The following is a 143,054-nucleotide window of genomic DNA, read 5'->3' on the forward strand; positions in this document are numbered from 1 at the left end:
GCTCTGTGAAACACACTGTCAAGAGAATGAGAAGACAAGTCACAGACCAGGAGAAAATATCTGCAAAAGAATATACAGCATCTGATAAAGGACTGTTATCCAAAATAGTCAAAGAACTCTGAAAACTCAGGAGTAAGAAAACAAACAACTGCATTAAAAAATGAGGTGGGGGGGGTGGGTTGCTGGGTGGCTCAGTCAGTTGAGTGTCCGACTCTTGATTTCAGCTCAGCTCATGACCCCAGGGTCATGGGATCCAGCTCCATGTTGGGCTCCACAAGGAGCATGGCGCCTGCTTAAGATTCTCTGTCTCTCTTTCTCTCTGCTGCCTCCCCCACTTGTGCTCTCTCTCTAAAAAATAAAAATTAAAAATAATTAATTAAAACAAAACAAAACAAAATACTAGTCTCCTCTCCCAGTCTTTGTAGACTGATTCTGAGCTATAGCAGTTCTTTATGGATTAGCTGGCTTGCTGTCAGCCTAGGGATCAGACACAGGTGAAAACTTAGAAACTCTTAGGTCTTTTCTGAACGTGCATCTCAGTGGGGCCTCATGTTGCTTTACCAGCTGGTTTTAAATGTCTTGATTTTTCCAAGAGTCTCACCCCTAGCCCCTCCAGGGGGCCTTAGATGATGTATCTTGCCTATATCCTTCATTTCTTGCCCCAGGTATCTGTGGGACTGTAGTCCACCTACAGTTTTCATGAGCAATGCTCCCGGCTTCCCCCCACAGGAGATCGGAGTGAGGCAAGACAAAGCCCAGTACTTCTGGCAGCCCCCAAACCGGCCAGAACTTTATAAATAAAGGCTGCTCTGGTCTCTCCCTGTTGGAGAGAAGGAATGAGATCTCCACTGCCTCCTCTCCAGACCAAGACCTGCACTGGGGAAAGGGGAGGGGTGAGAGGACAAGTAAAAATGCCACAAAACTTCCCACAGTCTCAAATGTGGTTTTTACTTTGAGTGTTTGGTTGCTGTAGATCTTTTACCGTTTGCCAGAGCCTTTCTAAGGCTATTTTGGTTCATTTCTAGAAGGTTTTTTTTTTTTTTTTTAGTTTTGAATTTTTTTTTTAATGTTTATTTATTTTTGAGAGAGAAACAGAGTGCGACTGGGGGAGGGTCAGAGAGAAAGGGAAACACAGAATCTGAAGCAGGCTCCAGGCTCCCAGCCATCGGCACAGAGCCCGACACAGGGCTGGAACTCACAAACCGCAAGATCATGACCTGAGCCGAAGTCGGACACTTAACTGAGGCACTCCTAATAGGTTTTGTTTTTTGTTTTTTGTTTTAATGTTTCCAAAGAGGATTGAGGGCTTGGAGCTTTTACTCTCATTTTGACAACTTCCCTCTGCTTTGACTGGAAATCATAGACCACTCAATATAGGAAAGAAAATATATAAACAAAAGAAGCAAAGCTGTCATTCATGTGTTTTAAAATATTATATAAAAAGCCCCAAACAACAAATTCATTATTGTAATTTATAAGGGACTTTAGGCAGTCAGCTGTAGACAAAACCAGTACTTTACAAATAAAAATTTTAAAGAGATACCATTTACAATAGCTTAAAAAGTAGGAAAGATCTAAAATTAAACTCAAAAATATGCAATAATGCCATGGAGAAAAGACGTGAAGTTATTTATTAGACCCTCAGATCAGAGGACTCAGAGCTATCTGCAGAGGAGGAGCATGCAGGGACAAAGGCAGGGAAAGAATGTGTCTGTTTTGCAGAACAAGTTGCTCCCACCAAGGAGACCTAAGGCCAGGTGTTCCAGGATATTCCCTTGCATGAACCAGTTTGGAGCTGAGCAACTGTGCAGAAGCCCCAAATTGCCCTAAAGTTACCTTTAGGTCGTTATACTACTATCATCTCCTCCCAATGTGGGAAACAAAGGCAAAAGAAAAAAACTCAATTTCCTTACAACTTATAGCCCACTGACAGGTCCTTGGGACAGGCAGAATGACTTTCCCCTAGGAGCTCAGCTGCCTGGATGTTGCCACTTTGCCAAGGGCAAAGGGCAATCTTAGCCAGAACCCCCAGGATCGTGTAAGTCTACTTTAACATAAAAATTCCTTTGGAAACATCACATCTATCCCCACCCCCAAATATACTTTAGCAATCATCCTCCAAACATATGGCCCACTGATATGCATCTGAAGGGTCTCATGACTGGGGTTTTATTAGACAGTAACAAATTACCTTTTCCTAACAAGTACCTGGAAACCTTGCTTCCAAAATTCCTTACAGACTTACTCTATCCCTGACCCCCTCCCAACTTGAAAGTATATAATCAGTCACCTGTCACAACCCCAGTGCAGCTTTCTGCCCATAGGTTCTATTCCATGCTTTAATAAAACTACATTTTGGGGGCAAATGGGTGGCTCAGTCGGTTGAGCCTCTGACTTCAGCTCAGGTCATGATCTCATGGTTCCTGGGCTTGAGACCCACATTGGGCTCTGAGCTCTCCACACAGAGAAGAGCTCTCTGTGTGGAGAGCTCAGAGCTTGGAGCCTCTGTCAGATTGGGTGTCTCCCTCTCCCTCTCTCTTTGCCCCTCCCTAATTTGCATTGTCTCTGTCTCTCTGAAAATAAACTTAAAAAAACTTATTTTTATTTTTTAAGTTTATTTATTTTGCGAGACAGAGAGAGAACAGAAGTGGGGGAGGAGCAGGGGGGGGAGGAAGACAGAATCTGAAGCAGGCTCCTGGCTCTGAGACATCAGCACAGAGCCCGATGCAGGGCTTGAACTCACAAACCGTAAGATCATGACCTGAGCCAAAGTCAGATGCTTAACTAACTGAGCCACCCAGACAATGCAATAAACATCTTTAAAAAATTTTTTTAAATAAAACAAAAAAATACCTTTTTGCACCTAAGACATCTCAAGAATTCTTTCTTGGCCATTGGCTCCAAACCCCAACATTTCCACATTGACGTACTCCTGTGGGCAGAGTCTTGGGCCTTTTTTAAACATACAACATTTGCACTAGCATGTTGACAAGCTATTGACAAGGTAGGTATTCTAATTGAACAAAAGTGCCTAACAAAATATGTGTTAAGTTCCCTAATGTATCAAGCACTCTGCCCCTGCCCCCTAGCACACTGAATAAAAAGCTTCCTGCACTAACCCCAAAGGGAGACAGTGCTTTGAGATTTATCCTCCTGTCTGCTTACTTGCTGGAAGTGGTGAAAACTTGCTCCAACCAAGAGACTTGTGCTGGCCTATTGACTCACGCACTGCAATGGGGCAAAACTTTTGTGACAGGTAATGATACTACAGTAATGGATTCTGACAATCAATAATGTGAAACCATCAATTTTCCCAATTTATAGATTCAATCAATCCATTGTCTCAGAATTTTTATTTACAAATTGGCATATTATTCATGTGAGTTGATTATAGCCAAAACACTTGAACAAAAATTCATAGGATACTAATTCTATCTTATCAACATTTCATTTCCTGCTATATTAACACAGGGGGGTACCCGTGACCCTATTCTTTCCTATAACTGACTCCATACATACCTGAACCTGCTCTTTCGCTTTTTCCCATAACACTTACTTTCTAAAATGCTATACAATTGTATTCATGGTTTACTGTCTGCACCCTCCTGCCCCCCACCCGACCAAAAAACAAAAATGTTACTGAGAGCAATTAACTTTGTTTAGTTCACTGACATATTTCCAACCACTTACAGTGGCATTTGGCACATACCAGGAACACAATAACTTTGGTTGAATCAATGAAGGGAAAAAAGGTTTGTTCTTGTGGTTGTCTACTTGCCTTACTATCATAAGGCACCACTCTCAGCGAACTTCAGTTTCCTTCCCCAGGAACCCAGAGCCACGGCCTCGCAGCCCAAGGAGTGTCAACCCAAGCCCGGAAGTGAGAGCTGGGCACGTGACAAGCTCGCCTGGGCCCCGCCTCACCGACCAACACGGAGAACTACACTTCCCAGAATGCATGAGTCCTCGCGTGGACTACATTCCCCAGAAGCTTTGCGGCCATTACTAACCCGCCTCCTTCCCCACCTCTCCGGACCTGCGCGGGACTCTGGGTATTTGCTGCCAGAGCTAACAGCTACGGGGCTTGAAGTCGGTCCAGTATCGCCCGGGGACAAGTCCCCTACTCGGGCTGCTTTCCGCTGGGGCGGCGTCGGAGCCTCCGCCGGCGGCGTACGGCCGGGGAGGCGCGGTTCCTGGAACCTCCGAGGCCAGGGCGAGGTGAGCGGCCGAGGGTCGGCCGAATGCGGGAGGGAGGGAGGGAGGGAGGACCCGGGCCTCGGGAGGATGCGGCGCCAGGGCGCGGGGCACAGGCCCGGGAGGCGCGAGCGGGGCCTTTGTGGTTGCAGGCGGGACAGGGGCCGGGCACCCCCTATGTGCCCGCCCGCCCGGCACCGGCCGTCCCGCGGTCGTGCCCGTGACCGCGGCAGGTCGGGCACTTGTCCCCACTGGCCCAGGCCCCCCTCCCGCTCCTTCCCAACCGGTTCCCGGCACGCTACCTGCCCGGCTACCGGCTGACGGCTGTCAGCGAACGTGAGGAATTGTGTTTCCGCCCCTCACCGGCGGCACTGCCCTCTGGACGGCGGGCGCAGAGATGCGTTTTCCGCCAGAAGTGAGTTGTCCGCTTCCCCCCACGGCAGATCCTCGACTGGAACCGAGGTTTTCGGTTTCTGTGCCTGTTCTCAAGATAGCAGCCATAGGAAAACTGATGTCATCCCTTTCCGAAGCAGCTTTCTCCAAAAATCTGGAGATTCCTTGACAGGAGGGGAGTTGGGTGGGGAAAGCTTGAGGTGGAGAAAAGTTGTCCCATGCAGGCAGCGAGGTTGGGGCAGGTGTTCTGGAGGCGCGTGGTATAGATCCCGGTGCACCCTCCCTGACTGTGTGAAATGGGGCAAGGTGCTCCCGCTCTACCCTCAATTTCCTGATCTGTAGAATGGGGGTGCTGACAATGGCATCTGTGCTGCGGGACTAAACCACTGTTGGCAGTCCCTGGCATGCGGTGAGATTCAGTGAGTCGCTGCGGCTGCTGATAGTCCTACACCCTTTTTCTCTGAGCCAGAGCGACCCGGCACTTCTCTGGTCCTGTCTGCTCACAGCTCCTTATTTCCCTCTCTGAGGGCACATGGGGTCATTCTCAGGTGGTGTGAGGATTTCAGATTTGGTGATTCTGAGGGGGTTTGAAAGCAGAAGGGGCTTCTCCCTCCTGGCTCCCTTTTTCTTCTTTCAGATCTGCCTTCTGGAGACTCCACCCATCCTAAGGGAAGAGCCCAGAAAGAAGATATGGCTATTGGACAGAGGGAAGCAAGGTCTCAAGTGAGTTCATTGCTACCTAAGATTTAGAAACAGGTTTTTTTGTTTTTTTTTTTTAATCCTCAAACTGAAATTCTCTACTCAGTACAATCTTCTGCAGGACCTGGAACTCAAGCCCTTTTTCCTGGCCCACCTTGTTAGATGGTGGATTATGTAGGGAATGCTAACCTCCTCCCTGCCAATGCATGTCTAATGTTTCTCTTTTCTTTTCCTAACAGACACTACTTTTTATTCATTAATCTCAATTGAGTGTATGATTACTAACTTGACAGGTAAGATGCCACGTGGGGGCAGAACAAACAAACGTGCACATTTGGCAGTTCCTTTCTGGCCCTGCTTCCTTGGCTTACTCTGGTCTCCCTCCCTACCCTTGGCTTTTTCTTTCCATTCCTGAGTTTCCCATTATACCTTCCCTAGGTTTCTCCAACCCATCATTTATAGTGTTTTTTCTCCCTCTTAACCTTGTGGATCATGTGCCTTGCTTCCGCATTCTCTTGAAAACTGTTCTTGACCTGCCATTTTCATCTTCATGTTGTGGAACGGGGGAGGGACCCCATCCCGGGAGGCCCGTGCATGAACAAGGAATAGCCATGTTGGAGGGGACACAGTTGGAGAGGTCTCTTGACTGCGAGGGCAGAAAGAAGACTCCTCAGGAAGCAGCAGGGAGGATTTTGTGGGGTATCAGTAGTGGAGAGGCAGGGTATCCAGTGTCTGACAAGTAGGGCTTTTAAGCCAGACTGCTGGGTTTGAACCCATCTCCTTGGTTGTTGTCTCTGGACCTTGGACAAATAGCTCCATCTCTCTGTGCCTGTTTCCACACCTGGAAAGTGGGGATCACAAGCATTCCTACCTCATAGGGCAGGTGAGAGGATCACGTGAACTCAAGTGCATGGAAAGTGTTTAGATCGGGCCGGGCCCTCGCAGATGGTCACTGTGTGGCGGCTGTAGGAGGTGATGATGTTACTGCAGTAGTAACATCAGTGCTGACAGACGGGAACTGCCATCCAGTGTTTCCAGGACCCGGGAGATACAGGTCCTTCCATGACTCACCTTCACCTGACAGTAGCAGTTAATGTCCCATGGGGGGACTTCCTGAGGGCTTTGCCTTTGTTCTCACTCTCCTGCCTGCGCAGCAATTATCATCCCCATTTTACATATGGGGAAATGGAGGCTCAAGGAAGCCCGGTGACCTGAATTCAAACCCAAGTGTGTCTGGCCTCTGGGTTCATGCTCATTACTGTCCAGCCATTCCCCTGGTGCCTCTCTCAGAACTCAGGGCAGACCCAGCCCCCGTGTCACCACCCTTCACTGTGACATTGTGTTTCAGACCCATGAAACTCGCTAGTGTCTGATCTTTGGGTCGAGGCCTGCCATTGCACGTTCCGGCTGCTTTTCTCTAAGGCTTTCCTCTTCCATTCCATTGGAGCCATGTTGCTCTCTTGGCCAGAATCTTCTCCATCTCTGTGTGTGAGTGAATCCTCGTGGCATTCTCCCTAACCTCACCTGCCACCCTTTTGTCACCTGCACGGGCTTGTGTGTAAAAGTCAGTGACAGGGTGTTTAAGAGCAGGGAGAGAATATACCAAGTGCTGGGTTAAAGGCAGACTTGAATTATTGTCCTGCCTCTGCTACTAAGAAAGTACGTGACCTGGGTCTTGACTGCCCAGGACCTTCTGGTTCTCGTCTCTAAAATGAGGATTGAACTGGGAAACGGCATACAGGCCTGTCCAGCTACACAATTTCATTGAGCAAATCATTGCACACGGTTTTCTTCTGGTCTATCAGTTGGATCGTAAATTCTTATGAGGGCTAAGATTATATATCTATATTAACTATTTCTAAGTTACCTTATTATACATGTATTGCATGCTCATGTTTAAAATTTCAGAGAATAGGCGTGCCTGGGTGGCTCAGTCGGTTAAGACTCCAACTTCGGCTCAGGTCATGATCTTGCAGTTTGTGAGTTCAAGCCCCACGTTGGGCTCTGTGCTGACAGCTCAGAGGCTGGAGCCTGCTTTGGATTTTGTGTCTCCCTCTCTGTCTCTGCCCCTCCCCTGCTTGTACGCTCACTTGCACTCTCTTTCTCTCTCTCAAAAATAAATAAACTTTAAAAAAATAATTAAATTTCAGAAAATAAAAAATATATACATAAAGAAGAAAGTGAAATCACTCTTAACCCAGCATTAAGAGATAGTTGCTGTCACCCCTTTGGTATATGTCCATCAGAATCCTTTTCTATTCACTTTTTGTGTGAATACCTACGTACATAGGTATGCATCTGTTTTACCATTTTAGCTTTTTTATTGTGATAAAATATACATGACATTATCACCTTAGCTTTTTTTGCATGTATAATTCAGTGGCATTAAGTACATTCACATTGTTGTGCGACTATCACCACCATCCATCTCCGTTGTATAGATTATCCCATTTATTTCTTAACCCCTTGAGGTAGACATTGAGAGGCAGTTTTGCAGAATGGTTAAGAATGGAGCCTTGGACGTCCTCCAAATTGCAGTTTTACCTCTACCCGTGACCAGCTGTGATATTGTGATTCATAGTATGAAATATATATTTGGTCTTCGTTCCTGTTCCTGGCACATAGGAGATTATAAGGGTTTGGAAGCTAAATGATGAATAATAGTTGGTTTTTATTCTTGAAATAACTTCAGAGCAATAAAGATGAAATTGCTGTGTTTTGTTACTGATAACAAGTCATTTCAACCAAGCCAAAGTTGATATGAATGAGGTGACTTTTGAAAAGCCCCTAAGGATCCAGTCTAATCAGGGGAACCAACCTTGATTAGAGGGTTTGATCTTTCAGGCTCTCTACCCCAGCCTGGGGCCATTCATGCCTATGTAATGGCCAGTGATTTGATCCATTGTGCCTATGTAATGAAGCGGCCATAAGAACACAGGACATGGTTTGAAGAGCTTCTGGGTTGGTGAAGAGTTGTCGGTGGGGAGAGTGGTGCATCCAGGGAGGGCGTGGAAGCTCTACACCCTTCCCGCATACCTTTCACCTCTTTCCCGGATCTGTTCTCAATAATATCCTTTTGGAATAAACCAATAATCTATTAAGTAAATGTTTTCCTGCATTGTGGCACTTTCCCTGCATTTACCACTTGAGCGAGTTAATTAAACCTGAGGAGGGGGGTGGTGGAAACCTGTGCAATTTATAGCCATTTGGTAAGAAGCACAGGTTACCATCTGGACTTGGGATTGGCATCTGAAGTTGAGGCAGTTTTGTGGGACTGAGCCTTAACCTGTGGAATCGGGCTCTCTCTCCAGGTAGATGGCATGAGAATGGAATTAAATCATAAGACACCTAGCTGGTGTCACACAATTGCTTGGCGTGTGGAAAACACACATGTCTGGTGTCAAAAGTAAAGCAGTATTGTAGTATTGAGAGTCGATACACAGGGGGAGTGAGTCTTCCTCTATACCAGCTGTTTGGTTTGGACAAATTTCTTTTTTTTCTTGTGTAAGATGGGGGCAATATAGTACCTATTTTATAGGGTTGTTGTAAAGATAAGTATTTACACTAAAAGTTAATACAAATCTCTTAAGAAGAGCTTGGTCCAAAGAAAGCTTTCAATAAATAATATTGTCCATTATTATTTGTCCATTATTATTGTCCTCTGGCTTCAAGATAGCGTCTCAAGTTAGTTAACCTAACTTAAGCCTGCAGTGATTTTATCAGTAACATCATGATAAACACCTTGGAGGTGCATTTTTGCACACTGTTCATTGTGATGCAAATATAGTAATTGGTAAGTTAAAAGATCCACACATTTTAAGTCTTTAAATATCTATTATCAAATTGTCATCAGAAATGTTATTCTAATTAACATTCCCACTAATGTCCTTAATTCCTCCCCACATCTCCTTACAGTGTTTAACACAGGGACTGGTTAACAATTCATGCTTTCATGAACACTTCAGTATATATTGGTCACTGGCCGATTGTTCATTAAACAAATGACCTGAAACCTTCAGAAACCAGAATAACATCAGGAGCATTCATGGGAGCCCATCTACCCCCCACTGCCACCTTCTTCACTCTGCATGATGGGAGGTCCTAGGTGAGCTGGGATGGCTTGTCATTACAGGTGTCACTGACGTTTGAGGATGTGGCTGTGCTCTTTACACGGGATGAGTGGAGAAAGCTGGGTCCTTTTCAGAAAAACTTGTACCAGGACGTGATGCTGGAGAACTATAGTAACCTGGTCTCATTGGGTAAGGAAATTTTCTCTTGTAGATAAAAAAAAATTCAGAAATTAGGATAAGTCAGCACCTGCTTCCTTGGATAAAAGGCATGGGTCATCAGAAACTTCAGTTGAGGGGCACCTGGGTGGCTCAGTCGGTTGAACGTCCCAACTCTTGATTTCGATTCAGGTCATGATCATGATTTCATCATCAGGTCATGGCATCGAGCCCACACTCAGCATGGAGCCTGCTTGGGATTCTCTGTCCCTCTCTCTGCCCCCTACCCCATTCATGCTCTCAAAAAACAAAACAAAACAAAAAACCTTTAGTTGAGTTTTACCCTTAGGTTTGTGTCAGATCACCATAAATAAATGTTAAACACATTTTCCCCTCTTATAGGCATGGAATTACCCCACACATGGAAATGAAGGAGGTGGTATTGATAATCCTCCCCTTCCCGGTCTATAATTGCACACTAGAAGTTTCCTCACAGTTTGGGAGTCATTTCACTGATTGTTCTGGGGTTTGTTTGCACCCCTCTCAACAGAGGGCTTTGTTCATTGGACCTACCATTTACCTTTCTTGCTTGGCTTTCCTAGGGGTCAGCAAGCTTTTTCTGCAGAGGGCCAGCTAGAAGATATTTTAGGCTTTGTGAACTACATTTGGTTTCTGTAACATATACCACCATGCTCAGAGGGCCATACATAAATAAACAGTGGTCTAGACTTGGCCTATGACCCATAGTTTGCTGACGGCTACCATCGTAGAAAGGGAGTCAGTGTTTCCTCATCTTCAGCAAGCTACTTTGTTCATAATCCTTTCCATAGGTACCTGTTTATAAGTATTTTTTTAATATGAAATTTATCGTCAAATTGGTTTCCATACAATACCCAGTGCTCATCCCAACAGGTGCCCTCCTCACGTTTATAAGTATTAACTTAGTCTGTACATCTAACATATTCCCTTTTCTATGGAAAGCTAATGTTATTAAAGCTGCAGATTTATCATGTTTCCCTAACATACAACTATTGCACAGCCATGTCCTACAGGTCCCTTGCCTTTCCCCGCACTATGCCCTCAACATCGTGGGGGCACAGCTGGAGCACCCCCAGAAGCTCTTTGTAACATGCCCTGAGTTTTCTGCTCAGGTCTATGATGCCTCTTTGAGTCAAAACAAAACCAAGTCTTTTTTGTCTCTCTCTTTTTGTTTGTGTATGAGCAGGACTCCTGTTTTCCAAACCAAAAGTGATCTCCCTGTTGCAGCAAGGAGAAGATCCCTGGAAGGTAGAGAAAGAAAGTCCTGGAGGCCCCTCTCTAGGTGAGTGGCTGGGACGGAGGAGCCCGGGAACCTCTTTGGGCAGCAGTCTGTTTACTAAGTGACGGTGGGGCTTGGAGATGTTGGTTGGGGAAGTTTCTCTGTCCTCAAGAAGTGGCGGGAGGGGACACTAAGGCCCCAGACAGGAGCCTCCTCTTATTCTGCGGGAATCACTTCCTAAGTGAATCTCTTGGGATCTCCTCTTATTCTTTCCTGTTCTCAGAGGAGGGCGGCACATCAGGTATTCAGTCAGCAAACAGTGTATTTGAAGAGTGGCAAAGAATTCATTCTGATGGAGGCTCAGGGGATGCATGTGAGACCAGGAGCTGAGAAAGGAAAGGGTGTCAGAAAGCTAGCAGGGGCCATGTTACAATGTGCTTCAACAAGATTCTTGGAGATGGACTGTCCCATGGAAAGAAAGGATTTTAAGCAGGAGAATGATATGGTCTTGGTGTTTTAGAAAAATTGGCCTAAATCTGAAACATGTAGAGGTCTTCCAATAAAGGCATGGCTTAAGAAGCTGTGGCAAGTCCCTTGCCCTGGCATGGAGCGCCATGTCAGACAAGAGCACGCTGGTATGGCCAGAGCTCCAGGGCAGGTCACAAAGCATGATGGTGATGTGCCCCCATTTGTGTTTAAGGAAAATTACGAGGCTGTTTGTATGTATAATATGCGTGGAAGTGCAGAGAGAAAGGTTAGGGGACACACCTTAGCTGGTAACAGTAGTCCTACTTGGAACGGAATCGAGAATGGGGGCAGGGGTAGGGATCAAGAATGGGCAGGATGAAAGAGGGCTTTATTTATGTGGAACCTGAATATTTCACAGAGAATATATTCATGGAGTCCTTATGCAATTTTGTTACTGAACCAAAGTGGGCCGACTACTTGGTGAGGTGTAGACAGACTACACCAGGTGGTAATATCTCACAGGGTCAGCTTTATTTGTAGAAGCAAGGAGATTGTGGAAAATAATTTACAAAGCCACATCTCCAGGAACAAGGGAAATAAGGCTGCTTTTATTAGGGCTTGGGATGGATATAGAGAAAGGGATTCTAACGCCATAGAGAGATCAAGGTCATTTCTGGCACTGTGGATTGATCTGCTCAGGTGATCTGCTCAGGCAGCCTCCTCAGATGTTTCTTTTTCTGTTCCAGCAGTTAGTTTGTCTCTAAAAGGTAAGCAGGCAGGCAGGCAGAATCTTTTAGTTTAGTTCCTAAGTTCAGGGGGCCAATGTGGTAATAATTGGAGTTTATTTTTTTAAATTTTTTTTCAATGTTTATTTTTGAGAGACAGATAGAGACAGAGCATGAGTAGGGAAGGGCAGAGAGAAGACACAGAATTCAAAGCAGGCTCCAGGCTCTGAGCTGTCAGCACAGAGCCTGACGTGGGGCTTGAACCCACAAACCGTGAGATCATGACCTGGGCCAAAGTCGGACGCCCAACTGACTGAGCCACCCAAAGACTGAGCCACCGGGTGGTGGGGTAGGAAGGTGGGATCTGAGGATGCAGAGAAATAGTCCAGGCACAGAAAAGGGCATGTGTGTTTGTGCAGACAAAGAAAGCCAGCAGGTGCTGATGGGAGCCAGGAGAGAGCAGCAGGGACCAGGTCCCACTGAGCCAGGGAAGCCCGGACACAGGATTTGGACTGTGTCCGAGAGCCATGCACAGTGCATGAGGAGTCGGAAGTACCTGGCCACGGACCCGGGTTTACCCTCTGCAGAGATCAGCCTGCAGCAGACAGGGAGCCTGTTGGCATGGAAGTGGGGACTGGTCCCGGCTGTCCTCAGGTCCACACGAGTCAGTGACGGCCCCCCACGCTGTGGGCCCCACAGAGGACCCGTGGGATGGGCAGATGCATTCCCCAGCCCCCAGGCCCCGGTAGCTTTATTCCTACAGTAAGTTGAGGTTTTTGATATGGGAACTACCTTTGTTTTTTGGTTTTTGTTTTTTGGTTTTTTTAGCATTTATTTATTTGAGGGAGACAGAGAGTGTGTGAGGGAGGGGCAGAGAGAGAGAGAGAGAGATTGAGAGAGAGACAGAACCCGAAGCAGGCTCCAGGCTCCAAGCTGTCAGCACAGAGCCCCACTCAGGGCTCGAACCCACCAACCGTGAGATCATGACCTGAGCCCAAGTCAGATATTTAACCAGATGTTTAACCAATTGAGCCACCCAGGAGCCCCCGGATTTCTTTTTTTTTTTTTTTTTTTTTAACACTGACTTATGGAATCAGAGTTCTGTGGAAGCTGGTAGAGGCCACCACGAAGTGATCAGAGAATGCAGGCCATCAGGGAACCAGGTGGGGTTGAGGAGGGTCCTCAGTCCCTCTGTTGGGTGTGAGCCGGGTCTGGCATGGAAGGTCAGAGGAAGAGCAGGGCTCCCTTTGCCCTGACCTCAGGAGCCTCTGATCCATTAATGAATCTGAGTGAAGTGAGTATTCGTTCAGTTAAGGGGAATAGATTGTGTGACTAGAGTCCAAAGCTGTCCTGAGGCTCTGGGGCCACCGGGTGGTGGGGAGGAGTCCGGTCAGCCTCCTCCTCCATTCTGGGGAGACGTCCCTGGGTGGGACGTGGGTAGACCGTGGGTGGACGTCGGACGGACATAAGGACATCACAGCTGACCAGTATGTGGGTGTCTCTGGATGGAATGAACTCCCTCTCTTCCCTCAGAGGTGGAAGTCACATGGGCCACCCTGGGAGTCCGGGCATGTGGCTGTGTCTGTCCTGTACCCCTGGGGGGTTGGGGGGCTCCATCTGCCTGGACTGAGGGGACCTCAGAGCAGCTTCCCCTCCCAAGGGCAGCTCACTCCCCTGCGAGCACGGGTGAGGGAGCCGGTGTTCATGGGAGTGCCTCGGCTTATTCACTCTAGACCCAAACCAAAACCTTCCCCTTGGGCAGCCAGTGATGGAAAAGCCCGTGCTCCCGGGGTAGGACTCCTAGAACCTCTAACTGCCTCCAAATATCCTCTTTTAAAAAAAATTACTTTTATTTCAATACTATTCACAAATAGGAAAAACAAAACAAAAAAACAAAAACGAACTGTCATCCCAGGTATGTAGGCTTTAACTTGAGAGATGGAAGGAGATGGCACGCAGGGTGTGTGTCTCTTCTGAGTCTATGAGCCTAAACTGTAATCACTGAGGTTGTGCTCTTCTGGAAGAGTTGTAATAAGGTGATACACATCATGAGTTTGCTTTACACCCAAAAGTCAAACTATTCTTGAAATCTAAAATTCAAAAAATGCAGGGAGGGGTACCTGGGTGGTTCAGTTGGTTGAGTGACTGGCTCCTGATTTCAGCTCAGGTCCTGATATCGTGGTTGTGAGATCGAGCCCTGCATGGGGCTCCTTGCTGAGTAGGGAGCCTGCTTGGGATTGTCTCTCTCTCTCTGCCCCTCCCCTGCTCACTCTTTCTCAAAATAAATATTTTTAAAAATGCAAGAATGATCTAGGTAAACAATTACCTCCAATGAAAATATGTTCTTCTTTCTCCGTCATTTTCTCTTTCTTTGTTATCTGAACGCAAGAAGCCTTGTAGGGTGGACTGAACCTGGGCCACGTGGTCAGCCAGGGGGCCACCTGGGAGTTGCCTTCCACCCACCAAGCTGTGCTAGGACTGCCCCTGCACAGGGGGCAGGGGTCTTCTAATTTGCACGAAAGTGCTGCCCTTAGCAGCCTAGTGACCCAGCAGGTAGTGGTTTAAAGAGTGAATCTCTTAAGAGGTAAAAGCAGAGCCCAGGTGCTCTGGAGCCATGTCCAGTATGTTCAGGTCAGTCTTGTCCTTGTCCCTTTCACTCCCCAACAAGACCCCTGCATGGCCCTGTACCTCCCTACTGCCACCAGCATCTGTTCTTGTAGCTGCCAGAATGCTCTATTAAAAGGTAAATTATGGGGCAGCTGGCTGGCTCAGTCAGTTGAGTGTCCAACTTTGTCTTAGGTCATGATCTCACAGCTTGTGGGTTCGAGCCCTGTGTCCAGCTCTGTACTGACAGCTCTGAGCCTGGAGCCTGCTTTAGATCCTGTGTCCCTCTCTCGCTCTGCCCCTCCCCTGCTCATGCTCTGCCTCTCTCTCTCTCAAGAATAAATAAATGTTAAAAAAAAAAAAAATGTAAAAATGTCAGGTCATCTCACTCTCATGCACAAACTGCTCATGGCTTCCATCACATGGAGCACAATCCAGAGTCCCCAGAGTGGCATCTGGAGCCTACATGGTCTAGCCCTGGCTGTCTCTTCACCTTCCCCTCCTTCTGCTCTGCCCTTCATCTGAGGACTGTAATCACTGTGGCCACCCTGCAGGGTCAGGCAGGCCAGGCAGACTCCCACCCCGGGGACTCTGCACTTGTTTTTCCCTCCCCAGTCTTCTTCCTGATGTCCACAAGCCCACTGACACTTCCTTGAGGTGGTACTTTCTTGAATAGATCCAGCTCAATTCTTGTTGCCCTCCCTCCACATCCTGTATCCCCCTCACCATGCTCTGTTTTCCTCAGGGTGCTTCTCATGGCATGATAGTACATAATTCATTCATTATCCCTTCTCTGGACTATCAACTCCCTCAGGCGGGATTGTCTGATTTGCTGCCATTTCCCCAGTACTGAAAACAGTGTCGGTCAGAGTAGGCTTCCAGTTAATGAATACGTGAATGACTCAGCTAGGCTGGTGATTATGGAGACACAAAGAAGTGAGCGAATCTCAGAGACACTTGGGAGATAAGAGAAGCAGGGCTTGGAGATGGATTCGATATGAAGACAAAGGAAGTGGGTTATCAGGGGAGCTTGGTTTGTGGCTCTTTCTGGGATGGGTAATGATTTCATTCACTGAGATAGTGACCCTACAAGGAGATCAGATTTGGGGGGTGGTAGAAATAAGGTTTTGGATGAATTAAGTTGCTTTTGATTGACCCAGTTATCCCAGGGGAGAGGTCAAATAACCTGTTAGATTTGGAGTACTACCCCTCAAAATATAGACTGGGTGTGAAATGTAAATTTGGGAAATCCTGGTCGTTACTGGGTAATTGAAACAGTGGGTGAGTTTGAATTAGTCTATGGACTGGGTGCAGAGTACAGTAAGAGCAAGAAAGGGCCCAGAACTCAATCTCGAGGAACTCTGGCATTTCATGGCCAGGTGGAGAGAAATGGGCCCACAGGGAAGACAAATGTAGGTATCCTGCAGAAGGAAAAATTAGGAGACCTGGTGTCCTTGAGGTCAAGGCTTACAGCAGGTTGGTAACAGTAGAGGTGGGGAGAAGTAGAGGAGTGTGAGACCCATTTAGATGGTAGAATGAACAAGTCTTGGAAATTGATTAGCTGCGGGAGAGGGGTTAAGGATGCCTCTTAACAGTTTTGATTACAGAGACAAGGGTTTATACAGCTTGGAGGGAGTGATCACGAATTCAGTTGTAGGCATGCTGAATTTGAGGAGTCTTTGAACCCTCTAAGTTACTATGTTCAGTGGGCTCCTGTATAATTGGGTGTAGAGAGCAGAAGTCTTGCTTAGCGTATATATTTGGAATGGAAGCTGGCCTGTGGAAAGGGTGCAGAGCAGGGAGAATTGAGGTCCAAGGACTAAGCCCTGAGGAACTCCCAAGGATTGAACATCACTAGGACAACAAGTACACAAAGGAGACTGAGGCTGGAATGTGTAGCTTAGGAAGAGAGCGTCTCCAGGAAAACAAGGGGTCACTGTCATACACTGCTGAGAAGTAAGTTAGGTGGGAACTGCAGAGAACATTTTGTCTCAACCACAAGGAGGTCATGGCTGCCTTAGCGCGGGTGGCGGTGAGGACAGAAGCCAGAACAGAGCCCCTGAGGGGTGATGGGCAGGAGGAAGTGAACAGGTGCAAGATACTGTAGAAGATCAGATTTGAAGAAGAGATAGCAACAGCATTGAAAGAGCCCTCCTGTGCATATAAACAGACATTTCTCCGTATACTTCCGTTTTCCTTTGTCCACTCTGGTTAGAGCACACAGCACACATTATTTTGCCCTTTTCACCTGATGTGTATTGAAACCCTCCATGGCAGCACATAGAGGGCTTCCTCGTTCCGGGGAGTAGCTCTGGATGATGTTGGCCCAGCAGGTCTAGTTTGGACTGCGATTTGATAGGTGGTATGATTGCTGATTCGCATGATGGGTATCACTTTAAAGCTGTAAAGCTGTACCTTTACCACCTACCCGTGTAAAGTCCGTGATGTATTACAGTGAGAGCCCAAATGTCCTTCACAGCAATCTGGTTGAATAAACTGTGGCACATTCACACAGACTTCTGTGAGGAAGACTTCCGTAAATTCCACTTTGGGGTGATCTCCACAATTTATTAAGAAGTGGGGGAAAGTGTAGGAAGTGTAGAAAATAGTACTTTTAGCTAAGGAAGAAGGAGACACCAAAACAGAAGTGTCTATTTGATTAGCTTTTTTTTAAGGAGGGAAAAGCGGGGCACCTGGGCGGCTCAGTCAGCTGAGCATCCAACTTCGGCTTAGGTCATGATCTCTCGGTTTGTGGGTTTGAGCCCCGTGTCAGGCTCTGTGCTGGCAGCTCAGAGCCTGGAGCCTGCTTCGGATTTTGGGTCTCCCTCTCTGTCCCTCCTCCATTCGCGCTCTGTCTCTCTCTCTCAAAAATAAACATTAAAAATAAATAAAAAATAAAAGGAGGGAAATGCCCCTTCCCCACCCTCCCCCACCAAAAATAAAAAAAGTAAAAGCAGATCAATAAAAGCGATTATCTATAAGGTGAAGGCAAAAAAGAAGAAAGGATGAAGAGAACTTAGAATTTTAAAAAAAGTTTTTTTTTTTATTTTTTTTGAGAGAGAGAGACAGAGTGCAAGCTGGAGAGGGGCAGAGAGAGAGGGAGACACAGAATCCCAAGCAGGCTCCAGGCTCTGAGCTGTCAGCATAGAGCCCAACGCGGGGCTCAAACTCACAAACTGTGAGATCATGACCTGAGCTGAAGTCGGACACGTAACCAATTTAGCCACCCAGGCGCCCCTATCACAGCAGTTTGAATAAACATCCTTAATGATTTCTAGGTGTGATATTTTAAATTATAACAATATATATTTGGTCTTCCTCCCTGTTTCTGGCACAGAGCTCCCAAAACTCTTGGAATTTCCTATTGATGAGAGCAATAATGATCACTTGTTATGTTGGTGAGGTGACTTTGGGACCCCACCTAAGAATGGGCTCTGGTTGCCAGGAGAGCCAGCTGTGATTAGAGGGTTGGCATTTTCAGTCTCGTCTCCCTGACCTCCGGGGAGGGGAGAGGACTGGAGGTCAAATCAATTGCAACGGCCAATGATTCAATGATTTAATCAATTGTGGCTTTGTAACAAAGTCTCCATAAAAACCCAAAAGGACAGAGTTCAGAGAGCTTCCTGGTTGGTGAACATTTGGAGATTTAGGAACAGTGGTGCACTCAGGGCATGGAAGCTTCTCTCTCTTTCCCCTGAATACTGCCTTATGCATCTCTCATCTGGCTTTTCCTGAGTGACATCCTTTTGTAATAAACGAGTGATCTAGTAAGTGAAATATTTGAGTTCTGGGAGCCATGCTAGGCAATTAAAACTAAGGAGGGGGTTGTGGGAACCTCCCAATTTATAGCCCATTGATCAGAAGCACAGATGAAAATTTGGACTTGCAACTGGTATGTGAAGGGGTCAGGGGACAGTCTTGTAGGACTGAGCCCTCAACCTGTAGGGTCTGATGCTGTCTCCAGGTAGCTCGTTGAATTGAGTTGAATTCCTAGGTTGTTGCTTGTTGGTAGTGTGGGAACTGCCCCTCTCCCCCCACGGGAATTAGTGCACAGCTTTTAGTTAGCTTATAGGCAATAATAACTTCAAACAATAGGTAGGGCAGATCTGAGGACCCAGAGGTGGTCCTGTGGGACCAAGAGGGTTGTTGGCTTCACACAAGATAGAAATCAAACTCAAGCAAAGAGGAAGTGAGAGCAAAAGTTATTGAAGATACAGAGAGCGCACAGATACAGAGCGTCTGGGAGACTCAGGGAAGAAGAGTGTCTCATCTTTGCTTGGGGTGCAAGGCTTCTACTAAGGACAGTGGTCTGGCGTGTGCGTGCTTTTAGGCAGCCAGGAACTGGTCGAAACAAGGACAAGTGCTCAAGTGCCCTCTGTGAGTCACTTATTCCCTGGAGCCAGGAGTCTTGGGTCAAGGTGTCTCAAGTCAGTGGTCTTTAAAGTACCTAAGGACTCTGCCCCATCTCTCCTGAGAAGTTACTTGTTGTGCTGGAAGACTCCAAAGATAGTATTAACTCCTTGACCTTTACAAGGAGGACATACATTAAGGCACACGTAAGGCGGGGGTGCAGGTCATGGCAAGAATAGAGGCAGGAAAAAAAAGGCAGTCCTTAATGGGGTCCCTTCAGTTTCCCGATCTCAGTAAGCATAAGTGGTTATGTTTACAAGTAGAGTTCTTATCTTTGAGAAGCATGTTCTGACATAGGATGGGTGAAATGATAGAGTATCTGGGACCTACCTGGTCCCCCCGCAACACACTGGAAGAGATGTAGGGGTGTGCAGTACTGTGTTCAGCCTGCTCTAAGAATCCCACACTGCGTGGCTTCACCAGAGATTTAGTGTCTCACAGTTCTTGAGGCTAGAAATCCAAAGTCGAGGTATTGACGTGGCCGCGCTCCCCCTGAGACTCTGGTACATTCCTTCCTTGCTTCTGGGGGTGGCCCAAAATCCTTGTTCCTTGGTTTACAGCTGTGCCACTCTGGTTTCTGCTTCTCTTGTCACTTGGTGTTCTTCCTTTGTGCTTTCACACGGTCTTTTCTCTGTGCATGCCTATGTCCACACTTCCCTTTTATAAGGACACCAGTTATACCAGATGAGGACTCAGTGATCGCATCTTAACTTGATTAACTCTTCAAAGACAGTTTCCAAATAAGGTCACACTCTGAGTTACTGAAAGTTAGGACTTCAGCCTATCCTTTTGGGGGACACAGTTCAACTCCTAACAAGGCAGTAGATGAAACAGCATTGGTGATGGTTGAAGCCAGCTTGGAAATTCACTGTACAGTTCGCTCTACTTTTTGTATATGTTGAACATTCTCCATAATAAAAAGCTTTAAAAGTTAGAATTAGCAACAAAATTTTGAGAACAGCATTTCTTTTTCACCAACACAGACATGGTGGAGGTGTGCAGATGTGTATACTACCCCGTCATGGTGTTCTGTATAATTCCTGGCATGTAGTTCCCTCAGTGCTTGGATTTTAGTAGAAAGTCTCTGAGACTGCAGTGCATATGATGTTTTTATAGGAATAACTTTGAATCTGGGGGAGCCTGGGTGGTTCAGTCGGTTAGGCATCCAACTTTGTCTCAGGTCATGAACTCACTGCTTGTGGGTTCCAGCCCCATGTCAAACTCTGCTGACAGCTCGCAGCTCAGAGTCTGGAGCTTGCTTTGGATTCTGTGTCTCCCTCTCTCTCTCTGTCCCTCCCCCTCTGAGCTCACTCTCATATAAACATTTAAAAAAGTAAAAAGAAAAAGAAATAACTTTGAATCTGTTCACCTACAGGATAAGGTGGGAACAAAGTCTGGAAAGCTGGTTTGAGTTCAAAGATTTTGATGGTGCTTTAGGCCTCACACTATCCAGCCTATATCTAAGCCTTTAAAATCCCATCTTATATGTTTCTGCCAAAAAACTAACCACCACCTGTACCCCTTCCCTACTGGCACCCTCCACTAAGGGTAGTTTGGGTGGTGCTCTAAGCTCACATTCATGTCCATTTCTACCTTGTAATTTTGTCATAGAAATTATCACATGATGTGATATCCTATTTCTTCTTTGTCTCTAATACCAAACTGGGAACTCCTGAACTGTTTCTTTTCATTACTGGATCTGGGATGTCTTATGGATCACCAGTGCCTAGGATAGAGGTATATTATAGGTGCTTTTTAACTTTTTGATAAATGAGGCGCCTGGGTGGCTCAGTCAGTTGAGCATCCGACTCTTGATTTTGGCTCAGGTTATGATCCCAGGGTTGTGCAGTCAAGCCCCGTGTCTGGCTCCATGGTGAGCGTGGTGCCTGCTTGGGATTCTCTCTCTCTCTCTCTCTCTCTCTCTCTCACTCTCACTCTCACTCTCACCCTCTCTCCCCTTCCTTCTCTCCTCCTCCCTCCCTCTGCCCCTCTCCCCACTCACATGCCCTCTCTCTCTAAAAAATAAGTCAATAAATCCATCCATCCCATGTCCAATTTCTTGTTCGGCTTTAAACAAGACATTTCAAGAGCATTTCTCTACTTGATGTTTCTATTTTATCACTTCCCTTTGTTTCCTGTGTACACCCCAGTGGGGCTTTCTTCCTCGCTATCCACGAAAAGCATGGTCACTAAATCCCATACTGTTTCCATCTTGGCACAAGCAGGGTTAAGTTTATAGTCCCCACATTATTTGCCAGAGTTGCTCACATACTCCTTCCTGAAGTACTTTCTTCCTCTGGCATCTGATTTTCCTCCTTTTCTTGACTTCTAATGTTGCCATGCCTAAGTGACTTTTCAGTTCTTCAGCTTTAAGTAAAATTTATCTATGGAGGACTCCCAAATACCTGACTAGCTCTGACCTTTTCTTCAGGCTCCAAAATACATAACAACTGAATGCCTCAGCATCTTCCTTCAGGGTCTGTGAAAGCATCTCAGCCACAACACACACATCTGAAATAGAAGGCCCCCTCAGACCTGCCCCTCTCCTGGTCTTCTGGTAGTTTGTGCAGCATTCATCGTTTTCAAGCCAGAAACCTAGGCATAATCTCTTAGCTGCTTCATTCCTGTTCTGCACCCCACACATTATCCATCAGCAAGCCTGGTCCTGCTACCAGTTCCTGAAATGATAATCCTGCTGCATTATCTGTGCCTCCTCTATCCCCTTGCTCAGCTGCCTAACTACAGCAGCCTCCCGAGTGATTTCTCTCCTCCCTGCCTCCACTTAGGCCCCACCAAGTATTAGATACTCAACCTCACATGTGAATTGTTGAAGATAAATTTGGAGGATCTTAAGGAAGTTGGCAGCATGCTAAAATGTGGATTTTAAAAAGATTACTCTGGCTACGGCATGGAGATTAAATTACTAGATACCAAGACTTGAGGCCAGAAGACTAGGAGACCATGGCACAAACAGTGAGACATGAGAAACAAAATACCATTTAGGCATCTGACCCAGTGCTCAGGGCTCCAGTCTTAAGTTAGCAAGACTGAGTTGGAGAAGGGATGAGGAAGGTGTTGGCAAAAAGTAAAAATGCTCCTCTTTCCCTTACAATAAATAATAAAGACACGAGTGCAGGTAAAATTCATCAAGAAGGTTGTGCAGAGTGGTGGGGGGGGGGGGCGGATTCCAAACCCTAGGGGATACCAAATATTAAAAAGGGAACAGAAAAAGTTATTCATGAAGGAGACTGAGAAGTAAAACTAGTAGAAAAGAGGGGCACCTGGGTGGCTCAGTCAGTTAAGCATCCGACTTCGACTCAGGTCACTATTTCACGGTTCATGGGTTCAAGCCCCACGTCAGGCTCTGAGCTGACAGCTCGGAGCCTGGAGCCTGCTTCGGATTCTATGTCTCCTCCTCTCTTTGCCCCTCCCCTGCTCATGCTCTGTCTCTCCCTGTCTCTCAATAATAAATAACTGTTAAAAAAAAAAATTTTTTTTAACTAGTAAAAAAGAAAAAGCAGAATATACTATGTTCACCAAGCAGAGAGAATTTGTACACAGGTGAGAAAGGGAATGTCAGATAGGAATCTCAGACACAGTGAGATGCAAAGGATTTTTTTTTTTTTTTTAATTGTCAAGTTGGCTAACATACAGTGTATACAGTGTAGTCTTGGCTTCGGGAGTAGATTCCCATGATTCATCACTTACAACACCCAGTGCTCATCCCAACAAGTACCCTCCTCAATGCCCATCACCCATTTTCCCTCCCCCATCAACCCTCAGTTTGTTTTCTGTATTTAAGAGTCTCTTATGGTTTGCCTCCCTGTTTGTAACTTATTTTTTCCTTCCCTTCCCCCATGGTCTTCTGTTAAGTTTCTCATTCCACATACAAGTGAAAACATAGGATATCTGTCTCTCTCTATCTGACTTACTTCACTTAGCGTTAATACCCTCCAGTTCCAGCCACATTGTTGCGAATGGCAAGGTTTCATTCTTTTTCATTGCCGAGTAATAAAAAGATTTCATTCTTTTTCATTGTATATATAAACCACATCTTCTTTATCTATTCATCTGTTGATGGACATTTGAGCTCTTTCCATAATTTGGCTATTGTTGATAGTGCTGCTATAAACATTGGGGTGCATGTGCCCTTACGAATCAGCACTCCTGTATCCTTTGGATAAATTCCTAGTAGTGCCATTGCTGGGTTGTAGGGTAGTTCTATTTTTAATTTTTTGAGGAACCTCCACACGGTTTTCCAGAGTGGCTGCACCAGTTTGCATTCCCACCAAGAGTACAAGGGAATTCCCCATAGGAGCCTTTTAAATAGTTACCTCTAGCCCAGGAGAAGATGCCAAACTAAATGCACAGCCATTCCCCTGGCAAAATTTAATATTCTCAACTGCATCCTCTCCCAATTTTAAGATTTGTTGAGTTCAATTCTGTTTTGTTTTGTTTTGTTTTCACCACTTTAGCACGTTAGGTCTCTTTTACCTTTTTATATTTATACCTGCCTTGTTTATCTTTGACTCTTTTCTACACTGTCTGCGTAGCCTCTTTTGCTTGATGCATGAGCAAGGCTGCCTTCCCAGCTTCACACACCTTTTTGGCATCATGCCTATCTCTGGCACCTCTGGATTAACTATAACATGTTCCTATTTGGACTGGCCATGAGTGTAATCACCCATTGATGAACTCCCATCACCCATGTAATGTCCTGTCCGGGAAGGTAACTTCAAGTGCTTGAATCATGTGTGTGTGTGTGTGTGTGTGTGTGTGTCAGAGAGAGAGAGAGAGAGAGAGAGAGAGAGAGAGAGAGAGAGATAAGGAATTGAGAATATTTGACATTGTTCAAATCAGGAATATGTAAGTAATTAAGGAAAATTAGCAACATTTCTTATATAATTCAGATGCCATCAGGAGTTTCTATAATTGGGCATGTTAATCTGCTTGTTGCAGAGAACACTTATGGTAGAAAAGAAAGTCTTATATTTAGCTGTAGGTAGATATATAATTATATCTAATACAAAGGTATGTAATAATAAGGGCTCCTGGGTGGCTCAGTTGGTTAAGTGTCTGACTTCGGCTCAGGTCATGAGCTCATGGTTCATGGGTTCAAGCCCCATGTCGGGCTCTGTGCTGACAGCTCAGAGTCTAGAGCCTGATTCGGATTCTGTGTCTCCTTCTCTCTCTGCCCCTCCCCTGCTCACGCTCTGTCTCTCTCAAAATTAAACATTAAAAAAATAAAGAGGTATAGAATACATATTTTTAAATCCTGTGGTAAATGCTATAATAAGGGGAATGGAGTGTGGAAACTCAGTCAAGAAAGGACTCCGTTAACTTCTGAACTGAATCTGAAGTATACAAAGGAATTTGGCATGAGGGAAAGTAGAAAGGACTACAGATATAGATTACGCACAATGAAGAGAAAGGTTATGAAAATAATTTTGGAGTCTTTCATGGCTTTGGACTCTGATCCCAGACTACCTTTCTGAACTCATGCTCCCCTGGTCACTCCTACACTCACCTTCTTTAAATAGGTTTGTTTTATTCTTTTCTCCACACTAGTACTTCAGTTCCCATTGATTCTTTTTCTGTATTGCTTAAATCTTAACGTTTTCCTCTTCTTATGTTTTCCTCTTATGTTTGGCCAGATACCAAGACCTTATTTAAATACCATCAATACTTATTTATTCTCTACAGTTGGTCTCAGTAACCAAATACTGTATCACAAAAAACATCTTTAGTTTTTTCTTCCCCTCCAGGGTGGAAGGGCAGTCACAAAACCACGAAGTCAACTCAAACACAAGATTCTTCCTTCCAAGAGCTGATAATGAGAAGATCCAAAAGGAATGGACCCTGGGACTTTAAATCAGAAAAACCCTGCATTTATGAATACAGAGTAGAGAAAAGGCAAGAGAAAAAAGAAAGTGTCCAGACAATTTTAGTCACCCACAAAAAAATCCTTGCTGTAGAAAAAAGCCATAAAAATGCTGAATTTGGCCAAAACTTCAGTCCAAAGTCAGTCCTTGTTAAGCAACAGATGGTCCCCAGAGAAGAAACACCACCAAAATGTGAAATACAAGGAAACTGCTTCAAACAGAATCCGTATTTACTTAATCAGCCAAAAATCAACACAGCAGAGAAACGCTATAAATGTAGTATATGTGAAAAAACCTTCATTAACACTTCATCCCTTCGCAAGCATGAGAAAAACCACAGTGGAGAGAAATTATTTAAATGTAAAGAATGTTCAAAAGCCTTTAACCAAAGTTCAGCTCTCATTCAACATCAAATAACTCATACTGGAGAGAAGCCCTATGTGTGTAAAGAATGTGGGAAAGCCTTCACTCTTAGTACATCTCTTTATAAACACCTAAGAACCCATACTGTGGAGAAATCCTATAGATGTAAAGAGTGTGGTAAATCCTTCAGCAAGAGATCTGGCCTTTTTATACATCAAAAAATCCACGCTCGAGAAAATCCCCATAAATATAATCCGGGTAGGAAGGCATCCGGCCTTCCTGGATGTCAGAGAATTCACCTCAGAAAGAAGTCCTATTTATGCAATGAATGTGGCAACACCTTCAAGTCTAGTTCATCCCTTCGTTATCATCAGAGGATTCACACAGGAGAGAAACCTTTTAAGTGTAGTGAATGCGGGAGAGCCTTCAGTCAGAGCGCATCTCTTATTCAGCATGAAAGAATTCACACTGGAGAAAAGCCCTATCGATGCAACGAATGTGGAAAAGGTTTTACTTCGATTTCTCGACTGAACAGACACCGAATAATTCATACTGGTGAGAAGTTTTATAACTGTAATGAATGTGGTAAAGCCTTAAGTTCCCACTCAACGCTGATCATCCATGAAAGAATTCACACTGGAGAGAAACCGTGTAAATGTAAAGTGTGTGGGAAAGCCTTCAGGCAGAGTTCAGCCCTCATTCAACATCAGAGAATGCACACTGGAGAAAGACCCTATAAATGCAACGAGTGTGGGAAAACGTTCAGGTGTAACTCATCCCTTAGTAACCACCAGAGAATTCACACAGGAGAGAAACCGTATCGATGTGAGGAATGTGGTATATCTTTTGGCCAAAGTTCAGCTCTTATTCAGCATCGCAGGATTCATACGGGAGAGAAGCCCTTTAAATGTAACACATGTGGGAAAACTTTCAGACAGAGCTCATCACGGATTGCCCATCAGAGAATTCATACTGGAGAGAAACCCTATGAATGTAACACATGTGGGAAACTCTTCAACCACAGGTCATCCCTTACTAATCATTACAAAATCCACATTGAAGAGAACCCCTAGAAAGTAGATTTGCATGTGCGAAAGCCTTAAACCAAAGCTCAGCAGAATACATGCGTAAAATACAAATGTAATAGATAGGAAAAATCTTCCTGTAACCTAGGCTTCATCAGATTCCGGATTCCAAGGATAAGCCTTGACTATGTAATAGATAATGAGGAAAGTAGAAAGTGTTCGTGCCTATCAGGCACTTTTAAAATAACCTAAAATGAAGAATTCACAACCGGAGACCCTTCCGGCATTTGTAAAATAATTGTTCTCTTTCTACAGCAGTGTATGCTAGAGGTCATATGTGATTGTCATAAACATCTGGGTGAGGGGAGGTGTGCCCTGGATTTTTCATTAAAAAGACATAAATCAGTAATACTTCTTTTTTACAACTAACACTTAATAGCATATAAAAGATGCGATCAAATTATACCCTTCTAGAGGAAAGGACCAAATAAAAGATAAAAAAAGAAGAAAAAACTATAAACTACCTCTTAAGTTTCTGGGGTTTGTCCTTTTCCTGACCTGATGTCAAATTTTGTGCATGGATTTCATTTACAAATAGAAATAAAAGTCTGTTCTCTTCATCCTTGGTCTTTCTAGTAATTGCTGTGAATTTGGAATTTTCTAACCAATCACTCATTCTGTTCTCAGAATTTTTTATTGTGAAGTCGTTTATCATGAAAGTATACCTGCTATACACGGAGCTGTCATCCTAGGTACATTAAGCAATTATTTCAAATTTAAAGCTATTAAATATACATGAATTCATGAATGTATATTTCATGGAAATATACATTCCATGGATATGAGCTATCCAAAGAAAGATAGCTATCCAAAGATAGGGAAAGAGCTATCCAAAGAAGTTTCATGAATCTAATACCTGTGCCAAAAGATTGAAAGATATGTCAATGATTTCATGACATAAGTAGGTTTTCCACTTAGTATGCTCACGTGTCACACAATTTCAGGAAAACAAAAGGCAATTATAAACAACTCTGTTTTTGTTTTTGTTTTTGCCCTAGTTCTGGGGCAGCTACTATACTGCACACTGGTAGTCTTTAAAAAATTTTTTTTAATGTTTATTTTTTGAGAGAGAAAGAGAATGCGAGCAGAAGAGGGGCAGAGAGAGAGACAGAGGATCCAAAGCAGGCCCTGTGCTGAGAGTGGAGAGCCCAATGCAGCCCTCAAACTCACAAACCATGAGATCATGACCTGAGCCAAAGTTGGACACTGAACCAACTGAGCCACCAGGTGCCCCTACAGACTGGTAGTCTTAAGAAGAAAGACACAGCTCTTAGAGATGCCATGAATTTGGGGGAAGGGGATGGAATGGAGTTGAGAGACTAGCAAACGAGGAAGCAAATTATGTCACAGTATGTAAATATAGCTTTAACAAGCAAATTGATAGATTATGACTGTATTGCAATGCAGATATGTTAGGGGTTTGCACAGGTTGAAGAAAGAAAGGTGGAACCTAGCCAAGGAAACCTGGAGACAAAGCTTTCCAGAGGCAGTGTGCCTAAGCCAGGCTTTGGAAGAATAGGAACTCTCCAGAGGGGGAAATGACCATTCTAAATAAGAGGGACTATGCATGTGTAAAGGTACAGGTTGGTAATAATCAGGAACTTTGTGGGAACTCAAGTACAGAACTGATGAGTAAGAGAATGATCTGTTACAAGTTTGAGGCAAACACAGATGCCAGATAACAAAAGGCTTATTTGCCATGTGAAGAAGTTAAAATTTTATCCTAAATTGATGGAATCAATTAAAAATGCTGAAGGAAGGGGACCTGGGTGGCTCAGTTGATTGTCTGACACTTGGTTTTGGCTCCAATCATGATCTCATGAGTTTATGGGATGGAATCCTGCCCTGGGCTCTGTGCTGATAGAGTTCAGAGCCTACTTGGGATTTTCTCTCTCCCTCTGCCGTCCCCCTACTCTCTCTCCCTCAAAATACATAAACATTTTTAAAAAAATTTTTTTAAGATATTAAAGGATATTGTTCTGGCAATGATGTGTGGGAGATGAATTGAGGGGGTTGAAGAAAGCTGTACAGATGGACGCCTAGAAATCTGGGCTGTGTTAATTCACGTGATCTATGAATGAGAGACCAAATTTCCTGCAAGGCAGACGGATAGAGAACAGGAGACAGATAAAGCATTGAATTAATAATATGTGGTGTTCCAAGCAAATAAATGAGGTTGGTGAGTGAGAAGAGGCTAAGCTGACCCAGGTGGTGTGGCCAGGTGTGTTGTATATAGGTCTCACGTTTAATGATGTTGTCCTGCATCCTGGATTGACTTTGTCAGGTCAGCTTTAACATAATCAGTTGTGGTGTGGTGGGTTGTTTTTTTTTCTTCCCCCAATAATGAAAATTCAGCTCTTTTTCTGATTCAGTAATTGGTACTTAAGTTAAACAGCAACACTAGCTGAAATTCATATTTCCACAAATAAAGATCTGAACAACCCTTTGTAGCCTCCTGTATTTTTGGCTGAGGGAAGAACACAAGGGGGGACAGAGAATGGCAAGTCTTGTGTCCCATATTACATTTTTTTCTAATGTTTATTTATTTTTCTTTTTTTTTTTTTTTTACATATTTTATTTTATTTTTGGGACAGAGAGAGACAGAGCATGAACGGGGGAGGGGCAGAGAGAGAGGGAGACACAGAATCGGAAACAGGCTCCAGGCTCCGAGCCATCAGCCCAGAGCCTGACGCGGGGCTCGAACTCACGGACCGCGAGATCGTGACCTGGCTGAAGTCGGACGCTTAACCGACTGCGCCACCCAGGCGCCCCTAATGTTTATTTATTTTTGAGAGAGAGTGTGAGTGGATGAGGGGCAGAGAGAGAGGGAGACACAGAATCCAAAGCAGGCTCTAGGCTCTGAGGTGTCAGCACAGATCCCAATGCAGGGCTCAAACTCACGAACCGTGAGATCATGACCTGAGCCGAAGTCAGACATTTAACCAACTGAGCCACCCAGGTGCCTCTCTTGTTCCCCACATTAAAGAAAAGATAAGGCTTCTTTTTGCCAAAGTCTCAAGCTGTAAACCAGTAATCACTATTAGAGATAACTTCGGATCAGTACACATGCTCTGAAGATCGGCATGCCTCTGAAAGTGAGCAGTTAATGACAGACTCCACCTTCTGAAAGTCAACCAGTTAGCAGACCGTCCCATGCCTCTAGACAATCAGCAAATGCCTCGCTCCAGTGACCATAGAAAGTAAGCCACTCAATAACAGCCTTATTCCAGTGATCACACTAGCAGTTGAATGTCTGTTAATCTATAAACAGGTACTTTTGAAAATCCACCAGTCCCTAGACCAAGTTTTCCAAAACCTTGCATAAGATCAACTCTGACTTTCTTCAGGGAGGCTGTTCTTTCCAACTACAGCTTTTCCTTGCAGGCATGCATGAAGTTTACCTTTTCTGCCTTATGTATCAAGTTCAATTTATTGTTAGTGTGCAACCATTTCAACAGCTGAATCACACGTTATCACCTCAGTCACATGAGTGACAAAGGCACTCATGAGGCCGTGAAGTTATCATATTCAACATTTTCTGCTTCTTAAGGTGACTGCTATCATCTGTGTTTTATTTATGTGTTTGAATACCAAAGGCCAATGTAAATTTCATTAATTCTCAGAACAGTGGGTGTCTATTAAATGAGGGGAAAGTCCTTTTGAAACTTTTATAGTATGAAATTATTCAGTGTCAAAAATGGTGGAAAGGCATATATAAACCAGCATATATTAAAAACTAAATCTAAGAGATTTATGATTACCTCAACTATAAAGGGATAAAGTAACAAATTTTCTAATTAAAAGAAATTCAGATAGAAATAATCATAGAAGTTAAATGATTATTCACACTGTGTATCAATCTTTTTAGTACCAAGGACTGATTGCACATACAGGAGTATTTTCTGATTCTAAACTTGCAAACAAGTTTTCAAGTGTCAGGATAAAATACTGCAATAATAAACATGTGCTTGCTCCTTATACTATTACAGGGATTATTAAAGACCTAAAATGCTTCATCTTATTATGGCCCAAGATGCAAGTAATCACAATGCAGGAAAAAAGTCCCTTTGCTTTTGCTAGGTTTTTCTCATGAAAAAGGCTTGCTTAGAAGGCTATTGCAAGTAAAATCCCTTTCCAAAGGAGACTTCAGAAATAGAAAATTTTTGCAGAAACTCACTAGTGAGGGAGGAAAAGTGTACTGTTTTGGGTAGAGATAATACCAACGCGAATTTTGGCGAATGTGCTGAAGTGCAGACAGTTTATTCGAAGTTGAAACAGAGTACCGTGGATTCTATGGAAGGTGTTGGTTGGCCTGCTCATACTCTGCATTTCCACATAACGCTGCACAGACAACTGATACCCTTTATAATGACGCTGAATTATGAAATTGTTGCATCTCACTTCAGCATTTAGACATTTGAGCAGTTACGGGATTTTTGTGATTTTGTTTGCATTCGATAATCATCAAGTATCTAGCATTGAAAAACTCAGACTTCCAGTGTCAGCTAGGTCATGTAAACAACTTACAATCATCACTTCTATCCTAACAAGAAAAAGCTGCATGAGCAGAAAAATCAAGGACTCCTCTTTCTGAGAACTTAGGTTACTGGCAAATCACAACACTGATCTGGAGAGACACACCTATCCAGAGAGAGACACAGCCAAGGTCTGCTTACCTGGAGCTGAAGCTGCTGGAGACACAAACATTGGGGACATTTGAGTAAGAGTTTTGGTGAATTGCTGGAGGTTGAGTGTGGACCAGCTTGAGAATGAGGAACTTCTATTGGCCACAGTTTTAAGAGGTGCCCCACATCTCCAATGCCATAAGCCCCAGAAACCCATTTGGATTTCCATGGTAGTGACCCGAGAAACATCCCCTTAGGGCTCTGGTAGGAGAAAGGTCACCATTGTGAAAAATACCTAGAGTCTTTTCCACCAAAAAACCTATTCTCCTGGGGAAAAGAGTTTACCCGAGTCTTATGCTAGTGGGATTAGGACATTCCTCCCACTTTAGTGCCCTCTAACCTTTCTGTCTTGCTAAGGAGAAAATAGACAACAGGAGCCAGGGCTTCAAGGAAACAGATTGGGATGCTGTAACCAGGGGAGGGAGTATAGGGCATGGAGGCAAAAAGTTACACCACCAAAGAAACATTCGGGTCACTCCCAGCCCTAAACACAGACCCACTGAAACTGAGACTTAAAAATGAGATTTAACTGGGGCAACTGCATGACTCAGTTGAGCATCCAACTTGATCTCAGTTCAGGTCTTGATCTCAAGGTCATGAGTTCAAGCCCTATATAGGACTCCACGCTGGGTGTGAAGCCTACTTTAAAAAAATTCTTTTAAAGATTTGAGGCACCTGGGTGACTTAGTGGGTTAAGTGTCCAACACTTCATTTCAGCTCAGGTCATGATCTCAAGAAGCCCCGTGTCAGACTCTGCACTGAGCATGGAACCTGCTTAAGATTCCCTTTCTCCCTCTCCCTTTTCCCCTCCCCCACTTTCACTCTCTCAAAAATAAAGTCTTTAAAAAAATAGATTTAATTGGAAGATTGTAGAATCACCCACCCACCCTCAGCTTGCCACCATAGCAACAGGATTTTGGTATAATAACACTAGTATAGCAGACAGAGCTCCAAGACAGACGCCTTGAGGAGTGTTCAGGAAAGCCAAATTCAAGAGTAGAGAAAAAAATAAGATACAAGCAGAATGTGAAGCCTCTAGTACCTATGGTTGCCCAACTCCTAGCCACATTAACATAAATCTATCAGTGGATTAAAAAGGACAATATACCGTGACCAAGTGAGATTTATCCCACAAGTCAAAAATTTGTACAACATGTGAAAAATATACTAACCTGCAATAGTATAATGAAGGCAAAATAAACACCGTTATACAAAATCTTGATGCATAAAAAGCATTTCACAAAACCCAACACTCTTTCACGATTAAAAACACTGGCCTAGGAATAGAAGGGAATATCCTTAACATAATAAAGTACATTTATGAAAAACCCACAGCCTGCATCATACTCAATAGTGAAACACTGAAAGCTTTCCCCCTAAGATTAGAAATGAGACAAGAGTGCCTGCTGTTGCCACTTCTATTCAATACTGTACTGGAAGTTCTAGCAAGAACAATTAGGAAGAAAAGAAGTAAAAGGCACCCAAAATTTGCCTTTTAATTTTAGAATTAAAAATCTCTATTTGCAGATGACAGGACTCTATATGTAGAAAATCCTAAGTAATTCACACACACACATGAAAATATGTTAGAATTCATAAAGTGAGTTCAGCAATGTTTCAGGATACAAGATTAATATGCAAAAATTAATTTTACTTCCATGTGCTGGTAATGAAAAATCTGAAAAGTAAATTAAAGCAATTTAATGTATAATAGCATCAAAAAGGATAAAATGCTTAGGGATAAAGTTTAACCAAGGAAGCTAAGACTTGTACAAGGAAAACTCTAAAATATTGCTGAAAGAAACTGAAGAAGGCATAAGACCTAAATGGAAAGACATTTGATATTCCTAGATTGGAGGACATTGTTAAAAATGGCAAAAGTTCCTAAATGATCTACAAACCCAATACAATCACTACCAAAATTCCAATGACTTTTTTGCAAGAGTGGAAGAGCAGAGTCTAAAATTCATATGCAGAGGCGCCTGGGTCAGTTAAGCACCTGACTCTTGAATTTGGCTCAGGTCATGATCTCACGGTGCGTGGGATCGCACCTCGTGTCAGGCTCCACACTAACAGCACAGAGCCTGCTTGGGATTCTCTGTCTCCCTCTCTCTGCTCCTCCCCAACTCATTGTCTATCTCAATAAATAAACATTTTAGAAAAGAAAAAAAAAAGAAAAAAACAAAATTCATATGCAATTTTGTGAGACCCTACATAGTAGAAACAATTTTGAAGAAGAAAAATTTGGAAGACTCACACTTCACAACTGTAAAACTTACTACAAAGCTACAATAATCAAAACAGTATGGTATTGGCATATAAGCACAGAGTAATGGACTCAAATTCAGAGCCCAGAAATAAACTTACATATCTATGACAATTGATTTTCTGACAAGAGTAAAAAGATCACTGAATGGGAAAGAATGGTCTCTTCAAGGAATGGTGCAGAGACCATAGGATGTCCACATTCAAAAGGATGAATCTGGACCCCTACCTCACATCACATATAAAAGTTATTAAATATCAAAATCTCTCCCTGGTCCCGAGTGCGAGAGTGTGTCAAGTACAGGGGTGGCCAAGGTACCCAGGAGAACAGGTGGAATCTTCTGTGAGAGCACAGAGGAAAGGCCTACAGAAGAGGAGGTAGCATTAACCCTGAATTGAAGAACCAAAGTGGGGGGAGAAACAACCCCCCATTCATGCTGTCCCCCTAGGGTCACCTCCCTCATCCCCTGACTCGCTTAATGGGACCTGACAAAGACTGGAGGGCAGGAGAAGGAGTGTGGAGCCTGGGGTTGGGCTTTCCTGAGACTGTGGCCTCTGCAATATGAGGAGAAGAGGGACAGAGATGGCTTACAATTCCTGAACCTTCCAGCTGCTTCAGCTCCTTGCTAAAAGTTGGGCAGGATGTTGGTCAGAGATGCCCTCAAAGGGCCTAGAGGTGGAGGGAGCCTCCTGGACTACCAAACATAAGATTCCCAGGGGGCTTATCTCCAAGACTCCAGGAGGAAACATGGAGATCCCCACAAATGCCCCCAAGAAGGTGCTAATGGGGTTCTGGGGTTCTGTTCCAGCTGGTGTGTGTTTACAGTTCCCAACATCTGGGAAAATGAGGTGCTTCCTTTCTGCACTTTGAGGCCTGGAGCCAGCAGGTGAGAAAGAGCCAAAGGCAACAGGGAGCTGCCACCTCTCCTCAGACACATCCGGAAAGCATCCTTCTAGGTAGCCCCAAAGCAGTCGTTCTTGACTGGGGTATTTTGTACCCCAGGAAACACTTAACAATGTCCTGAGATGTATTTGGTTGTCACAGCTGAGGGGGACCTACTGGAGAGATGTAGGATGCTGGTAAACATTCTAACATGGACTAAACAGCCCTCCCCAGCAAAGAGGTGTCTGGCCCAAATATCAGTAGTGCCGAGACTGAGAAAACAGCCCTAAAGGAAGGGGCTTTACTTAGCAAGCCCAGCCCTGAGCTAGGAATCTGGAGGCAGGCTCTGCCATCTGTCCCCTGTACAGAAAGGCAAACAGCTTCCTGTCTGAGCTGCCCTCTCCTGGAGACAACCACATCTTCTCTCCTGGCCTCTCTTCGCTACTTGCTCCCTACCACATGCACCTGCTACACAGTGGCTCTAAGGGTCTTTGTTCCTGGCCATGTCCTGGCCTGTCATGTTAAGACAAGATCAAAGCAGTGATATGGATAGAGGGTCTGTGATAACCTAAGGCATCACCATGTGCCACCTCTATCCCCTCTGTTTTCCCTTTTCAGTTGCCTGGACCTCCCTCTTCCCAAGTGCCAGCTCTAAGATTGGTGCATCCATGCTCCCCCCAGGGGCTGTGATGGGCCCTCCCACTGAAGAGCTACACTGAGGATGCTCAGGCCCCAGGATGGGTGCTCTGGACTGAGTCCTCTGTGGTCACCTCCACACTTGTTTCCTGCATCTCTGCAGTCGGGCCTCTCTTCCCGGCAGCAGTGGTTGAAGCCCAGAACTGCGAACCAGATACAGAGCCATCACACGGTTTTGACTTTGGTCCCCAAGTCCATTTGAAAGAAAATGAAGATCATGGTTCTAAATACTAATGACTTGTTCTCCCTTCCACAAATCCAGTAAATACAGTCCTCAAAAAACAAAGTATCAAAACCAAGTAGATGTCCCTTACACTTGCCAGTGGTATTTTATTTATTTTTGAGAGAGAAAGACAGGGTGTGAGCAGGAGAGGGGCAGGGGGGGGGGAGACACAGAATCTGAAGTGGGCTCCAGGCTCCGAGCTGTCAGTCCAGAGCCCAACACGGGGCTCGAACTCACAAACTGGAAGATCGTGACTGGAACCCAAGTTGGCCGCTTAACCGACTGAACCACCCAGGCACCCCTTGCCAGTAGTATTTTAGTTACAAGCAACAGAAATAGGGGGATCTTGTTATCACAAGAATCAAGGGGGGACCACATGGATAGCCCCACAGGCCTGCTGTGGAGCAGCAGGAAGAGGTGAACAACCAAGAAAGAAGGAGACGGGGCTGCTCCAGGCAGCATTCCAGGGGCCCCACTCCAGTGGAGACTCCCCTGCAGGTGCAGCCTCCTTTCCTGGGGGCACTGGGCCTCGGCTACTGCACAAAGGGGAAGGTTTCTGCCACTAAGGTCTTGGACTCCCTCTAGGTCAGCTATTCACTTCCTGGGTTGGGAAATACAGCTAAAAACAAGGTCTGTCAATCAGACAATCTCTCCACATAAGGTAGAAATTCAACAAGTTTTTTATTTTTTTCATTTTTTAGAGAGAAAATGCGTGTGCGCGAGCAGGGAAGAAGGGGAGAGAGAAAGAAAATCTTAAGGAGGTTTTACACTCAGCATAGAGCTCGATGCAGGGCTTGATCCCACGACCCTGGGATTAACATCGAAATCAAGAATTGGACACTCAACCAACTGAGCCACCCAAGCGCCCCGAAACAAGTTTTTAAAATTTTTTTTACATTTATTCATTTTTGAGAGACAGAGAAAGACAGAGCACAAGTGGGGGAGGGGCAGAGAGAGAGAGAGGGAGACACAGAATCTGAAGCAGGCTCTAGGCTTTGAGCTGTCAGCACAGAGCCCAACATGGGGCCTGAACTCACAACCCGCAAGATCTGACCTGAGCCAAAGTTGGATGCTTAACCGACTGAGCCGCCCAGGCACCCCAAGTTTTTAAAAATTGAGTAAGCATTAAACCAGATTGTGGTACCCATCACAGACCATCCGCTAACAAGCTCACAGAGACCCAAGGAAACTCACCCTTTCATACAGCCAGGCAGTGACATCGCAGAGAATCATATATTCCAGATAAACCACAACGAGTCCTCAAGAAGACTTGAGGGCACCATTTGTCACACATAGTTCACCTTAAATTCACCTGGTCATTGGGTTGCTACTTGTTTCCTGGTTGCCTTTACCCAAAGGAAAAATCTAGTATTGTATTGCAAGAGGTAGGTTTGGAACTTAGAGACACTCGCCTGCTGAAGTTGCTTCCTACTTTCCTAGAGAGACTGGGAGTTAGGAGATCCACCTTCCTCCATGATTGCAGTTCACAGAGATGACTCACAAGTCCTAGTGAAAGCACTCTTGCTCTTTGGAAAGCTAGCAGGAGGGTTATCAGCTTTTTAAGTTCCCCTCCCGGCCCACAGAGCAGCTCCGTGGATGACAGGCCTAGGACTCCATGTACCTGGAGCTTGATCATTGTTCAGAGGCCTGGAAAGTGAGCAAGGCCCCTTCTGAAGACAAATCACATTCCCCAAAATAGAGAAAGAGCCCTCCCAGTCCAGGAAATGCTTAGTTAAAATCCTCTCGTTCTGGTAGTTTTCAGATTTCAATTATTACTCAATGAATATTATTATTCATTATTGAACTTGGATAATATCTAGACCCACAGATGCTTCCCAAAACCTGCCTCGGTACAAGGATCAGACGTTACTTCTGCCAGTGACACTGGTTCCTGGCCTTCGCATTTAAGGATTTAGTATCTCCCACCAGCAGACATAAAGGTATCTGGGGGCCCCGTCAGTGTAGGAGAATCCCTGAAAACCGCTCAGACGTACAGAGTGAATCATGCTAAGGTGAACCCACATTTCTCTGTCCCTTACAGGCCAGTCCTTGGAGAGACCAGGAAATCCAGTTTTCTACAAGAATGGGGAATCCTTGGAAGGGAGTTTCCTCTTGAGTCAAGGAAGAAGAATCCCATCCTGACAAAGACAATTCCTTTGTGCCCAAGTCCAGGGCCATAGAGAAGAGCTGGCGACAATGTTCCCAAATGCTGATGTGTTTGCAGAACTTATACCGGACTATATAGGAGGCCAAGAAATGAACCCCGGCCCATCCTTGTGGAGAAACCATGCAACAGACCCTGGGCCAGAACTGGGAGGAACCAATCTCCTCAGGTAGGGTTCTTCTATGTTCTACTTTGTGGCCCTTAATCACTTAAAGGTACAGACCAACATGGGCTGACTCAGTCCATCACACTGTACTCTAGCATAGTAGAGAATTAGGTGACAGGCCTCTACCTTATTTAGAGTGGTTATGGCCCCCGTGGAAGGCAAGTCCAGAGACAGTCACCCAAGGAGAAGGTCTGGGCCACCAACACTGAAGGGGTCTGTTCCACTTGGCTTTTCCCTGCCTCTGCACACCACCACCTCCCACTTCCCAGAACCAGCTCCATGCCTAGCCCATCCATGTTCCCCAGAGTCAAGCCCTGCGTCCCCCCACAAGTGAACCATATTGAGGACACCCAAGTACTAGGATGGGTTCTGGGAACCTTGGGTCCTGTCTGGTCTATCTCTGTGATCATTTCCTGTACTTCTGGCACACCTCAGGTCCCAGCAGGATTGAACCTCTGCAGACTCTGAACCAGGTCTTGAACTTAGATAATCTGAATGTGATCCCTTTTGCACTTTAGACAATGGACTACCATGGTTCCAAACACTCTTAACTCCTTCTCTTGCCAAAACCCAATGTCATGAAACAAAATGGGACATTGAAGATGGTCCTCCTCTCTTTCATCCTTGGGACATTGGCTTGGATGGGACCCAGAAAATATAGAGAAAAAATATAGAGAAAAATAGAGGTCAAGGTGCTGGGTGGGAGCTTAGCTTCTAGGTTCCTGGAATCTGCCATCCCTCCCTCCCTGCTATTTTGTTCATTCTTAGTGCCCAGAGGCCCAATGACCAACATGAGAAAACCTTTACATTCAGAGAGGATAGGCATTCAATCCTGCCTTTAGCAATTTCTAGCATTGTCTATTCATTGACCAGTACTGGATCTCACCCTACTAAAATTAAGCTGAAGTTTCTTCATAGTCAGACTTGGGGGGAATATTTTCTTTGTAGTATATGTACACACATATATGGGGTCATTCAGTCATATTTTTCTCCACATTTCTTAAAACTGTATGAATTTTCTCCCAGTATAGATCCCAGCTTAGTCTAGTCTTGGTCTTGAAAAACTGTGTTATGGGGCGCCTGGGTGGCTTGGTCGGTTAAGTGTCTGACTTTGGGTCAGGTCATGATCTCATGGTCTGTGAGTTCGAGCCCCACGTCGGGCTCTGTGCTGACAGCTCAGAGCCTGGAGCCTGTTTCAGATTCTGTGTCTCCCTCTCTCTCTGACCCTCCCCCGTTCATGCTCTGTCTCTCTCTGTCTCAAAAATAAATAAATGTTAAAAAAATTAAAAAAAAAAAAGAAAAACTGTGTTATTACAATTCATCGCTCTCCTATTACTAAGAAGATTAGTCAAAATAATTATGATGTCCTTTGATTAATATTGCATTTCATGGGGAGAATGGAAGCTTTAAGAGAACCCAGATGGGTAACTGGTCACTAAAGGGCATCCGTGAGTAGCAACATTTCTAAAAATAAACATCGGGGAGCAGACCCTCTGTCTTGTGTGCCAAAGCCTAGGTAAAAGGACTCCTACAGGGCATGGGGGGGTGGGCAATCCACCCACAGACTAGTCAGAGACAGGTGTGGGCACAGACATCCTGTCTTGGAGCCCCCCTCTCCCTCCTGAGGCATCTCATGCACATGGAGGCCTTCGTGCCTGAATCCTATTGGGCCTGAGTTCTAGGTAGTCACCTTCTAAAAGACTCTCCTTCAAGACACAGAAAAGCAGCAACACCCCCAGGCCCACTAGGGCCCCTGTTCCCCTCTTAGCTGACAAAGGGTGTCTTGTAATGTGGCTGTAGGCTGGATACACCCCAACCCAGGCACCCAGAGGCCTCCAGAGACAACATGCTACCCTCAGATTTCAGGAAGCATCCAAGGAGACAGGACTGAAGGTGATGATGCTCTGACCCAGGGTGAGATCTAGAGGACCCAACTGTCAGGGCCATCTGGTCCCCCACTCTTCCCTCTGAGACCTGCAGGAGGTGCCAATGACCACCAGGGGGAACCAGAGACACCAAAAGGCTAGAGGGTCTATAGTGGGGGAGGCAAGGCTCCTCTAGTGGGAGGGGAGGTGGGGCTCTTCTCACCATAGAGGTGGTTCCTGTCTGTGTCTGAGCCCTCTGTCCCCAGCCCTAGTCTTCATCTTAGTGACTTGTTAGCCTCTTGTCACACACTTGGGTTAAAATGGCCTCTAACATCTCTTTAGTTCATTCTCTGCTCCAGTCTCTTCCTTCATAGTCTCTGAACTCAGAGGATAGGCTCTTCCTCTGTAAACACTTCTGACTCACCTCAGAAACTGTCCAGGGCTCACCCAGGCACCCACAATTCTGGCCTGTGAAGACCTTCCTCCAGGAAAACCCAATATGTTCATTCACTTCAAATACTTTTGCCTGTAAGATATAAACACAGTGCCCCCTATTTCTTACATTCAGCTGAAAAACTTCAAATTTACCCAGAAAGTATTTTTATTTGAAGTAATATTTCACTGATAAGCTGGTTTCATTGAAATATAGAAACCATTGCCCTTACATTGAGGACTTTTCTCTAAGCTTTGAAGCTGAACAACATGTCCTCTAGAAGACAGACAGCCCTAAAGACATTTGAAAAACAGATTCTCAAATCCACACACCCCTCCAGAGTCAATCTCAAGGAGAGTTTCTAGGTCAGGCTCTGGTCCTCTGCTCCAAGCTGCAGGGGTTTTCATCAATCTCTCAAGTTCCCCAAGAAATAAAAAACCAAACCTGGCCATTCGAACCCTCTTCACACTGAGGTTCTCTGCCCTGCCTGTGCATCAGAACCACCTGGAACCTTCTGAACTCCTGAGGTCCAGGCCCCACCAGGATCATTACATGAGAATCTCTGGAGAAAGGACTCTCACCCTGTTGTGAATGCCTTTCTGGGTAGTTATTTTTTTTAAATATATATGTGTGTGTATATATATACATATATATGTATATATACATTTTTTTTTGAGAGAGAGAGAGCACGCGTGTGCACAAGCAGGGGAGGGGCAGAGATAGAGGGAGACAGAGGATCCAAAGCGGCCTCCACGCTGACAGCAGAGAGCCTAACACGGGGCTTGAACAATAGAGAGCCCCATGCGGAGCTCACAAGCTGTGAGATCATGACCTAAGTTGAAGTCAGCCGCTCAACCCACAGAGTCACCCAGGCGCCCCCTTCTGGGTAGTTCTAATATGCAGCCAAGGTGTGACTCACTTCCCAAGTCTCCACCTCTCTGGAGCACGGGGAGGTGGGAAAGCGCCTAGGAGGCCCTGCTCTCAGGTGTAGCTCATGGTCAAGTGCACCATGTTCCTGAGGGAGTAGGGCTACCATCCAGGCTGTATGTTTGAATAAGCTGGACAGCTTCACAAACACAAAGTTGTGGGCCTCAGCATGCTTTCCCTGAGCTTAGAGACTAATGGAAAAGCTAGACTTGACCAAGGACTTTGATAAGCCATGCTAGTTTTCTAGCTTTGAGGCAGGACCTAGAAGCAGTCCTAGACCACTTCTGACTCAGATACTGAACCTTACATTTAACCTGGTGCCCACGTCCATTTGAGAGATGAGGGAGGTCAGGACTCCTTCTCTTCCTGAAGCCCAATGGAATTTAAGTAAAATGTTAAATTATCTGGAGGATCCTCTACCTTGGCCACATGACCAGGGCTTGGAGAGACCCAAAAAAAGCAGGAAGAGCCAAGGAGCAGGGAGGGAGCTCAGCTTCTGGAGGTCTTGGGATCTGTAAACTCTCAGGTTAAAAAAAATGGTTTTTTTCGAGGAATCAGGGGTGTGCATTTTTGAAGAAGAGTCAACTTAGTTTGCAGTTGAGGGTCTAAGGCCCAGAATCCTTTATAACCACTGCCCTAGTCGAGGCCAGGCACAACCTCTCCCAGGTATCCAAGGAGATGCTAGTTTAGGTGCAAAGGGATTTATGGCAGGTGTTATCAATGTCCTAGTCTTTCAGTGAGTCACAAGGGCTGAACTCTGGATGAGCCTGCCTCAATTGCAGGCAAGACTTAAGTCCCCTCCCCTCCCTTCTCAATGGAGGACACCAGGATTCCCAGAGAATGCAGGATGCACCCAAGATCACAGAGCCAGTGGGAGTGCTGGGGCTCCGTACTTCCATGGAAAACCAGGGCTTCCCACTGTGGGTGGAGGCAAGTTCTGCCCAAGGGCCTCTGGGTCCCCTCCACCACCATGGCAACAACGCCTCTGCCCTCCACTCTCCCCTTATTCCCTCCTCCATCCACTGCTCTTCTTGTGGTTTGGGTAATAGAGTCAAACTCTCTCTCTGCACGCCTCCCTTCTCTCTGCTCTTGACTTGTGTTTCCTGACATCTTGATGTTCTGCCTAATGGTTACTAATACCCTTCCATGACCCACTGTTAGCTTCAGATACAGCCCTTCTCATTCCAGCCTAGAGCTCGGCAGACACACCGGCTGGATCCCACGCCCACCCATGGTTTCTGGCTTTTTCTCTCCAACATCTTTGTTGACAACCGTTTCCACCCAGGCACACAGCTATCACTACTTACCTGCTGAAACCCCACTTTTACCCACATCCCTCTATTCCTTCCAGATTCCCTAGAACTCCCAAATTTGGGCTGTGAGAGTTTATCTAAATTGCATTTCATGTTGGTATTGACAAAAAAATTTAACTGGTGATTTTCTATCAGCTTGCAAGCCCCCCTCCCCCCGCCTTTCCTTAAAGATAGAAAAATCAGCTCTAGATCATAATGAGATGCACTTCCCTTTACAAGACTCCTGTTGACCTTTAAGGGGAAAAGTCAGGGGTCAGGGTGCGTTTCTTTGCCCCATGTTTAGGGGGAGGCCCCGCAGAGAATCCCGGACTGTTAATGGAAAGTGTTAATGGAAACCAAGCTTCTCCTGGTTTTCTTGATTTTGTAGGTCCTAGTGGTTAAAGGAGTGACTTCAAGGTCAGCCTGGTCCATTGTGCCCTGAGCTGAGCAGAGAATTCTGAGCCAGGCCAGCCCATACGTTCCCTCCGCACAGCAGAAAGAGTCCTTATCTTTCTGGCATAGCCCTTGCTTCTCCCTCCGTTCGCTCCTCAGTAACTGGTGGACCCAAAAGTGGATTTGAGGGACACTGTCCTGGCCTCAAAGTCGACATGGTCTCTCCATTAAGGCAGATTTCTCAGAGACATGGTGCCCTCCTGAAATCTGTTCTCTATCGTCTCTCTCTGCTCGCTCCCTCTCCCCTCCTCCCAACTATTCTCAGCCTGGAAAGCCTTGGTTCTCCACCCAGTCAGTATTGCAACATGTGTTTGTCCCTGTGATCAACACACCCCTGGTTTCCCTCTTACCTACTTCAGCTTCTCAGGATGCCATTAGGTAGGAATTGCCATAGATTCTCTCCATATTTTTCTTATTTGCCCAAGTTCCCTTATCTCCTGATGATTTTTTTTCCAAGGTTTATCTTTCAAATTTTTTTTTCCAATGTTTATTTTTGGGAGACAGAGCACTAGCGGGGAGAGGCAGAGAGAGAGGGAAACACAGAATCTGAAGCAGGCTCTAGGCTCCGAGCTGTCAGCACAGAGCCTGACGCAGGGCTCGAGCTCAAGAATGGCAAGATCATGACCTGAGCCTAAATGGGACGCTTAATCGAGTGAGCCACCCAGGCGCCCCTCAATGTTTATTTTTGAGAGAGAGAGAGAGAATGGGAAGAGGAGGGGCAGAGAGAGGGAGAGAGAATCCCAAGCAGGCTCTGCACTGTCAGCACAGAGCCTGACTCAGGGTTCTATCCCACAAATGGTGAGATCATGACCTGAGCCAAAATCAAAAGTCAGACACTCCACCAACTGAACCACCCTGTGAGGTGTCCTATGACACAGAAACACCATCTCCTTACACTCGCCTCACTTTCTTAGCTTAACTACCTTATCTTCCCATATTCTGTCCCAACAAGAAGGTGGCCTGCTTGCTTCAAGAATTCACCCTAAAAACATCATTTTTTTTTAACGGTGAAATCTGGAAACAGTTTCCCCTAAATTAGAAGATTTTCCCCAAAGGCTTAGAACTCAGTATCTAAGTTCTGAGTTTCCACATTCGTAAGAAGACAGCAGTCCTAAAAGGGGCGACATAATTTCCTTGAAATCCACCTGCCCCTCTGGAATAAGTCTGAAGTCTCAGGAAGGCTTTCCTAGATCAAGCCCGAGTCTTCTGCCCCAAAGAGGTTCTGAGAGCGTCCATCCCTTCCTCCAAGAAAAAGCAAGAGCTCCGACTCTTTAAAGAGGAGCTTCTCTGCCCGGATTGGGCATTAAAACCACCTGAAAACTTACAGAAGTCTCTGCCCCGCTGGAGAACCCGGATGTGGGGAAGACCCACAGACGCCCTGCTCTCAGGTGCAGCTCATGGCTGAGTGCGCCATGTTCCTCTAGGGGGCAGCATATCTCAGCCCAGGTGGCGCCAAGACAATCTCCCAGACAGCTCTCTGCAAACGCCGCGCCCGGACTCAGCCCAGGAAGATTAAACTCTAACCACAGGGATTGACCTTTGAAATGCCTTCCAGCTGATTCCACTGCAGAATCAAGTCTGGGAAGCCGTTTTGCAGCTGAATTCACTTGCAGGCACGATCCATGATTTTGCTGAGTTTATAGATTAGCGGCGGAGCTAGACTTGACCAGGAAGTTGCATTAGACTGCACAGAATTGGGGCGCCTGGGCAGCTGAGTCGGTTGAGCCTCTCTGACTCTTGATTTTGGCTCAGGTCACGATCTCGTGATTCATGAGTTCGAGCCCCGAGTCACGCTCTGCGCTCACAGGGCAGAGCCTGCTTGGGATTTTTCTCTCTCTCTTGCTTTCTCTCTGCCTCTCTCCCTCTCTCTCTCTCTCAAAATAAATAAACTTACTTTAAAAATCTGTACACAGTGTTAAGTCAAGGATAGAATAACAGAGAAGTTAAGTGTAGCTGGAGCCTAGATATCGGGAGGAAATTCAGCCTGACCTGAAGCTGTCAAGTGGAGACGGAGTGAAGCATTTCCTGAAAAGCCACGGAACACACTAGCTGCACACTGAGGGAAATATAAGCTGGATCCCCCTTCAGTCTCTTGTCCATGGAAACCCCCTTAGTGCCTGGACTATTTTAATTCCCATGTGAGAGAAAACAAGACAGTTAATGGCACATACATATATTTAGAAGATAGGACATCAATAATTTCTGCTTCAGAAGAGCTGTCGTTATGGTGATAAAAAGAATCTAGGAACTGTTTTTGCATTTCCGCTTTGGAAACAGCCTGGAAGCAGCCACCATTTACACAAAGGGAGAGGCCCTGAACAGGGGTTATGTTGAGGGTGACGCTGGGTGTGGGTGCCCTGCGTGGGGCCCCACTGGGCACGGAGGTGAAAGGTGTCCTGAAGCTTGTATTTATTTGCCTGCTGTATAACAAGGGCACTGACCTGGAGAGGGAAACCTGGTTTTTATTAGCCTCGGGGGGGGGGGGGGGGGGGGTAGGGTGACATGGTCAGGTTTTTGTCTAACGTGGTCCCTTAGGCAATCAGGGTGGGGTGTATAGGACAGGCCTGGAGTGGGAAGCAGTGTCCCATTAGGGGATTCCCTGGGCATATGGCATCTGGAAATGGAGGTCGGAAATCTGTCTGTGGAAATGAAGAGACTGTGATGTGTTTTTGTTTTGTTTGTTGTTGTTGTTTTTAATTTTAGAGAAAGAGAGAGAGAGTGTGTGCGAGAGCAGGGGAGAAAGGCAGAGAGAGAGAGAGAGGGAGAGAATCTGAAGCAGGCTCTACACCCAGCATGGAGCCCAACTCAGGGCTCAATCCCACAACCCTGGCATCATGACCTGAGCTGAAATCAAGAGTCAGATACACAACTGACTGAGCCAGCCAGGCGCTCCAGAACTGTGATTTTTTTTTTTTTTTTTTTTTTTTTTTTTTTTAAGGATTCCTCCTGAGCCAACAGACGCTGAGCCTAAGTTGGCTGGAGAAGTTACCACTCCCTATAAAGCTCCCTTGCCTGCCTTCTGAGACGCCATCCTGAGATGAATGCCATAAATCTGAAGGATTGGGTAGCATGGGGTGGATGGTCACCAAGACTCGAGTTTTATTCTGAGTGGGGTCCAGAATTCTGACCTGCAGCTGAGATTCTGAAGTCAAAAGACAATCTAAGGATCACACTCCTGTGTGTTTGTGGGAGGATGGCTGGGTTGTCTTTCACTTCACTTCATAATCATTTTTACAGCCATTAAATATGATCCCTGCATGTTTCTCTGAACTTCACAAATATTAAACTCATTCAGTCCTCAAAGTGTGTGTCATGGAAGGTGTTACTATACTCATTCGGTGGTGCAGGGTGGTACCTGCCTGGACCAGCTGCACGTCTCAGAGCTGGGAACAAATACCCAGCCCTGTGGCTCCAAGATGCTGTTAATGCTGCTTCTGAAATATTTCCTGGGACAGTCCTGCAAAATTCCTGATTTGAATGGGATGATGTGTCTGCTTTGATTTTTTATTTTTAAAGCTCACTTATTTATTTTGAAGGGGGAGGGGCAGAGACAGATTGGGAGAGAGAGAGAGAATCCCAAGCAGGCTCTGTCTGTCAGCGAAGATCCCAGTGCGGGACTCAAACTCACGAACCGTGAGATCATGACTGGGGCTAAAGTTGGATGCTTAACCAACTGAGCCACCCAGGCACCCCTGGCTAACTGTTTAAAAAGTCTTGAAGAAGGAACGGCAAGGTCAGCCAACTGTCAACTTAAGGCATACTGTAGAGTCAGGGGTCTCCTACAGCCACAGGAAAGAGTGTGTTGAAAATAAGACTCACTTGGGGCACCTGGGTGGCTCAGTTGGTTAAGCATCTGACTTTGGCTCAGGTCATGGTCGCACTGTTCTTGAGATCAAGCCTGGTGTTGGACTCTGCGCTGAGCAGGGAGCCTACTTGGGATTCTCCTCTCTCTCCCTCTCTCTCTGCCCCTCCCCTGCTCATGTTAGCGCTTGCTCTCTCTCTCTCCCTCTCTCAAAATAAATAAGCTTTTTTTAAAAAAAATTGTATTTTCAGTCTACCTCAAGCGACCAAATAAGTCACTTATTTAAGTATATACATAGCCTTAAAAATATGTACCAAAAAAACCAAAAAACAAAAAACATGTACCATAGTTGTGGTTTTTTAAAAACAACAAAAATGACATTTTGTTATAAATCACATTTTCTCTTTCACTCAACGTTATCAGGTGTGTATTGCTATATGTCAACTTAGTTCATTGCTTTTAACTGATGTGTAGTCTACAGTTGACTCTTGAAAACACCAGTCTGAACTTATGTGTGTCTGTCTATACGTGGATTTTCTTTCAATAAATACAGTCTAGTACTATACATGTATTTTCCTTATGATTTTCTTAACATTTTTTCTCTAGCTTATTTTATTGTAAGAATACAGTATATAATATATATATAATATGTTAATTGTTTCTGTTATGTTGGTAATGCATCTGGTCAACAGTAGGCTCTTAGTAGTTGAGTTTTGGGGAGTCAAAAGTTACATGCAGATTTTCAAATGTGCAGCAGAGGTCGGCGCCCCTAACCCCTGTGTTGTTCAAGGATGGACCATATACGCATTTTACTTATCTACTCCCCTAGTGATGAACATCTATCTACATTGTAATTTTTCTTCCTATCACAAAATGTCAAAGAATATCCTCACATGTTTCCTCAAGGGGTTAAATGAGACTTTCAGTGGGCTTTTGTTCCATTCTTCACATGGTCACCTCCTTTCCCTTTAGCCCTGCTTGTCATATCTGCCAAGAGTCCTTCTCTTATCATCCTACCTAAAGACCACCCTCCTCGGTTATTGTTTCAGTCCCCAGCTTGTTTCCTTCATAGCATATATAAAAAAGTTGAAGTGTTTTATTCTATTTTCTTTCTCTCTCACCCACTGGAATCTAAGCTTTACGAGGGCAGATACTTTGTCCTGTATGCTCAGCACCTATGTAGCCTAAGTCCATGAAATAGGAAGTTGACAACGATCCATTAAAGAAAGGGTAATCCGAGAAGATATGAAGGCAAATATATATTACATATTTTCATGCTTTTATGTAGGGTTCTACAGTGTTCACAAGAAATTAAGGATTTAGATAAATATATGTTCCCTTCAAAAGTTTCACTGGATGTCTGATAGTTCAGATTGTTGGTAAGTGGGGGTTGAAAAACTAATTTACTAACCTTTTCATTGGAGGTAGTGGAAATTCACAGGGAGAGTGGAAAGACCAGCCTATCCTATACCCTCCAGAACCTCTCAATTAAATCACTTCCAGGACCCTTTTACTCCCCTGCTCATATATACACTTACACACTGCAAAGTGCTTTGTGCATCAGGGAACTCTTCTAGCACTGTTTGGTGGGACCGAGCCTATATAAGGACCCTGTGTTGTGCTACTCTCCTCACAACCAGTGTCAGGAAACACTGGAGGAACCTGGGATGTTATTCATCTTGGGCAGGGTGGAATGAATGGGAGTCCCCTGGGACTTGCTGTTGAACAGTGAATGAAGCCACTGGGATCTTTGATGACCCTGATGTGCTGGAGATAAGCTGTCCCATTGTTTCATCATGAGGAGCCATAGATGATACATCACCTTGGAGAGTGGGTTGTTGTTGTTGTTGTTGTTGTTGTTTAAGACAAACTCCTTCAGGGTTGCTGAAAGATGGACTCAGCCTGTTTTCCATGATTCCTAAGCAAAGTAAGTTGCTATGAAACATTGCTGTATGAGGTAAAGCAGTCAGTAGAATGGTTACACGCAAGCACCTTGGAGCAAGTAAGGCCTAAGACCGAGCCTTGGTTCTGGTACTTGATGACTGTGACCTAGAGCAAGTAACCAAAGATCACTTTACAGGATTGTTTAGATTATTAAATGAGGAGATCATGAATATACAGTGGTTAGCACAGAATGGATATTTAATTGATTGCTAAAAACAAATGAAAAATCTAATTGAATACAGATTGGTAATTCCCAGTAATAGGCAACTTACAACAAAGGTTATAACCCCGTAAAGGTTTGTTTACACCTTTGTAAAGTTTCCTCTATACAGATGGTAAGTTTTTGTTAAAAATTAATTTACTGGATGGGGTGCCTGGCTGGCTCAGTCAGTGGAGCATGTTAACTCTCGATCTTGGGGTTGTGAGTTTGAGCCCCATGATGGATGTAGAGATTACTTAAAATTAAAGACATCTGGGGTGCCTGGGTGGCTCAGTCAGTTGAGACTCCAACTTCGGCTGAGGTCATTATCTCACAGTTTGTGGGCTCGAGCCCCACATCATTGGGCTCTCCGTTGTCAGCGCCAAGCCTGCTTCAGATCCTCTGTGCCCCTCTCTCTGCCCCTCATCCGCTAGTGGTCTCTTTCTCAAAAAATAAAAAATAAACATTAAAAATAAATAAACAGGGGCACCTGGGTGGGTCAGTCGGTTGAGTGTCAGACTTCGCCTCAGGTCATGATCTCACTATTTGTGGGTTTGAGCCCCACATCAGGCTCTGTGCTGACAGCTCTCGGAGCCTGAAGCCTGCTTGAGATTCTGTGTCTCCCTCTCTCTCTGCCCCTCCTCCACTCATGTTCTCTCTCTCTCTCTCTCTCTCTCAAAATAATAAACATTTAAAAAATTAGAATAAATAAAAATAAACAAACAAATAAAGAAAGCAATAAATCTGGGGTTGCTCAGATTTATTGGGTGGCTCCATCAGTTAAGCACCTGACCTTTGATTTTGGCTCAGATCAATTTGTGGGTTCAAGCCCCTCATCAGGCTCTGTGCTGACAGCATGGAGACTGCTTGGAATTCTCGTCTCTCTCTCCCTGCTCCTCCCCCTTCTCAAAATAAATAAATACTAAAAAATAATTTAAAAATCTTAAAAATTAATAATTTTCTGGACAATTTAGGCTTTTTCTCTTGGACTCTGCTCTCACAGATGACTGTTTTCTATGTCTGAAGATAAGCCTGTAGGATATCTGTGCTAGCTCCATGATAAGAATATTCCTCTGGCTGTTCTTCAGAACTAAGATTTTCTCTAAATATGGTTTAATTTAAGGTTTTTTTTGTTTTTTTTTTTTTTGGACATATGTGTTCTTCAGTAGAAATGAAGCTACTAGATTAGGCAGTTTTTCACTGCTGGGAGTGGATTCTCAGAAATTTAGATAGACTGGGGCACCTGGGTGGCTCAGTGGGTTAAGCATCTGACTCCACTGGGGTCATGGATCTCACAGTTCATGAGTTCGAGCCCCGCATCGGGCTCTGTGCTGACAGCTCAGAGCCTGGAGCCTGCTTCAGATTCTGTGTCTCCCTCTCTGCCTCTCACCCACTCATGCTCTCTCTCTCAAAAATAAATAAACTTTAAAAAAATTTAAAAAAAGAAATTTAGATAGACTTCTTCATTAAATCTTCTGAGTAAAGGTGTTCATTTTCCAGGTAACTGACTTAATAGTAACTTACTTGATAGAAAGGGTTGAGGTGCCATGTAAGATTGTTACACTAACCGGCACAGGGATTCTGGGAGTAACTTCCTAGCTTTTATTTAATCCAACTTAAAGCAACTGAGCAAATTGCCAAAATAAATAACCTACAAATAGGTCCTGGGTTTGGGGCACTGAGATACCAAAGACAATATGAATGAGGGCCTTGTCTCCAATCAAAGCACGTAAGGCAGAGAGAGCAACAGCCAGTGCTGTTACATGTAATAGAGACACGAGTCGTAGGATGTTCTCAACCTCCATCTGATCACTACACAATTTCAAGTATTGGTCCCCTTGGTGTGGCACATTTAAGTTTGAATACTAAAAATGCCACTAAAACACAATAGCGGCAACTGCAAAGCAGACCCTGCTGTTGGGTGACACTATTCTGTGATGGCTATAAATACCTCTGTAGGTGGCCTTTACACTTGGCTGCCTTTTAATGTTGCATTGCTTGTTTGAGCAGAACTGTGTCCTGTCCTGACCACATTCTCTTATAACCTCTTGAGACAAAGATCTCTTATACTGCAGCAAAAAGAAAAATGCAACTTTTCTTTGGTGCCAGCTTCAGTTTATACCTCTATATATTCAGCAAGCTGAGCCTCACTTTACCTTGCAAGAGAGCCCAATCCACTTGGTTCAACATTCCATCTGACGTCCCTGAAACAGTACGTGTAATCCATTGCAGAACCGGTACATTTCTCTTATTGGGCACAATTGATTGACGTATCTTGGTGGCTCCAGGCGCAACAGTATGCCTTGGCCACCCGTTTCAAGACCTCATCTCTAACTGGAGGTGTTAAGAGCAGTGTAATGGTTGGGAACTGATATAGTCAGGGACAGCATCTTAGAGATGGACCTGGTAGGATGGGCACAATTTAAATTTGTAGATACAGAAATGTTGGCTATTCCACATGAGAATAATACTGTCTGTTTCATTCTATAGCATAAAGAATTTTCACTTCCAATTTTCCAATTATCTTTTCAACTTCACTTCTTCGCTTCTTAAAGTGTAGCACAATTTCCACAATTCATTTTATCCAAAGTAGGTGGTGCAAGTTTGTAAGGATGTCAGATCACTAAATTACAGTGACTTCCTTTCACTTAACAGTATACAAGAGTTCAGGTCATCCCCCTGCTATTGGGTTTATGCCCATAACCATCCAACCCTGTCCTCCCAAATTTGATTTCTGGCTTTCCCTTTTATCCAGGGAATCCTTGTCAGGATACAGAATCCCCTTGACACTTTTTTTTTTTAAGTTTAGCAGGGGCAGAGAGAGGAGAGAGAATCCCAAGCAGGCTCCTTGTGTCAGTGCAGAGCCTCGATGCAGAGCTTGAACTCAGGAACTGTGAGATCATGACCTGAGCCCAAACCAAGAGTCACATGCTTAACCGACTGAGCCACACAGGTGCCCCGACACTTTGCACTACTAAGGATACCTGACCCCTTCCCTGCATTTGGCACTGCCAGCTTTTCCCTCATTTAAGCCCTTCTCCCCTTCCTTTCTCTGACACCATACTCTTGGTTCTCCTCTTATGATCATTTCTTCTTCGGTTGTTTTCCTCTGTCCCTTAAAAGTGTTTCTTAGGGCTGGGATTGCTTCTCTTTTCTCACTCTACATATTCTCCATGGAGAACTGTCTAGGGGTTCTTAGGACTGCAAAATGCCTCAGTTGAGATCAGCAAGCCTCTTAATAGATGCTCACTAGCTGTCAGACATCACCCTGCCTCCGTTTAATGAAACACACCTACAGGGACAAAAAAAATGGGAGCTTTGTTAGGGAAATTTCCAGCTACCCTCTCCTCAGGAAGGACCCTAACAGGAAGAACACTGTAAGGAGTCTCAATTGAAACTTCATTTGTTGTTGTTGTTGTTGTTTTCTTCTGATTAGTAGCACAGGCCTTAAAAAAAGTATAAGCAACCCTGAGCTTGTTTTCTGAGACGTCCTCTTTATCCCACTCCATTTTAGACTGAAGCTCCACACAGCCTGGACTACTCGTGTCCTGTTCACTGAACTGCTCCCAGAACCAGCTCGGGCCTGGCACAGGGTGGGTTTGGGGTCTTCGCTGTTGCTTGCTGGCACTCTCTACAGGCGAGGTCCCCAAGGGGACCCAAGGGACGGCCGCCCAAAGGCCATGGTGCTGTCCATTTGAGCGGGAGAGTAAGAAACAGGGCCACGGCTGGCTCTGCCGAGTGGTGCCGCACTTAACTCCATCTGAAGGAGCAGACACGTGCCACCGGGTGAGAGCAGGGCACACGCATTTCCCCTGGATTTCATCCTGACTGTCCCACAACAAAAACAACCTCAAGGGTTCCCTTCCCCCAACCAGGCCTCGGAGGGAGGGGGGGTGATGCCCTGTCTGACTCGCGCAGCCGCAGTGTGGAGGGCCAGACCCTTCCTTCTCGGCGCACAGGGAGCTCCGCCCCTTACGCAGCGAGGCGGGAGCGCGCGAGCCTCTGTCACGCAGGCGCGTTCGCGCGGCGTAAGTGGCGCTAGAGGCCGCCTGGGGGGGTTGTAAGGAGACGGCGCTGCCGCCATTTTGTGGGGTGTTTGTCGCAGCGGGTGGAGAGCGAAGACGGCGTTTTGGCGACGTTTCTCGGCCAGAGGGCCTTTTCCTTTTGCGGAGGTAAGGTTTTGGGTCGGCTGGGCTGGGCCGTTTCCAATCTTTTAAGTCTCAAAGCCAGATGTCGGAGAAACGACCCGGTTCGGGGCCTTGGCGACCGGGGTTTCTTCGGAGCACAGCTGGGTTGGTGGCCTTCAAAACCTAAAGTTGCTCAGGTGCCGTGGTAGATTTAATGTTCTGGGGCGGACAGGCCCCGATTCTGCCGCTGAGTCTTCTCTGAGGGCCCCGGCCTCTCGCATCGCGGCTCCAGAGGCCCTGGCCCGTGCCGCCGGCGAGGGCGAGGATCTGTCGGGAAGACCCTTCGAGAGCCGTCCTTGGGGGTTTGTGTTGTCTGAGATCAAGTTCTACCCTGATGGCCTGGTCTCTGCTGTTTGTAGCATTTGCCGGGGGAGGGGGGGGGGTTCCAGAGTCCAAACATCTGGCCCTATCTGTGAGTGCGCCAAAGGCACTGGCCAGGTGCCCTGGGGCGGGGTGGGGGAGGGTGGGGACTGGGCGTCTGAGAAACCGCCGGTCTGCTCGAGTCCCGGTGGTGGAACCGAGCTCGTGCTTGTGCGAGGTGGAGATACGGAGAGGTTCGCCCCTTGTGCAACACTTATTCCCCCTGAAGTGGAACATACCATCGTTGCACTGGTCTGCGTTTTGATACTTTTGCATCTTGTTATCCTGGATTACCTAAGTAGCCTGCCCCGCTGACCCGGCCACCCACCTGGTCTTGCTTTGTAGCTGCCCTTTTAAGACTGTGCTCCATAAACACACCTACTTGCTGGCTGCTCGTTGCCCATTAAGTGCAGTCCTTCTGGAGCCATCTATGTAATCGTGGCTTTAACCTGTTTCGATTTTTTTTTTTAAGCCATATATATTGAATAAAATTGACGGGTATGAAAGGGCAGGGAGAGAATCCGATTTCTAAGACGTGTATATACATACAGATCCATTGTGTCTGATGTTTTTAAAATGAAAGATATGTGGGGATTCTGGCATGTAGGATTATTTAATTACAGGTAGTGTAATAATTCTAGATGGGTTTTCTTGTGGATGTGAAGGAACTTTATCTGTTAAATATGGGTCTGGGATTCTTTGCCTCCTGAGACAATATTTCTGAACATGGTTAGCAGGGAGAAAAGCTTTCTAACAGCCGAATTAAATTTAAAGTAGTGAACTTAACTAGAGAAATAAATCATTGGCCCTCCCAAGATGCTCATTCTTAATGTTTTGAGTATTGATAATTTTGGTTGTTTGAGAATTCTGCCTTGTTTGAGGTGAGCTGGTTGTGGCTGACTGACAGAAGGAAGAGAAAGCTAAAGCAGACACAAGTTTTGTAAAAATTGCATAATAATGGATAGTTATAATCCTCAGTCATCAGATGTTGTAATTTTGCTGGCTGTGATTTAAGAATGCTTAAACAATAAAAAAAAAAAAAAAGAATGCTTAAACAATCTATTTTAGAGTTATGTGGTTAAAATACAGTTTGGGTAATTGAAGGAAGTGTTGGAAGAATTCCACTAGAAATAACAATTTTAGATGGCTTTTGTGATGGCCTTTGCCTCAAGTTAATTTTTAGTGTCATTCATTTCAGTTTCCCATTTTGAAGAGACTATAAAACCAGAATGCTCACTTAATAATTTCCAGTGAGAATCCTTTTTAATTTTTTAATTTTAGAGAGCAAGAGAATGAGTGCAAGTGGGAGAGAGGGGTGGGCGGGGGGGTGGGGGTGGGGGGGTGTGTGGAATAGAGAAAGAATCTTAAACCGGCTCCACAGCTCCACAATCGGTGCAGAGCCGGATGTGTGGCGCATGCGGGGCTGGGGCTTGATCCCACAACCCTGGGATCATGACCTGAGCCAAAATTAGGAGTCAGACACTCAACCAACTGAGCCACCCAGGTGCCCCTCCAGTGAGAATCCTAACTAGTTTTAGGATTTTTTATTTACCTGACCAATGCACCCTCATTCCCTTTTTTAAGCAAAAGTTATGATACAAATATTTTCTTAGGGAATACTTCCCAGGAGAATCACAGCTGCCTCATTTCGAGTCTTTTTTTAATCCGTTTGAAATCATTTAAATTTTTACTTGAATTTGTTTGCTTGTTACTGAGTCATTTGGGCAAGCTAAAGGCAGTTAACTAAGCTGGATTTGCTCCATTTTTTCTTTTTTTAGCTCTTTCCTTGAGCTGTGAAACTCACCCTTTCCCAGCAGCTTGGATATCATGGATAAAAACTGCTTATTTGTAAAAGAATTAAGATGGGGAGCAGCAGATAGGGATTACATTGTTAGAACACAGATCCTGAGCCTAGAGGGAACCTATGCTTTAGAGGTTGTAGATGGAGGCAGAAAATCAGGGAATTGTCCGTATCATCATCCCATTTCACTGTGACCATGTGCATCCTTGTAGGTTGGTTTTTTCAGTTACCCCAGATCTACAACAAATATGTTTTCGTTTTAAGGCTAATTGCAAGATGATCTGAAAATAAACATGTTGGATAGAGAAAATGAGTTTATACAAGCTTTGCTTTTACAGTCTCTGAATACTGTGTTCCACTCACCTCCTAGTTTTTTCCCCAAAGCTTGGAGTCATCCTGAGATTTAGAAAAAGCAATTCTCTCTAGTTTTTGAGAAGAAGAAGCTTTACTGGCTCTTTACTTGTAAGACAACGTCATCCCCTATATTTAGTATACCTGAATGTTTCTCTGACTTCAGTTGTTTGTGTTACAGAATTTTGCCAAAGCTGTATGGCACGCTATTTCTCTCTCTCTTCTTTTTTAAGTTTATTTTGTGAGCGAGTATGTGCCAGGGGAGAAGGCAGGGAGAGAGAGAATTGCAAGCAGGCTATAGACGCAAGGACTTCATCCCAGGAATCCTGAGAGCAGACCCGAGTTGAAATCGAGTTGGGCATATAAGTAACTGAGCAGCCCAGGCACCCCGTGATATTTCTCTTTAAAATAGCCCATATATTTTTTAAATTTTTTAAAGTTTGTATTTTGAGAGAGCACATGCAGGAGGAGCAGAGAGAGAGGGAGAGAGAAGGAGAATCCCAGGCAGGACTCGAACTAACAAATTGTGAGATCATGATCTGAGCCAAAACCAAGAGATGGAGGCTTAAGCTACTGAGCCACCCAGGCTCCCCTAAAATAGCTCATATTTTAAAGATAACATTTTTTGAGGGGTTATGTGCCCACTCTTGATATCGGCTCAGGTCATTATCTCATGGTTGGTGAGATCAAGCCCCAAGTTGGGCTCTGCATTGACAGCATGGAGCCTCCTTGGGATTCTCTCTCTCCTTCTCTCTCTGTCCTTCCTGTGCTCGTTCTTTCTCTCTCTCTAAGTAAATATTTAAAAAATAAACATTTTTAAAAGAAATCATATCAATAACTTAAAAGGAGATCGTTGATTATAAAAAGAAGGTAAGGGGTGCCTAGTTAGCTCAGTTGTTGGAGTGTGTGACTCTTGATCTCTGGGTTGTGAGTTCGAGGCCCCAATGGATGTAGAGATTACTTAAGATCTTATTTTTTAAGATAAAAATGAGTTAAAGCCCCCAAATTATTAATTTCTAGCTGGATATTGTTGTCTACTGGAGGTTCTGAGTCTGAATCCTGGCCCTTTTACTGTTTTTACAATGGCAGTTAGCAAAGGTTAGTTGAAGATAAACACTAAGCTGCTAATTCAGAAGAACTGAAACAGAACGTATTGTTAAGGTCTCACAATGTTATGCATAATTTAGTACTCGGTCTGTATGCCACTTACAGTCATCTGACACACTGTGGAATGGTGTCGCATGCCTTGGGAAACATCATCTACAAAGATTTTAGAACATGTATGACCCCATGTGCTGAGTGTTTTATTTAAACAATGTGTAATATTTTATTTACTAAACGTAGCCATCTATAACCTCCACTACTTTTCATTTCCGTTAACAGATGCGTCATTCCAAAAGAACTCACTGCCCTGATTGGGATAGCAGAGAAAGCTGGGGACATGAAAGCTACAGTGGAAGTCACAAACGGAAGAGGAGGTCCCACAGCAGTACGCAAGAGAACAGACATTGTAAACCACATCACCAGTTTAAAGAATCTGATTGGTAAATCACTCTTGAATTAGTAACATTTTACCACTAGTAGTTTTAATGATTTCTCGTTAGCTTACGTAGCTTTATTCTGTCAGATTGTTTTATATTTAAGTCAACAAATATTCAGTTGATGTTTATTGAATTCCTATTACAGGCTAGGCACTATATAGGTGCCGAGACTACAGCTGTGAGCAAACCTTATTTACCTACATCTGTCTGGGAGTGGTGGGAGATAGTTGAGTCCCAGCTGCCAGTAATGTAGTTGGGGTGGTGAGACACACAAACAGTTAAGTAATAGTGATGATAGAATGTCCAGTATATGCCTTTAACTTGTATGTAGGAGGAGATACGTATTTTGGGATGCTTGTTTAGGTTCCACAAGTGAGAGAGAATGAGGGGTAGGGAGAGTTCAACTAGATGAGAAAACCAGCATGTACTATTTGGGAACGGTAAAGTACATAGAGGACTCGTCGCTTACACTGTGTTCTGTAGGTTACATTTGTAGATAAGGCCAGTGAATGTGTGTAGGTTTTTTAGAAGATTATTGTAAGAACCAGTAATTTAGGGAAAGGGTTCAATAAAAATTTTTCAGTAGCATGTGTCCTGTTTAATTATACTCTTACTGTGTAAAATTTGGAGGTAATACATTTACAGAGAATTAAAGGAATTTTAAAGTACCTAAATGATTAAAGAAAGGCTAGGTGAGTAGCATTTCTTTCAGTCTGTCTTCCATTAACTTCCCTTTCTCATTTGTTTTGTTGGTTCTATGTTTTCTCCTTGTTTTGTAGATGTTCCATTGAGACTGTTTGCCAGATTGCTTTCTAAATTAGCCAGCTGGGGTTACTTTAAAAAACAGTATGTAATTTTTTTCCTTCTCCATGCTAAAACAGACTTGTTCTGCGGAACAGTGAGCTTGTGGGTAGTCACCACAGATTAATCTTTCTTCATCACACACTGTTACATGGGGAAGAGGGAGGGTTTGCGCCAGGATTGCAATGACCTGAGCTAATTAATGCACTGTAGAGAAATATCTGTACCCTTTTATTAATAAATACAGAATGTCCTGTAAGTCTTAAATTAACATCATAGTACTAATGATACATAGGTTTCTTATGTAGGAAGGAAGTGATTTGAGTGGACAGTTCTTGTTTATTATTAACTACATAAATATACTACGTCAGTCCAGTTAAACAGCAGGCCTGTGTCTTCTTTGACATTGACACCAGAGGTGTCTAATGGTAATTTTTCTCCATAATGTGGAATATTCTAATATCTGATAGTCTTTTTGAAGATAAAAAAACTTTACAAGAGTATTTTTTACAAAATTATTGAAAAGAATGAGAATTGCCATAAACTGTAAAGAAGGTATCCTTGGGAGGATCCTAGACCCCCATTATTCTATTCTTAAAAAAATCTTTCTATGTGAGTCTTTGCCTCTGATTATTTCCTGAAAATAGGTTCTAAGAAGGGACATTTAAAAAAAACTTTTTTTTTTTTTTTTTAATGTCTTATTTATTTTTGAGAGAAAGAGAGACTGCAGGAACAGGGGAGGGGCAGTGAGAGATGGAGACACGGGATCCAAAAACAGGCTCCAGGCTTAGAGCTGTCAGCACAGAGCCTGACAGGGGCCTCGAACTCATGAACCGTGAGATCATGACCTGAACCAAAGTTGGACACTTAACCGAGCCACCAGGTGCCCCTAAGAGGGGACATTTTTAAATTAAAGGGTGTGAACTCTTTAAGGGTACAAAGCTCTTGCTACATATTGATGTCTTTTTTTTGAAAGTTTGTACCAAGTTGTACAATATACTCTTTCTTGCTCTTACCAATCTTGGCATTTTGAAATGCCAAGAATAGTGTTTTAATTTGAATTTTTAAATTTTTAGTGAGTTTGTCCAATGCCCATTTTTTTCTCTTACAGAGTATTTTACTGATTTATAAGAGCTTTTAATATATATCAATTTTTAAACCTTTTTTTGTATGTATTGCAGAGTGTCTTTTCTTATTTGTCTTTTGCCAGTAACCTGTGAATTGGTCTCCCTTGCTACAGGTTTAATTAGTTTTGTACTAATTCTAGTTCTGTATCAGGAAGACTGATATGGCTTCAAACAACTTTATATATTGTGTTAATAGTTTTTAAATGTTTTCTTATGTGATATAGAGTATCAAGTCTTAAACCAAAGATTCTCAAACTTTAGTATGAACAGAAGTGTCTCAGAGGTATGTTTAAAATGCATATTACCATATATAGATGGAGTTAGTCTGACCTGGGGCTGAGGGATCTTCATTTTTAATAATTCCATATTTTGATATGATTGATAAACAGACCACCCTTTGAGAAACACTGTTTTAAACGCCTTAGCCTGGCATGCAAGATTTTGCATGATCTGTTTCCAGCTTATTTTATTTGCTTCTGTTCATTCCCTATGTGAACAGTGGTCTTGCTGTAGTGTCCATGCACTGTTTCCCAAGTAATACGTAGACCACCCATCTCCAAGCCATTGTGGCTACAGGTGATCTGTAAGTGTGAGATGGTCATACGCTATTCTTCTCCCCTCCCATTTCTTCTGCTTGCCACCTTGTCCAAATCTTGACTTCCCTTTAAGATGCAACTCTTTGCTTTTTTATGAAGTCTTCTCTGACCATTTTAAGCAGTTTGAGTTTTTTCCCCTCTATGATCCTAAGCACTCGTGCAACCTTTCAGCATTTCCTGCATTGTCGAGTTTTGTTTTTATGTGAATGATCTCAAATTGTTCATTATTTGTTGGCAGGGATTTTGCCTTATATATATTTTTTTATCTTCCACAGGACCTGTGTGGAAATAAAAACGAATGCCCGTAGCCTCATTAGTCTTGGCTATTTTGAAGGACTACAGTAAAATATTCACTGGATATTCAGTGAATATTTTAGAATTTAAATCAATCTGTTCATCTTGTCCACTCTGTCCATACATGGCCTTTATGATTCTGTAGACTTTGTTTATGTAATCTCTAAGGCTTGGTTGTTAGAGATTGAAGAGGTCCCTCATTTTTCTAGTTTATCCTCATGGCTTCACCTCATGTTTGTTAGTCTGTAGATTGTTTATGGATTATCTGCAACTCTAATTTTATGCACTATTCCAGCTAAAGATTATTAGTACTATTTTTTTCTGATAGATTTTGGACTTTTATAGGAAGGACGCCTTACAGAATTGAAAAGGATGCCCTTGAGTGTATGGTAATTTCTAGGTTGATGTATTACAGATCTCTCCCTGACAGGTCCAAACCAAGTCATCAGATCCCTGACATAGACTCACAGTCTTACCCTGATACCCCAAGTTGTTTCTCCAATGGTTAGAACTTAAGATTGACACTGGGGAAAGGGAGAAAGGGGTTTCTGCATTTCCTCAGTCTGGATATTCTGCCAGCCCTGTTGACTAGCAGTTTAGAGATGCTTTCCCTTTATTTCTGCCTAAACCAGCCCCTGGGAAAATGAACAACAGCATATTCTGGGGAGAGAATGAGGTTGGTGAGGGCAGTCTAGTCAACATCTGTCACTCCATTGCTTGTCAGGATTCTTTTAGCCGATTTGTCTGACTGGGCAGGTGTCCCCTCTCTCCCTCAGTGCTCCATGTGCATCCCTCTTGAAGCTTCGCACTCTGTTGAAGAGGACACCATCCCAGGTAGAGAGGGGGACGGGAAACTGGGCCAATTGAATCTATGTCCTTTTCTTTCCATCAGATCAAGGATACTTAACTGGGATCCATTGACTTCCTGAGGTCCGTGACCTCTGTGAAATTCCTTGCCAAGTTTTGTTTATGCATTTGTGCATTTCTTAAGTGAGAGGGTCCATAGCTTTCATCAGATTTTTAAAGGGATCTGTGGATTCAGAAGTTAACCACTATGGCACTAGATGATGCGGTTTCCCATGTAGAATTTTTGAGTATTTTGCAAGTAAGAATGGCAGGAAGTTAGAAATGCAAAGGGAAGTAGGGTGGTGGGGGTGGGTCTGTTGTAATCCTAGGCAAGCAATTACAAGATCCTTTTCTCATTTGTGGGGGGATGTAGTTTAATATCTTTGGCACATGGGGCAGCCTTCAAAAGCTATGTTGTCTTTCTCAAAGAGGAGTAACAGGAAGCTAGGAATACAAAGAGGAGAGAAGGTGGCATAGGTGATATGTGATATGTGTAATAAAATTGACCCTTATAATAGGAATTAGAATGCTCTACAGCCATGGCAAATCATTATCCTTGGGATCTTAATTTAGTCATCTGTAAAATGAAAGGTCTGGAATACATGTAAGATCACTTCGAGCTCCAGTACACCTTTCATGAAAGAATTATGTGTGTGCCGGGGATATCTAAAATTTGCTTAACATTAAAAGAGAAAGGAATCCTGTTTTGCCTGCCTCTGATTGTGTGTGGCTCTCTGAGAAAAGAAAGCTTAGTTACAGTTGCATATATCATAAGACTGGTGAATTTTTGGTGTTAACTTTCTCCAAAAGGTACAGGGACACTTAATCAAGTAAACACTGAACATAATTGACTCAAGCTTTGTTCTTTGATCTGAGGTGTTTGATAGCAGTCTATCTGATGGAGAATATGAACTCGCTTGTTGGTTAAAGTAAAATTATGTCTTAAGTTTGTGAGATAAGTATAAATTCTAATTCATCAATTTGAGGTTTTTTCTTTTTATCAAGTTAGCTGTTTAAACCAGGAATTCTTGAGAGAATGTTTTGTTTGAACCACAGTTCCAGGATGAAGAGAATAATTTGAAATCCTTTAATGTGTTTGCAGTCATTATTTAGAAGCGAGGTCCTTGAATGAGAGAGATTATCGGGACCGGAGATATGTTGATGAATATAGAAATGACTACTGCGAAGGCTATGTTCCTAGACATTATCACAGAGACGTTGAAAGCAGTTATCGAATCCACTGCAGTAAATCTTCGGTCCGAAGTAGGAGAAGCAGTCCTAAAAGGAAGCGTAATAGACACTGTTCAAGTCAACAGTCACGTTCGGTATGATTGATTTTGTTTTTATTTTGGGTGGATGCTTATTTGTGTGTAAAAACTCTTAATGAGCCAGTAAGTTTGAAAAAGTTTTTATATATATATATGTAATATTATTTGGATATATTATAAATGTGTTTATATTACTTGAATCCTTAAACATCCAAATTTTCATAGCTAATCTGTATTTATTAGGTAGCCTTCGTTTGCCCATATTTACTCATTTTCTGCAATCCAGATCATGAGTTCTTGATTTTAATATTAAATTTTAATATTAAAAATATTTTTATGTTTTGTAATATAATCTTATGAAAAATTAAAGCACCCATCTTTTCTTTTATAGTAAACTTTTTTTTTGTTTTTGTTTTTTACTTTAAAAGAACCCCTTTTCCTAATGGTTGGAAACATCTCTAGAACTTTGCACTGGTGGATACTTAAGTGTACTCTATATATAGCTATATATGCTATATATAGCATAGTCCCAGAGCACAGTGCATCATTGTCTGCAGCTAGTTGCACTGAAATTCTGAAATGGGTGCTGAATGGAAAGTACGTTATCCAAAAAGTTTGACTTTTTTTACACTCAGACATCTTCACCTGTTTAATCAGTAAACTTTGAATAAATTGTTTCCTTCCCCAAGTTTTGATTAGAGTGAACATGGAAATTAACTAGCTTTTATTTCCCCCTTTAATTATGTGTATTTTAAAATATTGCTAAATAGTTTCAACTAATTTTGACATTTTAAAACCTTCCCCCCCAACAAACTAGACATCTCAATTCACAGCATATGCTATTTTATATCAAGAGATAAGTAGATCATGACATTGCATTCTTTAAATTTCAGACTTCAATTAAATCAGTATTTTAAAGAGACAATTGTGTTGTTTTTTTTCTATTGCCACTTTAAGTATCTTATCTGAAAATCTGTTCCTTGCCATGTTTTTCTTCTGTAACATAAACTGTGCCCTGTGAATTTCTGGGGACTGAATTTGAAATTGCTCCTGCCAACTGTTCGTGGCCTGGTGCTTATCTGAATGCCTGAATATCTCCCCGCTGAATGAATTGCGTATTCTGCCCTGAATTCACTCTGATATATTGATTGGCTGGACGATCTTGGTGCTGCCCACTTGCCGTTCCAGAAGAGCCACCGAAGGAAAAGATCCAGGAGTATAGAGGATGATGAGGAGGGTCACCTGATCTGTCAAAGTGGAGACGTTCTAAGAGCAAGATGTATAGAATATTTTTCAACACTTTTTTAACTTTGCAGACAGAATAATCTTTTTAAGAATAGTTGTCAGCGGGGGGCTAAAGAACTCTTCATTGCTTTTTTGTTTTGTTTTTTGTGGGTTTGTTTGTTCTTTTGTATTTCTTCTTTTCTATAGAATTTAAATATTTCTACTCTAAAGTTCCAAAATAATCAGTGGAATTTGAGCTTAGAGCAAGAAAGATAGCTCTATCTAATTGTTTTTGTAGCAGCTGAAAATAAAATAATTTGAGTGCTGAAACCTTAGTTATGCTTTAATAGACATCATTTGAAAATATTCCACACTTAAGTATTCATTGTTTGAATAACTAGATAATTTATACTCAAATACTTACTCCTTTTTCTCCTCCCTTAATTTAGATGAAATCGTGGACACTTTGGGTGAAGGGGCCTTTGGCAAAGTTGTAGAGTGCATTGATCATGGCATGTAAGTTTGTTTTTTCCTTTTTTGAACATTCTGATATTTTGGGTAGGGAAGGATCTATGATTTAAATGAAATGGCATTTTTAAGAGGTGGCCACTTGTTTTCCTGGGTGGTATAAATACCCAAAATTTCTTGAACTGTGTCTGGTTATTTATCATGGGTGTGGGTTTTGGTCAAGAATGCAGACGAATTTCAGGGTTCCTGGCTGGCTCTGTTGGTGGAGCACGCAACTCTTGATTTCAGGGTTGTGAGTTTGAGCCCCATATTGGGTGTAGAGATCACTTAAAAAAAAAAAAAATCTTAAAAAAAAACAAAAAAAATTGACAAAACATTGACAAATTCTATCAGATGGGGTGTTTGTTGAAATTAAAGTGAATCTTCGAGTAAAGGCATTTCCCAGAACTTAGGCCTTGGCCCTTATGTGAGATTTAGAGTGCTTTGCTTTAGTTTTGAGTAGCAGAGACAATAAAGTTTGTCTGATCTTGGTCAAAAACATTTATTCCCGATCTGAAAATTGCACATGGAAGAAATGGCCTAGTAAAAAGCAATCTGCTCTGTAGTGTAGCTAAGGGAGTAGAAGGGAGCATCTTGCATATAAAAGGTTTAAGAACATTCTATCTAGCTTTATTTTGGAACAATCCATAATTATCTTTGGAGAAAAAGTAGTCTGCAATAAAGTACTAGCTATTACCTAAAGAATGTTATTTTATCATTTTTTTCATTTGTGCTGTGTGTATCATGCCGATTTTGTACACTGTTTCTTCAGCCTTCATGAAATAAAAGTATCTGGCAACAAAATAAAACAAAAATCTTCATTCCCAAAGGATAATATTTGCATGTTAGAGTTAGCATCTTAAACTACGAAGGAATTCTGTTACTTTAAAGCCTGCAGAAAAAAGTCCAAATTCTTTAATGACTTACTAAAAGCCCTTTGTGTTTTGACCCTGTGTCTCACATTAACATTTTCCTCCAGAACCTCTGTTCTGTAGTTTGCAGACTTTTTAGTAAGTAAACCTGTTTTAAAACACAGTTCATTTCAACTGCACATTTCTAATGTTTGTTTATTTTTGAGACAATGCAAGTGTCAGAGTGCAAGCAGTGGAGGGGCAGACAGAGGTAGACACAGAATCTGAAGCGGGCTCTAGTCTCTGAGCTGTCAGTCCAGAGCCCGACGCGGGGCTTGGACTCAGGAACCATGAGATCATGACCTGAGCCGAAGTCAGACGCTTACCTGACTGAGCCACTCAGGCGCCCCTCAACTGCACATTTCTTTTTTCTTTTTTTTTTTTTTTTTTTTTAATGTTTATTTATTTTTGAGAGAGACAGAGACAGAATGCGAGTGGGTTAGGGGCAGAGAGAGAGGGAGACACTGAAGCAGAAGCAGGCTCCAGGCTCTGTCAGCACAGAGCCCAACGTGGGGCTCCAACTCATGAGCTGTGAGATCATGACCTGAGCCAAAGTCGGACGCTCAACCAACTGAGCCACCCAGGGGCCCCTCAACTGCACATTTCTAAATTGACATTTAAAATTTTTCATCCTAAAATGGTTGGGGACAGGGTGGGAGGGAGGGAGGGTGGGTGATTGGTATTGAGGAGGGCACCTTTTGGGATGAGCACTGGGTGTTGTATGGAAACCAATTTGACAATAAACTTCATATATTGAAAAAAAAAATTAAAAAAAAATAAAATGGTTGGGGACAGATATAATTTCCAGCTTATTTAAACATTAATATATTATTTAAAAACTGTTCTTAAGTATATTTGAGAATCTAAATATTATAGCAATTTGATAGCTACCTTTATTCATGAACCAACTCTTGAATGCTTAAACATGTTTTATTCTTGAACATATTTTCATTCCATTTTCCATAAAGTATATTATCCTAAAGTTCATTATCACACTGTCTTTTCAATAAAAATGTGAATGTGAAGTCATATTTTTTTTAACGTTTATTTATTTTGAGGAGAGCGCAAGCACATGCACAGGGGAGGGGCAGGGAGAGAATCCCAAGCAGGTTCTGTGCTGTCCGCACAGAGCCCAATGCAGGTTTCAATCCCACAAACTGTGAGATCGTGACCTGAGCCGAAACCAAGAGTCAGATGCTTAACCAACAAACCCAGGAGCCCTGTGAAGTGAACTTTTGAAATATTTTCAGACTCCTAGAATTTTCTGGAATAGCTGAAAAAATTCCCATATATCCTTCACGCAGATTCCTCATGTTAACATTTTACAGTATTTTCTTTATAATTTGCTGTATACATACATGTGTTATATTTTCACATTTTGCCAGCTGATCTATAGATCTTACTCAGACTTTACCAGTTGCCCTATTAATGCTGTCTTAAAACTTGAGATTCCAAGAGAGTACTTGAGATATTCCAGTAAACAGTATTCAGTTGATCAAGTATAAATCTATTGCAAATTTTGATGGTTACTGGAACTAAATATAAAATTTAATTGGAAATGTGTCTTTTATTGGGTTGGTTGGGACTTCAAAAAAAAAGTACATGTATTCATAAACATCTTAAATGCTTTAGCATTAAATGTGTTTCTTTTTTTTTTTTTTTTTTTTTTGAGATATAGTTGTTTGTAATGTAACATTGTGTAAGTTTAAGGTATACAGCTGTTCATTGCAGTTAATTACTGTAGTGGTGTTAGCTAACACCTTTATTTTCTTTTCTAGAGCCGTAAGCACCAAGAAATCTTGGTCATATAATAAGACTTAGAAGGGAGTTTTGTCACAGTGGTTTCATAGCAACCTTGAGATATATGCCAAATGTCCTAGGGAGATTATCATCAAAATAAGTTTTAATGATTTATTAGCCCACAACTTCGTTGGGGCTTTGGTGAAAGCAGTAAATTGGAAACCACCAGACTTAGAGAAAGGCTTGCTGTCTAGCCACTAGAAATGTTTGTTTGTCCCAAAGATTTTTTTTTTTTTTTTTTTTTTTTTACATTCTAGGTTATATATCTTAATAATGAGGGATCTATACATCAAATGGAAGGGCCATAGTTTAAAAAAAAATAAAAAAAGAGGCTTGAATGCTGGTTCATCTTCAGGAAGATCAGACTTAGAAAAGAGGATAGGGGCACCTGGGTGGCTCAGTCAGTTAAGCGTCAGACTTCAGCTCAGGTCGTGATCTCACTGGTGGTGAGTTTGAGCCCTGCTTCAGGCTCTGTGCTGACAGCTTGGGGGCTGGAACCTGCTTCAGATTCTGTGTCTCCCTCTCTCTGCCCCTCTCCTGCTCATACTCTGTCTCTCTCTATTCCTTCTCTCTCTCAAAAATGAGTAAAAATTAAAAAATTCAAGAAAAGAGGATAAAAGGAATTTGAGAATTTAGAAATCCATTTTCTCAAAATCATTTGTGGCTTGATACTTTTTAGGAAGTATTATAGGTAACCAATCTAGAGCTTATGCTCTAGTTATTTCTACCTACTTGTATCAGTGAATGTGCTAGTAAGCATTTTCTCAACTTCATGACTTATAATGAACTTGTTCCTTTTCCTCCCACATTTTATAGACTGCTGGCTGTCTTTCAGGGCTCAGTTGTGTGTCACCTCTTCTTTGAATAAATTAGAGCTTCCCCTCTCTAATTTTTTGGCTCTCCTACCTCTTTGTATAAGCTCATACCAAGCATTTGCAACACTGTCAGTTGCTCATGTGTTTCTTTTCTGTTAGGCTGTGAGGTACATAGTGACGACCCTCGTCTTGACTAACCCCTGTGCTCTACACACCTGGCACAGGGCAGGTCTGTCTAGGTGATTGAGCAAATGCTTTCAGCAGTAGCATATTCTGTTTGAGGATTTATTTTTATCTTAATTATTTTTTTAGTGTTTATTTTTGAGAGAGAGCGCCAGAGCCAGAGTGTGGACAGGGGAGGGGCAGAGAGAGAGGGAGACGCAGAATTTGAAGCAGGCACTAGGCTCTGAGCTGTCAGCACAGAGCCTGATGCTGGGCTCAGACCTCGAACCATGAGATCATGACCTGAGCTGAAGTCTGACGTTTATTAACTGAGTCACCCAGGCGCCCTTTTTTTTTTTTTCTTTTGGTATAAAATCTAGATAAAATTCTGGAAACAAACATTAAAATTTGTATTAAGGGAATTACCGCTCCATAGAAAGTGTGTTTTGCCAGACTGTTTTGAAAAAATGTTCTATGGAATCTGGTATAAAATGCCCTGAAAGATTAGTTTAGAAAAATAGCATAGAGTAATTAATACTCAGTAAGATGATGCTTTAGGGACACGTGTTTTCATTCTGCTCCTCTACCGTTTTCATCTTAATTTTGTCTTTAAGGGATGGCATACATGTAGCAGTGAAAATTGTAAAAAATGTAGGTCGATACCGTGAAGCAGCTCGTTCAGAAATCCAAGTATTGGAGCATTTAAATAGTACCGATCCCAATAGCGTCTTGTAAGTATAAACTTGAATTGTGATCCATCATCTTGCCTAAAATAATCAGAATTCTCTGAACTGACTCATTTTTATTTGCTCTGTTTTAGCCGATGTGTCCAGATGCTAGAGTGGTTTGATCATCATGGTCATGTTTGTATTGTGTTTGAACTGCTGGGACTTAGTACCTATGATTTCATTAAAGAAAATAGCTTTCTGCCATTTCAAATTGACCACATCAGGCAGATGGCATATCAGATCTGCCAGTCAATAAATTGTAAGTATACTTGATAAATTTTTAAACACCAGAAAATTAAAAGATTTTATTATACAAGCCACATGTCAAAACATTGTAACTAAAAATACACGTTACAGGTAAAGATGAAATCCCTATATCCACTACTGATCCTTCTTATCCCCCCCAATACAGATGAAATACGTAGGTGAAACTAATGATTTCTTTTTGTTTTCTTGTAGTTTTGCATCATAATAAATTAACCCATACAGATTTGAAGCCTGAAAATATTTTATTTGTGAAGTCTGACTATGTAGTCAAATATAATTCTAAAATGGTAAGTTAAAGACTTGTTTTAATTTTGGTGGTGGTTTTTAAAATTAATTTAGCTTGGTGACCCTTCGATGAGTAATTTTGACTTCTAAGACTGGTTATAGCCTGATTTTTAACCTAAAAGGATCATCCTTCTTTACCTTTCGCCTGGAGTTATGTTGAGAATCAAAAAGATAACTCATATGCAAGCCTTTTGAAATATGTAACGTTTTTTATGTCTTTACTGATCTTCATGTTGACTCAACTCTGTTTCTCTAGAAACGTGATGAACGCACACTGAAAAACACAGATATCAAAGTTGTTGACTTTGGAAGTGCAACATACGATGATGAACATCATAGTACTTTGGTATCTACACGGCATTACAGAGCTCCAGAGGTCATTTTGGGTCAGTAGACACTACTCTTCCTGATACTGTAATTAAAGATGAGGGTTTTTTTTTCTCCATGCCTTTTACTTAGGGGATGGGTGTGATTTTTCTTAGTGTACAGAAAATAGTAACTATCTTAAGAAAAATTGGACATTGCTATAAATATTCTTCCTGAGTGGGAAAAATGGGATACCATTTGTAAAGATATTCCAGGTGGTTATTTTTTAAACATGCTAATCTTACAAGGTCCTGAAAGGGCAAGTTCTTTTGGCTAAGTACGTCACAGCAATGTGATTTTTGAAGTGATATGGGTACCTATTTTCATGTCACAAAAGCATGGTACTATAGAAATGCTAAAGGTCTGGTTGGCAGATATCTGAGTAAAGGGCCAGGCGGAGGTCAAGAAGAAAGAGGGGGCTAGTCTAAGAGGAGAGCTTCTTTGATAATCATTGACACCAGAAAGGTTAAAGAAGAAAGTGACTTAAGGTGCAGAGTTTGGAAGTAAGAGGGAACTCAGGGAGTGTGTATCTTATGTCTCAAGATGTCAGAGACTAGGTCTTGTTTATGGAGTGGAGGAGAAGAGGTTGGGGGCTTGGAGACAGTGGGAGAAGTTTAGATCAGATGCTCTTGAGAGATACATGGAATAAGCTTATTAGCCAAAAGTAAGGTCCAACTGAGTTTGTTAGTGGAAATTTTAGAGTCAGTTTCCAGTTTTCACATGTACTGGTAGGAGTTGGTAATTCAGAATAAGAGTAGGAAAGCACACTAACAGTTTTTACCCATGGTGGAGGATTGGTAAAGGCGTAAGGAAATTGAGATTAGGCAGTGCTTGTCAGTAGTACTTTCCATGTGATGGAAACCTTCTATATCTGCATTGTCCAGTATGGTAGCCATTGGGCAGATGTGGGCTTCTCTGTACTTGCAGTGTGGCCACTGTGATTGAGGAACTGAATTCTAAATTTTATGTTAATTTAAATGTTAGATGTAAAACAGCCTCATGTGGCCAGTGACTACAAAGTTAGCAAAAATTTCGAGCTTGTCTTTGAAATGAATGATCATACCATTTCTGCTTCATATGGTCTGAAAGGAGCTGTTGTGTTGCAGTAGTTTAGGAAAGGAGTGTGGGAAAAGTTTGTGGACGGAGAGGCATTTTCAGAGCCTAAAAAGACATAACTTTGTGTGTTGTCAGTTTTAAGAGGTGGATTCCCCCCACATTTTAACATGGGGAGCACAACACAAAATAATTGGCGTTTTTGCTTTGTTATTGGTGCATAAAATAGTCAGACATCTTACTGACCTCCTAGATTGGATAAGATATAGTATTCTTAGTAGTGACAATAACACAGTTCCAAGTATGGCCAGGCTAGATAGATCGATCATATAAATTCAAAATTGGGGTTATTGGTTTTGAGGAATAGAGGTTGGGAAAGGTCCTTTGTGTTTTTGTGGAGTGTTAATCCTGAGGATTAAGGCAGAATTAGGTTGGAGAGGAAGATGTAGTCATGCAGTTGGTCTCACGTCTGGTATTGTAGTAAAGACATGAAGTTGGGAGAGGTTGGTAGAATTGAACGATGGGGCATTCCAAAGAGTATGAGGACCAACTTCTCAGAACAAGATGATTTAGAATGGTGTGTGGCAGAGGGTTACAGTCACCTACGAAGAAGCTGGATAAGAATGGCTGGAGAAGATAGATGTTCATTTTAGGTTCAAGATCTATCAATTGCAGATTTTTTTTATGTGTCACTGTAGGTGGACTCCTGCTCAGTTACCCATTTTTTCAAATGATAGGCACAGGCACTGTGAGGGTTAACTAAAATGACTTAAAAAAAAAAGTGAATAAATAAAAACCAAAATCATAGTCAAGGTTTTTGAACATTTTATTTATTCCTTTTTCTTTAAATTCGTTTATGTTACTGAAAGTAATTAAAATGTCCTTTAAAGTAGGTTTTATTGGGACACTTAGGTGACTGGCTCAGTCAATTAAGCATCTCAACTCTTGATTTCAGCTCAGGTCATGATCTCACAGTTCAAGGGATCCAGCCCCAAGTCAGGCTCCATGCTGACAGCACAGAGGCTGCTTGGGACTCTATCTCCCTTTCTCTGCCCCGCATGTGCATATGTGTGTGCATCTCTGTCCCTCAGAGTAAATCAACTTAAAAAATGATAAAGTAGGTTTTATTTATACATTATTGTTTTACTAAGTACTTGATCTTTAAAATTTTGAAACATCTGTATGATTTACTCTTCTCCTTTCCAGTTAAGTACCTTAAGACTAGGTATTTTTTTTTTTCCTGAATAGTATTGCCATTGAGAATTGTGAAGGTGAAGGTATATATAATCATGTACAGACAGCCTGAAAAGTACATATATAAGTAGATCTCTCTGTGAACTTTAAATAGCTCTATAATTCTTATAACATAACTGCTTATAATACCCATTTATAATCCTTAGTTTATCTAAAACCATGGTTTTTTGTTTTTTTTGAGAGAGTGGGAACAGGAGAGGGGCAGAGGGAATCTTTAGCAGACTCCATGCCTAGCATGGAGCCCAAGGGAAGGGCATGAAATCATAATCCTTTTTTTTTTTTTTAAGTTTGTGAGAGAGAGCAGAGTGCATGAGTGGGGGAGGGGCTGAGAGAGAGGGAGACAGAATCCCAAGCAGGCTCCATGCTGTCAGTGTAGAGCCCACTGTGGGGCTTAATCTCATGAAGCAAACCCTGAGATCATGACCTGAGCCAAAATCAGGAGTTGACGCTTGACCCACTCAACCACCCAGGCACCACCACCCCCTCCCCCAGTTCTTGTTTTTTTAATGCAAGAAGTAAACTCAGGCATTAAGTTGGTAAGTTGAGAAGTGGTTAGTAATTACATTCTGAGCTTGTCAACCTGTATTTGCTATAATAAAATGTAAAATTTCCTAGAACAATCATGAACTGCGAGTAACAATGCTCCCCATTGCACACAGATCAGAGAATATGGAGTATTTGCACAAATTGATAGTTATACTTGGAAAATATTTGCTAATCTCTCTCTTACTTTACATAAAATGCCCCCTCCCCCACAATAAACACTAATTTGATGTAAAGATATGGAGAATTGTGAGAGCATACCGAGTAACATTTTACGTGAAACTAAAATATAACCCTGGAGTTTACCATCTTATTTATTGTAAAGAGAGCATGCATAGAGGGAAGGGATATGGTACATTGGCAGTTAAAAATTGTTGCGTATAGAAGTGTTTTTGTTTTTACAGCTTTGGGTTGGTCTCAACCTTGTGATGTGTGGAGCATAGGGTGCATTCTTATTGAATATTACCTTGGTTTCACAGTCTTCCAGGTATGTATTTAGTAAATGCCATTCCATAATTAATTTTCAGTGTTAAGAGCATGTTAAAATTTTGGCCTGCGTTTTGAAAAGTTGCTGTAGTGTTAATATTAAAACTTACATAAAATGGGGAGGCTGGGTGGCTCAGTTTGTTGAGCACCTCTTGATTTCGGCTCAGGTCTTGATCCCAGGGTTGTGGGATTGAGCCCCGTGTTGGGTTCTGCGCTGTGTGTTGAACCTGCTTGGGATTCTCTCTTTCTCTTTCCCTCTGCCCCTGTCCTCCACTCACGTGCTCTCTGTCTCTCTCAAATAAAAAAACTCCCCAGAAAACCCTTACATGTGCAGAATGGTCATCCTCTAAAACCATAGTTGGATGAAATACTGCTCTTGGTGAGTGTTCATAATTCTGTTTTGCATGTGATTGGAGTTTTTCTCACATGGTTCATATTGTCTTGTGTTCTCATTTTTTTATTGAGCTGCATAAATTTGTATTAGCATTACTGTGGCCAGTGATAATTCAGTTCTGGTTGTGCTGACCACCACGGCCATGAGCAAGTCACTCTGCTTTATAAAATAATTCAGGGACAAGAAGTCATATTTTATTGTGACATCCTAGGCACATTTTAAGGCACTATGTTTAAAGTTGGAAAGACAACATCTCTGTCCTCCAGGTAGTCATATAAAAGATAAATGTGGGAAAGCTTACAGTGTAATGTGTTATTTGCTATAATGGAACAATGTAGAAAGTGTAGTGGGAACCCAGGAAAGATGGAGGGTTAAATTTCTTCAGAGAAGGCGTCACCGAGAAAGTAGGGAGTTTAAGCCAGTTGCCAGAAGGATGATTAGAGGTTTGTCAGAAAACTGGAGAGAGTGGTGGCCAGCTCAGGAAGATCTTGTACCCATAAGTGTGTAGATACACAAAAGAGCATTCTCTAGTCAGGGAACAGTAGTTGGTGCTGTCAGACTGTCTTGCATAAATGGGGAAGTGAGGTCAGGCAAGGACTGAGTCATCATGGACTTGTTTGGATAGAAAGGTACTTGTTTCCTAGAAGTTCATGGTTTCCAGAATGTAGACTAATCCAAAGTGAAAATGATTTTGTAAGTTTGTCATTCTGGCCTTTATTTAGAGATTATCCCTCTAGCTTCTTTGTTTTGGGTACTGAAATGTCCTTTTCATGGAATGATGATAATAGTTGTTGATAGTTAATTTTCTAAAATTAAAGTCCTGATTTGGCAAAACAAAAAGTAGGAAGCCATATTTAAGTCTCTGCTTTTTTCCCTTGTAATTCTCCTTACAATTGACATCTAACAGTCTTCGAAGATCTAGGTTGTGCACCCACTGAAGAAGGGTTCTAATGTGATCAGAGTGTTGTGATTTGTTGTGGGGGTCAAGGGTGCAGATTTGGTGGATTCTGGCTCCTGCTGTTGAGGTTGATTTGAAGTTGGGGGCCATGCAGGGTGGACAGGAAGCTATGACAAGTAAGAGTCACTTAGGTGGTGGCTATTGTAGAATGTGTGTTCACTGCCTGTGGGACCCCGTCGTCAGACTTCTCCTGTTTCTAATCCATTGATCCATAGAGACCCTATTAAAAGTACTCTGAGTTCATAGACAAGCTTGATACCTACAACCATAGTGACTACTCAGTTCTTGGAGGTGGCATCTGGTCTTGTAAGCTGAGGGTCAAGAAAAAGTTGAGTAGAGTGCGTGCATGATTTCTTCATTCTGACACACAAAATAGTTGCTTCACATAATCTGTGATTATAAATCACTCTGTGGTCATAAGTGCAGATTATTAACATTGGTTTGAGATAAAGTTTCTATTTGGAATTGCATCCTCCAAAATATTCTTCAACTAAGGAACTTCTTAAAAATGTGGAGCTAGCTCTTTGCTGCATCTACTGCAAGAATGAAGACGATTCTTGGCAGTCAGACCATCGACATTCCAGAAAATGTCAACATCACTATGAAGGGAGGCACTGTTACTGTGAACCGCTCCAGAGGAACCCAGTCATCTCCGTGTACTCTGTCTCCTGGGAAAGAAAAAGAAGAGGCTCTAGGTTGACAAAGGGTGGGGAATTAGTGCAAGCAGAGTAGCCAGTTCTTTTTTGTCCGTACAGAACATGGTCAAGGGTGTTACGCTGGGCTTCCATTAGAAGATGACGTCTGTGTATGCTCATTTCCCCATCATCGTTGTTACTCAGGAGAGTGGTTTCTCTTGTTGAAATGCAGAATTTCTTGGGTGAAAAATACATCTGCAGGATTCAGATGAGGCCAGGTGTTGCTTGTTCAGTATCTCTCAGAAGCCCAGAAAGATGAGTTCTTGAAGGAAATGATATTGAACTTGTATCAAACTCAGCCGCTTTGATTCAGCTAGTTACAACAGTTAAAAACAAGGATATCAGAAAAGTTTGGAGTTGTATCTGAAAAAGGAACTGTTCAACAGACTTGTGGATAAGATCTAAGTTGTCCAGCTACAGAATAACAAGATGCTGGATGATTTTTCAACTTCTTTGTGATACATATTTTTAAAAATTTATTTATTTTGAGATAGCATGAGTGGGATAGGGGCAGAGAGAGAGAGAAAAAACTCCAAGCTGCACTGCACTGACAGTGCAGAGCCCAGTGCAGGGCTCGAACTCATGACGCTTAAACTGAGCCGAAGTCGGATGCTTAACCAAGCCACCCAGGCACCCCTTATTTGTGATATTTTAAAGATGCAATAAAAGCTGTATTGGTTTGGAAAATAAAAGTGTGGAGTTAATATTACTTAACTCCTGTCATGAATTAGGGCCTTAACATTTTGGAAGCAATGTGCTAGAAACAATAGGTTGATAGATTTTTAAAAGCCTCTGCTCTTCAGATTGAGGAGTTGGCAGATGATAGTCTGATGCCTGCTTTTAAAAAAGAATATGTGACACAGACCATTTGTAACCAGCCAGGTCTAAAATATTTACTGTTTGGACCTTTACAAAAGTTTGCCAACCTCTGATCTAGGAGCATACCGTTCCAGCTCTAAGTGTGCCAGTTTTCTCTCTTCCACTTGAGCCAAAACTCTTTTCCTATTATGATTGAAGATGAGTTTTGACTTAGATTCATAGCTACCTTTTCTCATTCATGAGCTATATGACCTTGGGCTAGTATCTTAACTCCTTTGAAACTCATGTTCCCACATACCGAGCTCAGGATTGTTGTGAGAATTATTACAACTGTATTTTTATTGCCCAGGAATAGTAAATGTTAACACGTGGATCTTCATTAGTGAATAAAGTCAGTTTTGGGTCAGCAGCTGATTAAATGAGGAGACCATTTTTCTGGTACTGTTCCCTAGTCATTCTTCAGTAAACAGTGCAAGAAATGAAAACAAATAAGGAAATTGTTCAGTTTCACATTAAATTATGTGTCTAATCCACTTGCTATACAGAACCTTACGTTGGATATCAGACTAGTTTTATTGGTTTATACCAGCTAATATAGCTCATTCAGTATTGTTCCATCTTTGAAGTAGAGGGTGATATAAACTATGCAGCTCTCTAATCTAGTCCTTTTGTGTCAGCGCTGTTTTCTTATATTTTCCTTTATTGTGCAAGTAGGGGAAGGGAAAGTGCTAAATTTCTTCTTCCTTTGTGTTTTAGACTCATGATAGTAAAGAGCACCTGGCAATGATGGAACGAATATTAGGACCCATACCAACACACATGATTCAGAAAACAAGGTATGCTCTAAGATGAAAGCCCTTTCTTGGGAATGGGCAGTGGCCTGTGTTCAAACTACAGAAAACCCAACTTTGTTGTTACTGCTTGTTCCAGGACTTCAGATTTCAATTTTTTTTTCCTCCATAAAGTCAAATTGTTAACAAGTAATGCAGTATTTACCTTGTGATCTACTAATAAACAAAGCGTCTTTTTACACTCCAGTTAAACTTTGCAGAAGTGTTTCCCTAATTTGCTATAAACATAATAGAGTAGTAAAAAACAGTTTGATTTTGGAGTCCTAGCAGTTTACGTTTGTATTCCGTACTATCGCTAGCTAGCTTAGCTGTGTGTCTTTGCACAGGATACTAGAGTGGTTGGCAAATAGCTTCACCCCATTCCAGACCTAGTGAAATCCACATTCACATGAATGGATCCATAAGCTGTCACTGTTCCATGTGCGGTACATGAACCACTGAGGTGGGGCACGAGAACCTCAGAGGGTGCAAGATTAAGGAAGATGTTTTAGAAAATATGTCTGATCTAGTATGTCATTGCTGGAATTTAAAAAAATTGTATGCGTGTGTGTGTGTCTACATAGATAGATGTTCATGCTTCCAGCTGTTCCAGTGAGGTCAGAGTAAACATGTGGTTCTTGTATTTTTACTGATCCAGACTTCTTTTTCTTGTAGAAAACGCAAGTATTTTCACCATAACCAGCTAGATTGGGATGAACATAGTTCTGCTGGTAGATATGTTAGGAGACGCTGCAAACCATTAAAGGTAAAAAGAAAACAAAAAGATTATAAAGGTTAAAAAAAAAAAGTTTTTAAAAATTTTAAAATCTTTCTTCAACAAAAATATTTCTTTCCCCAGGAATTTATGCTTTCTCATGACGAAGAACATGAGAAACTGTTTGACCTGGTACGAAGAATGTTAGAATATGATCCAGTGAAAAGAATTACCTTGGATGAAGCCTTGCAGCATCCTTTCTTTGACTTATTAAAAAAGAAATGAAATGGAAATCAGTGGTCTTACTATATACTTCTCTAGAAGAGATTACTTAAGACTGTGTCAGTCAACTCTAAACATTCTAATATTTTTGTAAACATTAAATTATTTTGTACAGTTAAGTGTAAATACTGTATGTTTTATATCAATAGCATAATTACCTTGTTAAGCAAGTATGGTCTTGATAATGAATGAACTATACAAGTTAAATTTTTTTCTTTTTGAGATTAATTACCATTTTTAAAGACCTTTGGAATATTCTTTGTGTCCAGTGATAAACGTGATTGATCTTGTCTTTTGTACATGGAGGTCAACTCTTTGAAGTGATTTTTTTGAGTAAAAGGAAATCTTGACTACTTTATTCTTAATGAATATTCTTTATATACCTCAAATTCAGAACTTTTCTTAACTTTAAAGTTTTTTCTGTAATTGTTGAACAGGTAATAAGTATTATTAACTCCCAATAGGCAGGTATTGGAAACCAAAACCCATAGGAAATGTTTACTGTTGGAATTTCATTAAATTTTAAGAATTGTGTTTTGTCTCCTTGGGTGATGTCAGTGGTAAGAAGTAGAATTCATGAAAAGGCATCCAATTTGTCGATCATGACAGATTTTTTTAATAAAAGCACATACTTCATTTAAGATTAAAGTCCCAACTGGACAGTCACAACAGAAATAGGAATTCTGATGCCTCTGAGGGTTAATTTTTTTTAAAGTTTATTTTTGAGAGAGACAGTGTGAGTGGGGGAGGGGCAGAGAGAGGGAGACACAGAACCCAAAGCAGGCTCCAGGCTCTGAGCTCTCAACACAGATCCCGATGCAGGGCTCAAACTCAAAAACCGTGAGATCATGACCTGAGCTGAAGTTGGTTGCTGAACTGACTGAGCCACCCAGGTGCCCCTGAGGATTAATTTTTAATACCAAATCGTGAGGAGTCTTGAAATTTTCTAGCATCAGTTTCCGTATTAAATGAAGTAAATAACTTCACTCAGCCTATGAGAATTAAGGTTATTAAGCAATTTATATTTGTGATAACCTTTACTGGAGCAAAAGAATGATGTGATTGGAAAACACTTTGGGAAGAAACCTCTACAGAAATTTCCAGACCATAATTGGTTAACATGATAGTTTTTGTTTGCCTATAGGTGTTTTTTCTTACTGTTACCTGTTTTCACATTAGAAACTATAGGGTAGGGACACCTGAGTGGCTCAGTCTGTTAAGGTTCTAACTTTGGCTCAGGTCATGATCTCATGGTTTGAGCCCTGCCTGGGGCTTTCTGCTCTTGGCAGAGCCAGCTTTGGATCCTCTGTACCCTCTTCTTTCTGTTCCTCCCCAGTGTGTGCACTCGCGTGCATGCGCTCTCTTTCTCTTTCTCTCTCTCTCTCTCTCTCTCTCTCAACATTAAAGAGGAGGAGGAAACTACATAGTAAATGTTAATTTAGTAAACAAGAACTGCCAGGTAGAAATATTTTTGGTTGTAGAATCCATAATTATTTAGATACAAGGGCTTTTTTTATCGAAAGTATTGTCATTTTATGTGCATTACACTAGGATTTAAGTAGTCTATATATTTTAAACCTAGAACACATGGAATTTTTTCATATGACAAATCGCGAAACCAGGCTGGGTTCCCTACATTATTCACAGGCAGCATTGGCCAATATAACAAGGTTTATGTTTCTGAATTTGACTAGAAATTTAAGAAAGCTGACATTTTACCATAGAATCACTGCATGAATTATGCTTACGCTTCTGATGCAGTCCAAATATAGTAAATGTGCCCTCATAATAGTTGAACTATATTCTATGTGACAAGGTTTTTTTGTTTTCTCTCAAATTTTTATTTAAATTCCAGTTAACATACAGTGTAATATTTGTTTCAGCTATAGAATTTTGACTCCACACTGAACAATACATAGTGCTCATCACAGTTGCAGTCCTTAGGCGAGCCTGAGTGGCTCAGTCAGTTAATGTCTAACTTTGGCTCGGGTCCCTATCTTGTAGTTCGTGAGTTCGAGCCCCGCATTGGGCTCTGTGCTGACAGCTGGGAGCCTGGAGCCTGCTTCAGATTCTGTGTCTCCCTCTCTCTCTGCCCCTTCCCCGCTCACAAGTTCTCTCAAAAACATTTAACCAGCGCACTCCTTAATCCCCGTCACCTGTTCAACCCATCTCCCCCACTCACCTCCCCTCTGGTAATCTGTCAGTTCTCTATAGTTAAGAGTCTTTCTTGGTTTTCCTCTTTTTTTTTACCCGCTATGTTCATTTGGTTTCTTAAAATCCACATACAGTATTTATTTTGACTTATTTCATGTAGCATGATACTCTAGCTCCATCCATGTTGCAGATGGCAAGATTTCATTCTTTTTTATGGCTGAGTAATACTCCGTGTGTGTCTGTGTGTGTACACACCTTTTGTTTTTTGAGAGAGTGCATGCATGAGCAGGGAGAAGTGAAAGGGAGAGAATCCCAGACAGGCTCCATGCTGTCAACACAGTCCGATGGGCTCGATCGCACGAACCATAAGATCATGACCTGAGTGGAAATCAAGAGTCAGACATTTAACTGAAGCACCCAAACACCCCTTACATCTTTACCTATCCATCAGTTGATGGGCTCTTTTCCATAATTTGTCTATAGATAGTGCTACTATAAACATCAGGGTGCATGTATCCCTTCGAATCAGTATTTTTGTATCTTTTGGTAGATACCTAGTTGTGCAATTGCTAGATCATGGGGTAGTTCTATTTTTAACTTATGAGGAACCTCCATCCTGTTCTCCAGAGTGGCTGCATCAGCTTGCATTCCCACCAGCAGTGTAAGAGGACTCCTTTGTCCATATCCTCACCAGCACCTGTTTCCTGAGTTGTTAATTTTAGTCATTCTGACAGGTGTGAGGTGCTCATTGTAGTTTTGATTTGTATTTCCCTGACAGTGATATTGGGCATCTTTTCATGTGTGTCTGTTGGCCATCTGTATGTATGATGAGGATTTTTAAAGGAGCATTTGATGTAAAGAAGAGGTTTTTCCCTGACCCTAACAATGTTGCTATGGAGGTTAAGGTGTCTGCCATCCTTGATTTTCCCCTCTATTTCTATTCTACCAGTGCTGCTATATTACCTAAGCCTCTGGCCTATTCCTTACAAGTGCTTCAATTCCCAAATCAGTGTTTGCTTTCTTCATCAGAAATTAACTTTCTCAGAGTAGCTGAACTTAAGATGTAAGAAGAAAAAAATATCCATGCTATTTTTAAGAAGTTAATGATTGCTAACCCACATTCTCTTCTCAAAAGTATTTACATTCTTCACAGAGTGTTTGCTAATTCCTAGGTAAAATTTCTAGAATTTTGGAAATTAAAGTGAAATTTCACTAAAGATAGAAGAAATGTGTTAGTAGTTAAGGTGGTACCTCTGGGATCATTATGTATCTATTGCCAACCTTCCCTTCTGTGAGCTCTGAGGTTCTTAGGGATTTATTTATATTTAGCCTTGTGCTTCTGAACTGATTTCCTTTCTAAGTTTGTTTATATTGAGAGCTTGAGCGCCCAGGATTGGGGGAGGGGCAGAGAGAGGGACAGAGAATCCCAAGCAGGCTCCGTAGTGTCAGCACAGAGCCTGACATGGGACTTGAACTCATGAACTGTGAGATACGACCTGAGCCAAAATCAAGAGTCGGTTGCCCAACCGCCTGAGCCACCCAGGCCCCCCTGAACTCATTTTCTGAAAGCACCAGATTTTTACCTGATAGTGCCCAGAGCTTCAGCACTGATGGAAAGGTTTAGAATGGCCAATGAATATATATGGGTCATTTGCAATTAGGTGTTTTTCATAATTGATGCTTCATAGTTTACTGTTTCTAAAACAATTGAAGCTATTTGTTTTTTAAAAACTTTTAGGGGCACCTGTGTGGTATGGTCGGTTAAGCGTCTGACTCTTCATCCTGGCTTAGGTCATGACTTCACGGTTCATGAGATTGAGCCCCAAGTGGGTCTTCATGCTGACAGTGTGGAGCCTGCTTGGGATTTCCCCCCCCCGCCCCTCACTCCCCACTCAATATAAATATCTTAAAAATTTCTTTAATTAAGGCATAATTGACATTTTAGTTTTAGGTATACAGTATATGTATATATTGCAAAGTCTAGTTAACATCCATTACCACACAGTTAAAATTTTTTCTTGTGATGAGAACTTTAAAAGAAAATTGTTTTTAACATTTTTATTTATTTTTGAGAGACAGAATGCAAGCGGGGGAGGGGCAGAGAGAGAGGGAGACACAGAATCTGAAGCAGGTTCCAGGCTCTGAGCTGTCAGCACAGAACTCAACGTGGGGCTCGAACCCACCAACTGTGAGATCATGACCTGAGCTGAAGTTGGATGCCTAAGCGACTGAACTACCCAGGTGCCCCTGTGATGAGAACTTTTAAGATCTACTCTTTTAGCAACTTTCAAATATGCAATAAGTATTATTAACCATAGTCCTCATGTTGTACACCATGTCACCATGACATAAGTAGAAGTTGTACCTTTTGACCCCTTTCACAACCATTTTGCCCACCCCCTGGCATCCCCTCTTCCTATCTTGTGACTACCATGAATCTATGAGTTTGTTTTGGGGGGATTTTCATTTGGTTTTTTAAATGCTTATTTATGTATTTTGAGAGAGCAGGCACACTAGCAGGGAAAGGGTGGAGAGAAAGAGAATCTGAAGCAGGTCCTCAGTGAGGATCCCAACTAGGAGCTTGATCCCACGACCCTCAGATCCTGACCTGAGCCAAAATCAAGAGTCAGATGCTCAACTGACTGAGCCACCCTGGAGCCCCTGGCTTTTTTGTTTTTGTTTTTTTCTTTTCATGGTGGTTTTTATTTTAGATCCCACTTATAAGGGAGATCATATAGTATTTGTTTTTCTCTATCTGGTTTCTTAGCATAATGCCTCAAGTTCCAACCGTGTTTTGTGTGCCATCTCAAAATGACATTCTTTTTCAGTGGCTGATAAAGCGTGTGCATGTGTGTATCATGTTTTCTTTATCCACTTAGGTTGTTTTCATATCTTGCCTTTTGTAAATAATGCTGCAGTGAACATGGGGGTGCATGTACCTTTTCAGTTAGTGTTTTCTTTTTCTTTGGGTGAATAGCTCAGAAGTGGAATTGCTGGGTCAGATGGTAGTTCTATTTTAATTATTTGAGGAGCCTCCATACCGTTGTCTGTAGTGGCTGTACCAACTTACGTTCTCAACAACAGTGCACGAGTATTCTCTCTTCTCCGCTTCCTCGCCAACACTTCTTTCTTGTTTTTGATAATAGTCATTCTAACAGTCATGAGGTGATATTTGCTTTTGATTTGCATTTCCTTGATGACTAGTGATGTTGAACATCTTTTCAGGTGTCTGTTGGCCATCTGTATGTCTTCTTGGGGAAGACCTACAAGCTAAAGTTTTGTTTGGTTGGTTAATTGGTGTTGTTTCAGGTCCTGTGCCCATTTTTAAATCAGATTGTTTCTTTTCCTTTGAGTGGTAAGAATTCTTCATATATTGGATATTAACCCTCATCCACTATATGGTTTGCAAATATTTTCTCCCATTCAATAGGCTGCCTTTACATTTTGTTGGTGGTTTTTTTTGCTGTGTAAAAGCTTTTTCGTATGATGTAGTCCCATTTGTTTACTGGTTTTGTTACGAAAAAACCCAAAAAGTCACTGCCAAGACTGATTGTCAAGGACCACCTGTGTTTACTTCTGGGCATTTTATGGGTTCAATTCTTACATTCTAATCTAGTCCATTTTGAAAACTTGATTTTTATGAGGCGTTTTGAAAAGTGCAGCTAAATAGGTTATTTGCAGTGTTTGCTGCTGCTTATTTGTCAGGTATTCATCAAAATTTTCGGGGTAGGTGAATAAAATTGACTCCTGCTGTTACTCATTTGGCAGCAGATTACCCTATGATATTTAGTAGTTCACGAAATTGAAAACCAGGGATGCCTGGGTGGCTCAGTCGGGTGAGTGTCTGACTTTTGATTTCAGTGTATGTCACGATCCCAGGGTTGTGGGATTGAGCCCTACATTGGGCTCCCCACTCAGCGTGGAGCTGCTTGGGATTCTGTCTCTCCCTCCCCCACTGTCCCTCTCCCCCACTCACGTGCACACACACACACACACACACACACACTCTCTCTCTCTCTCTCTAAAACAAAAAAAGTTTTTTTTTTTTAATTTTTAATGTTTATTTATTTTTGAGAGACAGAGAGTGTGAGCGGGGCAGGGGCAGAGAGAAAGGGAGACAGAATCCAGAGCAGGCTCCAGGCTCTGAGCAAGCTGTCAGCACAGAGCCTGACGCGGGGCTCGAATTCACAAACTATGAGATCACGACCTGAGCTGAAGTTGGACGTGGTTGAACTGAACCACCCAGGCGCCCCTAAAACAAAAATAAATTTAATTTGAAATCTATTCCTCTGAGTAATCTTGAAGAGCTAGATGCTAAACAAATTGGAAGTGATTTAGCCAAGTCTTTTCAGTTGTGTCTACATTGTGACTTAAACTCGGGTTTCCTAGATTCCAGAATTGTGCTTAAAGCACACTTCATTGAATCAAGAACCATCGGTTTGATTCTTGTTCACAGCTCTACTGTGAAATTACTTGGGATGAAATGGAAAGTAATAGTCAATAGGAAGTTTTATTTGGGTTCCATTTATTCATATTTCTTCAGTAGTTGGTATATAGCTTCAACCACCACATAGTTAAACGGTATGGTCATTTGAAAACATTTTGTTTTGGGGCTCCTGGATGATTCAGTTGGTTAAGTATCCAACTTCCGTTCAGGCCATGGTCTCGCGGTTCATGAGTTTCAGCCCCATGCAGAGCTCTGTGATGACAGCTCGGAGCTTGGAGCCTTCTTCAGATTCTGCTTGCGCCTCTCTGCCCCTTCCCAATTCTCACTCTGTCTCTCTCTCAAAAATAAACATTAAAAAATTTTTTCTAAAATAAACATTAAAAATTGTTTTTAATTAAAAAAACATGTTTTAAGTAGATAGGCACACACAAGTATTTAAAGCTTATCTTGACATGAATGAGTGAATGAATGAAGACACACTGTCAGGTGGACTGAGTTTAAATCCTTTCCAATTTGAAGTTTGTGATTCCCACAAAACTGGTGCAAACAAAATATTTTAATTTTTTTTTATGTTTTATTTTTTATATTTGAGAGAGAGAAACAGACAGAACAAGTAGGGGAGGGGCAGAGAGACAGAGGCAGAATCTGAAGCAGGCTCCAGGCTCTAAGCCGTCAGCACAGAGCCCGATGTGGGGCTCAAACTCCCGAACCATGAGATCATGACCTGAGCTGAAGTCGGACACTCAACCGACTGAGCCACCCAGGTGCCCCACAAACAAAATATTTCAAATGTAAACATCCAGTGCTGCTTAACAAGTTACATTTTCTTTTTTTTTATTTTTTTTATTTTTTAATGTTTATTTTTTAGAGCGAGTGCACACACACGAGAGGAGGGAGGGAGAGGCAGAGAGACATAGAGACACAGAATCTGAAGCAGGCTCCGGGCTCTGAACTGTCAGCACAGAGCCAGATCTGGGGCTCGAACTTAGGCACCATGAGATCATGACCTGAGCCAAAGTCGGATGCTTAACTGACTGAGCCACCAAGGCGCCCCAACAGGCTACATTTTCAAATACTATGGTCAGAAGGATTCATTACAAATAATAGTATCAACAGTGGTATTAGTAATTGTTGGCTTAGTAGACTGAATGTTTGCAAATAAATAGGTCGAAACAATTTTAATTCTTAAAAGAGTTGATCATTTTACCTTTTTTAAAAAGTTCATTTATTTTTTAGAGTGTGCATGGAGGAGAGGCAGAGAGAAAGAATCCCAAGCCCTGGTCATTTTACCAATTTTAAGAGGTTGCTGTCTGCAGCTAAATCCTTAAGCTAAAGCTTTGCTTGGTTAGCTAATTGGTTTTTTCTTTCTTTCTTTCTTTCTTTCTTTCTTTCTTTCTTTCTTTCTTTCATAGAGGGAATGTAAAGTGAAAGACTGGTTAGTTTGGGGGCACCTGGGTGGCTCAGTCAATCCAACCTTTTGGGATATAGGTAATATGAATACACTTAATTTGAGTCATTTAGGGAAGCTGGCTAGCTCTATATTGATAATTAAAAAAAAATTTTTTAGAGAAAGTGTGTGCAAGCAGGAGAAGGGCAGAGAGAGAGGTGGAGAGAGAGAATCTTAAGCAGGCTCCATGCTCAGCACAGAGCCTGATGTGGCTTGATCCCATGGCCTGGGATCATGACCTGAGCTGAAATGAGTCGGAGGCTCAACCGACTGAGCCACCCAGGTGACCCTACATTCGTAATTTAAAAAAATATAATGCAAAAGTATAATAGAATAATGAACTTCTAAGTACATACAGCCCAGCTTCAAAAATTAAAAACATTTTTGGGGCACCCGGGTGGTTCAGTTGCTTGAGGCTTTGACTTTGGCTCAGGTCATGATCTCGAGGTTTATGAGTTCAAGCCCACATCAGGCTCATTGCTGTCAGGGTGGAGCCTGCTTCGGATCCTCTGTCCCTCTCTCTGCCTTTCCCCTGCTTGTGCTCTCTCAAAAATAAATAAAACATTCTGCAAATTTTGTTTCATCTCTTCCTCAACCTATTTTCTTGTTGTGTTAAATACAAATGCCAGATAACATATCATTTCACCCATGATATTTCTGTATACCTTTTAACAGATGAGTTTTAAAAAATGTAATCCATTGTCATACCTAACCAAATAATTCCTTACCTGATATTGAGTCTATATTTAAGGTTCATCTTTAAAAAAAAGTCATTTTATAGTTGATTGGTTTGAATCAGGACCCAGTCAGGGTCCACACATTACTAATATGTCTCAGGTCTCTCAGAATCACAAGATGTATCTTTTGCCCCCCACATTCTGTTTCTTTGCTAATGAAACTGGGTCATTTGTCTTAAAAGAATTTCCCATATTCAATATTTCACCATTGGAGTCCATTTCTCTAGTCCTCACTGATCCTGTAAACTGATGGTTGATGAAGGGAAAATTTTTAAATAGAATTCCTTCTAGTAAACACAGAAGTTTTACTAGAAATACAAAATGAAATACAAAATGTTAGAAAGACATTATGCTGTAACTCTTAATGAAATAATGGATCCAGGGGTGCCTGGGTGGCTCCATTGGTTAAGTGTCCGACTTCGGCTCAGGTCATGATCTCACGTGGGTGAGATCCCCACCTCAGGCTCTGTGCTGACAGCTGAGTCTGGAGCCTGCTTCAGATTCTGTGTCTCCCTCTCTCTCTGCCCCTGCCCTGCTCATGTTCTGTCTCTCAACAATAAATAAATGTTAAAAAATAAAAAATTAAAAAAAAAAAACATCTAGCAGATTACCTGGCATTTAGTGGTCCCTCTAATAAATAGCAGTTATTTTGTTTTCCATAAATGTTTTAACCCAGATGCCACCCACCACTTTTTTAAAAAATTTAATAAGGGGTGCCTGCCTGGGTGGCTCAGTCAGTTGGGCCTCTGACTTCAGCTGAGGTCATGATCTTGCGGTCTGTGAGTTCGGGCCCCATGTCGGGATCTGTGCTGACAGCTCAGATCCTGGAGCCTGCTTAGGATTCTTTGTCTCCCTCTCTCTGCCCCTCCCCTGCTCATGCCTCTGTCTCTGTCTCTGCCTCTCTCTCTTGCAAAAGCAAATAAACATTTTTTTTAAAATTAAAAAAAAATTTTTTAACAATGTTAATTGTTCCTCTTTATGGCACCAGAAAGTACTAAGCTACCAATAATTCTATTTTTGACCCCGTAAAATTGTAGCTTTTATTGTGACATTTACCAGTCAAGAATGTCTACTGTTCAGATACATTTTCTTAGATTCACTCCTTTCCTGGTTTTAGTTTGGTTTTAATTATTGCAATTTGGGGGGAAATCATACATAATTAAAAGACCAAGACATAGATTTAATTATGAAGATTTGAAACCGCCTTAAATATCTGTTGAGATAAGCCTCTCATAGGCTTAGTTCTTTCAGATACTGTTAGCAGCAGTTACATGTAATGAGATGAACTAAAGATAAATTGTAGATTTTGAGCAATTCCCATCTCCCCCTCCACCCCACCCTGTGACTTAAAATGTTTCCCATTAGAAATATAAATGAAAAAATTACTGGGGTGCCTGGGTGGCTCAGTCAGTTAAGCATCTGACTTCGGCTCAGGTCATGGTCTCCCAGTTCAGGAGTTGGAGCCCCACATTGGGCTCTGTGCTGACAGCTCAGAGCTTAGAGCCCGCTTTGGATTCTGTGTCTCCCTCTCTCTCTCTCGGCCCCTCCCCCACTCACACTCTGTCTCTCTCTCTCAGGAAATGAATAAACATGATGAAAGAAAAAAAGAAATATAAATGAAAATTACTTTTTTTTTTAAACTTAAAAAATCCCATGCTTTTAAAAAGCTGCTGGATTTTCTCTTAATTAAAGACAACATGGGCAGATATAATTTTGAATAAATGACAAGAACAGGCCTAAATGACATTTACAGTATGCCATCAGAAGAGGAATTTAATTTTAAAAGATCTTACTATTTCTTTTTTATATTTTTATTTTTTAAACTTTTTAATGATTTATTTTTGAGAGAGAGAAAATGAGCAGGGGAGTGGCAGAGAGAGAGGGAAGACACAGAATCCGAAGCAGGTTCCAGCCTCTGAGCTGTCAGCACAGAGCCTGATACAGGGCTCCAACCCATGAACCGTGAGATCATGACCTGAGCTGAAGTTGGACACTTAACTGACTGAGCCACCCAGGTGCCCCTCACACTGCCTTTTCTATGCAACAATTTCCTCAGGTCATTGAAGCTTAACCCTTTAAGCCTCAGAGCTTAATTTAAATCATTTTCACTGATAATTAAAAAATATGAGTAAGTACCTTTGCCTTCGTAAACAACATTTTGAACATGTGAACGTTTTCAGTGTTAACATTACTTATGATCTTCTGCAGTGGTCATCAACCCTATCTGACCCAAATAATTCCTTTTTGATTTTTGACTTACTTTTTTTTATATAAATTTTTTTATTATTTATTTTTGAGAGAGAGGCAGCCTGTGAGCGGAGGAGGGGCAGAGAGAGAAGGAAACACAGAATCTGAAACAGGCTCCAGGCTTTGAGTTGTCAGCACAGAGCCCAACGTGGGGCTCAAATCCCCAAACCGTATGATCATGACCTGAGCCGACGTCAGACACTTAACAGACTGAGCCACCCAGGCGACCCTTATTATTAATTTTGAGAGAGGGAGGGATAGAGAGAGAGGGAGGGAGGGAGAGAGAGAGAGAGAGAGAGAGAGACTCCCAAGCAGACTTCATGCTCAGCACTGAGCCTGACGCGGGCTCAATCCCACAAACTGCGACATCATGACCTGAGCCAAAACCAAGAGTTAGACGCTTAACCAACTGAGTCACCAAGGTGCCCCAATAATTCCTTTTTTAATAAAACATTTTATAACACCCTTTTATTCTGACGAATCTGAGCTCTTGTCAACCAGCAGGCTGCATTGCTGCACACTGCTGTTCACGGCCACAGGGAGGCGCAGGGGTACCACAAGGTGCCTGGCATATCCCTCCCTGCCCACACTGTATAGGAGCAACCCCACCTCCTCCTGCTGGTCAGGGTCAGTTACCCCCACCCAAATGATGACTCATTGACTTCAGGTCCCCGGACACAGAGCTCAAAGTGCCCTGGGTGGGAGCCAGAGCTTGTAGTTGAATGGCCCCTTGGTGTGACCCCTTTGAGGGGCGCCCGTATGGCTCAGTCAGCTACACGTCCCTCTCTTGATCTCGGCTTGGGTCATGATCTCTCGTTTCGTGGGACTGAGCCCTGTGTTGGGCTCTGCACTTGCAGAGCAAAGCCTGCTTGGGATTTTCTCTCTTCTCTCTCCTCTCTTTCTGCTCCTCCCCTGTTCTCTGTCTCTCTCTCTCAAAATAAATAAATAAACTTAAAAAAAAAAAAAAAGAGCATAGCCCCTTGGAGAACTAGGATCTCCAGACTTGCAGGACCCACAGTTGGGAGGACAGCAAGTTCAAAATCCCCCAGCGAGTCATGGGGGGTGATGGTGTGTTCGGGCTACTCTCGCTCCTACTCCGTTCCGAGATTCCTGTATTACCGGGAACAGAGCATCATGTAGAGGTTCCTTATTTAATGCATATGCCACGACCTGAAAGGTGGCCCTGCAGCCTTTCAGAGGACAGTAGCCCTCTCTTATCCATGTTTCACATTCTGGGGTTTCAGTTATCTGTGGTCCACCACGGTCTAGAAGGAGATGATCCTTCTGGTGTATCGTCAGAAGGTCAATAGTAGCCTAACGCTATGTCACAAACCCCTGTGCCATTCACCTTCTTTCATCTCATCACATAGGCATTGTATCATCTCATATCATCACAAAAAAGAAGCATGAGCACAGTGCAATAGATTTTGAGAGAGACCACAGTCACATAACTTTTGTTACAGTATCCTGTTATGACTGTTCTATTTTTTATTGTTGTGAATGTCTTGCTGTGCCTAATTTACGAATTAAACTTTATCACAGGAATGTACATACAGGAAAAACCACTGAGTATCTACAGGGTTTGGTATGATCTGCAGTTTCAGGCATCCCCTGGGGGGGTCTTGGAATATATCCCCCATGGACAAAGGGGCACCATTGGGTCGCCTGCACCTTTGAAAGGCAGTTCCAGTATTCTGTGAGCCTGGCTGCTTCCGGCTGGTGGAGGATGTGATACAACCAGTGGATTCCAAGGTCATGGCCTCACTCCCACTGTAAAGTGGGCCCCCTGCTCCAACGCTACGTTGAACGAGATCCCATACCTATGGATCGGGCAGCCTGTGAGGTTAGTGGTGCTGGCTGAGGCTCTGCAGACAGGAAAGCCAAGCCTGTACCTGGAATAGCTAGCTGTCCCCATGAGCGACAAACTGCTTGCCCTTCCATGCTGGAGGGAATCCAAACTAGCTGATTTGCCACCCAATGGCCAGTTGGTCTCCCCGAGGAGTCGTGCCTGTTGCTGGCACGTTAGCCATTCAGAGGCAGGAGTAGCTGTATTGAGCATTTACCAACAAACGTCACCAGCAGCTTAGGTAATGTGGTGGGTCTTCTCTTTTTATTCTGCCACACAGCTGCCTTCTATCTCTCTGACTGTCCTTAGCAGGCTGATCTCTTGCATGCACTGCATTGTCGGGGCTCCTGCCCTGTAGGTTTGGTCACTGGGAGGTAGGAGACCCAGCAGAGCAGAGAGCAGGAGGAGAGAAAGACTATCCCCTCAGTTCCCACCTTCCAACTCATGGTTTTGCAGAGGTGATGTCCCTTGACCAAAGGTCACAGCTCCTCGTATGCAGAACTTTTTTTAATTAAAAACAATTTTTTTAATGTTTATTAATTTTTGACAGAGAGAGAGAGAGACAGACAGACAGAGAGACAGAGCATGAGCAGGGGAGGGGCAGAGAGAGAGGGAGACAGAGGACACGAAGTGAAGTGGGCTCTGTGCCGAGGGGTGAGAGTCCCATGCGGGCCTCAAACTCACAAACCCAACGAGATCATGACCTGAGCCGAGGTTGGACGCCTAACCAACTGAACCACCCAGGCACTCCTCTTCCTGGACTTTTAAAGTGAGCTGCAGGCAGTAAACCTATTTTCACCTTTCCTTAGTTGATTTGGCAAATATTTATTGAGCATCAACCATGTGTCAGATCCTGTCCTGTTTTTTTGAGAAAACAGTGGTGAGCAAGACAAAAGGGTAACTTTGTCTTTCTAATGAAAAGGTAACTTCAAACAGTGATAAATGGCCTGATCCCCTGAGTAATCCTTTGGAGGGGGGCAGCGGGTGCAGACACCCTAGGTTGGGCAGCCTGGGAAGGTCTCTCAGAGGCAGTGAGGTTTGAGGACCTGGGGACTTTGACCTGAAAGAAGGGCTTACTGTTCAAAGATCTGAGAGCAGGGGCACCTGGGTGGCTCAGTCAGTTAAGTGTTGGACTCTTGATTTGGGCTCAGGTCATAATCTCACAGTTTGTAGGTTTGAGCCCTGACAGTGCAGAGCCTGCTTGGGATTCTCTCTCTCTCTCTCTCTCTCTCTCTCTCTCTGTCTCAATCAATGAACTTAAAAACAAAAAAAGATATGAGAACAGAACATTCCAGATAGTGAGGTAGTAGACAAGGGCAAAGTCCTAAAGGACAAATGAGCTTGGCTTTTTTAAAAAAAGTTTTTATTTAAATTCCAGTTAATTAACATACAGCGTTATGTTATACATGTCCTGTATGTTATACAGTGTTATATTAGTTTCAGGTGTTCAATTAGGTGATTCAACCCTTCCATACAACACCGGGTGCTCATCACAGGTGCCCTCCTTAGTCCTTGTCACCTATTTCACCCATCCTCCAGCCACCTCCCCTCTGATAACCATCGGTTTGCTCTCTGTAGTGAAGAATCTGTTTCTTGATTTCTCTCTCTCTTCCCCCCGTCCCACATGATGGTTTGTTTTGTTTCTTAAATTCCACATATGAATGAAATCATATGGTATTTGTTTTCCTCTGACTGACTTATTTCCCTTAGCATAGCACTCTCTAGCTCTATCCACATCATTGCAAATGACAAGATTTCATTCTTTTTTTTTTTTTATGGTGAATATTCCCCTGTGTGTGTGTGCGTGTGTGTGTGTGTGTGTGTCATCTTCCTTATCTTTTCATCAGTGGATGGACACTCCAGCTGCTTCCATAACTCGGCTATTGTAGATAATGTTGCTATAAACATCGGACACACAGTAACATCAACATAGGTGATGGGCAATTAAGCTATGTGTCTGTAATAATATTGAGGTGCTAACCTCTAATATGGTTTGACCTCTTTCAAGCCGACGATCTAGTTTGCTTAGCAAGCACTTTTCGGAGGATTTTTAGCATTTTAGCATAGTACCAGGACCTACCTCTAGGATAATCAGCTAACCATAATCCCAATTTACCTAAGGTCACAGCTATGAAGTTGCAGGGGTAAGATGCCAATCACTTCCGTTTTATTCCAATCTCAGAGGTGGCTTTTCCCTCTGAATTCAGAGAGTAAGGAGGAACATGTCAGGTGGAGGCTTTCAACAGTTATCAGAGATAAGTAATGTATCCGCAGAAATTAATAATCCACAGATACCCAGGGAGCAAGAGGGAAGATCTAACAGGTCTTTCCCTCCCACCCCCCAAATTGGTTGTGGAGTTGCCCAAATTACAAAGATCTAAGCCAGCAGTTTTGTTTGTTTATTTTAATATTACAGGCATTAGTGGAAGCGACATAGGGAGACCCATTTTAAGACATGAATACAGCTGGTAGGAATCTGCGACCAAGTGGCGAATGGACCTGACTTCCAGCCTTTCTTCTCTTTCTTGAAAAGACTGAGAGGGCCTTTTTATTCTCATTCAGGCTTTCCTACCTTAACCCTGTGATCTAAATTTGCACCAGAATCGTAGTATAGGCTGAGTGTGGTGCATACCGGCTTATTTTTGGCCAAATTGTGCTTCCGCTACAGAATGAAGCCATCGCCAGCACAAAAGTTGGAGTTCTTTCCCCATCTTCTCCATTGATCAATTTTCTCAAACGAACACCCTCTCTAGGTCAGGAACAAGGTCTTACAATTTCTGCCACCAGCACCACACACCTGGCACCTAATAAATGGTGAGAGCACTAAGATTCTGAGAGGTATGTTTCTGCTGGGCGAAAGCGCAACCTTGACTGCGTCTCTCAGTGTGATTGCGCAGTGGTCGTTTTCGGCCACGGAGCGGCGCTAAGGCACCATCCAGGACCGATTCACAAAGTTCCACGGGGTTTGAAGTTCTGAACTTTTAAAAAGTTCTGTCAGAAAGGTTAATTCACAAATTTTAGCGGCATTGCCCCCAGGCACGAACGATGCTCGGGCCAGAGGTGGGCTGCGGAAGGCGCTCAGAGTCTCCGGACGCACCGCAGACCTCTGGGGACCGCAAGGGACCTCGGGCTGGGGAGTCGCGGAGGTGAGCGCGCGGCAGTGGGGTTGCAGCTGGGCGCCCGGGACAGGTGAGGTGGAGGTGCGCGCTGCGCCGGGGGTCCGCCGGGCGCGCGCGGGGGGCTCGGAAGAGCCAGCTCCCTTCCCTTCCCCGCCCCTCGGCGCGCGGGGCCGGCCGGGCCGCTCCTCCCCTGGGTGGGTCCCGGCTCCTTTTCTGGTAGGATCTATTTGCATAGAGGAAACTGCCCAAAGTGGCCGCTGTGGAGGAGCTGGCGGCGGAGTGGGGGGCGTGCGCCGCGAGCCGCTGCTGTCCCGAGGCCGAGCCCCGCGCGCAGCCGACCTCGTGCCTCGGGCTCTCCCGCCTGCTCCCCGCGCGCGGGCCCGCACCCGCACCCGCGGCTGCGCACCGCCCCCTCGGAGTCCCACGCGCGACGAGCGCGCCATGAGCCCGGGCCAGAGCGCCGGCGGCGACGCGCGTAAGGGCGGCCCGGCGGGCGGCTGCGGCGGCGGGGGGTACCCCGCGACGACAGCCGGGGCCTGGGCGGTGAGCGCGCTGTGCCTGCTGCTCTCTGTGGGCTCGGCGGCCGCCTGCCTGCTGCTGGGCGCCCAGGCGGCCGCGCTGCAGGGCCGGGTGGCGGCGCTCGAGGAGGAGCGGGATCTGCTGCGGCGCGGGGGGCCGCCGGGCGACCTGGCTGCCTGGGCCGAGCCGCACCTGGAGCGCCTGCTGCACGAGGTGAGGGGCGCTGGGCGCGCGTGCGGCAGGGGAGCGTTTGTGCGCCCGGGGCAAGGGCACCGCGGCCGTCTCTCCCGGAGGAGGGGTCGCCTGCCCTGCGTGCGTGAGTCCCTCCGGGCGGCCTGCGCGGCTGGCTGGGGGTGCCGGTCCCCTAGGGGGTCCTGCCACCTCCGCTCCGGCCGCAGGGTCACGTTGCAGGGCGCAGCGGCCGCAGGAAACGCGAGCCAGACGGGCTGTTTCGGGAGCGAGTAGTGCGGAGGGAGAGAGAGGAAAGACCACGGGCTTAGAAATCGTGACAGACCTGGAGGGGGGGGGGGCGAGTGTCCACGGGGGTGTGCGCTCAGACCCGTCGCTTCCCGCCGGAGGTGAGCGCCTGGCTCCTCCTCTGTGCCGGGCTAATGACCAGGCTCGTGTGGGAAGTGCCTGGTGGGTGACTCGTCTCCGGTGGCGGCCACTGTCCCGATGCTGCTATACTCGGAGAAGTGGCGGCCCCGGTGGAAGCCTTAGACGGACCCGAGGGCCAGGGCCCTTGGAGGGTTCCGGTCAGCCGGACCTTCCCTGTACACCTTCTCCCAGAAAGGTTTGTTTCCGAGCAGCTCCATTCTGGAGATGCTGTGTTCTGGGGCTCTTAAATGCGTACTCAGTGCCCCGGAAACCTGAGGCGACAGCCGCCTCGGCTTGGTAGGATGAGGGGAATTAAACACCCGGTTTCTGCTTTTAAGCGATGCCACCTGGGGAATGCAGCTACATCCTGAGTTTCTATGCCCTTGTTGGAAGTGTCGAATGAGACTCTGCGACACTTCTATGAAGGTTGCTGCTGTGGCCTCAACACCCTCATCCTTCTTGTGCATCAAAATCTCCACGTTCTGTGCACCAGTGCCCGACCCTGGTAGAACTGAAGACAGGCAGGTGGGCTGGCCAGGGGTCTCCCGGATGAGCTCACCTCCGTGGCCTGAGCCACCCTCTTCCTCCTGGGAGAGGTGGATCCCAAGTCTAGTGCCCAGAGGGGCATCCTTCACTGTATCCTGAAAATCCCCAGTGTTTCAAGGTAGGGGAGAGGGAGGCCAGGCCTGCTGCTACCAATTCCCCCTAAACCGTGCTGGCTGTGATCTTCATTAATGCATTGAGCTGCGTGTCCTTTGAGGAGTTCCTTTGGAATCTTTTGGGGAATGGGAGAAGGCTGGACCACACCTTCTAGTCCACCCTACCTGTTTCTTAAGCCCCTTCCATTGAAGCCAGCCTTCCGTCTCCTCCAGCATGGTTTTGGGCAGAATTGCTGCTTCATGAATTGATTTCCTATTATTGCCTTGAACGTGCCCACAGACTTCGGAACTGGCAACTGGTGGTGAAGGTTTCGTAATTACAGCCCATTATCTTTTGGCAAATCCCTAGAGACCGGGGTGTTGAATTGATTGATGGAGGGCCAGTAAAATTTCTATCTGTAAGTGCAGTAACTGGAGCTGTTCTCTCCCCTAGGAGGCCCCTCTTAGGGAAAATAAACTGGGAGGCCTGATTGAGTAAATCAGAAATCCTGGTACACGCAGCTTATAAATTTGTGTCCATGTTAATGGCAATGGGGACAGGGCAGATGTCCTGACAAAGCAACCCCAGCTGAAAAGTGTGGATTCGCAAATCCTAAACTCTGAGGATTAAGGATCTGAGGGGACAGAAGGCAGTGGCTTCATCCTGCTCCCTCCAGTGGCACTGATTTTACCTGGGTGGGACTGTAGTGCTTGGGCTAGTAGTTACTGGGCAGAACTTTATCTCTCTTGGTCTCTGTCTCTCTCAGTCTCTCTGCTCTTGATTTAGGAAGGCAAAGGGAATATTTCACATCCTGGGATTTGCACTTGAAGTTGGCCATACCGTTCAGCAGGCTGGCGTTAGCACAGGATGTATGTGAACATATGCTTGGTTTGGTTAGGTTTGAGTTAAAGTGCATGTGCTTGGAGCACAGACTGGCTGGTGGACTGTCAGAGATGCCGTGGCATGAATGCACTTGGAGTTGGGCTTCTGGCTGTTTGGGGGTCCCCTGTGGGAGGGCATCTCTTTCCTAGGATATCCGTCTGTTCCTGCCAAAAGCCATTCTTCTCACAAATGTCACCAGCTGGGAAATGTCCACAGCCTGGTGGGCAACACCTACACCCCCTCACTGAGATGAGGGAGGCACATAATGAACAGTTGGTAATTGTCTTTAAATAGATGTGGGGGCACCTGGGTGGCTCAGTCGGTTAAGCATCCGACTTCAGCTCAGGTCATGATCTCACGGTCCGTGGGTTCGAGTCCCGCGTCAGGCTCTGTGCTGACAGCTCAGAGCCTGGAGCCTGCTTCAGATTCTGTGTCTCCCTCTCTCTCTGCCCCTCCCCCCACTCACGCTCTATCTCTCTCTCAAAAATAAACATAAATGAATAAGTAGATGTGAAGATACTTTTTGGAACCGTTAGGTTCCAACTATGAAGGACAAAGAAATATTGAACTGAAAATCTCTTAAGGAAAGAGCGTTTGGACTTGAACGTGGTTTTTGGTTCTGGTTTGTTTTCAGTGAAGCCTGTGCTGAAGTCAGTATGTATGCGAGGGTGCCTGCAGCTCGTCCTTTATCAACAAGCTTGTTTTCAGAGTTTCGGAGGCAGAAACCACATCCAAACCGAGGAAGAGGAATCCTTGCCAACCACACACAACTTTAATGTCAGGGAAAAATATTTAAAAATAAGCCAACAAAAGCCACTGTTAATATGTGACCCGATGTCTTTGTTCCCTTGGGAACAGAGCTGTGACATAACTTTGTTGGGACTGGCTGATGTGCCTGATAATGTAGATACAGAAGCTGCAAAAAAGGGAATATTCATGTTAACATGGGATTATTAAAGAGCCTTCCCATGGTACAAAATGAAAGAAATGGTTTTCAGAACATAAAAGTCATTAACGATAGTATCTTCATTATGACCCAAAGATATTCAATGGAAAACAAGCATCTGATATTATGCTATTAAATGTGCCTTAAATGGGCTGTCTAAGTCACCCATCCCCCATTGGTTACACCTATAATTACAGCATTACAACAGCCTGAATTTTAGAGTAAATAAAATAGCTTTCATACTACAGTAACAAATCTAATGGAAGGATTAAAGAAATATTTAGTTGTATTCAGAGGAGACCATTTCCAGCTTACAATGGATTTATTGTTGGCTCCCGGTCCTCCATTGTCCAGACCAATCAGTTTGAAAACAAGAAAAACCCAGAGACTCTGGGTAAAATTCAATTTCCTTTCCTACCATCAACGACTATATGTATTGGTTAAATTACCGTAAAACCCAGAATCACATGTAGCTTTTTCAGCCTCTGCGGCAGCCTGTCACTTTGTCGGGACCGCTCTGTGGGGCACACTTGAATAAGGTCCAGTTTTTGAATCCCCTAGCACAACAGGAGATGAAGAGTCCCATCATAGCTACGTTTGTTTCCTTGACATTTCCTGGCTCTCAAACTCAAAAATTTCTTTCCAGTGACTTCCTGGCAGGCTCACTTTCTCTATTCATTCTTTTTCTTTCTGGTGGAGGTGGGGGAACAATTTGGGAGAACTTTATAAAACAGCAACGTACTTAGAGCGAGCCAACCGTCGGGGGCATTTCTTTCGCAAACATATTTTGGAAATGTTTGAATCGGACCTCGACGTTCTGGTTTTGAAGATTTGCGGCACAGCTCCTGAAGTTGGGCAGTCTGTAAACTGAATGATACCAGCAGGCAGAGAAGAGTTTCAGTCGTGCCATTTTACTAGCTGTGTCCTCTAACCTCTGCATCTTCCTGGGTGGCCACTCCCTCTTTTCTTTTTTAAACTTTTTTTAACGTTTAGTTTTAAGAGAGAGAGAGGGAGACAGAATCCAAAGCAGGTTTCAGGCTCTGAGCTGTCAGCACAGAGTCCGATGCAGGGCTTGAACTCACGAACCATGAGATCATGACCTGCGCCCAAGTCAGACACTTAACCGACTGAGCCACCTAGGCGCCCCTCAGCTCCCTCGTTTCTAAGGGTCACAACAACCTCTGTATTGACAAGCAAATAATAGAGAGGAAAGTGTTAGTCCGTAAAGTGTGCTTCTTGATGGTAACAGAATATTTGAGGGTGGTCGCTTAAAAAACTCGGTCATTGGATTACCTTGCATAACCAGAGATGCCCAGAAGTTAGTTCCCGAGTTAGTTCCATGACTTGGCCACCAGTGGGGGCCAGGTCAGTGTTTGCCATTCATTGTCTTGGCTTTTCCTCATGGTGTCAAGATGGCTGCTGCAGCTCCAACCATATGTCTTCACACAACAGTAACCAAGGTAGAAGAGAAGGGAGCAGGAAAAAGAGTTATCTTCTCAGTAGGCTTTCTCTTTTGAGTCAGAGCAGGGAAGCTCCCAGTACCTCTCAGAAGACTTCCAGTGTGGCCACCAACCAGAGCCAAGGCCCATGACTGCCATCATCCTTTCACTGGCAAGGGTAATGGGGTTGCCACAGGAGTGGCCAATCTTTTTTTTTTTTTTTTTTTTTTTTAAGTTTATTTGAGAGAGCCTGTTGGCAGGGGCAGAGAGAAACAATCCCAAGCAGGCTCAGCACCATCAGCCCAGAGCCTGATGTGGGGCTCGAACTCATGAATGAGATCATGATCTGAGCCGAAATCAACAGTCAGACGCTTAAACGACTGAGCCTCCCAGGCACCTCAGCTTCGGCCAATCTTGATTTCTCCCCAGGCACAGGCTGGGCACATTGCCACTATTAGAGAATTGTGGTTTTGTTAGGAAGGAAGACAGGGAATGTTTTGGGGAGCAACCAACAGTGTCAGGTGGGTGCTGTAGAATGTTACCCCAGAGGAGGGTTTGGGTGGGGGGCAACGGTCCTCCACTGGCCTACCAGTTTTCATAACCATACCTGCTTTGGGAACACTCCACAGCCACAAAATTTCAGTTTCCCTCAGTCTCCAGCTCTGCCTCCAGCCATAGTCAAAGTCAAGGTTGGCGTGTTCATGAATTCTCTCTGGCACAACCCCATTCTTTGGCGTTTATGGTCTTTAACCCTTCGGTGGATGCCATTTTGGCCCCAGAGTGACTGGCTGGGGTGGCCTCCATGCTGGGAAGGCATTTTCAGTCTCTGCTTCCCAACTTTTCCTGCATCACAGCTTACACAGGGGAGAGGATACCTCTGTCACCATGCAGTAGATGGAAGAGGTTGTTCCGAGGACAGGGAGATCAGTACACCCCAAATTGTGTATGGAGCCCTGTATCCATTAGATGTGCCCCAACAGCTCTCCTCTTTGTCCTCCCTTACCCCACTGCCATGGGTCTCCTTGGCTTTTCTCAGCAGCCATATGTCACCGTGGCCCCCAAATTCCCTTCCAGAGTGTGTGCCATTATAACCGTGGTCCCCAGGGCAGGATGGCCCTTTTACCCTCACCAAGCATCATCCTCCTCCAGCCTTTCTACATGTCTTTGGATTCTTGCCCCTTCACATGGCAGTGTGACACGACCCTGCCTCCAACTGGCTTAAGTTAAAAAGGGGATTTATCAGCTAGGAGGTTGCCACAGCCTTGCCTGGCACCGTGTGCCATGGTGGCTTTGTGGGCCTCAGTTTGGGAGAGGAAAGGCTCTGGATGAGGAGTCAGAAGGCCACTGTCTCAGACTGTTCCAGCTGCCATAACAAAATACCGTGGACTGAGTGGCTTAAAAACAAACATTTCTCACAGTTCTGGAGGCTGGAAGTGCAAGATCAAGGCCCTGGAAGATCCAGTGTCTGGTGGGGGCCCTTGTTTCCTCGTTCACAGGTGGCTGTCTTCACTGTGTCTTCACACAGCAGAAGGGACAAGGGAGCTCTCTGAGCTCTCTCTCTCTCTCTCTCTCTCTCTTTTTAACGTTTATTTATTTATTTATTGAGAGAGAGGGGGAGTGGGTAGGGGCAGAGGAAAAGGAGGAGAGAGAGAATCCCAAGCAGGCTCTGTGCTGTCAGCACAGAGCCTGACACCGGGCTTGAACTCACAAATCCATGAGATCATGACCTGAGCCGAGATCAAGAGTTGGATGCTCAACTGACTGAGCTACCCAGACACCCCTGAGGTCCCTTTAATAAGGGCACTAAGTCCTAATCATGTCCCAAAGGCCCCACTTCCTAATACCATCACATAGGGGATTAGGTTTCAACACGAGATAGGGGGTGAACTCTGGGCACCCCATCCCCTGTCTGTCACCTCCAGGGCTGCACGGGGCTTTGATATAATCCTATACCTTCAGAGTAGCTTTCTCCTTTACCAGCTTTCTACACATTTCTTCCTTCTCCCTGATTAATTCTAACTCCCACCATGAGTCATTGATAGGTGTTGCTGGGAAATAGAGTTCTTTCAAACCTGCTCTTCGCAGGGCAGGTGTAGACCTTTTTGTCTTCGCCCCTTGGCTCTCCAACTCCCATGGCTGCTGAATTGTGGCCACTTCCTTATATAGGATGTTATACCCAGTGTAGAGAAACAGCTTGCCAACTTGGCTACCCTTCCTTTTCCTCCTTTTCTTAAAAAATAAATAAATAAAATAACCAAAGAGTATGTTGATTTAACATGATTAATGTTATTGATAATCCCACCACCTTAAAACAAGAACTATTTAACTTTTTGCATAATCCTTATCCTGGGACAGATTTATACCTACCCAATGCTAACCACAGAGTGTGTCCCATTTGTACATTGCTTGTATATATTTCAGTCTTGTATCAACATTTTTCCAGGTGGGCCCCCGGGGTGGCTCCATCGGTTAAGCATCCGACTCTTGGTTTCGGTTCAGGTCATGATCTCCCGGTTTCATGGGTTTGAGCCCTATGTTGGGCTCTAGTGCTGACAGTGCAGAGGCTGCTTGGGATTCTCTCTCTCTCTCTCTCTCTCTCTCTCTCTCTCTGCCCCTCCCCCACCCTTGCTGTCTCTGTCTCCCAAAAAACAAACAAAAACTTCAAAAACATTTTTCTAGGTGCTGCACAATCGTTATGGTCATGTTTCACAACTGCATCTGATCCTGTCAATGGAATCTGCATATTTCTTTTTTTTAATATATATTTTTTTCATTTTAATGTTTATCTATTTTTGAGAGAAAGAGAGCACAAGTGGGGAAGGGGCAGAGAGAGAGGGAGAAAAAGAAGCCGAAGCAGGCTCCAGGCTCTGAGCTGTCAGCACAGAGCCTGATGTGGGGCTCGAACTCACCAACCGTGAGATCACGACCTGAGTCAAAGTCAGACGCCCAACTGACTGAGCCATCCAGGCACCCCTTTGTTTTCATTTTGGAGAGAGAGTATGAGTGGGGAAGAGGGGCAGAGGGAGACAGAATCTCAAGCAGGCTGCATGCTCAGCGCACAGCCTAACGTGGGGCTCTATCACATGAACCATGAGATGATGACCTGAGCTGAAATGGAGAGTCCCCCGCTCAACACACTGACCCCCCCAGGCGCCCCAGAATCTGCATCTTTCTATCAACACAGAGAATTGAGGCCTCCCCCACATTTTTGTTGGCACAGAATACAGTGTAGCCAGTGGTTTCATGGGACAAGTTTCTTACTTGTGTTATTCTTTAGGGTGTAAGTAACTGCCTAAGGAAGAACATCTTTAGGGCTTTGCTTTTTGTTTTGATTTTAGATTATCCAAATTTGTCCAGGCAATCCACATTTATCCTCCTGTGGTATTCCAAACCTGTACCCTTGTGAAGTCATGTTTCAAGTTTTATGATGGGCAAAGTGGATTCAATCTATCGTTTGGTTGAAAGAAACATTTTTTTTGTTTGTTTTAAATGGGCTTCATGCCTAGCAGAGAGCCGAATTCGGGGCTTGAACTCAGCACCCTGAGATCAACACCTGAGCTGAGATCAAGAGCTGGACACTTGATTGAGTGAGCCACCTGGGCGCCCCGGTTGAATTTTTAAATTTTCAGTTGGATTTGTTGTTGTTGAAAGCAAAGGGCAATTTTGAAAACTGAAGATTTCATCTGATAATTAGGCTCATTTTTTTGGTTTGGTGCAGACCCCTTTCTTGAGCAGCATTTAGCCGAGCCAGGTACTGCGCTCAGTCTGCGTGAGTTCTTTCTAATTCTGTGAACAAATGTAATTCGGTTTGGGGAGTGCTGTCTGGAGGCCACACACGACCTTCAGCTCCTTCCCTGTTCGATTTTCTCCATGTGGAGGATCAGGATTAATCTTTAATTGTTGACACAGGCACTCAGAAAACATCCCTTCAGCATGTCCGGAAACATATTTCAGGACTAAGCACGAATCATGGGGAGAAAAAAAAATAGGTTTGCAGATGTAGTTTTAAAGAAAGACCCGTCAGGGTGCTCCTAGAGGCTCTAGGGGAAATGACCGAGTGCCTCTCTTGTGGATAGCCTGGGCAGAAGTGTTCACATGTACGTCCTCACGGTTTTTCTTTTTTTTAAAATTTATTTATTTTGAGAGAGAGAAAGAGCTTGAGAGCAAGGGAGGGGCAGAGAGAGAGGGAGAGAGAGAGAGAATCCCCAGCAGGCCCCACATGTCAGCACAGAGCCGGGTGCAGGGCTCCACGCACAACAGTGACATCGTGACCTGAGCTAAGGTCAAGAGTCAGATGCTTAACGACTGAGCCACCCAGGAGCCCCGCCCTTACAACATTTGTTAACAGTCCCATCTCAGTCCCCACCCCCCTGTCAGGGGGGCACTTCACCCCTTCCAGAAGGGGTAGCGACTGGCCTCAGGTGGCAGCGTTTGTCTGAACCCAAGTCCTGGGTCCTTTCCGCAGCCTCATGGCAAACTCTGTGGCAGCACTAATTGAGTTTGGTTCAGTAGCAACTTTTTCTGCCAGTGTAGACATCCTCCATACGTGACCTATTTGTAGGGTGGGGGGGAAGACTTTCACTTTAGGTAGACCCGGGTTGTATCCCCGCTCTGCCATTTCCCAGCTGTGTTACTTTCAGGTAAATGACTGGTTTTCTAAACCTCAGTTTGCCCGTCTATTAAACAGGGGATTATAATATTTGCCTCACAAGGTTTCCGTGGGGATTAAATGAGCTGATATAATCCAAAGTGTTCCAGACGTCATATACATCCTGAAACTGGCTGTTCTTATTAGAAGGCTTTCTGTGGCTGAATCCAGAAGGAGTGTGTATGTCTGTTTGCTAATTGAAGAGGAGGTCCCATGGTCCTTTTAATTAACGCTGAGATCCCACCATCCGAGGGAGGCCAGACAGAAGTGAAAAAGGTATTAACTTACATCAGTCTCTCAGTCAATGATGGGAAATGGCTTCGTTCCTGAAGGAAAGCAAGGACTGAATTGGCTTCATAATTCCCACTTTTTTTTTTCTTCCAGTTTCTCATTTAAGCAGAATGAGATTTTTTCATTTAAACAAAAAAATTTCCCATTTGATGACCAAAATCAAAACGTAATTATTCATGAAAATTAGTATATGGATTTTTCATTGCAGAAGGGCCCCAAACACCTAATAAATTCGTTTTAAATAATAAGTCTGTTCATGTGGTTGTGCAATATGGCATGAACACCCCCAAATGCTCGTGATTAACCTGATGGATTAGAGGCCCCACACACATCTGCTTTAAGTCACATTGGTAAATGAGAAAATCTTTAGTTTTTTTTTTTTTTTTTTTTTTTTTTTTGATGTAGCCACAAAATCGGGAAGGAAGGGAAGTGCTTTCAAATGGGTAATTTCAGCTTCTAAAACTGACTATGCCTCCAACTTTGAGTTGTGAAACAAGTCATAAAACAATTATAGTGATTTCTGGGGGTTTTAGAGGACAGTTTAAATAAAACCTCCTCTGCTTCAGGCCTCCCAGTAGGGCCATCACACAAAACGCGCAGTCTGTCCATTCATTTCACGGTCCTTTCTGTGGGATGGCGATGGCCATCCATGGCGTCTCCTTTTCAGCCGCGTGGTGTAGCTTAGTCCAGCAAAGGGCAAGTTCACCTGGCAATTGGGCTGGAGTATGTGGACTATGAGGGCAAGCCACTGTGAGGGCTGGAGGGCACAAGGGTGTACACACGCACATGAAAGCAAGGGTGCACGCGTGTGAGTGTGCACACACGTGAGTGCCTGCCTTTGCGTGCATACATGTCTGTGCACACATGCATGTGTGTGTATGTGAACGCTTATGTGTGCATACACATGGGTGTGCATGTGCACATATGCACCACAGAGGTTGTCCCACTCAGGTCCTCCTGAAAGCCCCTTTAACTGGACCCTCACAGCTCAATCCGTGGGCTCCAGAGTTGTGAGATCTGGGTCTGAGTCTGGAGATGCCTGTAAACTGGCTGCAGTTGGGACACCTGGGTGGCTCAGTCAGTTGAGCATCTGACTTTGGCCCAGGTCATGATCTTATGGTTCACATGTTCGAGTCCCACATCAGGCTTTGTGCTGACAGCTCAGAGCCTGGAACCTGCTTCTGATTCTGTGTCTCCCTCTCTCTCTGCCCCTCCCCAGCTCACACTCTGTCTCTCTCTCAAAAATAAATAAAAACATGTAAAAAAATTAAAAAATAAAATCAACTGACTGCAGTGCCTTGGAGACCAATGAGTTGGCTTTTCCAAACCTCCACTTCCTCCTCTGGAAAAAGGGTGACAGGGGTGTCTGGATAGCTTAGTAGGTAAGCGTCCGACTTGGTCTCAGATCTCATGATCTCATGACTTCATGATTTCACGGTTTGTGAGTTCAAGCCCTGCATGGGGTTCACTGCTGTCAGCACAGAGCCCATGTCAGATCCTCTGTCTTCCTCTCTCTCTGCCCCTCTCCGGCTCGCACGTTTGTGCTCTCTCTCTTTCTCTCTTTTTCAAAAATAAGTAAACTTAAAAAAATTTTTATAAAAGGAAAAGGGGGACAGTGTCTGCTTCACTCTTTCCCTGAGGATGACGTGATACTTCCTACGACAATGAGTGAGAAGTCACGTCACCCCCTACCCACACCCTGACTTGCTTATCCTGATGGTGGGTGGCTGCCAGGACTGTTCATTAACATCCAGTCCCAGGGCCCTTCCTGGGGATGGTTCCTCCTCCTCCTTGTGCCTGTCATGAGGCTCACACCTAGGCCTGGCTTCCAGGGAACAAGCTGGAAGAAGATGCCTCTACCCAGCTGGCTGGTCCTGTGATCATTTCTTCATGGGCCTTCTTCTGTCTCCTTCCTTTAGCACCTGGCCCTTCTGGAAATGCTTTGTCTCTCTGGGTCCTGTCCCTCTGTGCCTCGGGCAGGCCTGGCCACTCCTCATTCTTCTTGTCCACTTCCTAGATATTCTCAGTGGAGTTCGGTTCTCTCCCCATCAACCCTCAATGCCTCCTATGGCCTGTGGGCCCATGAGGAGAAAGCACCTCACTCAGCTCTGCAGTCAGGCCTCCATGTCCTTTGAGCCTCTCCTTGCTCCAAGATGCCTCCTTGCCCATCCATCCCCATAGGCGGCAGGCGGGGTGGGGTGGGCTTTCGGGGAGACCCCATCTGTCTTTGTCTGCTCAGGCTGCCTTTACAAAGTACCCCAGTCAAGGGGGGTGTAAACCACGGAGATTTATTTCCTCACAGTTCTGGAGTCTGGAAGTCAGAGGTCAAGGTGTTGGCTGGATTAGCTTCCCCTGATGCCTCTCCTTGGCTTACAGATGGATGTGCCCTTGCTGTGTCCTCACACGGTCTCCCCTCTATGTGTCAGTGTCCTAATCTCCTCTTCTATTAAGGATGTCAGTCACATTGGATTAGGGCCCACCTTAGTGACCTTCTTTTGACTTAATCACCTCTTTAAGGTTTATTTATTTTGAGAGAGAGAGAGGGAGAGGGAGAGCATGAGTGGAGGAGGGGCAGAGAGAGAGAGGGAGAGAGAATCGCAAGCAGCCTCTTGCACTGTCAGTGAATTGTGAGATCATAACCTGAGCCGGAATTAAGAGTGGGAAGCTTAACTGACTGAGCCACCAGGCACCCCTTAATCACCTCTTTAAACATTGTGTCTCCAAATACAGTCACATTCTGAGCTATTAAGGTTAGGACCTCAACATATGGACTCTGGAAAGACACAAGGCAGCCCAAGACACTGTCTAATCAGATGACACGCCAGGGTAAACTGTAGGCATTCCCTGTGGACAAGACCAAGAGGTCAGGGTCAGCAAAAGCAGGTGACCCCAGTGTGGGGATTGTGGCAGGGCCTGGCTCGGTGACCTGGGGTCACTGGAGAAGACCTGCCATTGTGTGGGAAGGCTTGGAGGCTCTGCCCAGGGACAGCCCGAGGACTCTCCTCAGTCTGTCAAAACCTGTGGTGGAGACCGTCCACTCTCTACCCAGGGCCACTGATGGGATTTTGTTCTGTCAGCCCAGTATGGTGAACCGTGTGGTGAACCGTAGCAGATTCTGACAGGATAAGATGTAGGTCTTTGAAAAATCATAAATGGAGGGGCAAGGGGGCATGACTGGGTGGCTCAGTCAGTTGAGCATTGATTTTGGCTCAGGTCATGCTCTCATGGTTTCAGAGTTCAAGCCCTGCATTGGGCTGTCTTCTGTCAGTACGGAGCTGGCTTCGGATCCTCTGTGTCCCTCTTTCACTTCCCCATTCACTCTCTCTTTCTCTCTCTCAAAAATAAACATTAAAAAAAAAGAAAAGAAAAATCATAAAGGGGAACACGAATGAAGATCGCTGAAGAATTGCATCTTGCTTACAGACTAAACCTTTCGAAGCACACTAACGTGTTTCAGGGCTCAGGAGTGACCCCTATGGAAATGTGTGCCTACGCAGTTTGGAGGTCACTCAGTGTGCCAGTGGGAGTCACTGAGTAAACCCCATGTTCCTTAGGAAAACATTTCTGAGCTCCTGCCGAATGCCTGGGTTGGACTGGGTGCTCTCACTGGCTCTTCACTTGACTCTGCTGGGGGCTTACCTGGCACCGACCGGGGTGGACCGTGCAGCCCAGTGGGGTGAAGTGATGCCCTTTGACCCCGGGGCCCCTGCTCTACCATCCCATGGGAGCCACGACTGTGGGAACCGGGGCCCAGGTGTTTTGTAGTTTAGTTTGTTTTTTGGGTCTATTTGACACATAATGAACTCCAAATATTTTAAAGTTACAGTTTGATAATTTGTGACGTATGTGTGCATATGTGAAACTATCTCTTCAGTCAAGGTAGTGAACATATCCATCACCCTCAAAGCTTCCTCTGCCCCCTTGACTTCTGTCCCTTCCCACCTGCCACTCAGGTATTGCTGATTTCTCTTGTTATTGATTAGTCTTTTTTTTGTTTGTTTTTTATTTTTATATGAATAGAATTATACAATATTTGCTCTTTGGTTGTGTGTGGGTGTATTTGGTTTCCTTCAATCAGTATAATTATTGAGAGATTCATTGATAGTTTTGCATGTATTATCATTTCATTCTTTTCATTACCAAGTGTTATTTCATTATATAGATAAACCATAATTTGTTTATCCACTCACCTGTTAATGGATATTTGGGTTTGTTCCTCGTTTGGAGCTATTACAAATAAAGCTGCTTTATTAACATTTGTGTACAAGTCTTTGTATGGACATGCTCTTTCATGTCTCTTGGGTGTAAGTACCTTGGAATGAAGTAGTTGATCATCTGATAGGTGTAGGATTAACTTTTTTTTTTTTTTTTTAAGTTTGTGTATTTTGAGGTGGGGAGGGGCAGAGAGAGAGAGGGAGGGAGAGAATATCAAGCAGACTCTGCGGTTTCAGTGCAGACCCTGAGGCAGGGCTCAATCCCAGGAACTGTGAGATCATGACCTGAGCTGAAATCGAGAGTTGGACGCTCAACAGAGTGAACCACGCAGGCACCCTACGAGATTAACTTTTCAAGAAGCTGCCCAACTCTTGTTGAAAGCCATTGTATCATTTTATATTCCCACTAGCAACATAAACAGAATGTGAGTTCTGTTTATCCACATAATTTGCCCTTTTACCTCTGGCTGCTTTTGACATTTTCTCGCGATCACTGGTTTAAGAAATTCAAATGTGATATGCTTTGGTGTCATTTTTTTTGTGTTTATTGTGCTTGAGTTTCACTGAGATTCTTGGATCTGTGGGTTTATAGTTTTCATCAAACTTTGAAAAATGTTGTGGCCATCATTTCTTCAAATACTTTTTTCTGTCCTACTTTTTCTGTCCCCCAATTTGGGGACTCCACTTACATGTGCATTAGGAGACCCAGAGTTCACTGATACTCTTCTTTTTTCTTTTCTTTTCTTTTCTTTTCTTTTCTTTTCTTTTCTTCCTTTCTTTTTTAAAATTCTTTCTCTCTGTCCATTTTGGATAATTTCTCCTGCTGTCTTCAGGTTCACTAATCGTCTCTTCTTCAGTGTCTAATCTTGTCCTTAATCCCCTCTGCTCTGTTTTTCACCTCAGACATGGTAGTTTTCAACTCTAGAATTTCAGTTTAGAGATTTTGATTTCTTTGATGCCTCTGCTTAACTCTCTGAAAATGTACCATATAGTTATAATTTTTGTTTTATAGTCTTTGTGGGATAATTCTAACATCTATGTCAGTTTTGGGTTCGTTTCAGTTAACTAATTTTTTTCTGCCCCTTATGGGGCCTATTTTCCTGCTGGTAATTTCTTTTTCTAAAATTTGTTAAAAAAATGTTTACTTATTTTTGAGAGAGAGTGAGCACCCGCGTGTGAGCAAGCACGGGGGAGGGGCAGAGAGAGCCGGAGACACAGAATGGGAAGCAGGCTCTAAGCTCTGAGCTGTCAGCACAGAGCCTGATGTGGCGCTCAAACCCACGAGCTACGAGACCTCAGTCGAAGTCAGATGCTTAAACCGACTGAGCCACCCAGGTGTTCCCTCCTGCTGGTAATTTCTTATTGTATGCTGGACATTATGAATTTTACCTCATTGGGGGTTGAGTATTTTTGTATTTCTGTAAATTTTCATGAGCTTTGTTATGTTACAGTTATTCAGAAACAGTTGGACCCTTTGAGTCTTGTATTTAGGATATGTGAGGTGGGACCAGAGCCACGTTTAGCCTAGGGTTGATTACTCCTTATCTCTGAGGCAAAAGACCCTCCTTGGTGCTCTACTCAGTGATTTATGAGTGTGAATTAAGGGTTTACTGGTTTGGCTGGGGGAATGGGCACCCTTCCCTGCCCCATGTAAGAGTGAGGCACTGTTCCCTGCATCCTTTTGGGTGGTTCTTCTCCCTGCCACTGGTCATTGCCTCCTACACATGCTGATCAGTGCTCCATGGACATCTGCAAAGAACCTCACAGATCTCTGGTTCTCTCGGGTCCTCTGCTCTGTAGTCCCAACTGCCTGGCATTCCTGGACTTCCAAGTCCATCCTTCAACTTTGGGTAGCTGCCAGGCTTCATGTGTGATTCCCCCTTCCCTGTGCCCAGCCTGGAAACTCTCCCCAGGCAGGAAGCAAGAGCATTTGTTCTCTGTCTGAGATCACTCTCCTTTCCTGCTTGGTATCGGTATCCTCAAAACCTCTGTTTCATGTATTTTATTTGCAGAATTTGTTGTGGTGGTTTTTGAGTTTTTGGTGGTGTTATTTTATTCAGGGGGATAAATATAGTCATTGCTCCTGTATCTTGCCTAGAAGTAGAAATCCATGATGTGGCCTTTAAAATGTTTTGGAATAATTCTAGATTTATAGAAAAACATAGTTACAGGGGTGCCTGGGTGGCTAAGTCAATTGAGCATCTGACTTGGACTTGGGTTGTGAGTTCGATCCCCATTTCAGGCTCTCTGGGGTCAGCATGCAGCCTGCTTCAGATCTTCTGTCTCCCTCTTTCTGCCTAGCTCCTGCTTGTGAGCTCGCTCTCTCTCTCTCTCTCTCTCTCTCTCTCTCAAAAATAAATAAACATAATAAAAGAAAAATATAGGTGTGCCTGGGTGGTTAAGCATCTGACTTCGGCTCAGGTCATGATCTCATGGTTCATGGGTTTGAGCCCCGCGTCCAGCTCTGTGCTGACAGCTCAGCTCAGCTGATTCGGATTTTGTGTCTTCCTCTCTCTCTGTCCCTCCCCTGCTCACACTGTCTCTCTCAAAAAGAGTCAACATTAATAAAAATTTTTTGAAAAAATGAAAAATGTAGTTACATATGTACATAACTGTAATACATTTGTCCAAAGTAAGAAATAAACTGTGATAACTTACTGTAGCAGGCAGAGTTCTAGGACAGCCCTCAGGATTCCCACCCCTTGTTGTACACACTTTGTATAATTCCCTCCCCAGTGATTATGATGGTATCACTCCTTTGAGTTGCCAATGAGTTGGCTGAGTTCATTACAAATCTTATCTTTGGTGGGCCTGACATAAGCAGGTGAGGCCTTAGAAGGGACTGGGTCCTTCCTGAAGTCAGAGGGATCTGAAGCATGAGAGCATGTGTGGAGGGGGCACATGTCAAGGAACTCTGAGTGGCCTCTAGATGCTGAGAGTGGCCCCTGGCTAGCAGCCAGCAAGAGAATGGGGCTTGTAGACCACAAGGAACCACATAAGTTTTAAAGGGGATCCAGAGGTCTAGAAAGAAACACCCAGCTGATGCATTGATTTCAGCCTCAAGAGACCATGAGCAGGGAAGCAAACTTGTCTGTGTTCAGACCTTTGACCACAGAAAGCATAGTAAATGTGTATTGTTTTAAGCCACGGATTTTGTGACAATTTGTTATGCAGCAATTGCAAACTAATGCAATTGCTATTAACTAAAAAGGACCAGGTCGAATTCCTTAGTAACAATATCCCACTGTTAATCTAGCAAGATTTCAACAAAGACCTCTGTGAGGACCAGCATGAAGCCATGAGTCCATTCCCACCACCTCTAATTTTTTTAAAATTTCTAATGTTTATATATTTTTCAGAGAAACAGAGAGAGAGAGAGCATGAGCTAGTGAGGGGCAGAGAGAGAGAGGGAGGCACAGAATCTGAAGCAGGCTCCAGGCTCCGAGCTGTCAGCCCAGAGCCTGATGCAGGGCTCAAACCCATGAAAGGTGAGATCATGACCTGAGCCGAAGTTGGACGCTCAACCGACCGAGCCACCCAGGCGCCTGCTTCACCACCTCCAATTTTTAAGATGCTTTTAATATACCTATATTATACCTTGGTTGGAGATGATTAGAATTTTGATCAATAATAGATCTGGCATATGAGAAAATATTTGGGAAATCATATATATCTGTTAAGAATGTAGTATCCAGAAAATATAAAGAACTCTTACAACTCAGCAACAAAAAGACAACCTGATTTAAAAATAGGTAAAGGGGGGTGCTCAGGTGGTTCAGTCAGTTAAGCATCTGATTCTTGGTTTCGGCTCAGATCATGATCTTGGCGGTTTGTAGGTTCGAGCCCCAAATCTGGCTCTGTGCTGACAGTGTAGAGCCTGCTTAGGATTCTCTCTCTCTCCCCCCCTTCTCTCTCTTACCCTCCCCTCCTAATGCCCCCTCTCGAAATAAATAAATAAACTAAAAAAAAATAAAAGTTGTTCACTTAATTTTATGCGATGTGAATTTCACCTCAATTTAAAAAATACATGTGATTTTGAAAATAACAAAGCTGTATCTTAGTTGGTCTTAAGTGACTTTGTGATTTATTTTTTACCCATCTTTAAAAAGTGAATGACAGACTTTTTTTCAGATCACCCTAGTTCTTCCTCTAATGTCCCATTCCTACTCCAGAATCCCATCCAAGGCACCACATTGCATTTCATTGTTACGTCTTCCTGACCTATAGCATTTTCTCAGTCTTTCCATGTTTTTCATGACCTTGACAATTTTTGGACATACTGGTCAGGTATTTTGTCGAATGGTCTTCAGTTTGGGCCACTCTTATGATTAAAGTAGGTTTTGCGGGCTTGGGAAGAACAGCATCAAGGTAGATTGCCATTGTCCTGGCATCATGTCGGGTCCATGATGTCACATGACCTATCACTGGTGCCATTAACCTTGATCACTTGATTAAAGTTGTGTCTGCCATATTTTACATTATAAAGTCACTATCTTCCTTTCTCTGCCTTTAGGAAGTGAGGAAGTCTAACCCTCACTCAAGGAGGGTGAAACTTAGCTCCACATCTCGGAGAGGGCGGTGTCTACATATATTATTGGGCATTCTTCTATAGGGAAAAGAGTTGTCTCTTCTCCCCACCTATTTATTCAGTCATTTGTATCAGTATATAACTTATGGGTTTCTAACTTATTCTTTGGGTTATAATCCAATACTGTGTTATTTTTATCTTGTTGCCAAAATTATTCCAGCTTTGGCCATTTTGAGCCTTTTTGGGTAGGTTTTGTGTTTCTTTGACATACTCTTCCCTTCCTTCCTTTTTTCAAAAAGGACCTCCCTTCTTTCTGCCACTACAAGGCACTCCAGGTTCATCTTGTGTATTTCCTGCCCTGGGCCTAGAATCAGCCATATCTCCAATGAGCCCTGGTTCCTTTTCTTAGAGAATGGTATTTAGAAACCAAGATTTGGGTGCTGGGTGTGCTTGATGTTTCCAAGGTATCATTGATTATAGGTTTTCTCTGCAGACATCTATAGTATATATGTGTGAATATTCGCTCCCCTCTGTACACATACCTATGAATATTTCTGTATGTATCTTCCTGTAGGCATTAGATGTGACCTCATAGTGATGTCTCTGATTAATTCAGCACAAGATGGTTCATTCTGTCTTTCCCACTTTGTGTATTTATAACTTCTCTTTTGGACAACGAGAAGCCCAGCTCTCATTACCAATAGTTTATTTACTCACTTGTTTGTTGCTAATGTCTGTAAAGTAGTTTCAAAATTGCTGACCTGTACCCCTGTGAGAACCAACTTTACCTACTGGAGTACAGCATTTCCAGACAGTTCCTTTTGTGTCCAGCCTTATAGTTCTCGATCAAGATGCTATTTTGCGGGGTGCCTGGGTGGCTCAGTCGGTTAAGCAGCTGACTTCGGCTCAGGTCATGATCTCACGGTCCGTGAGTTCGAGCCCCGCGTCGGGCTCTGTGCTGACAGCTCAGAGCCTGGAGCCTGCTTCAGATTCTGTGTCTCCCTCTCTCTGACCCTCCCCCGTTCATGCTCTGTCTCTCTCTGTCTCAAAAATAAATAAACGTTAAAAAAAATTAAAAAAAAAAAAAGATGCTATTTTGCATGTTGGTCAGCTACATGTTTTTTCCTAACACTTTCAGTGAGTTATGTCATACAGCTTTTTTTAAGTTAGTTTATTTTTGAGAGAGAGAGAGAGAGGGAGGGAGTGTGAGCACAAGCAGGGGAGGGGCAGAGAGAGAGAGAATCCCAAGCAGGCTCTGCATGTTAGTTCAGAGCCTGATGTGGAACTCAAACTCACAAACCGTGAGATGATGACCTGAACCAAAATCAAGAGTCAGACACTTAACCGACTGAGCCACCCAAGTGCTGCTGTCACACAGTTTTAACATAGTTGGATTCACTTGTCACAGCCCACATTTCATCCAGGGATTCTCTGATATCCTGGTTGATTTTTTTTTAATTGCATCCATTAAAGTTCACTCTTTGTGACGTACAGTCTTAAAGGTTTTGACAAATGTGTAGAGTCATGGGTCCAGCACCTCAGTGCCTTACAGAACAGTCTCGTTACCCAACAATCTTCTCATTGTACTTCTTCCTCACTCTCCAACCTTTGGCAACCCCAGATCTGATTTCTGTCTTTTTAGTTTTGTAAGGCCTGACTGTGGGTAGCAACTGTTTGTTTGTTGTTAGTTATGAACATTGCTTGTAAGCAGAGGTTGTCTTGCTTTGTGATTGGAGCTGGTTGCTACCAGGATTGAGGTCCCATCCTGGCGCTTATATTGCCCTCTGTGGTCTCAGTTTTCTCATCTGTAAATGGGTGTAATAATAGTCCCAGCCTCATGGCAGGTATTGGCAGGGCTAGATGGGATAACAGTTGTGGGCACAGTGCCTGGTCCCCATCAAGTAATCAGTGTCCTCAGTAATAATACTTGCTATTTGTTATCTTCCTCATCATCATGCCAAGGCATGAAAAAAAAAAAAAAGAATGTGAGAGGCCAGAAAATGCTGCCCTCTTGGGTTGATGGTGGTAGTGAGAATGCATGCAGGGGCTCTTCCGTGTGGGGGTGGGAGGAGGGCAGAGGATTTGTGCCCTGCACAGAGAGGGTCCTCTGTTGCGTCCTGGGAGTTCGTGTCCCAGGGAGGATGGAATCACCTGTTATTCACAAATTGTCCTCTGCGGGGAGGCCATAGGGCTTCATTTTGGTTCTTACCTACTTCCAGAATTTTTTTTTTTAACTAAAAAAATGGTATTAGAACACAGGAAGGATTTCTTCTTCTTCTCCTCCTTCTCCTCCTCCATTTGTTTTTTTTTTCATTGAGATATAATTTTATTGAGATATAATTGATATATGGTATATATATAATATAGTATAAGCTTAAGGTTATATAGCACAATGACTCTTAACTTACATGGTTTGTGAAATGATTACCACCATAACTTTGGTAAACATCCATCATCTCATATAGTTACCAAAAAAAAGTGTTTTTTCTTTGTGATGAGAACTTTTAGGATCTATTTTCTTAACAACTTTCAAATATACCATCTCCTCCATTTGTTTTTTAATTTTTTTTTTTTAACATTTATTTATTTTTGAGACAGAGAGAGACAGAGCATGAATGGGGTAGGGGCAGAGAGAGAGGGAGGCACAGAATCGGAAGCAGGCTCCAGGCTCTGAGCCATCAGCCCAGAGCCCGACGCGGGGCTCGAACTCATGGACCGTGAGATAGTGACCTGAGCTGAAGTCGGACACTTAACCGACAGCCACCCAGGCGCCCCTCCTCCATTTGTTTTTGAGAGAGAGAGCGTGAGGGGGGAGAGAGAGAGAAAGAGGATCCAAAGTTGTCACCAAATAGCCTGATGCGGGGCTCAAACTCACAAGCCTGGAGATCATGACCTGAGCTGAAGTTGGATGCTTAACTGACTGAGCCACCCAGGCGCCCCCACAGGAAGGGCTTCGAAAAGAAGTAAATCACCATACTCTGTACACCCAAGGGGGTTCATATTTTGGTAGCTGCTGTCACCCAGTGCCTGAATTTTCATACAGATGTAGACCTTTTATTGATGGTCTCATAAACATTTCTCCCCCTTTTTGCCACATAGTGTTCATAATGATACTAAACGAAATAGGGCAGTTTTATCAGGGGCTTCGCCACCCTTCTAAACCACTCCCACTGTTTTGGGGTGCAACTTCATGGGTATCATTCTTTTGCTCCTGCTGATTTTTATTTTCTCAAGGTATATCCCCTAGAGCAGGAATCCTCTGTCCAAGAGGATAGGAATGTCTCTGTGGCTTTATTTATATCATTTTACAGAAATAAATCATTCTGTCCTTTTTTTGTATGTTAACTTATATTTCATCAAAATGCGACCGTTGGAGGCTATGACCAAACATCTGGCCAAGTGGCCCAGACTAGTGCTCCCACACGTCATTAATAAATTTATCATCTAATTGTGTAATGCTTTTCTGAGAACCATGATTTTCCTGGAGTAATTTTCTCCACAGTGCTCGCTACCCCCCCCCCACCCCCCCCCCCCCCACCAGGCAACTTCAAGTTCTCCTCCTCCTTACTCTTGGAGGGAATGGCTCCCAAAGTCTCAGGGACTTTTTTCTCAGAAACTCATCCTTTATTTACTTTAGGAGTCAGGACTTGTTTGCATATGTAAAACCAGGACCATATTGTTTGCAGATGCTAGAGGTGCTGCCAGATAATTGAATGTAAAAAAGTTGTGGCTTTTAAATCTTTTTTTTGTTGTTTTTTTTTTTTTTACAAACCTGGGCACAAAGGAATATTTTCTTGAATGCAGAATGAAAAAAAAAAAAAAACAGGGAAATAAAGATTGTGGGATTGGGTTTCTAATTCAAACATTTCACTTTGTGTTCCTGATAGTGGCATTTCAAACCCACAGAAAGTTCGGGGCCTGGAGTGGCGGTGGGGGGGTGGGGGGCGGTAAGCTAGAGGGTAGCCGGTAAAACTGCAGATTCACTGTATAATCCAGAGAAACACAGGCATAAAAGGAGTTAGGATAAGTGATCAAACAAAAACTCAATCCCAGTATTTTATGACCCCACCTACTAGCATTAACAGTAAAGCGCCCCCCCCCCCAATAGTTTCCTGTTTAGTTTTTTATTTTACGATAAGAGCAGTTCAGAAGTCATTGTGTTTCCTATCAGTATTTGATAAAGCCTCCCTCCCTTTCAGGAGAGCCGCCCAGATGTGATCGAGGGTTGTTAAAACGAATTGGCTTTTAGCTTTAAATGCTTTTGTTTAAAAAAAGGAAATTAGTATGGCTTCTAGCCTGTCTAGCAATGATAAAAACAGATGAGAGGGTCTCACACAAATTGACTGGCTTAAACGAGAAGGCTGGATTCTTTTTCCATGTAAAATCTGAAATCTGTAATAGTATGCGAAAGTACGCTGTGGTGCGCGGGTGGGGGTGGGCAGTGAGTTGAGGTCCCTCTTCCGCCAGTATCCGCATCTGCAGGCGGCTTCTGAGTTCTGGTTCAGTGACAGTGGATGGTCCTTGCCTTGCCGCTGCAAGCAGTAGTAGCTCAGGGCAACAAGGCCCGCCTGGCGGGGCGGGGCGGGGCGGTGCTGGTGGGCTGAGGGGTGGGGGGAGGTTTGTAGGGCTCCTGATCCTGGGCTGCTCCAGCCAGAGGCAGACAGGACTTGGCTGGAGTCCCATCTCCTTTGAAAATTCCAGGCTCGGTGGGTCAGGGGCTCAAAACTAGGGATGTCATTCTTATCTCCTGGAAAGCAGTTCTTTAGAAATAACAGTTTTGGAAGGGTGCCTGGGTGGCTCAGTCAGTTGAGCATTTGACTTCACCTCAGGTCATGATCTCCCGTCTGTGGGTTCGGGCCCCACATCGTGCTCTGTGCTGACAGCTCAGAGCCTGGAGCATGCTTCCGATTTTGTGTCTCCCTCTCTCTCTGCCCTTCCCCCGCTCGCGCTCTGTCTCTTTCTCTCTCAAAAAATAAATACATATTTAAAAAATACGTTTGGGGTGCCCAGCTGGCTCAGTTGGTAGGGCACAGGACTCTTGATCTTGGGGTTATGAATGAGCCCCAAGTTGGGTACAGAGATTACTTTAAAATAAAAAGTAAAAAAAAAACAACCCAGTTTTGGGGCTCCTGGGTGGTTCAGTCGGTGGAGCGTCCAATTTTGGCTCAAGATATGATCTTGACATTCGTGAGTTCAAGCCCCACATCAGGCTTGCTGCAGACAGCTAGTCAGTGCAGAGCCTGGTTCAGATCCTCTGTCCCCCCTCTCTTCCCCTCCCTTGCGCTCTCCCAAAAGTAAATAAATATTTAAAAAAATAACAGTTGTATTTGCTTGCTGTACCGTTTTCAAGGGCTTTTAAATTTTTATTTATTTATTTATTTATTTTTATTGAGAAAGATTACATTTTTAGGTTTGAACCTAAAAAAACAAACACTTCAGGTTTAGCGGTGGTATCGCATTTTGTCACTCAACCTGTTTAGGATTTGCTTTGTTTTACCTTTAGGGAGATTTTTGTTTGCTTCCTAGAGAAAGGCTAATGCTTTATTTATTCTTGTTGGGACTCAAGTCTTGGCTAGTTTTGGGATTATGGGCCAGTCATTACACCTTCCTAAACCTAGATTTGGGCTTTGGGACTAATTTCTTCTTTTTTTTTTTCTAAGCTTGTCCCCTCAGTGCAAGGCAGGGACAATAATCAGGATCTCTAAGGTTACGGTTAAACCATCATAGTGGAGTTGTGATGTTTGACCCTATTTCTGGGGTAATTCTTTCCCCTTCACCCAAATCTAGCACAGGACTGGGCATGCGTAGATGTTCTTGTTAGACTGTGCTCAGCCAAATTTTCTAGGCCAAGGATCCCTGCTGGTAAGAAGAAAGGAAGATGTCATCAGGGTGGATTAGGCCTGGGCCTGGGGTCTGAGGCCAGTGGGCTGTTGGGTGGGGCTACAGGGAGGGAACCTGGGTCTTCCTGGGTGGGGGCCTGATCTGTGGACCAAGGGCTAGAAGGGCCAGTTTTGGTGTGGCCTGCCCAGCCTCCCTCTCCTCTGCCTTCCCATCTGCATGCTGACTGCACGGTCACTTTGGCTTTTCTGGATTTGTATTTGAAAATGTAACAAAGCAGAAACCTGCCACCTTCTTTTCAGGGACTCCCAAATAATTGTTGCATGTTTATTTTCGTTTCTCCTCTCATACCCAGACTGCCTGTAGCATTTAACTACCTTGTAATAAATGTTCTCGAAAATGCCACTGCCGACGTAGATCTTTCCAATACATCGTTTTTTGCTGATTTTTCCACTTTTACCCCTCTCCACTCTCAAACTCATGCTGGTCTTTTTTTTTCTCCCCTCTCTTTTCTTCCCTAATTCAGAAGTTGGAGGGACTGGTCAAGCACCGGACGGTTCGGGAAGCGCCGACCGAGTGTGTCTGCCCCCCAGGTAAGTGGATATTTGATTCTTGTGGGCCCTTGACTTCCCAGAGGCCTGGCGTCCTGTCTCCTGTCTGCTCAGAACTGCTGAGGAATGGTCAAGAGCTTGCATGGGTTTCAGTCTGTCTGTTGTACCTCATGGACCATCCGGCGTCTTTCTTCCTGTTTTCCCTGACTGACCAGATGACTAGTCAAAGATTCTAGCAGGGTGAACTGCCCTGGTTTGATGAAGATGGTGATCTTGGGGTAGGAATTAAGGAACTGTTAGAAATGACTTATGATGAAAACAAACAAACAAACAAACAAAACAAAACAAAAAAGAAATGACTTATGATGAAGGCTTAGGTACTGGGAAGGTGAAAGCCATCCTGTTTCAAAGACAGAAACAGGCATGGACCATCCACACAGTATTAACTGTGATTCCAGCTCTGTTCAGACACTAGGGGGTAAATAAGTGCTCTGGTGACTGTAGGTTTTTTGGTTTTCATTTCTTTCGGTGGAGGTAGAGGGAGGAAGATGGGAATGATGGTCTGAATGATTCAAATAAGAATGTCTATCTTGGGTTTTGGTGGTGCAACCAGGATGTCTGTGAATAAGGCCAGGATTTGTGGATTCCCAGTTCTTGTGGCTGAATTCTGATGCCTATCAGGTCTTCTGGTTGTCCTCATGGGAGCTTGGCACAGACCATCATTGAAGTCTGTGTGCTGTCTTGGCCCTGGCATTTTCAGGGCAAGAATTCTCCTCTGTAGAACAATGTGTAATACCAGTGAATGAGTTGAAAATCGCAACACTTCTTAGATTTCCCACCATGCCGGACAACGTGGAATACACAGGAGCTGAGCCCAGGGGCCCCTGTCCTTGCTGTCATTCCTTCCATTAGCCAAGCTGTCTGGCATTTCCCAATCCACTTCAGCTGGCCTAGACACAAAGCTCATTGAACATTAACATCTCCATATTGGGAGATGCCCTGGGGTTTCTGTAAAGGTGAATCTCCTGGTATGAAAAATTCTGTCTCCGAGGGCCCAGTGGAAGAGGATCTTAGGGACGAACTTGAGTTAGTCTTTAATAGCACCTCTAACATTTTAATAGCAAAAAGGACATGACAAGTAATGACATCATTAACAGATCATCAAGTCAGATGTTTGATTCAATGGGGGGAAATATTCAGATCGTGAGTTTTAGGATGATCTGAAAAATGCATACAATAGGAGTGATTCCTCTTGTTTTTTTTTTTTTTTTGTTTTCCCCCCCCCCCCACCTCTTTCTAAGTATTGTATGCATGTCAATTCATGTGAGCTATGTAGGTAAGTATTTTTTAAATTGGGAGTCACGGGGAGCCTGGGTAGGGGAGCCTGGGTAGTTCTGTCGGTTAAGTGTCTGACTTCAGCTCTGGTCATGATCTCATGGCTCATGGGTTTGGGCCCTGAGTGGGGCTCTGGCTGACATCTGGGAGCCTGGAGCCTGCTCCAGATTCTGTGTTGCCCTCTCTCTTTCTGCCCTTCCCCCCGTTCATGTTCTGTCTCTCTCTCTCTTTCAAAAATAAATGAACATTAAAACAATAAATAAACTGGGGTCACAAAGCATTTGTGAGGTATGAAATCAGTTCCGTGGGTTGCAGCCAGCGTTTTGAAATGTTGAACTAGCCATAGGCTGGAATAAAAACATATTGGAGAGAAATTTTTGTTTGAGCTATTTCTATCTGTAGTGTATGACCTGGATGGCGATTGAAATGGGTTTCCTGCTCTGCATTGCTGACCATAAGTTTGAAAGTCCCAAATAGAGATAGACATGTAGAGGAGGCAGTGAGGGGGCATGGAGCTCCTAAATAAATCTGAACCAGGTTCAAATCTTGGTCTGTCACTTATTAACAATCAAGATCTTTATCAAAATATGATAACAGTATTGGAGTGGGCTCTGTAGGCATTTTTGAGGTCATAGAGAAAGGGTAGGTCAAAGCCCATGAGCCCGGAGGGATCCTGTGACCTGCCTCCCTTTTGGAGGGTCCTGAACCACCAAGAGAAGTTCCAAGATAGTCCCAGGGAAGACCCGGGGGACTGAAAGTCTGCTCATAACCCCCCCAGTCCTGCCGAGAGGAGGGCAGTGACCTACCCTGCTCTTGGAGGGGTCCCCTGCTGGTGGTCAGGACTACACTGCTGTCGTCAGAGGGTCTCAGGGCTGCTATCAAGCTGTCCTGGGAGGTGTGCTCAGCTTGGTCAGTGTGGCCAGCATGGCCAGGCCCTAATGCATGAGCAGGGGAGGGACAGAGAGAGAGAATCCCAAGCAGGCTCCACACTGTCAGTACAGAGCCTGATGGGGGGCTCAAACTCAGGAACTGTGAGATCATGACCCAAGTCGAAACCAAGAGTCAGATCCTTAACCGACTGAGCCACCCAGGCGCCCCTCATTGGAGCCCTTTGGCCTGGAGACCTTCATCGATGCAAACCCCTGTCAGCTGGCACATTCTCCCTGTCACAAAAAGGACAGAAGCCTTTTTCTCTAGCACTGGAAGCCTTCACTGATTCCTGTCTCCGGGGCTCTGATCTGCCCCGCAGCTGTTTGGAGTCAGGACACGCAAACCGCCCTCTGTAGCTTTGGTCCCCATCTGATTTGAGATATTCACAGATGCCCACTGCCCACCCCCGTTTCTTCTCATGGCCTGGGGACTGTGTGATCCTTTGTCAGATCCTGGGAGATCTGATCAAACAGATAAGCGAGGCCAGAGGAGGGGGCATCTCTTCCGTGTGTTGTCCATTGTGAAAAGGAAGCCGTGGAGCTGAGAAGGGAGCAGGCCCCTTGCCCAACCCAGTGGTGAGAAGACTGGCAGGGCTGTGCCCTGTGACCTCAGACAAGGGAGGAGCCTGAGCCTTGCTCCTCTTGTCTATAAAATGAGGCCATCCAGGATTTAGGGTGGGCCCTAAGTCCAGTGACCAGTGTCCTTATGCGACAGAAGGGAGAGATTTGAGACACAGAGAAACATGCAGAGGAGCTCTCCGGAGGACAGAGGGATACATCTACAAGCCCAGGATTGCCTGCAGCCACCAGGAGCTGGAGGAAAGGGGTGCTCAGGGGAGAATATTCTTGAAGGAACTGGCCCTGGTGGCACCTTGATTTTGCACTTCTGGCCTCCAGAACTGTGGGAGAATGTCTGTCATTTTAAGCCACCTAGTTTGTGGAGACTTGTTGGGGCAGTCCTAGCAAAGGAAAGCGGACAGGAAGGCGAATCATCCCGAGGGCCTTAAGGTTGCTATGAGGGTCAAAATTTCCTACGGTGGGGGCTGGAAGGGGGGCTGCTACCTGGGGATCCCCCCTCCCCCATGCTGCTCTTTGTCATTCACCTGCCCAGAGAGACACTCCTGCACTCCTTCCGCAGAGATCTCCAGGCTTCAGACACAGGGGACTTACCCAACACTCTTTTCTTATGTTACCCATGTACTTAGGGTTTAAAAGTGGTTATTATTTTTTTAAGTATTTATTTATTTATTTTGAGAGACAAAGACAGCATGAGTGGGGGAGGGGCAGAGAGAGAAGGAGAGAGAGAGAGAGAGAGAAAGAGAATCCCAAGCAGGGTCCACACTGTCAATCCAGAGACTGACGCAGGACTCAAACTCACGAACTGTGAGATCATGACCTGAGCCGAAACCAAGTCAGACACTTAACCGACTAAGCCACTCGGTGTCCCTAAAGTGGTTATTTTTGAGTAGGAAATGACGTATGATGTGATAAAAAAAAAAAAAAAAAAGTTCAGGTACTACTAAAGATTACACATGAAGAATAATTCCCCTCCTCCTGGTCACCTTTCTAGGGGCTTCCTGACTTTCTTTTTTTTTTTTTTTTTAATTTTTTTTTTTTTAACGTTTGTTTTTTTTTGAGACAGAGAGAGACAGAGCATGAACGGTGGAGGGGCAGAGAGAGAGGGAGACACAGAATCGGAAACAGGCTCCAGGCTCTGAGCCATCAGCCCAGAGCCTGACGCGGGGCTCGAACTCACGGACCGCCAGATCGTGACCTGAGCCGAAGTCAGACGCTTAACCGACTGAGCCACCCAGGCGCCCCCTTCCTGACTTTCTAGAGCAGTGCTGCCCAGCAGAACTTTCTGTGATGTGGAAATGATCTGTTATCTAGGCTAAAATGGCAGCCACTACTGGCTATGGAACCCTTGACAATGTGGCTAGTGCGACAGAGGAAGCAAATTTTAAAATTGTTACTCAGTTTAAATGGCCATATGTGACTAGTGGCTATGGTATGGGGCAGCCTGGGTTTTGAGGTAGTGTTATGTATATTTCAGTGAGTAACTCCTCTCCTGTTTTTCTTTCCACAAAGGGTACCATAGGCTGTTGTCCCTGTACTGCTTTCTTTGATTCACAGTTTCTCTTTGAGATGGTGACTCAGTTTGCACATCAGAGGACATGTACTACATCATTTTGGTTAAATAATGGCATCCTTATCGTCTGTTGAGCTATCCTGTGAGGTGCCTGGCCAGTCACCACCAAGGATGTTTAGGTGGTTTCCTGTCCTGTGTCCTTTTTTTGTTTTTTGTTTTTTTTAAGTTTTATTTATTTTGAGAGGGAGCGAGAGAGTGAGCACAAGCTGGGGAGGGGCAGAGACAGAGGGAGAGAGAGAGAAGTCCAAGCAGGCTCCACACCGTCAGCACAGAGCCCGATGTGGGGCTTGAATTCACGAACCATGAGATCATGACCTGAGCTGGAATCAAGAGTCGGATGCTTCACTGACTGAGCCACCCAGGCACCCCTCCTGTCCTGTGTTCTTACAGCCCAGCCTGCAGGGAAGCATTGGAGGGGAGGAGAACGGCCTTCTCACTCTGTTCTCTGCCCTCCTGATGGCTTGTACTGAAGCTAGTCATGAGCCAGTTACTGCTGCGGCATCTGGGGGTGTCGGGCTGGAAGGACAGGAGCCCACAGTCTGTTGGGGAGGGCGCCCTCAGAGCAGCAATTCTAGAATATTGCAAGAAGGGCTCTGGCAGGGTTATTCCCAAGCCTGTCATGTGGCAGATGAAGGGACAACCCGGCCCCCACTTCACTAAGAACAGTCATGACCCTAGGTCATCCTAAGGGCTGGGTCAGAGCCAGTGCCCAACACCTTGGAGCCCGAGAACCCTGGATTTGAATCTTGACTCTGACCCCTGATCATCCTACATGTCCTGGGATGGGCCACTGTGGTGCAAAAGGTCATTGCATTAACTGTTTGAGTCAAGCATCAGAATACTAATGTTCTAACCATCCTACATTAATGAAGAAAAGGAAACTTATTAGCTCATATAACTGGAAGTGGAAAGGTCAGAGGTCGGGCTGTATTCAGGTGGATGTGAATAAATGCTGTGGAATTGTGTAACTTTGAACCATTCAATGATTGTAGATTTATATACATTTTACCAAAATTTTAAAAGAAGCCCTGGAATTGACCCTGATTTGCTGGGCTTGGGGCAGATGCCTCTGCCTGAACTAATTGCTGTGCCTGGAGGATAGGATGCCTTGATCGGCTGGCTCTGGGTCATGTGACCATTTTGGACCTGGGGGAGGCAGTCGTGGGGGCAGGTTGACGCTGCCAGAACCATGTGGTCTGAGAATGGGGAAGGGTACTTACCACAAGGAATATTAGGGTGCTGTTCCTGGAAGAAGACAAAATGGTTTTCACTGGGCGGTCGTAAATAAGAGATTACCACTGCAGGGGCAACTGGCGAGCCCTGTCCAGGTGGCCCTCAGCTGGGGACTGTAGACAGAGTCTGGATGTGACCAGAGGTTTGCCTCCACTCCAGGCACACAAGGGCAGTCCTTTCCCTCTGTTGAACTTGTCCAATAGTCAGCCAGGCCCGGTGATAAAGTACTTACTAGCTCGATGACCTTGGACGAGTAACTTATCCAAGCAGTGCCTCAGTTTTTCACCTGTGAAATGAAAGTTTCCAACAGTACCTATGTCCCGGGATTATTGCAAGGATTGAATGAGTTAATGCATGTGAGTTGTTTAGAATAGGGCCTGGCACTCGCTTCCTGAGAGTGAGTTACTTGTGGTTACCGTGAACTCAGATCCATTGTCCCCAGGCCCGTCCAGACCCACTGTGCAGCCTGTTGCCTTCTTGAGTTTTGCTGATGTCAGGCAGGGCTGCCAGAGAGATGGGGAGAGGAGATTTGAAGCTGGAGGTTGGCTGGGAATATTCTGGAGGGAAAGAACAAAGGCTTGGCAGACTGTATTGGCGTGTTCTTCTGGGATGTGGGTGAAAAATGCTGGCGACAGAGCACAGGCGTGAGAGAACTGGAAAGAAAAAGGAAGCGTGTAGCCCATGAGCTCTTGTCAACTGCTAACGGCAACCAGAGAGACCAGTGCAAAGCCTGGGGCTCTGCCCCTGCATACACTTCGCACTGGTTTCTAACCCGGCTCCACCTGCCCTGGAAATTTGTTAGGAACTTTGCAGAAAAGTGGGAGTACCTTTCATTTCTTCTTTGTGCCCCACGGTATCCTTGTATCATATACCAGAGATGTTGCGTGTGGTTTCGAAACGATGCGCACTGATAAGATGAATCAGAGCGAGACGCTCACTGCTCTGTGACAGTGTCTGGAAGTTTGAGCAGGAGAGTGAAACCCTCATGGGAGAGCATGATGAAAGTTATACGTTTCACTGTTAGTTTATGGCAAATGTTACAGAGCAAATGGCAAATGTTACAGAGGTGCTAAAAATTCCTTGTGTTTGGCCTGCTTGTTTGTTGGTGTAGGAAAGAGCTTAGTGGAGGAAGTGCACCCTTTCCTTTTTTTTTTCAGTGTCTATTTATTTATTTTGAGAGACAGCGAGCAAAGAGAGGGAGGGAGAGAATCCCAAGCAGGCTCCATGCTGCCAGCGCAGAGCCCGATGCGGGGCTTGATCCCACAAACCGTGAGATCATGACCTGAGCCGAGATCAAGAGTCAGATGCTCAACTGACTGAACCACCCAGGCGCCCTCAGGTATATACCCTTTGTTGGTACTCTGAAGCAAGAAATGGTGATTCCCCTTTGGATTATTTACTCAGAGAATTTTTTAAATAATGCCTTTTTTTTTTTTTTTTAACCTGTGAAATCCTACTTGACTGGAATTTATGGTATAAAAAGGTCACTTGATGGCAGTTATCCTACTGTGTAAGACTGCACAGAGTTGAAGGAGATAATTTGGGTGTCTGATCTTGTTTGCTTATTTGTTGGCTAGAATACTCTGGAGTGTGGTCTCTGGTCCCCAGTTCATTATGCCTTGATATTTGTTCCTTCTTTCATTCATTTCTCCTTATCCCTCTTTTGTGCTCTTCCTGTGGGCAATATTGACAAAGACTGTGCCAGGAATTGCAGAGCCTGTCACTGGAGGTCATGGGACAGATACAGGAACCTTACTCTATTAAGAATGGGAAGAGCCTGAACAGAAAAGTCTCACATAGGGTGCCTCAGTCGGTTGAGTGTCTGACTCTTGGTTTCGGCTCAGGTCGTGATCTCACGGTTTGTGGGATCGAGCCCCATGTCGGGCTCTGCAGTGACAGTGAGGAGCCTCCTTGGGATTCTCTCTCTCCCTCTCTCTCTGCCCCTCCCCTACTCACTCTCTCTCTTTTGCTCTCTTAAAATAAATAAAATTTTAAAAAAATTTAACAAAAAAGAAAAGTCTTACAGACATAAAAAGAAGGGAGATATCGCCTCAGATTAGGAGGACCTGGGCAGTGGGAAGATGATAGCCGGGCAGGATTTTGAAGACTGCTTGGCATCTCAGCCAGCTGGGGCAGGGGGCACATTTCCCGATCCCATCATTCTGAGCAGAGGCGACTCCAGGGGAGCCCCTGGAATAGCGGGGAACTGTGTTTGGTTGGAAGGTGGCAGTGGGCAGTAAGGGCAGGTCTCGGGGATGGATGGTTGTGGGTGTTATTCCACAGATGACACAGTTGAAGGAATCTGGGTTAGAGTTCAGCATTAAGAAGACTCAAAACAGCACGGAGTAAGGGCCGGAGGCAGATTCGGTTCTAGCAGAGAAGCCCCCAGAGAGGGTGCTCAGGGTAGGTGGGTGGGGATGGTCTTTGTCTTGTTCCCTGCTGTGTCCACTGAGCCTGGAATGGTGCTGGGCACGTGGAAGAGGGATGATGAGTGACGGCTGGGTGACTTCTGTGGAGGAGAGGTCATGAGAACTTGAATGGGGGCTGTGAGAATTGATGGCGGGCAACAGCTGCAGGAGGCACGGGCCACGCGGTGGACAGAGCTCACAAACAGGATGGATGGCACTGGTGGGGACAGAGGTGCCTGAAGCTGCAAGCCTGGGGGAGCCTGATGCCCTGAGCAGAAATGGGAAATCCTCCACAAGGCACTCGGAAGGGAAGATGGTAGGCATGGTTTTAGATAGTGAGTGGCTTCATGAACCAATTAGTAGACCCACTGATGACTGAGGGATGATAATTAGGGGTCTTCTCTTAAGGCATCATTTAGCCACTCTGAGTCTATTAATTACAAAATGTACCATGTCCCGTAAATAAAGGCCTTGGGGTTTAACTGTGTGCTGACCATTGGAATTTGGAAATTTTCTTGTGACCACCAGAGGGAGCCCACTATATTCATTAAATTCTATAGAAATTTAACACGCATTGAAAAGCAATGGATAATTAATATTAAAAAAAAAAAACTGACTACAAAGCACACAGAAGTTCAAACCGGGGGCAGCAAGACACAGAGCTAAGCACCCACTCTGGTGTTTTTTTTCCTACTAAAATGGAAGATGCCTTGGAATTTTCCAGAAGATTCCAGAATCAGGTGGTTTGCTGGAGGCTGTGATGGATTATTCCAAGGGTAAAATAGCCATGGGCGAACACATTCCTGGAACAGTTGCCCGCCCCACCCACCCACCCACCCAATATGTATCGAGCACCATCTGGTTTAGTCGTAGCTGAGAATCCTGAGGCTGTAGGACTAAAACTGTTTTGACCTCAGCTTGGCCAACTCTGTGCCAAGTATTGGGTGACAGGTGCAACTTGTCACTACGTGAGGTGTCATGTAACATTGTATGGTAGGAATATTAAATGTCCCACGTATCAGGAGCTACTCATATGTTGGCACTGCCTTCTCCCAGGCTAAGTTCAATGTCATCATCATCATCTCCAGCTTCTTACTTTATTTCTTGTGCTAAAGTATGCTCCAGGTGAACTGAAGACTTAAATATGAAAAATGAAACCATGGAGGGCAACACAAAAATACAATAGGTCGCTTAAAATTATGAGGTGGAAGTTGAGTTTAGAAGCGTGGTACTGAAGTCGGAAATCATAAAGCAGTCGGAATCCACCAAATGGAAGATTTTGTCCCCAGGGAACATTTGGCAATGTTCGGAGATGTTTTTCGTTTGTCTCAATGTGGGGTGTGGCGGGGATGCTACTGGCATCTAGTGGGTAGAGGCCAGCGATGCTGCTAAACATCCTACAAGGCACAGGACAGCCTCCGACACAAAAAATGATCCCGCCCCCAAATGTTGGTGGTGTCTAGGCTGAAAAACCCTGCCATTATTTAAAATGTTTTCTGAAACGTTTTAAGCTTAGAGCTTATATTTTCTGCATGGAAAATCTCACCCTGACAGAGTTTAAAGATAAAATACTGAGAGGCGTCTGAGTGGCTCAGTTGGTTAAGTGTCTGACTTTGGCTCAGGTTATGATCTCACAGTTCGTGGGTTCAAGCCCTGCGTCAGGCTCTGTGCTGACTCTCAGAGCCTGGAGCCTGCTTTGGATTCTGTGTCTCCTTCTCCCTCTGCCCCTCCCCTGCTCATTCTCTGTCTCTCTGTCTCTCAAAAATAAATAAACGTTAAAAAAAAAAGTTTAAAAAAATACCTGAAAACAATTCAACATATATAATAAATGTATAGTTGATAGTCATGAAGTATAAAGTTCTTACAAAAGAATAAGGAAAAGTCAAATATTGTAGTGGAAAGATGGGTAAAGAATAGGAACAGGGAGTTCCCAATGAAAAATACAAATGGTGACACTTTTCTTCAGTGGATACTTATTCATCTGTTGTGAATAATTGCAGAAATTCCTAGTAAAAGGAGATACTGTTTTCAGTGATCAGAGTGATAGTGTTTAAATTGTTTCAGTCTTTCTGGAGGGCAGTTGTTGCAGACAAAGTCCAAGGGCAGTCTGCTGGAGAAATCTTTCTTGTTTGGGAATTCTTCTTGTGCTATTCAGGCCTTCAACTGATTGGGTGAGGCCCACCCACATTATGGAGGGCAATCTGCTTTACTCCAAGTCCACCTATTGGGATGTTAATCTCATCCCAAAAAATCCTCATAGAAACATGCAAAGTAAATGTTTGACCATGTATCTGGGCACCATGGTCTGTCCAAGTTGACCCATGAAATTAACCATCACACCTGTGTCATGGCATTTCTCCATCTGATTCCTGCCCTGTTCTCTGGACCCATCTCTCAAATCACATCACCTTCCTATGCCCTATGGAATGACTTAGTTTCTCAATTGGAACCTGTGTGTCAGTCCCCTGCCTGAAGCATTTCTCTCCTCCTGGCATTTTTCCTTGAAGGATCCATATTCTTTCTTCACGATCCACTGGCTGCATGGCTGGCTGGTAACAGGCCCTCTTTGAGTGTTGGATAGGGTGGTGGGAACAGAGGACAAACTCAGCCTTTAGTAAGGGGACACATGGAATTCAGCTCTTTCTATTAATATCTTTGGGTGATTTGTGGAATAACAGGTCTGTTAGAGGACAGTTATAGGGAAAGGGTAATAAAATCTAGACAGGAAGCTTCCATAGCTGACATTGTCCTTCTTGAATTACATGCTGTCCTCAAACAGGGCAGCCTGCAGGGGCAGTTTCTTGACCTGTGTGGGAAAACTCCTTGGGGGTGTTGGCCTCCTTTTATTTTTTTAAAGTTTATTTATTTATTTTTGAGAGTGGGGGGGGATGGGGCAGAGAGGAAGGGAGGGAGGGAGAGAGAGAGAGAGAGAGAGAGGGAGAGGGAGAGGGAGAGGGAGAGGGAGAGGGAGAGGGAGAGAGAGAGAGAGAGAGAGAATATCCCAAGCCCCTACTGCGGTGCTCGAACTCAGGAACGGTGAGATCATGTCCTGAGCCAAAACCAAGCATCCGATGCTTAACCAACTTGAGCCACCCAGGCGCCCCTCCTTTTTGTTTTTAAACTTGATACTCTCTTTACATTCTTTCCAGTGTTTTCTCCACTTGGCCTTTTCTCCTTCCTCACTTAGGCTTAACGCTGCTTAACTTGGCTAGGCTGAGCTCTGAGCTGGCTCCGGGGTCCGATGTTTGGAAGCAATTGCATTTGGTTTGGCGCTGGCCAGGGTCCCTTCCCTGTGAATCAGATCCGCTCCTGCTGGCTTGCCTTGGGGCACTTGCCGCTCTGGGTCGGAAATCTATTCCCTACAAGGAAACACTTCAGAAATACCCTTCCTGAAAAGCCTTCCCATCCTTTGCAGCTAACGTTTCCTGTACATTCTCTTCTAGTAACCCACCTCCCCCTATCCTGTTGCCTAAATTGAGCAGGGTTTGGGAGTTGTATAGACCTGGGTACCTCCAGACACCTCCCGAGATTGGAAAGCCTCACCTCTTTGCAGGATCGTCCCCCTCATCTCTTGCCTGCCCTTGGACCCCCTAGCTTCTCTCCCGTCTTCTCCTCCTGCAGGCTCCATGTGCCACCCCAGAGCTGGGATCCCTGCAGGCTTGCTGAGATGCTGCAGGCTCCCTGCAGCACAGGGAGGCCTCACCCTTGGCACAGGTGGCCTCAGCTTGCCTTCCGTCCTTCCGGGGCTGATCAAAGTCAGGGGTGTGGACAGAAATAGCTGCCCTTGCTAAACTGTACAAAAAGGATCAGCAAAAACACACAGAAACGTCTCCTTTCCCCCTTCATATGTTAGTTTGGCTCACTCTGTCCCACGGTGCTGCATGCGTCCTCCCGCTTCATCGTCCATAAGTGTTTAGTAGCGGCATGTCACGGGAGCTGGGCCCTGGGATGTGCCCCAGACCTGGGAAAGAGGGCAAGTAGCTGGCGTGTTGTTCCAGGGAGCAGAGAGGAAGGAGGACATCTCGGTGGATGGTGAGCGAGCTTGCATTCTTTGTTCCTAGTAGCAGAATCAAGTTGGCAGAGTTAGAGAGCAAGGGAAAGTGTTGGAAGGAAAACCGGAGCTCACAAAAGTGATGCACCTGCTCGGGAAGAGGCTTATGCAGGAAAGTTCTGGGAATCAGGGCAGCAGGTCCCCAGGGCATGGAGGCTTCTCAGATACCGCCCAGCCAACTTTTTTTTTTATGTGTGTCACTGTGCTTGAGGTTCAGGGTCCCAGGAGAAGAAGCCCCACTGGGCAGGCCTGGACTCTGTGTGTGTCCCTCCACCTGGGGTTTCCAGGCAGGGTGGAGAGGCAGAGAAGCATCTCTCCTGTGGGTGCCAGGATACCTTTTGGCGTCCAGGAAAGGAGTCTGGATTTGGATGCGGATGGATCCAGCCACGAGTGCCAGCTGTGGCCACCACCCATGGGCTCTGTGAGTTATTTGATTCTTTAAACTGTCTTTCTCCTCAGGGCCCCTGGATGGCTCCATCAGTTAAGCGCCCGACTCTTGATTTCAGATCGGGTCATGATCTCATGGTTCATGAGTTCGAGCCTCATGTGGGACTCTGTGCTGACACCTTGGAGCATGCTTGGGATTCTCTCTCTCTGTGTCCATCCTCTGCTTGCTTTCTCTCCTCTCTCTCTCTCTCTCTCTCTCAAAATAAACAAACTTAAAAAAACTAAACTGTCCATCTCCTTGTGTGTAAAATGGGATAACCTTATTTTCTTCATGGGTTTGTGTTGAGGATACACTGAGATGAACACATGTGGAAGTGCTTGACATACATTAGGCGTCTAATAATGTCTGTTCACTTATCCCTAAGGAAGTGGATTTGTGGTCCCCTCATGAGGTGGGAGAGAGCCTGACACAGATCATTATTGTGGGTGGGATGTTACTAAGACAGCATAGACAGCATGACCATGGGGACACTTTCCTTTTGTTGTCTCCCCCGCGGAACAAACTGTCGTTTCTGCTTAGACTCTTGGTTCATTTGGTGCCAGAATCCCCGAGTGAAGCTTCTGCTCCAGGATGCAGAAAGAGCAACTCCTGGATCCTTGGGGAGCCCTTCAACTTGATGATCAGCAGGCAGCAGTTATAAAGCTCTTTACTTTTGGGTGGCCCTGGAGTTTCCCCCATGATGCAGCAAAGCCTCCCTTCTTCCCTGACTCCACTGTTCTTTTTTATTTTTGCAGCCCTGTGTTTAGAATTGGGACTGAATGCCAGCCACACTGCCTTGCCCGCGAGGTCATGATTTTCATGACACTTGGCTTGAAGTAGCCTGTTGCCTGGTCTGTTTCCTTAGAAGTAGTCCCGTGCGGGCCACTCACAGGCTAGCACAGAAAGAAGTTCAAAGCGCTGTGGGCTGAGGTTCCGTGGGGGGTGGGGGGGGTGGGGGCTCACGAGGAAGGAAAGTCTTGCAAACAAAGGCCAGTGCATGGCCAGTGTGGAGGAGGGGCCAGACCTGGGTCCCCCGTTAGAAGCACACACGCCTGCCTCCCTGTGGTGCTTTCTACCAAATGTACCTTTAAAAATGTGGGGTGCCTGGGTTGAGTGCCTGATTTCAGCTCAGGTCATGATCTCACGGTTCGTGAGTTCGAGCCCCATGTCAGGCCTGCTGCTGTCAGCACAGAGCCCGCTTCAGATCCTCTGTCCCCCTCTCTCTCTCTGCACCTTCTCCACTTGTACTCTCTCTCTCTCTCTCTCTCTCAAAAAAAAAAATGTATAGACAAGACCACATGTGCCCCTGGGTGAGTGGGAGCAGCAGGTGACTTGGAGGCAGGGGGGGAATGCACCAGAGCTGTCCCACCCACAGGAGGATTGGATAGTGACTTTCCCCCTGAGCATCACTTCCCATCCACGGCACTGCCTGTCACCTAGGTGGGGATGAAGGGGGACTGTATTGGCCCAAGTGCTTGCTGAAAGGTCAGCTCTGTACAGGAGCGGCACACTTATTGGCTGTGACTGTGGATCTCAAAGTGCCCCGGAGGGGGTCTGGCCAGTGGTCTTACCATTTTCTCTGTGTATATGTGTACGTATGGGGGGATGGGAGGCACAGACAGGACAGAGGGCTGCCCCTGAGGAAGGCTAGGAGCAGCTGCCCAGGAGTGCCCCCCCCCCCCGCCATATTGCATCCCCAGTGGGACTTGAGCTTCACTGCCAGGAGGACAAGGTAGTACCTTCCATCCACCCTCCCATGCCTGTTTGCTCTCCAAAATGTACATCCTCTCCTCTTGCCTGCTCCCCTCTTGGGATCCAGGACCTCCATCAGGAGGGGTCTGTGAGGGTCACGTTGTGGTACCTGGGCACTGGCCCCTTCACTGTTTGCAGGGGTGGGGGGTGTAGAAAATCAGGGAAGGTGTATGTGTGGAGGGGTAGATTGCATGTGGGGGATTCGGGGGCATAAACTCAGGAGAGAGAGTTTACAGGTGGGTGAATACAAGGGGTTTGCTTTGGTGGAAGAGGTAGAGGTGAAAGAGGCGTGAGAGATGGAGTGAGTCGTGAACTCAGGTGTATCTGCCCTGTCCCCATACTGACTCAGTTGGTCTCCAGGCCACCTCTTGATGATGGAGAGCCTCATTTTCTACCTAGAGCAGACCATTTGCTTCATCCTGAAGGTCCCTGCCTCCCCGCATGCCCCCCCTTTCCTGTCTTCTTACCCTCCTTTTATTTTTTCATTAAAAAACTTTTTTTAAGTTTATTTATTTTGAGAGAGAGAGAGAGCGAGTGAGCACATGAGCAGGGGAGGGGCAGAGAGAGAGAGGGGGAGAGAATATTCCAAGCAGGTTCCTACCAACGGGCTCAATCCCACAAACCACGAGGTCATGACCTGAGCAGAAATCAAGAGTCGGGATGCTTAGCCGACTGAGCCACCCAGTGCCCCCCTTTTATTTTATTTTATTTTATTTTATTTTATTTTATTTTATTTTATTATTTTATTTTATGTTATTTTATGTTATTTTATTTTATTTTATTTTATTTTTGTTTTTTTTTGTTTTTTCTCCCTCCTTTTATTTTATTTTATTTTTTAATTTTTTTAACGTTTTTTTATTTATTTTTTTTGAGACAGGGAGAGACAGAGCATGAACAGGGGAGGGTCAGATAGAGGGAGACACAGAATCCGAAACAGGCTCCAGGCTCCGAGCTGTCAGCACAGAGCCCGACGCGGGGCTCGAACACACGGACCGTGAGATCATGACCTGAGCCGAAGTCGGCCGCTTAACCGACTGAGCCACCCAGGCGCCCCTTATTTTTTAAAAATTATTATTATAAAAGCAAACTGTGCTTCTTAAAATTACCCCACTGACTCCCTCCTCAAAAACAACATAGAGCTGAAGTTCAAAGAAAAGTCTCCCTTTTTTCCTCACCTTACCACCCTCTCCAATACCATTCCCTGGATGTAAATATTTTACAGATATACACATTTAAATTCTTGCAGAAATAAAATAATACGTGGTATTATGAACTTTTTTTTTTTTTTGTCTTCACAATTTAAAGGTACAAATCTCAGTTCATACAACCCACATGGACTTCTGGGGCCCACGGCCAAGCTTACGTGGAGACCTGTTCAAATAAGCAATAAACTGTGACTCCAGGCAGGGAGCTGGGGCAGCCTCCCTGCTTTCCCTCTGTCCTCCTGGACCTCTTCCAACATTTCCTTCCACACCAGTGGTTTTCCACTCTTTCCAGTGTAAAAGTCTCCCAGCTTGGGTCCTGCTCCTTCTGATTCTGGGGGCAAGCTTCCACAGAAGGTGGAAGAAGGGCAGTGAATATGCATGTACTTGATACTCTGTGTCTCTGCAACCATTCATAGCTTTGGTCACTATAATATCAATGTATCGGAGAGTGCCCGGCTGGCTCAGTTGGAAGAGCATGTGACTCTTGATCTCGGGGTTGTGAGTTTGAGCCTCACATTGGGTGTAGAGATTACTTAAAAGTAAAATCTTAAGGCGCACCTGGGTGGCTCAGTTGGTTAAGCATCTGACTTCAGGTCAGGTCATGATCTCATGATTTGTGAGTTCGAGCCCCACATCAGGCTTGCTCTGTGAGCACAGAGCTCGCTTCGGATCCTCTGTCTCCCTCTCTCTCTGTCCCTCCCCCATTTGTTCTCTCTCTCTCCCTCTCTCAAAATAAATAAATAAACTTAAAAAAAAAATCTTAAAAAAGAAACACAGCATATCTATGCCTCTGATGTCTGCCTCATTATTTGTTTTAACTTTTTGTCCAAATAGAACTTAACTACAGGCCAAGCACATATCTTAAATTTGCAGCTTGCTCAATTTGCATAGACAGCACACACCTATGGCCCAGACAAGAAACAGCACATGACCTGCCCTCCAGAGACACACCCCCTTCCCTGCCCAACCCCCCCACCCCCCCAGTTGCCCCAGGGGTGATCAGCATCTCAGTTTCTCACACGATAGGCTAGCGTTGCCTGTTTTTGTGCTTTACGTGAATGGAATCACATGATGTAGATTTTTTTGTCTTTAGTTGATCATGATGAGATCCATCCATTTTGCTACATGTGGTTGTGGATTATTTACTTATTTTTTATTTTTTAAATGTTTATTTATTTTGAGAGAGAGAGCATGAGCTGGGGAGAGGGACAGAGAGAGGGGGAGAGAGATAATCCCAAGCAGGCTCTTTGCTGTCAGCCCAGAGCCCGACGCGGGACTTGAACACATGAACTGTGAGATCATGACCTGAGCTGAAGTCTGACACTTAACTTAACCCAGGTGCCCCTCTGCTACCATTTTCAATGATAATATTTTTGAAAATTCATTTCCTGTTTGTTGCTGAGAATTTTTCAGGTTGCTCTTATTTCTAGTGTCCTTGGCACCTTTGCTTGTTAATGTTTAACAGTTTGTCTTTAGATTTTCCATGTATTTTCTATCATATTGTCTATAAATAGAGGGTTTTTTTGTTTTTTTGTTTGTTTCCTATTCTGTGCCTTTTATTTCTTTTATTGGACTCACTGCTTTGGCTGAGACCTTCCATTGTGCTGAACAGAGGTATTACCAGTTCTGGAGCAGAGGCATCCTGGTTTCATAACCCAACCCGGAGGGAAACACTAAGCATGACCACTACTTTAGGGTTTTTGCAGCTGCCAATCCCATTAAAGAAGTTTTTCTTCTTTTCTTAGTTTGTGGTGAGGTTTGTTTGTTTGTTTTTAAGTTATGACTGGGTGTTAAAACTTGTCCAGTGATGTTTCTGCATTTATGAGCTAATCAGATAATAGCTTCCCCCCCCCTTTTTTTTTCCTCTGTGAAAACAGTAGATTACATTGATTGATTGTAGAATGTTAACTTCCCTTGCATTCCTGGAAGTAAACCCTTATTGATTAGGCTATGTTATTTTAATAGCTTGCTAGATCCAATCTGCTAACATTGTGTTTGGGGATTTTGCATCTGTCTTCATAGAGAGATGGTCTGTAAGTGTCCTTTTTCCCTCTATTGTCAGTTTTTAGTATTAAGACCAGGACTTATAAGATGAATTGGGAACTGTTAGCCCTGTTTCTTCTGGAAGAATTAGTATATGATTTAATGTTGCTCCTTTCTGTCCTTTTTTTAAAAATTTTTTTTAATGTTTATTTATTTTTGAGAGAGACAGAGACAGAGAGTGCGCAGGGGAGAGGAGCAGAGAGAGAGGGAGACACAGAATCTGAAGGAGGCTCCAGGCTCTGAGCTGTCAGCACAGAGCCTGATGTGGGGCTCAAACCCATGAACCGTGAGATCATGACCTGAGCTGAAGTCAGGCCCTTAACCCACTGAGCCACTAGGTGCCTCTATGTTGCACCTTTCTTAAATGTTTGGGAGAAATCCCTAGTGAAAACATCCAGATGTAGGATTTCTTTAGGTTTTTAAATAATTAATTCATTTGTTTTAATAGCTGTAGGACTCTCCTTATGTTTTTGTAACAGCTTTATTAAGGTGGAACTCACAGGGGGCACCAGGCTGGCTCTCAGAAGAGCATGCGACTCTTGATCTTGGAGTTGTGAGTTCAAGCCCGTTAGGTGTAGAAATTACTTAAAAAAAAAATCTTTAAAAAAAAAAAAGGTGGAACTCACATACCACAGAATTCATGTATTTAAAGTGTACAATTCAGCAATTTTTAGTGTATGCAGTGTGGTGCCACCATTGCCACGGTTGTGTTTAGAACATTTCTGTCACCCCAAGTAGAAGCCCTGTGCCCCTTAGACATCATCTTCCAATCCTGCTGTCACCCTCAGCTCCTGGAAACCATTAATCTATATTTTTTAAATGTTTGTGTGTTTGTTTATTTAGAGATCAATAGAGAGTGTGTGCAAGTGGAGGGATGGCAGAGACAGAGGGAGAGAGAGAGAATCCCAAGCAGGCTCCACACTGTCAGCGTAGAGCCCCATGTGGGACTCGATCTCACGAACCATGAGATCATGACCTGAGCTGAAGTCAAGAGTCGGATGAATAATTGACTGAGCCACCCTAATTTTTAGGTGCCCCTCTGTTTTTTTGTTTCACTCTATTTGCCTCTTCTGGGCATTTTGTTTAAGTGGAATCATAAATATGTGACCTTTGGTACGTGGCTTCTTTTACTTAGCATAAGGTTTTCCGGGTTCACCCGTGTATGGCATGCGCCAGTATTTCGTTCCTTTTTTAAGGCCAAATAATATGCCATCACGTGGATATACCACATTTTGTTGATCCATTCGTCCATTTACGGACATCTGGGTTTCCTGTATTTGGCCATGATGGATGCAGCTGTTATGAACATTCATGTACAAGTTTTTGTGGGAACATATGTTTTCATTTCTGTTGGCTATATACTTAGGAATCGAGTTACTGACTCATAGGCTTCATTATTTTTTATTGCTAAACCATAACATGGATATACCAAAGTGTATTTAACAACTGCGTTATTGCTGGTCATTTAAGATGTTTGCATTTTTGCTGTTGAACAGTGCTCCGGGCAGTGCTACTCAAAATGTGGTTTGCCAATGGGTGCTGGCCCTTGAACTGTTTGTTATGGACCTATAACAAGATTAGGATAGAAATTGAGAGTATTTGGAAAGTTTTACAGCAATTTAAGCGGTAATTTTATGTCTGTTGAATCTCATAATAAAAAACATGGGCTAGTGCTTTTATGTTTTGGGTTTTTAAAATTTTATGTTCTACTGCATCATTTTATTATATTTACCAAAAGCATCGGCGCCTGGCAAACTGGAAGTCAGAATGAAAAACACAGCTGGCTCCCTGCCTCTCCACTGCCGATAGGTAGTAAACCTCCCTGTTCATGTGTTTCTGTAGGAATTGCTTTTTTTTTTTTTTTTAAGTTTATTTATTTTGAGAGAGAGAGAGCATGAGCAGGGGAGGGACAGAGAGAATGGCAGAGAGAGAGAATCCCAAGCAGGCTCTGTGCTGTCAGCACGGAGCCTGATGCAGGGCTCCAACTCCGGACCTGCAAGATCATGACCTGAGCTGAGGCCGGGCACTCAACTGACTGAGCCACCCAGACACCCCAAAACTTGATTATTTTAAAAGGGATAATACTAAGTCATGACCAGGTAAACAGACTCAGGAAAAAAAGGTGCCTGGTGTAAAGCTTCGGTCAGAGCCGTCAGCTTTTGATTCTACACGGGGGTGACCTCAGGCCTCAGCTGGGATAGGACCTGAGGAGGGGGTCTCTGAGCAAACCCCACCCACAGCAGCAGAAGACATACCCTGGCTGCACACACTCACTGGGGGCCTCCCCTGTTCTGCTTGTCAGGTAAGCGCTATGCAATCTGTTTCGTTACCCCTCTGAGGGCTCAGGCAGTCCCTGGGGAGCCTGGTGTTGTGACTCGGTAACTGTAGGGCTGAGAAAAGCACCAGGCATCTACTGTCCTCCGTTGGCCGGAGGGAGCATTCAGGATGCTGGGGCAGGTCTGGGTCAGCTTTGAAGGCTGAGGATGGGTGAGGACCAGCTTGTTCTGAGTATTCTGGCAATTCTGGCAGCAAGAAGGGCAGTGAGGAGCTCTCTCAAGTTGGCCCCTGGAGTTACATGGTTTAGCTTGGTTATGTGTTTCTGGCGTCAGTACCAAAGTAAGTTGGGAATGCCAAGTAGGAGCTCTGAATTCAGTGCCATCTGAAAGCCAGTGTATCAGTTAGGCACGCATCTGGCTGCAGATAACAGAAACCCTAACTGAAACTCACGGGCATTTATTCTCCTTGCATGCTAATTCCGGAGGCGGGCAGTCCGGGGCTGGTGTGGCTGCTCAGGGATGTTTCTGGAACCTTCGACTCCTCTTTTCATCTCTCCATCCTTAGCGGCAGACCTTCATCTGCACTGAGAGGTCAGGGAGAAGGGGGTTGGAATGAGTGTTGGGTCAGTCCCAGGCAGGAGATACAAAGAGTGTTAGACTTACAATCAAAAGATAGGAGGGACACCTGGGTGGCTCAGTCGCTTGAGCATCCAACTTTGGCTCAAGCCATGATTTCACGGTTCATGAGTTCAAGCCCCACATCTGGCTCTGTGCCCGCTTCGGATCCTCTGTCCCCCCCTTCTCTGCCCCTCTACCACTCATGCTGTCTCTCTCAAAAATAAGTCCATGGCCGTCTCTGGGTCACCTTGGGGCAAGTCACTTCCATCTTCTGTTAAATGGCCAAGTTGCACTATGTTATCTCGAAAGTCCCTTCCTTCTTGTCCCAGGTTCTGCATCTATTGCTGTGCTATGAACCACCCCCAGATCTTACCGCTTCACGTGTTTATTTTGCTTATGAATCTCAAGTACTGCGAGGGCTTGGTGAGGACAGCTGGTCTCAGCTCCACTTGGTGTTGGTTGGGAGGCTGGGATCGCACGAGAGCTCACACCATGTCTCGCAGGGGTTGGGGGATGCGGGCGTAGTCTGGTACCTCAGCTGGAGCTGTGGCCGGAACATCTGCACCTGGACTTCCATGTGGCTGCGTGTGTGGCTTCTTCATAGTGTAGTCACTGGGTTCTAAGGGTGAACATCCCAAGGGGAGGCCAGGAGAGGCTGTGTGGATCGCCTCTTGTGACTGGCTTGGGAACGCATGCAAAATCATTTCTGCCACATTTTCTTCATTAGAAGTAAGTGATGAAGGACAGCTGCTATTCAAGGGGAGACAAGTTAGACATGCTTTTTGAGAGAGGGGTATCAAAGAATTTATGGACATGTTTGTTTATTAAAAATTTTTAATGTTTTATTTATTTTTGAGAGAGAGTGTGAGCAGAGGAGGGACAGAGAGAGAGGGAGATGTAGACTCCGAAGCAGGCTCCAGGCTCTGAGCTGCCAGCACAGAGCTGGACGTGGGACTTGAACCCACAAACCATGAGATCATGACCTGAGCTGAAGTCGGACGCCTAACTGACTGAGCCATCCAGGCACCCCTATGGACATGTTTAAAAATACTATGCATCAGGGAGCCTGGGTGGCTCAGTCGGTTAAGTGTCTGACTTTTGATTTCATCTCAGGTCATGATCTCACAGCTGTGTTTTGAGCTCTATGTCAGGCTCTGTGCTGACAGTGTGGAGCCTGCTTGAGATTCTCTCTCTCCCTCTCTTTCTATCCTATCTATCTATCATTGATCTCTCTTTCTCTCTCTCAAAATAAGTAAATAAGCTTAAAAAAAAAGATTTAAAACCACCACACATCTATAGGTTTCAAATTAAGTGTTCCTTGTCTTTCATGCATTCTGTCACTATTTCTAAAAGACAAGACAGGCTACTTCTCACGGCAAAGACTGCACACAGGCTGTTAAGGAGGTTTTACTATCATGGACTGCTTTGGAAAGCCCTGGCCCAACCTCTTGCAACGAGGGACCTTCTTCAGTCTTGAAAGTAAACAATCCTGGTTCATTTTGAGAGTTGCTCCCGGAGACCACACTACTTGAGAATAATTATACAGTAGTGTTTGAAAACGTGTAATATTAGAAGTTCATCAATGAGTTTTTATGGGTCATTCTCTACATGCCTGGCACTGTGCTGGCCCTAATGAGTTATCAATGAGGCCCGAGGTCTGGCCCCATCCATTGGGAGTTTGTAGTTTCACTGGGGAGGGAGATAACTGGGGACGCTCCCACCTAGCTAGGTCAGCCACGTCTGGTATCAGCCTGTGTCAGTGACCCTGGTCTTGGCATAGAGGCAGATCAGTCACTGTATTGGTCAGTGACAGACACTGATATTCATGCCATGTATAGCCTCCTCCTACATGGATTCTGAGCTTGGCTGTGCAGGTTGCTTTGGGTAATTGGACATGAGCAAGTGTGATGCAAATACAGTATGACAGGCCACTTGTATGCTGGGGGCCTGTCCTGTTGGAACTCCCTTCATAGAACCTGGCCACCCAGCTATGAAGAAGCTCAGGGTTAGACTACTGAAGGGAAGAAGGCCACATGGAGAGAGATCTTGGAGGTGAGGCCATCACAGACATCCTAGCCCCTTAGACAAGCTCTCAATTGAATGCAGCCACGTGAGTGACCTCAACTATCACCATGTGGAACAAAACTGGCCAGCTCAGCCCAGTGAATCTACAGAATCCTGGGAAGGAATTCATTGATGTTTTAGGACATTAAATTTTGGGTCACATTGTTACATGGCCAAAGATGACAAATACACCCCTGTAAGTGGTGGTAAGATGGCTGCCGGCTACTCCAGGCTCAGATGGACATAGAGCACCTCCTTTGCATTAATTTTAGCAAAAGTCGTGGGAGTGACTCTCATTGAACTAATGCAAACCACTTGTTCATCTTGCAGCTAATCACTGGGTCTAGGAGGGGAACACCAGCCTGGAGATGTGTGCCCATTCTTGTAGCTGGGGCAGGGGGTGGGGTCTGGTCCCACCCAACTGATGATTCGGAGTAGGGTAAGGAAGGGAGAGAAATGAGGGGGAAGAGTGGAGAGTTAATAGTCAGACTCAACAGATAATCCTCCACAGGGAATAGATTAAATCAGTGAGGGGTGAATGAATAATTATGAGTGGGCTTAGCTGCGAAAGAATTTTTTTAAATTTATTTTGAGAGTGTGATACTATGAGTTGGGGAGGGGCAGAGAGAGAGAGAGAGAGAGAGAGAGAGAGCAGGCTCTGCATTGTTAGGGCAGAGCCCAATGTGGGGCTTGAACTCACAAACTGCGAGATGACCTGAGCCAAAACCAAGAGTCAGATGCTCAACTGACTGAGCCACCCAGGCGCCCCACAAAAGAAATGTTTCAACATCTAATATTTAAGCCAGGATTTGTTGCTAGAAAGGGACAAGGGTCTTAGGAGGCAAGCAAGCTGAGGGATAGAACAGGAGATAGAAGAAGCCCTCCAGCTGGGAATTAGTGCACTTGGGGTGAGTGACAGCTGAAAGCGGGTGCCACATGGGGTCTGCTTTGCAACCGGAGAGAGCCAGATGTCTTAGCCGAAAGCTGTGTGCTTCCTGAGACTCCGCATGTGGGTTAGGCTTTTCCTTTCGAATTTAAAATTCATTTGTATTTTAAGAAAAGTGCCTACGTGTTTCTGAGTCATTTACACTTAGGTCATTGGCGTGTGCACACGCACAGCTATTTAATGTCCAAGAAATGCTGGAAATGGTTCATTTTGTCACCTGCCACTTCAGACTGTTTATCTGAGGAAGGAGAGGCTGCATCTGGCTGGGGCTGAGCCACTTTCAGCCATCCCAGGTTCTGACGTATGGCTCTGCAGGAGCCCTGAGCCCTCAGTCTCAGGCCATTCTGGGGGCCTGAGCAGTGGTTCTGAGTGGCAGCCTGCAGCCGGGTTCCAGGGGACACCTCAGAGTCTGCCCTCTGCGGGTATGGTGGTTGCAGCCCGTTGGGGACACACAGTTGTCTCAGCCGCTTGCAGAAGAGGGGCACCCCCGCCCCACCCCAGCTGGTCACAGAGTTTGTACCCAGTGCCGTGCCTGGTGCAAGCTTGTGACACAGACACCATCTGGGCCAGCTGCCTCCTGCAAATAGACCCTGAGTAGGAGCCATTGCCGTGGGGCTGAGGTGTACCCCGGGGCCTGTGGCTGCTGGCAGATGCCTAGGAATGGGAGATGAGGGGCTTGGCCGCTTATCTCCGGACAGACGGATGGAAAAGTGCAAAAGGCCAAGGCTCCTGGTATTGGCAGTCAGGAGGCTGTGAGGGATTGGTGTTTGTAAAAACCTGTTGACAGCCATCTGGCTCAGGTTTTCCTCTCAAGGATGTTGCCCTGCTCCTTCAGCCTTCGAGGTGAGCTAGATTCGGCTCAGACCAGCCCCAGAGCCACTGGCCTTTGCCCTGCGCCCTCCTGGTCACCCCCTGCACAACTCACCTGCCGTCACCCCTCCCAGGCCCTGCCAGTCCACACCCCTTTGGGGTGCACCTCTGGGGAGCGACACCCCACCTTTTCCAGTTTGGCTTTTGGCCCCTCCTACACCAGATGCCCTCTGGTGCTTAGCTTCCGGGCCTCAGCCCCGTCTCCCCTGCCTGGCTCCAAATGGCCTTGCAGACTCTGCCCTACCAGTGTGCTCCGTGGACTCTGCAAACGAGGCCATCTTTCTCGATGGCAGCAGGTGGAGCCTGAGTGAAGATAGGAATGGTTTCACATGTTGTTCAGTGTAATAAATCGGTGTCCAAGGAGCAGCGTGACTGAATCACATCTGAACCCCCCAAACTGCCATTTATCAACCCTGATGTCTGGGCAGCAGGGACACATGGCTGAGGGAACAGTTCATTGCAGCTCCGAGTCTGAACCCACATTTCGGGGTTCCAGCCCTTTGTGGCCAGCCTGACTGCCTCTGTATCGCTGGCCCCCAAGCTCAGGAATGGAAAGACCCCATGGCACACTCACCGGCTGGTCCTTCACTAGAGAGTGCAGTCAACCCACCTTAAGCCATAGCCTTGGAACAGGGAAAGAGGTGCTGTCACCAATGGAGGCGTGGAAACTCCACACCTGCACCAGGACTCCTTTTATTGCGAGTGACGGTACCTAAGTCCACCTGGCGGAAGCATCAGAAGGAGCTGACTGGGCTTTGGGGTGATCTGGATTCAGGGGCAGCTGACATCTTCCCCATAAGTGTGCCTGTCTCCCCATCTCAGCTTCATTCTCCGCTGGGCTCTTCCCCTGGGAGTGGTGAAGGCACCTCCCTGCTCCAGGCCCACATCTACCAGCTGTGCGGCCCCAGAAGTATCCCACGAGGCCTTGGCACTGGTCCAGCCACAGACCTGTCACTGTAGCCGAGAGGATGTGGGTCTTTGCATGGCCAGGGCTGAGTCTTATGCCCAACCCTTGGGGTCAGGGGACAGGATCAGCCCCACCAAACCCACATGGGCGTGGCAAAGGGGTGGCTCTCCAGGGGGAACTTG

The 143,054-nt window shown here is 44.5% G+C and overlaps 3 protein-coding genes across 6 annotated transcripts in view; all 3 read left to right on the top strand.

Moving 5' to 3' along the window:
• The first annotated feature begins 4,015 nt into the window (after window positions 1-4,015).
• On the top strand, window positions 4,016-26,331 carry LOC125935376 (zinc finger protein 354A). 2 transcript variants are annotated; one of them, XM_049649017.1, is made up of 5 exons: window positions 4,016-4,218; window positions 5,225-5,310; window positions 9,419-9,545; window positions 10,738-10,833; window positions 24,743-26,331. In XM_049649017.1, the coding sequence occupies exons 2-5, from the start codon at window positions 5,278-5,280 to the stop codon at window positions 26,293-26,295; spliced, it is 1,809 nt and encodes a 602-aa protein (XP_049504974.1). In that variant the 5' UTR covers window positions 4,016-4,218; window positions 5,225-5,277; the 3' UTR covers window positions 26,296-26,331. The 2 variants fall into 2 exon arrangements, with proteins under 2 accessions (XP_049504974.1, XP_049504973.1); XM_049649016.1 differs by lacking the exon at window positions 4,016-4,218 and having other exon boundaries at window positions 4,240-5,310.
• Window positions 26,332-47,990: 21,659 nt separating this feature from the next.
• Window positions 47,991-76,923, top strand: CLK4 (CDC like kinase 4). Of its 3 annotated transcripts, none has more exons than XM_049649019.1 (13): window positions 47,991-48,088; window positions 56,387-56,547; window positions 61,311-61,533; window positions 62,665-62,755; window positions 63,150-63,216; window positions 67,510-67,626; window positions 67,716-67,882; window positions 68,083-68,177; window positions 68,432-68,561; window positions 71,796-71,878; window positions 75,500-75,579; window positions 76,249-76,339; window positions 76,433-76,923. In XM_049649019.1, exons 2-13 carry the CDS (start codon window positions 56,387-56,389, stop codon window positions 76,571-76,573), a joined length of 1,446 nt encoding a protein of 481 aa, XP_049504976.1. In that variant the 5' UTR covers window positions 47,991-48,088; the 3' UTR covers window positions 76,574-76,923. The 3 variants fall into 3 exon arrangements, with proteins under 3 accessions (XP_049504976.1, XP_049504975.1, XP_049504977.1); XM_049649018.1 differs by lacking the exon at window positions 47,991-48,088 and adding an exon at window positions 52,331-52,476; XM_049649020.1 differs by lacking the exons at window positions 47,991-48,088; window positions 56,387-56,547; window positions 62,665-62,755 and having other exon boundaries at window positions 61,518-61,533.
• Window positions 76,924-92,976: 16,053 nt separating this feature from the next.
• Window positions 92,977-143,054, top strand: part of COL23A1 (collagen type XXIII alpha 1 chain) — a 356,454-nt gene continuing 306,376 nt past the window's right edge. Inside the window, exons 1-2 of the mRNA XM_049649024.1 lie at window positions 92,977-93,299; window positions 117,635-117,701. Of these exons, the coding sequence (XP_049504981.1) occupies window positions 93,009-93,299; window positions 117,635-117,701 (358 nt within the window). The 5' untranslated portion in view covers window positions 92,977-93,008. The remainder of the gene's footprint in view (window positions 93,300-117,634; window positions 117,702-143,054) is intronic.

Source organism: Panthera uncia, assembly GCF_023721935.1.
Source record: "Panthera uncia isolate 11264 chromosome A1 unlocalized genomic scaffold, Puncia_PCG_1.0 HiC_scaffold_17, whole genome shotgun sequence".
Taxonomy (NCBI): domain Eukaryota; kingdom Metazoa; phylum Chordata; class Mammalia; order Carnivora; family Felidae; genus Panthera; species Panthera uncia.

Coding starts and splice junctions, on each gene's coding strand:
- CLK4 (XM_049649019.1), top strand. CDS start 56,387: ATGCGTCATTCCAAAAGAACTCACTGCCCTGATTGGGATAGCAGAGAA. Junction 68,562..71,795: donor AGCTCCAGAGGTCATTTTGG/GTCAGTAGACAC, acceptor TTGTTTTTACAG/CTTTGGGTTGGTCTCAACCT. Junction 76,340..76,432: donor GACGCTGCAAACCATTAAAG/GTAAAAAGAAAA, acceptor TTCTTTCCCCAG/GAATTTATGCTTTCTCATGA.
- LOC125935376 (XM_049649017.1), top strand. CDS start 5,278: ATGGCTATTGGACAGAGGGAAGCAAGGTCTCAA. Junction 5,311..9,418: donor AGAGGGAAGCAAGGTCTCAA/GTGAGTTCATTG, acceptor TTGTCATTACAG/GTGTCACTGACGTTTGAGGA. Junction 9,546..10,737: donor TAGTAACCTGGTCTCATTGG/GTAAGGAAATTT, acceptor GTGTATGAGCAG/GACTCCTGTTTTCCAAACCA.